Source organism: Heterocephalus glaber, unplaced genomic scaffold, assembly GCF_053883595.1.
Source record: "Heterocephalus glaber isolate CG9 unplaced genomic scaffold, H.glaber_assembly_v1.0 deba00001461, whole genome shotgun sequence".
Lineage (NCBI taxonomy): Eukaryota > Metazoa > Chordata > Mammalia > Rodentia > Bathyergidae > Heterocephalus > Heterocephalus glaber.
Genome location: NW_028258308.1, coordinates 4,576,829 through 4,721,007, shown reverse-complemented (window position 1 = coordinate 4,721,007; position 144,179 = coordinate 4,576,829). Strand labels below are relative to the sequence as shown.

Genomic DNA, 144,179 nt, shown 5'->3' with positions numbered 1-144,179 from the left:
TAAGATTAGATGTGACTTGTGTGGAGTTGTCCAGACAAAAGAAGTTTGATCAGAATTAGAAATCAAAAAATCATCTATGCAGGATAAAAGCAGAAAAATGATAGGGTTCAACAGTTATTTAAGGGAAAGAGGAAATGAAATTAAGCCAGAGTTATTGAAAGTTAGAAGAAGATAACAAGCTCTGGGTCACAAGAACAGAGGAGCTAAGAATGAAAATCAAACTAGAAATAGAGGTCCCATTTGACTCAGCTATTCCCCTACTGGGTATCTTCCCAAAAGAATTAAAATAATCATACCACAGTGATATATGTGCACCCATGTTCATAGCGGCACAGTCTGTAATAGCTAAAGATTGGAAACAGCCCACATGCCCATCAACTGGAAACTGGATAAAGAAGATGTGTTTTTTTTATGAAATGGAGTACTGCTCAGCCATAAAGAATGAGAAACTAGAGAAATTTATAGCTAAGTGGATCCATACTGAGGTCATACTCTTAAGTGAAATAAATAGGACACACATGTAAATACCAAACAGTTTCTCTGGTGTGAGAAACTGAAATTGTAAATAAGGATTAAAATGATTAAAATGAATAATTGATAATTTGAAATAGGAAGAAAAGGTCCAAAGGGGTAGAGGTGGTGGGAGGGGAAGGGGAAAGGAAAGAAGGGAAAGGAAAAATTAAGAGAAAAGAAAAAAAAATGGAAACAAAGTCTGTTTAAATAGGGAAAGGAGCACAGGGAATGAGGAAAAAAATAAGAACCAAGATACATCATGTACAGGTACAAGCACCCAATGATAAATGTAAATGTATTGTATACCTAAAATGTACCAATAAAAGAATTTAAGCAAAAAAAAAATGAAAATCAAATGGGATTTGTAAAATACTAAAAAGGTTGATAGAAAAAAAATTCAATGAAAAAAATCTTCTTTGTTTTTCTATGTATATTCTGATTTCTAGGGATAAGAAGTACAAATTTCTTTCTATGTCTTTGTTTTTCTAATAAAATAAGACATTTGGACACAGAGGAAAATTTTAGAGTCACATTTTAAACATGAATTTTTTTCATGGAACACAGGCTGTATTTATTCTGCATAACATAGCAAGTATGAATTTCTGGAATATCAGTTGACCCTAAAGCAATGTCATACAAGGGGCCTGGTTATATTACTAGATTTAGAAACCTGTGCAGCCCCTGCTCTACAACATCCCCCAAAAGTTACCAGGGCAGCCATAAATGTCAGATATGTTTGCAAGTAAATAGATTTACTGATCAATGGTTAAGGACCCTTGTATCTATTTTTTAAATAGCAGTATTTTGTATACACATAATATATATACACAAACTACTCATAAAATAACACAATCTTTATTCAAGCCTGACAAAAATCCTAATGCTCACACATCTCCCTACCCTACAAGGTATTGTACAGGTAATATTTTAAAAGCTCTGTGAAACCATATCTGCTTCCTTCATCTTAAAACTAACTGCACATCCCTTCTTTAATAAGTCCTTCCAATATTTGGCAATAATTGGATAACAAAAGGGAAAGATGAGACAGAAAAGACAAAATTATAGCTTTGTCTGATGTCACCTTTGCTTAAGAATAAGAGGTTTTCTGGAGAAGTAAAATTCCATGCAATCAGGAGACAGCCAACTTTATTTAATGGAACTAGATTCTTCAGAACAACTCTCATATTTCCTCATTAGTTTTCATCTAAAATGATGAGAACAAACACTTACAAAGTGTGTACTACATGTCAGGCATTATTTTAAACACTTCACATGCCAGTAAATCATTAAATTTTTGCAATAACATCATAAAACAGGTTATTCTTACTACCTTAGTTTCACAGGTTGAGAAATTGAAAATAGTTAAGTAGCCTAACCAAAAGCAAAAGAAAATAAACAAACCAACCATTAACAGAACTAGATTTTAATCCAGGCAGTCTGGATCCAAAGTTCCTATTATTAGCACTATGTTCTCAGGCTGAATGTGTCTAATATCTTACGTTTTAAGAATTCAGTTGGATCCATAATATTCATTGCTCTTTAAAAAAATCTCTTTAAAAAGAACAAATTAGCTAGAGGGAACATCTTTCTTCTATGGTAGTGAAAAGAAAGACATAGTAATTGTAAGTAGGTGAGTAGAGGAAACGCCTTTACCATTAAAGACGTAATAACAATATAATTTTCTCTACTATCCTGTGAATATTTTACCACAGAGAAGCATCACTGAATTTCTGTGTTAAATCAGGATTTATTATAACAGAAAATAACCCACAACTCAGTGGCCTGAAAACTTAAGAAAGGAACCACAATTTAGTTGAAATGTTAAATGTCCTCTACAGACTCTTGTGTTAGACATTATAACAATAATAGCCTTTATTTCCAAGGTTTTATTTGGTCCTTATATATGATTTCAATATAATCATAAGCCCATGGAACTATCTCAAGGTGGTGGAAACTTTCAAAGCTGTGGCCTAATGGATGGAATATAGGTCAACCTTGAAGTACCCCAAGAGTATTTGGGGACCACAACTCCTCTTCTTTCTCTCTTTGCATCCTGACCATGAGGTGAGGGCTTTCCTCTGCCATGGAATCTCACCATGACATACTGCCAAGCCATAGGCCCAAAAGCATCAAGGTCAATCTACCAGCAACTGAATCCTCCTAAACTATGAATCAAAATAAACCTTTTCTCTGTATACATTGATTATCTCAGCTAAGATGTTTTACATTACCACAGCTGCATTGGCCATGAACACAGAAAGAGGAGAAATACACTGCCTAAGAAATACTTGAAATGAAAGAGCTTTAGGTCAAATTGATTAATTTGCAATTTTTTAATTTAAGAAATTACTGGTAAAAGGGAAGTAAATAATAAAACATTACCTGTCATATTTTAGTCAAGTATTTATTTTTATTCCTACATATATTTTTATCCAAACTTACTAAGCATTTAAATAGAGGACCCAGGCAGGTTCACAGAATATATTTATAAATTTAAAACAGTTTTGAGGAGCTATACATAATTCAGAGGTTCATTTGTCACTTGTTCTCACTTCTTATGATTGGTAGTAGCTTATCACTTGCAATCAATTCTCCAACAGTAATAATATTATATGTCCAAATTATGATATTCATGTGGTTCACGGATACCTTCCAAGTGAATCATTCTACATTGTTATCCAATAGGAAGAAAGAAAAACTCCCCTGAATGATGTAAAATGACTCCATGATGGTCTGACTTTGGTTTTCCAGCCAGATTAAAATCGATAGTATCTCAAAGCATATCAATTCCCTGACCAATAAAACTCTGCTGAAAAGCCTCAAAGCCCAGCACTCTGGAGGCTGTACCAGGAGAATGACTGAATTCAAGGACAGCCTGATCTATATAGTGAGTTCAAGGACTGCCTGAATTATTTAGCAACTCTCCATAACAAAAACCAGAGAAAACCAAAATCTACTGGATTCCCACAGCCCTCAAACTGAAGTCAAACAATTTCTTCCCATCTTTATGGAATACCATGGTTCCTCTTTAGATCTTGATTTTATATATATGCTCTTATTTTTCTCATTTCCATCTTTATTTTCAGGCTATTCCACCCATTTCATTCTTTTTAAATTGCTTCTTCACAGCTCAACTCTATGATAATTTCTTACAAAGACACACCCACAAATATCTCCTCTCATCCATTTGTGTGTGCGTGTGTGTGTGTGTGTGTGTGTGTGTGATGGTGAATTTTATGTGTAAACTTTATTAGGCCACAGGACCCATTTTTGGCTGAATAACAGTCTAGCTGTTTCTATAAAGATTTCATTAGAAGAGATTAACATTTAAACCAGCAGACTGAGTAGAGCAGATTGCCTTCCATAATGGGTATATATCCAATTCAATTAGTAGAAAGTCTTAAGAGAAAAGACTTAGGTAGCCTGAAAGAGAAAAACATTCTGCCTCTCAACTCTCTTAACACTCAAAACCCAACATCAACTCTTCCCTGGGTTTCCAACCTGCTGGCCTTCCCTGCATATTTCAGACTTGCTAGCCCTCACTGCAGGAGTTTACTCTTTAAAAATCTATCCTACACCTCACTGTTTTGTGTGAGAGAGACCACGAGCAAAATTTCTTTACTGTATTGAAAGCCATTCACAATCTTTTATCTTTCAATGCCTCAACAAATGATGATTAAAAGCAGTGTGTTTATAATGACATCTGCAAAATTACAGAATAGAAGATTTCAGACCTCATATTCCCACTGAAAAACCAATTTATAAACTGTTTTGGGCAAAAATACCTTTGTGAGAAGTTTGGAATTCCATTGAGAGTACTTATGTAGAGCATAGCAATGAGAAAAGAAACCATTTAAAGAACACTTTAATCCCAGCACTCAAGAGGCTGATACAGGTGGATCACCATGAGTTTGAGTTCAATGTGGACTACATAGTAAGGTCAAGACCAGCCTGAACTACACAGGGAGACCCTGTATTTAAAAAACAAAAACAAACAAACAAAATAATAATAATAATAATAATAATAATAAACTGATTACTTTATCTGCATCTCCTCTTCTTCATGTTGGCAGAGATGAAGAAGTGATGAAAGAGATTTCTTCAGGCCACAAATTCAGCTGTGGAGGAAAGAGACTACAGAATTAATTTTGGACTTCCTCAGCATCTTGGCCCACTCACCAAGAAGACTACTCCTGTCATACCTCACCGAAATGAGAAAGAATGGATGCACCTCAATCACTTGTGGTAGCTAAGAAAAAGAAAAGGGTTATAGGTTTTTCTGAAGAATCACATGGATTTTAACTCCCAGCCTAGCATCTTGGAAGAGGGCCTGTCTGCCCAAGGTGCATGGCACCAGGCCCATTGTCTCCAGACCCCACCTGCCAGACCAGTCAGAATCTCTGGCCTGATGAGTAATTGAAGAATTTTCCCACCAAACCTAGGCTACATAGCCTGCACAAGATGAATGCTTTTGCAAATGTACAAACACCAGGAGAAGGTGGGATAAATCATAAATAATCAAGGAAGCATAATAACATCAACTGAGCAAAATAATGCCCAAATAATATGTCTTAAAGAAATGGAAAGCAACAAACTGCCTGACAAAGAATTTTAAAATGCTCATCTTAAAGCAGCTCAGTTAAATACAAGCAAATACAGGCAATAAAATTAAAACACAAACAGTGATGAATAAAATAAAATGTTCAACAAAGAAATAGAAATCTGTTTTATAAACTAAGTATAAATTATGGAGATGAAGAATAGAATGATCTAAAAAATCTCAAAGATAGCCTCAACAGCAGAAGAAAAGTTAGTGAACTCTAACATAGGTCATTTGGAACAATCCAGAGAGAAAAAAACACATTTCATAAAAGAACTAAAAAGGATGAAAAAAGCCTGAAGGATTTGTGGAATATGTTCAAGGAAATTATTGTGTGCATTATGGGAATCCCATAAAGAGAAGAAAAAGATAATTCGGCAAAAAGCTTTTGTAAGAAATACTGGCTGAAAATTTTCACAATTTGAGGAGGGAAGTGAATATCCAGATATGTAAAATGCAAAGACCTCAGATTAGGAAACACTTTCTAATTAAATTGTGAAAGATCAGACACAAAGAGAATTTTGAAATCAACCAGATAATAGCAACTTTAACTTATTGCCAATCTTCCATAAAATTACCAGTGGATTTTTCAGTAGATACCCTGAAGCCCAGGACAGTGTATTGATATGTTCTATGCGCTACAAGGAAAAGACTGCAAACCCATAATACTACACCTGGAAAAGCTGTCCTTGCTGTACCTTATACACTAGCTGCCTTAATTGCACCTTATGCTATGGAGACAGTTTATTTCCTTAAAACTCATAATTTAACTTTTACTATCCTCAAACTTTCCTTCTGGACCTCTCTTAGCCTTCATTGAATTGAAAAGGATTTAGGTCTTACCCAGGATTAGGCTTTGACTTCCAGAAATGTTGTGGCTGATTTGATCCTCTATCCATATCACTAAAATTTTGTCTATATCAACAATAAGGCTGTTTTGCTCTTTTATCATTTGTGTTTTCACTAGAGTAGCACTTTACATTTCCTGCAAGAACCTCTTTGCATTCAAAATTTAGATAACTGTTCCATATAAGAACCTGGCTTTCAGCCTATCTCACCTTTCTGCATGCCATCCACACTAAGCTTAATCATTTCTAGCTTTTGATTTAAAGAGAGATATATTTGATTTATGTATACTTTGGGTTTCTCATATAACAGAAACTATATGATTTTTAAGCTCACATGTCTGGTTTATCTCACTTAACACTATGGATTCAAGGTGCAACCATTTTCCTACAAATGACTGAAGTTTATCCCTCTTAATGGAAGAGTAGTACTTCATTCTGCATAAACACCACATTTCATTTTCTTTATCCATTCATCTGTTGATATATATATAAGCCACTTACAAGATTTAGCCATTATTCTATGGACTGCCATAAACATAGGGATGCATGTATCACGGTAAATATGATGCCTTTAACTCTTTCAGACCATCTACCCACAATCAATGTAGTTCTTATGAAATGCAAACATGTACTGATAAAATTTTTTAAAATAAAGGTATAACTCTTCCTTTTATTTGAACTCTTAGAGCCCACTGTAGGGTTAATTGGTCTAATTTCAGTGCTATTGGATCTCTGAGAATAAAGAGGCCTGAGAAGATGGACAAAAACGGGAATAGTCAGTCAGTGAGGTAGACGGAACACACACATTTTTAAATCAGGTTCACTGTTTTATAGGGACACAGTTTGTGGCACTCAAAACAATGCCAATGGAAACATCAAGGATCACTGATCACAGACCACCATAATAGACATAATAATAATGAAAAAGTTTTAAATATTACAAGAATCATCAAAACATGAAAGATATTCAAAGTGAGCAAACACTGTTCAAAAATCCTGACTGTAGACACGTTCGACTCAAGGTTGACACAAACCTTCTATGTGTTTAAAAAACAAAAACAATGTCTGCAAAGGACAGTAAAATAGAACACAACAAAGTCTCATTGTACTGCGAGGAGAATTTATAGCACTCAATGCCTTTTGGAAAGGAAATTTCTCAGAAACCACCTGAATTTATACCTAAAGGAAATAGAAAAAAAAATTTAAACTAAGCCCAATGTTAGTTAAGGAAAGGAAATAATAAATATTAGAATAGAAATATATGAAATAAAGAATAGAAAAATAGGAATTATGGAGGAATCTAGAAGGTTGGATCTTGAAAATTGTTTTTTTTAATCAACAAACAAAACTTTGCTAAGAAAAGAAAGAAAAGGGCTCAAATAAAATCAGAAATTAAAGAGAATACCTTACAACTGATGTCCTGGAGAGGTTTTGTTTGTTTGTTTGTTGCTGTTGTTGTTGTTGTTAAGATCATAGGAGACTATTATGAACAATTATTTATCAACAATTGGATATCCTAGAAGAAATAGATAAATTCTAAAAATATAACTTATCGAGAATAAATGAAGAAAAAATAGAAAACCTAAACATATCAATAACAAATAAAGAGATATATCAATTCCACCTATGAAAACTTTCAACTTAATCTTTTGTTCTCTTTCCTATGGTAGTACTGAGATACACAGACTCAGCCTCTTTCTACTATTTGAGATTCCTATTGGGTGTCTGCTTCCAGACGCTTCCAATTCTTGTCCAAGTCCAGTGCACCCTTAACTCACTTGGAATTCTCTCCAAAGGTACACTACCCTTCTCTCTGTCTCTGTCTCTGTCACACACACACACACACACACACACACACACATGGGTGCCCTGCAATGAAACGTAATGTCAGGCTGGAGATGTGGCTCAGTAGTGCCATGCCTGCCTGGCATGCGCAAAGTCCTGACTTCAATCCCCAGTACAGGGGGGGAAAAAATATATGTGTGTGTGTGTGTGTGTGTGTGTGTGTGTACATATTACATATATATGTATATATGTATGTAATGGCTTTCCTTTTCCTAAAATCTCTTGAAGGTGTCATTCATATCTACCTACTAATATAATGGTAAATTCTCTTACAAAAATGTTCTTAATACACTTCCTAGTTAAAACACCTTTTCTATATATATTATTTTTAACTACCAAAGATAACTGAGGAAAAAGAGATTTGAAAGTTTTAAGTTATTTCCTTCACCTAAGGCATGGCCTTTGGTATACTTTTCCAAGAGGTCTCAGTGTTTTGTCTGCATGTTGTAATGCACTGAGAAATTTGTCTACCTGAAAATTATGTACCTTTGAAGTTCTATATCAGCGCTCACTTCCTCTGTGAGAGCCACTTTTGCTCCCTTAATCAGATAAATGTTTCTCCATCTCTCACATACATTTTACATGTTTCCTAGTGTGTCTGTCTGCCCCACTGGAGTGTGAGTTGACCTCAGACTTTACTTTGACCTCCTTTATCTTGGATATTTTAACATCTAGTTCATTCCCTGATCTAATCCCAGCCTCTTCTTAAAGTACATTTCATAGTTATGCAGAAATACATTGATGTTAGTAGTAAAGTACAAATTGCTAGTTTTTCTGTGGGTATTCTTTGTTAGTACCAGGGAAAAAAAAGAGCAACATGATGCTGTGAACTGATATTTTGCTTTCCATCTGGGCATTTTCACATGATATGCACATGCACCTGGGTAGTAATTCTGAAATTATAACCTCTAGCATTCTCACGTTTGTTCCTACATGAATGCTAAATGTTAAACAGTTTGCTTCTAGGGAAACTAACTATTATTAGTCCTACACAAAGTTTAAGGTGTTATCAATATATCACACAACCGCTAGCCATGAGTATACCATGTTAAATAGTTACTATCGCATTACTTAGATCTGCTGCTATTAAATGCTGCTATAAATGCCTGCCTTTTAAGATGGCTGAGCACAAACAAAGCCAAGTACAAAGCAGAAATCTTTTGATAAATGTCAAGTTGCCATTAGAATGCTGTTCATAGACTTCAGGGTACAGTCAGTGTCATCATTCTTACCAAAGAAATGATTGCTTCCTCTCAACACCTTGACAGATCTGCCTGAGTCCATAGATTATCACTGTCCTCCAAACTCTTTATCATGTTTTGAATCTGTTCAAGTGTGAAAAAAAATCAAGTGTGATTCACAAAACAAGAGCATAAAAATGAACTTGGCTGGAGCTGTCTTTGATGGAAAATTTTGAATCATGCTCTACAAGACTCAAAACAGAGATTGAGAATTCAGCTGAAATATCAGTGCAGAAAGACTACATGCAGCAGAGGATTAATTTCAAGAAGACAAGACTATTCAGGTAAAGACAAAAGACACTGTGACGCGAAACACAGCCAAAGAAAACAACAGTGCTTCCACGCTGCAGAAAGTGTAGGTATACACCTCTGGAACTTCCTTTGTTTCTTCAAAGTCAAGATGCTGTCATGGTACAGTGTTAAATCCATTCCAAGAGCACATCTTCTGTCATAGTTCAGGCTCCTTTAGGTGTTCATGAGTAATACTAATGAGAAACATGCCCTTTTCTATTACTACCTCAAAAATATGCAAAAGCTGCTCTGCTTTGCTCTCCAGCCTTGCCTAATATTCCATCAAAAAAATAGAACTCCCACTACTTGACTGACTTTTCATATTGAATCTTGAGTGATCAGAGATGCTTCATGCATCTGCAACACTCAAGGAAATAAAATAGCTCATACTTGGCTATATTTGATGTCTAGATTCACAGCCCTTTCACTTTTAATCATAATTCATTACTTTGCTTTAGATTTTATTTCCTTTGATCTTGATTCAGAGACTAGGATTTCTAGCTCTTTAACCTCAAAAAATTACCAACTATAAAAATTCCCACTATATGAAACCATAAAATTAATGCTAATTTCATTTAAATAAGGTTGTGTGTATGTGATGCACACATGCATGTTGTGTTATGTTTTAGTTTGGATCCAATTTAAATTTTGGTTGGTGTTGTTTTGACAATTTTTTTAGTCTGTTGAGTTTTTCAATGAAATAAGTTTTATATAATTATGCTTAAGAAGAGAAAGAGATGAAAAAGCTCAGATTTACAATCACAGATCTTGTTTATTTCTGAAGATACTTTCTTTCCTTATATTTGGATGGAAGTGAACAAGTGGAGTTTTGGTGAGTACACCTGACAAAAGTCAGCTTGACTTGACTCTCCCTCCAATCTTCATGTAATAAATATGCACACAAAAATAAATAATAAAATAAGAAATGCAGAAAAGAAGTACTAATGAGTTGTAACTGCAAATACACTAGAGCAGCTAGGGGAATATCTGTGCTAACCACTTTACAAGGCCCAGTCTCCTGCATTGCCTATTACATAAAGAACAGGAAAACCTCAGAAGGTTGAGGCAGTAGGATCATGACTTCAAGACCAACCTGGACTACACAGTGAGACCCTATCAAAAAAAAAAAAAAGCAAACAAACAATAACAACAACAAAACCAAGAAAATCAGCAAGCCACATGCAAATGTGGATGAAAAAGCCAAGAGAAACTCTCTCAACCAAGAAAATATGCGCCGATATGACCATAGTGACAGCAGTTAGGATATGTTTATGTTTAAGACAAGTTGTTGGTTTAATTTTTATTAAACAACATATATGGGTTACCCCATTATTGTGGTAAAAATTACAAATAAGGAAAAATCTCTATGCTCAAAGAGTTCACACCCAAAGAGGCACCAGAGAAGCAAACTAAATCTGGTGAGGCTGTAGTATAATAAGCAATTCTGGCAAGGCAAAGGAAGAAAAAGCAAACATGTCTCCTGCTGGTACTACTTCACACTTCCTTTTTAGATAGAAGCAAATACTATACACTAAATATTTGAGCCCCCTAAAATTGAAGCCTTTACCCACTATGTGATGGCATTTGAAGTAAGGCCTTCAGGAGAAAATTTGCTAACAGTTTATGGGAAAGATAACTCTCCAGAAATTCTCAAATTAGTATATCTCAAAAATCACTATATAGTGATTTTTAAAGTATTTCTTAACAGTATCTGCTAAATATGAATTCAGACTATACAAATATTATCTTAAAATAAAAATAAAGCAATTTGGAGGTTATTGAACATGATTTACCATGCCTAGAAAACTCATTGAAAACACTAATATAAACCATTTCATCACCATAATTTAAAACAGTATATTATTGTTTTCACAATTCATCGTTCAAAATATAATTTAAAAATGCTATACTTGTGGATATTTTTTGTGAGTACACTTAAAGGCTTTTTAAAGTAACAGCAAAAAAGGTGCTAGGTTTATATGTAAGGAAAGGAAAAATTAATTAACATGGGAAATTACAGTGACATTTTCATTCCAGGTAAATTATAGGGAAAATTAAAAATAATGGTATCATTATAAGTCTGTAAGGTGAAAGAAAGTATAATGCATCATTATTCATCTACAAAATGACCCAATCTCAAATACATCTCTGAAAGCAGATGGGAAGAAAGTACTCTGCAATTCATTTAAACTCAAAAACCCTATAATTTAAATATAATTATCACCATTTTGCAGGTGAGAAAACCAATTATCAGAGAGAGGAAGGCTTGGGCCAACAGTTTAAAAAAACTGAATCAGTGGAGCAGCTAAGATTTGTGTGCAGACAATTTGGTCCCACGATCTGCAGACTGAACTACGAAGGTAAGGAGTAGGGAAATATAAGGACTAGTCGGTAACAAAGTGAGTTTTTAAGAGTCATTTGGGGAAATCCATAGTATAAGAGAAAAGTTTTGGATAATAATTCCAAGGTTTCATACATGTTTTCCCTTTCACAGTGATCACTACGATCAACACCCCATGCTGGCTCCACCACATGGTATGTATCTGCGACCAGAACCATAAAGTAGCAGCACTAGTGATGAATCACCATGCTTCAAAAGATGTTCAAACAATAAATCCTAATTCCAAAAATATAGAGGGTTTTCAAATAATGCTCTTCAAGAATGTCTGAGTTGTACCTTAAGGTTGTGAATATATAACCTGGATCCAAAAGAGACTGCACAGCAAGGAGATTTCCCAATATGACTTGCTGCTGCTGAGGAATCCCAGTAGTTAATAGCCTATTAAAAAGCTAATGATAGCATTGGAAAAACTCTAGAGCCTATTTTTTGTTGTTGTTACAAACTCATTTGGAAAAGCAAGAATTCATTGTCTACAGTTACACACATTTATATTTTACTCCCAGACTACTTAACTTCATGTATTTCCTTTAACTTTTGCAACTTCCCTATAATTCTGTAACATTCTCCCACTAATATTCATTTAAATTCTGGCCACTAGACATTTGTTCATGGTATCCTCATCTAAATTGCTTTCTACTTACTTACATTGGTCTTTCTAGGTGTTGCCCAGACTTCAAGTATAATTCAAATTCTCCCCCATCTTACAAACTACTCTGAAATTTCTGGAAAGGATTTCTCCCTCCTATGAGTTAAATTAAGTTAGTGGCTGAATTAAATTAGCGGTTGAAAACATATGAATCTAGAGTTCGGATGAGACCTCTAATTATGTATCTCATAAGGTAGCTCTAAAAATTAAATTTGACAGTTAAAACTATTAATATAAAGTATTTAGCATGATTTGTAGTATATAGTAAGTGCTTAAGATTAGTTATGTGATTATTTCTGATTCTTATCACTTGTACATATGCTATCATTGAACTATGATACTTTATTCTATTTCATTATATGTACCCTCTGTCCTCTCAACCAGGATGAAATTTTATTTTTCCAAAACTCCTGAACTGGTAACACTGTTTTGAATACAGAAAAGTATTGCCAATAAATACTTAGGTGGTTGAAACAGGACATTAAAATTGTTGACAAATATCACCTTTCTATACTCTGCAATTTCTGAACTATCCTCAGGTAGTAAAACAGGTGGGACCTTTCTTTTAGAAAGATTTATGGTACAAAATAGTTGTTAAAATATCTGTCAAGGCAATAAACTGCCTTTGCAAAAAATAACTAGGTGGTCTTGACCCTAAGATATCATATGAGCTGTAAATTCTAGGGGAGAAGATGATTTATGGCTGATCATCAATCTGCAGACATGTTTCCACATAAATTTCAGGAGTCCTGTGTTGGCTCACAAATTTCTTCATCAGATGTGATTCTCTAGGCTCTAAAACTCTGAAAGAGCAGACAGCTCAAATTGTATATATATTTGTTTTTTGGAATTAATACAAAGTGTTCAGCATAATTTGTGGTGCTTACCATAGCAGCTTAGAGAAAACAGATTGTATGTGAGGGGATGAAAACAAAAACAGCATTGGCGGCTACAAGGGCCCAGAAGAGACCTGCGAGAATGCGATCTGAAGCAACAGAAGGAAGGCCCAAGATGTCTGCAATGTCCCTTCTCTGTGCCTTCCAAATGCTACTTTCTCAACTCCTCCTCCACGATGAAGCACTCCAGTCTCTGGTATTCTCTGAATAGCATGAATTCTACCACAGTGGGAGTCACCAGCTTCCTGTCAGATCTCAGGATTTCTCATAGTTGATTACTTAATGGCTCATCTTTCTAGTTCATGGATATTAGAGCACAATTCAGCACTCAGAGAATTTTCATTTGATCTCTTCCCCCCTTACATTTCCATTTTAGATTTCTCTTTTCTTTTCATTTCTTTCCCAGAAGGCAATATGAAATAAATAAATAATATCTGAGGAAATTAATCTGTTAATAATCACTTTGAGGTCTGATCATAGGGTTCTTTAGAAAAAGGTAATTATTTTCCAAATGAGAACCAATGCTTCTAAAAGTGAAGGGATGCTGGTAATCTCAGACTGGCTGAAGGCAGGGTAAATTGAAATAAAGGTTTTGGAAAACAAGTCAGAAGTAACTATGGCAATACCCACCCCCAACCCCCAGGAAAAACAGTGGTGTGCCTCTTGGCTCTGTATTTATTTACCTAAAGAAAATGGTCTAAAATAAATAATCAAAAACAGAGAGAGAAGCTCTGTTCCCAGAATATATTCATTTCAACATTATTAATAAAAACCAAAAACTAAGAGCAACTTTAGTGGTTAAATTACCTCTGTGTTTTTTTTTTATCATAGGACATTCTGCTTTTCCCTCCTTAGCAACTAACACACCTCTAACTTAATGCTTATGTAAACTTTTTAAAACAAACAGAATCAAAGAAAAGAGGAAATCAAATTAAAGCAGAACTGAAGTTAGTGCCTCACTTACAAAATGCATTCAACCTAAGTGTAATTGCCATAGTTGAAAATGAGATTGTAAAAACAAAGATACAATAGTAAGTTGTAGAAACCAAATCCACATCCAGTCCATTTCAGAAGCTGTGGATCCTTCTACCACCTCCCAATTATTACCCTTCAGACAGTTCAATATTTACAAGCATAAATGCTCAGTAACAGGCAACATGCCATGCAATAAAAATTCCCATATAAGGGAAAGGAAGTACAAATTTAAAACGTTTTCTTATCAAGAGTGTTCAAGAATTGAGCATCCTGCTAAAAATCCACTCTCTAAAAAGAGTAGGAAAGTTTTAGCTGTGATAATGGTAGAATTGTTATGATTTTTAAAAGGTCCATAATTTTGATCACTACATACTAGTATGGGAATAATATCTAGGAATGACTTTAGAAAAACATGAGCATGAAATGTGTAGAGCTAAGTGATAGGTAGATGGAGATTCATTTCACTAATTCTCCTTCCTTTGTGTCTTTTTGATATCTTACATGATAAAATTTTGAAAACTCATCAGAGATACATAGGAAGAATTGTGTGCAGAGCTGAGCATTACACTCATATGTGAGACAGTTGACATCAGTAATGACTCCAGTCGTCACCATAATCCTATAGATTATGTATTCTATAAGACCAAGCATTATGCAACCAGTAAAAATTCACATTTCAACTTATTAATATTACAAAAATGTTCATAACAAAGCATTAAGTGGGGAAAATTTTGTATAAATTCTGAACCATGTACAAGATGATCTAATTTGGAGAAGGACCTCTCTCTTTCCATACACAAATGAGAGAAAGAAAAATCAAATAATAGCAATAGTCATCCCTGCAGTCACAGATGACTTTGATTTTATCTTATTTTAGTTCATCTGCATTTTTTAATATTTCTACCATGAAAGTGAACTGTTTCTATTCATAAAAAATAAATGTTATTAAGGAATTTAAACAGCAAAGAGAAACCTCACTCTATGCAAGATGCAAAATATTCTCCAGAGAGTGTTCTGGGGGATCAGGATTCAACTGTTAAGTCCTTCACCATGAAGAGATTAAAGCAGAGTCCCATCATCTCTCTGACTGATGGAGCTGGGACCACTCACCTGCTGCCTCGAAGCCCTGAAGGCATCCTGCAGTCAGGAGCCCAGGCAATGAGTGAGAGCTCTCCTTTCACTAGTGTCATCAAACATCCTCAACCTACCTGCCTGGTGAACAGGAGAAAATGTGGGCAGTGTAATAATTATAAGTAAAGGAACTCTAGAAAGGAATAAGTGATGGAACAATCGTGGAAAAAAATGAAGGCATTTGGATATAATATATATAGGCAAAAGGTACTATTATGTCACTGGGGATACAGTTAGAAAACATGCACTAAAATTTTTTTTTCAATTTAAAAAAAAAAAACCTAAGTAGAAGACTTTGTAGTTGCCAACACAAGAGTAGATTTTCCATAAGTTTAAAAATTTCTGGTCCAAAGTCTTAGCCCTTCACCTTCATTCATATTCATAAACATGTCAGATGAAACCCTGCCGGGTAAGTGTGCACATGTGCTTGTCACTGCACCACAGACGGCATCACAGGAGAGGGGTTCAATAAACACGTGTGCTCAGCATTACCTCTCAGGCAGTCTGAATATAATCTGCATTGCTGGATTTTTTTTTTTAAAGTGCATGAAAAAGTCTTTGACCCAAATGATTCTTTGACCCCAGTGATTCTTTGGCCAAATGAACTCAGCCAAATTGTTTCTAAAACCTGAATGTCCAAAGAGTACCTTCTGGAAATGTGTGGATTTTAAAAACCCTCTCTTAATAGGTGCTAAAATCTTTAGCCTTAGCAAAGACCCAAAAGACCTCATTTCTCAAGCTCTGCTCTATATTACAAGGCCTCAGCATAATTCTTACTGTTACATCCAAAAACTATTCAGCATTATTAAATATATTTGTAAAAATCATTGTTGTCTTTGTTGTTTCCTTCACTTATAATTTTGATTTTTTTAAATGGGTAAATTGGTCAAAGAAATCTCTGATGGCCAATCTGGAGCAGCCACACCTCAGGCATCTGAGCCCAGTCCTAAGATCCCAGCACCACCATAATGCCTCACATGTCCACACACTAGATACCAGTTCCACAGCTGTATTGTGCCTGTCCACTATTCAGATGCTACAGGCAACATGCTTGTTGAACTAGTACATCACAAGGCCTGGGGCAGAGGTCGCTCTTCATAAGCCCATGCTCTGAACCACAACTACCTCACCATACTAAACCAAGCCACACCCTGGACTTCTGTCAACCTCCAAATCTTCAAGCCTCTGTCCAGGCCCAGCTGCACAGCTATTTAGCTGCTTTCACACATCAGACACAAATGTCACCCCCACAGCAAGTGTATCCACAAATCAGGCCAAGTACCTAAGAGGATTCTCTGAGCCATGTCTACTGAGGGTGGAAGAAAAGATCAAGAGGACTACTGTGGACATTACCACTGAAAATTCTAGAGGCTTTCATTGCCACTGGAGACAACCACAGCCTTAGCTATACAGTATTCACCAATGCTGACCTCAGCTGACATAACTTCAAGGAAAGGACAGCACTGTACCTTCCTGGAGCCAGAACCAGTGCTCATTGATTATTAATTCCCATGCACCTACCCATAGATTCAAGTCTTTCAACACCAAAATCATGCCATAAAAGTTGGAAGAGGTAGCTAATTCAAAAAAAAAAATGCACAAACCTAAGCACAAAATAACAGGAAATAAGAAAACTAGGAAACATAGCCCCACAAAAGAAACATCACAATTTTCCAAAACCCAAAGAAACAGATCTAAAAATTGCCTGACAACAAATTCTAATACTTGTATTTTTAAAAAGCTCAGTGTACTACAGAAAAACACAGAGATAGTGTAATAATAAAAGAAATATAATACATGAATGAAATCAGAAGTTTAACAGAGATTAAAATCATAAAAGAACTGAACAGAAATTCATGAGCTGAAGAATACAATGAATTAAATGAAAAATGAAATAGAAAACATCAACAGCTGACTTAGTGAAGCAGAAGAAGAAATTGAGAAGTCATGGACAGGTTATTTGAAAATATCTAGTCAAAGAAAGAAAAAGAGAATAGCAAAGAATAAAGAAAGCCTGTGAGATTTAAGGGATTCCATCAAGAAAACTTTTATATTATAGGCTTTTTAGAAGAGAAGAGAGAACAGATAGAAAGCTTATTTTTAAAAATAATAGCTAAAATCCTTTTCAAATCTGAGAAAAGATAAAAACATTCCATAGAGGAGGCTTAAAAGTCCCATCAGATTTTACCTATAGAAGACTACATGAGATATGATAAACAATCATCAAAAATCAAAATATAGATGGTCTCTTGAAAGTAGAGAGAGAAAAGAAAACTCTCACATACAAGGGGACCACAACAATATAATCAATACATTTTTCAGTAGGAACCTTGCAAGTGAGAAGACAATGGGACGATACTTTTAAAGTGCTGAAAGAAAAAATGCACCACCCAAGAATAACTGTCCTTCAGAAATAAAACACAATAAAGGCTTCCCTAGAAAAGCAAATCTGAAGTTCATTACATATAGAAATGCCTTGTAAAGATTGTTAAGGGTAGTTTTTATGCTTGAATGAAAGGTCACTATTAGTCACTTGAAAAATCACTGGTAAAAGTAAATACACTGTCCATTTCAAATCCTCTAGTATGGTAATGGTGCTATACAAATCACAAGTCTAGTATAAAGGGGAAAAAGAAAAGTATTGGAAGGAACTGTAACTTCAATAACTTGTTAACAGATATACAAATAAAAAGATGTAAACTGTGACATCAGAAATGTAAAATTAGTGGGAGTAAAAGTGCAGAGATTTTGTATGTGATTAAACTTTTGTAAATTATAATATACTTGCATAACTGGAGGAAAAAAGGGATGAAGTTGTGTTATTTACATGTACCAACTTCCCACAAGGAATATAAACATTATGAACTACACATATATATTAATAAAACAAAAGTTTTTAAAAAACAAAAAAGATATGTTCTCCAATGCCCATCATCCCATACACACCCTAAAAATCTAGAATAAACACTGAAATGTGAAAAATGTGTTTTACTCAAGCCTCATGATGGTCACAAAACAAAAATGTATAGTGGATACCCAAAGAATAAAGAGAAAAGAATCAAAGCACATCAATATAGAAAATCATCCAGTTACAAAGAAAAACAAGAAAGGAACAACGAATCCATTTTTCAAAAATAGGAAACAACAAAATGATGATACTAATCATTAAGTATAAATAATTACTTTAAATGTAAATGATAAAATTCTCAGAAATGGAATAGCTGAGTGGATTTTAAACACGCACACACAGACACACACACACACACACACCTGAAACATATGCTGCATACAAATGAACTACTTAAGTTTTAATGACACACATAGATTGCAAGTAAAGGGATGAAAAAAGATATTCCATACAAATGAAACTAAAGACCAAGGATAACTGTATTTGTATCAGAAAAAAATGCATGAAATATAGTATAAGTAAGTTCCAAGCAAGGGCGAATATTTTGAGGAGGAATAATGACAATACTGTCTTTTACTGTAATAATTTTTGAATTTGAATATTCACTGTATTCTTTGGTCCCATCTTTTACAAAGAAAATCATTGGGAAAGTGTAGCAAAAGCCACAATGAAATATTATGTCACATCTGTTACAATGACTAAAAGGCAAAAAAAAGCACATGATTGCAAGGTTGCATTGAAAAGCAAGCCTTGTATTTTGTCAGTGGGAATATAAAGTTGTATAACCATAACTGAAAACCACAGGAGTGCCCAAAAAAATTAAAAATAGATCTATCGTATAATCTACCATATAATTCAGAAATTCCACTTCTGCATATATATCCTAAGGAAATAAACTCACTGTACTAAAAAGATATCTGCATTACCATGCTCCTTGCTGAATTAGGCACAAAATGACAGGAAAACAACTTAAGTGTCTGTCAATGGATGAATGGACAAAGAAAATTTGATATATATATATATATGATGTATATACTTTTTATATATAGATATGCAATGAAATATCACTCAGCATTTAAAAAGGGGGAAATTCTGCCACTTATGACAACATAGATAAACGTGGAAGACACTATGCTTATTGAAATAAGACAGACAGAATGACAAAGACTACAGGATTTTATTCATACATATAATCTAAAAAAGTTAAATCCATAGAGTAAAATGGTAATTACCAAGAATCAGGGATGGAATGAGAATTGGAAGATTTTGATCAAAATGTTCAAACAGTATTTCATGAGACCTAATGTACAGCATGTTAACTACAATTAATGTATTATATACTTGAAACAAGTGAAGTGAATACATCTTACATATTTCTACCACAGAAAAGGTAATAGATATGTTCATTAGCTTTAGTGTGATAACTACTTCATAATGTACATTAATGCTGATGCAACATGGCTGAATAGAGGAGGAGCCATGATAAAGAAGGTACTCATAGAAAATCAACTGAAAACACAGGTAATTGGAATAATGGAAGGGACATACATGCTGATTTCAAAATCAATGTAAAGTAAGGGAATTGTACATCAAATAAAACATAGGCATGGGACTTCATAAAGCAGCATATGAGCCCACGGGACTCCCAGTGGTGCTGCTGTCTGCACACCAAGAAAGAATTGGCATACTGGAAAGCTTCCAAGAAACTGATGGACCACAAAAGTGTAGCTAACTCAAGCCACACAGGATAGATTTGGAATATAAGTCCCCTTACCTCTTTTGCCTTCCTCCACACAGAGGATGCTATAGCCCAGCAGCAAATTTCACACACAAGGTGAGTTACCAGGAAAATACCCCCTCCCCAAAGGGATGGGCCACCAGTTTTTTCTCTGTCTTATACCCTAGTGGCTAATTGGAAACTCTAGGGTCAGCAAAGTTAGGAACTCCAGTACAGTAGATGCAGTGAAAGAAGTGAGTGACAACCAGTGGCTTGAGAGAAAGATGCAGACACTCAGGATTTTAAAAACCTTGGGAGGTCACCAAGGGAAACCTAGAAGCCTTGGGCTGTATCCACAGCAACAATAGCACCTCCCTCCCCCAGTGTGACAACTGGTATGACAGGAGAGACACATGTGAGTGGAGGTGGAAAAGAGAAAGCTGTGCGGAGACTGGGATTAGCCAACTGTAAATAAAACTAGGAGCAGCCGAGGCTGTCCCAGCCTGAGAGTGCCACAGCAACTGGGAGAGGAACATAGAGACAATCATAGTAAGATGTGAGAGGACCTTTCTAATAAGAAGAGATCCCACTTGTTGATTGTTTGTGCTAGTTCACGGGCAACTGAGGTTTTGTTCATAAAATCTTTTCCTACACCAATGTCTTCAAGAGTTCTACGTAACCTCTGTTCCATCTGGTTCAGTGTTTCTATTTTAATATTTAGATCTTTAATCCATTTTGATTTTAGTTTAGTGCATGGTGAGAGATATAGGTCTAGTTTTAATCTTTGGCAAGTTGAAACCCAATTTTTCCAGCACCATTTATTAAAGAGGCTATCTTTCCTCCAGTGAGGGTGTTTGGCTCCTTTATCGAAGATGAGATGGCTGAATGTGTCTGGCATTGTTTCTGCATCTTCTAATCTGTTCCACTGGTCCTCAGGTCTGTTTCTTTGCCAGTACCAGGCTGTTTTTATCACAGTAGCTTTGTAGTAGAGTTGCAGGCTGGGGATTGTGATACCCCCTGCCATGTCTCTGTTACCTAGAATTGCTTTTGCTATTCTGGGTCTCTTCTTGTTCCAAATGAATTTTTGGATTGTTTTCTCAAGGTCTATGAAGTATGCTGCTGGGCTCTCAATTGGAATTGCATTGAATCTATACAGCAGTTTTGGAAGTATGGCCATTTTCACTATATTAATCCTTTCTGATTAGAATGAATAATCAATAATGCAAAATAGGAAGAAAATGTCCAAAGGGGTAGGGGTACTATCATGGGACATGCAGAAAGCTGCTAGCTGGCTGAAAACCAGTCCAGCCTCCACATCCAGAGGCCAAGATTAGTGCAGTACTCAGCACTAATCCTACTGCAGACTTGGCAGGGTTTCATAGCACAGTTTTGAGATGCTACTTGCCATGGACACTACCACAGAACCATGGACTCCAGATGAATTTTATTTTTTTTCTTTTCTTTGTTTTGTTTTACTTTTTCTGACTGAATTTTTTTAAGTTGTTTATATTTTTCCCTTTATTTTTACTTTGTTCTACTCATCTTCTTTCTCTCTTTCCTCAACTATCTCTCTGGATTCATGTGTGTGAAAATTATCTCTTTTCTTTCTGGTTCACTTTGATATTCCTTTGATTTACTCTACAATCTTTCTCTCCTTCCTTCTTCTCCAGTATGCCAAGGCTTGGGTGATCATCCTTTGTACTCCAGCCTTCTATTATATTTTCCTTCATTTATCTCTCTATTTTGTCCCCTATCCCTCTTAAATCTGTCCCCAAAGGGTAAATACATTCCACTAAGGGAAAACTCATTGCATACAAGATCCTGGTTTATGTTGAATTTTGTTATATAACTGTAGGTCATGCTCCTATGCTTAAATTTATCAAATTAATAGTTATCAGTTTGTCAGTTTCTAGGCTTGATGCCATTATTATTGCTAATTGTACTACTTTAACCAGGATTTCATACCTGTTGTAATCAGTTGTTCTTCCTTGAATTATAACACTGCAATTGTCTGGGGTCATAACTATCACCGCAGTCCAATACCAAAGGACTGAGTGCTAAGCCAAATAGACAGCAACTTCTCATCCTTCATAAATTGGAAAAGTAGGATCTTGGGAAAGACACAAAGACGAAGAACCACATGTGCCCAGAAGACATCTCTGAGGAATAGACATTTTGTAGGGAAGCCTCGATACCAGTGATAAAGCTATCTACCATAAGAAACTTACAAAACTCAATACAGAAAACAAAATAAAATGAAAAATAGAAAATAACAAGAAACAGAAACAAAATGCAACCACAGACCTCCAGCCCACCCAGGACAAGTCCAGAGGACAACAAAATAGACAAAATTGAAAGCTATCCACCTGAATTTTCTAAAATTATACCAGCAGAAGTTAAAAAACAAATGCATGAGGCTATAGAGAAAATAATCTCTTAGGTAAAAAAAAAATGATGATCAAAATGAAGGTGAAGGACATCCTCCTTGAATCTAGAATAGACACAGATAAAAAAAAATAGCAGACTTTAGGAAAACAATGGAAACTCTGAATGCCCAACAGAGGAAATAAATTGAATCCATGAAACAGATTGAAACAGATATCCAGGAGATTAAAAATTCCATGGAAAGTATACACAACTGATTGAATGAAGGTGAAGACAGAATATCAGGTCAAGAAGACTGGATTGCAGTTAGTGACAATGAAAAGAAAGATATCTTAAAAATAGCAAGGAACCATGAACAATTAATCCAACAGCTGAAAGAAGATGCAAAAAATAATATAAGATTGATCAGAGTCAAGGAGAAAGCTGGAGACAGCACAAATGCCATAAAAAAACTTTTCACAGAAATAATGGCAGAAAATGTTCCAAACATAGGAAAAGAATTTGACATACAAATAAGTGAGGCACATAGAACTCCATTTAGCCATGACCAAATAAATCTATACCAAGGCTTATAATTATCAAGATTCCAGAAATTCAACACAAGAACAGAATATCCAAAGCTGTTAGAGAAAAACAAAACAAATCACCTATAAAGGAAAGCCTATCAGAATCACACCAGACTGTTCAATACAAACCCTTAGGTCAAGGACAGTTTAAAGTGAAGTATTTCAGGTCCTGAAAGAATACAACCTCCAACCCAGATTGATGTATCCTGCAAAACTATCTTTCAAAATCAAAGGAGAAATAAGATACTTCCATTACAAAGAACAGTGGAAGAAATTCATGACCAAGAAACCAGTTCTACAAAATAAATGTTCTGATGGATGTTTTAGAAAGATGTAATGAATACTACAATTCCAAGAACACCAATAGAAAGAAGCCATCAGGCAGGGAAAGCAATTAAACTGTGGGGAAAGACAGGGAACCAACAGCTGGAAAAATAATATAACAAGGATAAGCCAATATGTATCAGTTATAACCATCAATGTAAATAGTCTCAATTCACTCATCAAAAGAAACAGACTGTCGGAATGGATCAAAAACAGGATCCAACAATATGCTGCATACAATAAAACCTTTAACTCAGAAAGAAATTAAAAGACTGAAAGTCAAAGGATAGAAAACAATACTCCATATGACAGGAACTCCATGTGACAGGAAATTAATAGACTGAAACTCAAAGGATATAAAACAACACTCCGTGTGACAGAAAAAAAGCAGGGGTAGCTATTCTATTTGCAGACAACGTAAACTTCAAGCCAATACTGATCAAAAGAGACAATGAAAGATTACTACACACTCGTTAAGGGAAAACTCCAAGAAGAAGAGATAACATTCAAAACGTATATGCACCAAATACCAATGCAACTATATAAAAAAATATTAATGGACCTAAAAAATCAACTAAGCACTAATACAATTGTAGTAGTGGACCTTAATACTACACTGTCACAAGTAGACAGATCAAATAGACAAAAAAATCCACAAAGAAATATTAGAACTGAACCAAATCTGCGAACATATAGATTTAGTGGATGCTTGCAGAGTGATCCACCCCACAATAAAAGAATACACATTCTTCTAAACTGCACATGGGAATTTCTCCAAAATAGACCACATATAAGCCTATAGAACCTGCTTAAGTAAATGCAAAGAAATTGAAATTATCCCATGTATATTATCTGACCACAGTGCAATGAAATTAAAAATCAATAGCAAAAGAAACCACAAAAAATCCATAGACACATGGAAATTAAATAACACCCTCCTGAATAACCAATGGGTCACAGATTAAATTAAAGAAGGGCCAGGGATTTAGCTCAGTGGTGCTGCCACCTGCCTCTCAAGAACAAGGTCCTGAGTTCAATTTCTGGTACAAAAAAAATTAAAGAAGAAATTAAACAGTATTTACAATTAAAAGATAATGCCAAACCTCAGACAAAGGTCTACTATCAAGAATATGTAAAGAATTGAAAAATATCAGACCCCCCAAATTCAAAGACCCAGTTCAAAAATGGGCATCCAAAATGAACAGACATTTCTCAGATAAAGAAGTAAAAGCAACAAATAAACATATGAAAAAATGTTCAACATCACTGGTCATTTGAGAGATGTAGATGAAAACAACACTGAGATTCCACTTCACCCCAGAAAAAAATGGCTGCTATCAAGAAATCAACCAATAACAAATGCTGGCAGGGATGTAGAGAGAAAGGAACCCTTCTCCATTATTGGTGGGAGTGCAAACTGGGGCAACCACTGTGGAAATCAGTATGGAGATACCTCAAAGAACTAGGACTAGAGGTCCCATTTGACCCAGCTATTCCCCTACTGGGTATATTCCCCAAAGAATTAAAAGAATTATACCACAGTGCACCCATGTTTATAGTGGCACAGTTTGTAATAGCTAAAGCTTGGAAACAGCCCAAGTGCCCATCAAGTGGAAACTGGATAAAGAAGATGCGGGGGGTTTTTTTATAAAATGGAGTACTACTCAGCTATTAATAATGAGAAACTAGAGTCATTTATAGCCAAATTGGTCCATATGGAGGCCATACTCTTAAGTGAAATAAATAGGACACACATGTGTAAATACCGAATAGTTTCTCTAGTATGAGAAACTGAAAGTGTAAATAAGGATTAAAATGATTAAAAGGAATAATTGATCATTTGAAATAGGAAAAGGCCCAAAGGTGTAGTGGTGGGAGGGGAAGGGGAAAGGGAAGAGGGGAAAGGAAAAATTAAGAGAAAAGAAAAAAAAATGGAAACAAAATCTATGTAAATAGGAAAGAGTGGAGGGGGTGAAGGGTGCACAGGTATTGGGGGAAAAAATAACAACTAAGATACATCATGTACATGTACAAGTACCCAATGATAAATGTAAATGTATTGCATACCTAAAATGTACCAATAAAAGAATTTTTAAAACAAAGAAAAGAAAAGAAAATGCCAATACAACATATGGAACTTATGAGATCCAATGAAAGCAGTTCTAACTGGGAAATATATAGTGGTGAATTTTCACATCAGGAAAACAGAACAAGCTCAAATAAATAACCTAATGTTGAACCTCAAACATCTGAAAAATTATTGAACCTCAAACATCTGAAAAATGAAGAACAAGTCAAGGCCAAAGCTCATGTAGGGGGAAGAAATTGTAAAGATCAGAGAAGAAAATTAATTCTATTGGCACTAAGAAAATAATACAAAGAATCAAGAGTTGGTTCTTTGAAAGTTTAAATAAAATTAATAAAACCTTGGCCAACCTTATTAAAAAAAGGAAAGAAAAGACTCAAATTTATCCAATTAGGAATGAAAAGGGTGAAATCACAATGGATCCTATGGAACCACAAGATCATTAATACTTACATTGATAATAATAATAAGAAGGAAAAACAGAAAAAATACACTGATTTCTGGATACATATGAATTACCAGAGCTGAATCAAATAGATATAAAAATTATAAATAACCCAATATCAGTCAATGAAATTGAAAATGTATTTAAAATTTTACCAACAAAGAAAAGCCCAGGTCCTGATGGTTTCACTGTTGAGAAATTTAGAGAAGATATAATGCCACCACTCTTCAAAATTTTTAATGAAATTGAAAGGGAAGCACTATTCCCAAACTCATTCCTGGAAGCAAACATTACTCTGATACCAAAACCAAAAAGGGGCCCAACCGAAAAAGAGAACTACAGGCCAATCTTGCTAAAGAACATTAATGTAAAAATCCTTAATAAGATACTGGCAAACTGAATGCACCAAGTTCTCAAAACTATTATACACCATGACCAGGCAATATCCTGTAAGAGTCCATCCAGAGGCCTAGAGCCCATAGCAATGTCTCGTGCAAGTCCCTATCGAGGATCTGCACCAAGAAGGCCCAAAGACCAGTGGTGGAAGCCAGAAAGTCTATGCCAGTGGGGTGAAGGATCTGTGCCACCAGGCTGAGGGATCTACACTGGAGCCAGGAAGTGACTCTCAAGGTGATGACTAGAGCTCCCCCAAAGAAATCAGCAGCCATTCCCAGTGACAGAGAGGGCCCCAGCTTCTCCACTGATGAGAACAGCCAATTGCATATCAGGAAAACAAACTATGGCAAGCTCCTCCAAGAAAATTGGCAGCATGCAATCTTCCCCTCCAGTTCTCCTTTTATCTTATTGGCAAAAATTCTCAGGTGGGTCTTTCATACCCAGAATGACACTGACTCAGTTGAGCTGGGCCATTCAAGTTGACCATTAGTTAATCCACTACAGGTATATTTAATGCATTTGTCATACAATATTTCTAATTATGGTGAATTTTTTGGAACATAAATCCATCACAAGCCTAGGAGCATATAGCTAAAGGCTTCAGGTTGCATAATCTCATTTTAAGGATGGTATTTTCTAATTCTACCATGAACTTTCAAATGCTACCTTTTCTCTACAAGAAGAAAAACAGGGTAAAAAAAATTAGAAATACTTAACCATGGCAAGTCATTTAAGTAAAAATGGGACTTCTAGAAGTCTAAAATAAACATCCATCTTAGTCAATTTGTGTGAGTTACAGGGAAAATAGACACAGATAGTTGAATCATAAAATGAGAAATGCTCAGAAATATACTTGATTTCATAACACCCAACTTCTTTAGAAATCAAATTAATGGACAGTAGTGCTGTGGAAGATTTATATATTAAAGTTCATGCTGCAACTAGGTTCCCTACAATAATAATTCCAAATGACAATCTGAAGTTTTGTGCAGCAGCATTCATCTCAGCAATCGTCAGAAGTCATTTCATTTCCTATGATTCATTTCATTTTTACTATAGTGCATTAGCTGGGTACTTTATTGATCCTTTCTCCATCTAATTTTGGCTTTCACTGACAAAAAATTTGGTTTGAGAGATAAGTAAGTAATCTACTCACTGGTAAGAGTAATGATATTAACAAAATTATGGCTGGGTAAGCTGCTACACTGAAGTGAGATGAAAAGGATTCTGGTTTCAGGAAAAAAAAGTAGGGTTTTTTATACATATCACCTTATGTATATGCAAATAATTTGGAAATTATATAAACTGTCCCAGAAATCAGGATAAATGTCTGATCATGACTGTATTTCTCTTGTTAATTAATAGCTTGTTCACCACCTGCTGTATGAGCAAGAAAAGCAGCAGTGTTTATTTATTCAATAAATTTTGAATGACTAGTATGTGGCAGTCATTGTTTACCAATAAGCACTAATAGGACCAAGAGACCTAGCCAGACACCTAGCCAGAGACCTAGCTGAGGACCCCCAGGTATGCCCACCAGCCTCCAGCTTGGCCACACAGGCGCTTGCGACAACAGGCCCCTCCATGGCCTCTTGGCTGTATAGCTACTTGGATCCACACTACAGAGGCACAGGGGGAAATAAAGGCCATTGTCCTAAGCTGCAGAAGTGAACAACAGAGAGAGGGCCTCTCTCAGGATCCCTGATGAAAACTGAAGCCCACTGGAAAAGTGAAGAGAATCTCTGCAATAAAGGCACACCAGACCACCATACTTGGTAAGTTGGAGGGGTCATCACCTCCCATCAGAACCTGGACTATCTTCAGGGGAAAGGCAACTGGAACTTGCAGCAGAACCTTGCAGAGTTCAACCCTGCAGGAAGACAGGGAGCTCACCTTGGGATGTGCAGCCAGAAATCTGCCTGAATCTCATGAGTCTGGGACTGGCTTACTGAGTCTCATTGACTTATAACTGCACACTGCCACCCACGTTGTCTATTGTGATAGCAGAGCTATACCCTGAAGGAGGCCCTTCGTTTTTATCTTTCATTTGTTATTTTCAACATTACCATTATTTTTTCTTTTTTTAACTCTTACTTTTAATTTTTTTTCTTCTTCTTACTCTTTTAAAATTTTTACTTGTCTTTTTTCTTTCTTTTCTCTTTTCTTTCTCTTTCTCTGCCTTGCTCCCTTGCAGTCCCACATTGTTCTTCATCTCCCTTTGTGTTTCTGTTCTGCCCCTAATTCATATTTCTTCTTTATCTTTCTTTTCTTCTCTTTCCTTCTCTTGAGCGTGTTCCCTCTGGCCTCACTGCTAACCTTCCCCTATCCTTCTACTTACCTATTCCTCCCTCCACAAATCTTTCTAATGCCCTATCGCAAAGGGTAAAGTTGCTATATTGAAGAGTTTATTCACTATAAACATATGTTGGGTTGGTCCTTGATTTTGATTTAATTCACAAAGTTAAAAGTGATAGATTAATAACTACCACAAATTGTCATTTTTTAAGAGATAGTTTATGCTGTTGTGTTGCTGATTGTATCACTTGGGCTAAGGTTTTTTGATTGATCTAATAAGTGGTCCTTCCTGGTATAATGAAAATGAGATAGCCTCAGAGCCATTAGAAACTCAAAACCTAAAGACCAGCTATACCTGGAAGACACCTCTGAGAAGCAATCATTCCATAAGTGTTCTAAATACATCAACAAAGATATTTACAATAAGCAACATCAAAATATCAACTGAGGAATTAAACCAAGGACAGTACCAAAAACAAAATGAGAAGACATTTAAGTAAGGCACAAACTCAGACTTCCACCCCACAAAAGGCAAATTCTTGGGAAAAAAAGGTAGAAACGCCTGATAATCAACCAACTTGGACACCCTGAACTGATAGCACAGGAAGTAACAAAACAGATGAATGAGGCTCTAGAAAAATTGAAAGCAGAAATAATTTCCCACATAACTACAGAGATGGTGAGCAGAGTGAAAGACATGATTAGAGGCTCTAGAACAGAAACAGATAAAAAAAAAATAGATGAGCTCAGAAACATGCTGGAAGCCATGAATGCCCAGCATAAGAAAGAAATGGAAACCATGATCGCCCAACAAAAGAAAGAAATGGAATTCATGAAACAGATTAAAACAGATATGCAGGAGATTAAAAACTCCATTGAAAGCATACAGAGCAGATTAAGGGAATCTGAAGATAGACTATCAGATATAGAAGACAGGATTGTGTTTAAGGACTATGAAAATAAAGATCTCTTCAAAATAGTAAGGGACCATGAGAAATCAATTCAGCAGCTGCTAGATGATGCAAAGAAGAATAACATAAGATTGATAGGAGTCCACAAAAAAAGGAGAAAGTACAATTTACATAAAAAAACCTGTTCACAAAAGTAATAGTAGAAAACTTCCCAGACAGAGGTGGAGAATTGGACATACAGATAAATGAGGCATATAGAACTCCAACTAGCCATAATCAAAAAAATCTACACATACACATGTAACAGTCAAGATCCCAGAAACCCAACAGAAGAACAAAATCCTAGTGGCAGCTAGAGAAAAGAAACAAATCACCTACAAAGGAAAGCCCATCAGAATCACAGCAGAATTCTCAACACAACCCTCAGATCAAGAAGAGCCTGGAGTGAAGCATTTCAAGCCCTAAAAGAAAATAACTTCCAACCTAGATTGTTGTATCCTGCAAAATTATCTTTCAAAATCAATGGGGAAATTAGATACTTCCATGACAAAGAACACTTGAGAAATTTCATGAACACCAAACCAGCACTCCAAACAATTCTAAGCAATATCCTAGAAAAAGACAATTAAGGTCACAACTCCACGAGGCCCAAAAGAGGGAAGCCACCAGGCAAGGTAAGAAACTAAGGGGAAAGGGGGGAAAAAAGAAGTAAAAGAGCCAACAACAGCAAAACATCATGACAAGGATGAGTCAATATCTATCAATTATAACTCTCAATGTTAATGGCCTCAATTCACCAATCAAAAGACATAGACTAACAGAATGGATTAAGAAGCAAAATCCAGCAATATGCTGTACACGAAACACACCTAACTCAAAAAGAAATTCATAGACTGAAAGTAAAAGGATGGAAAACAGTTCTCTACATGATAGGAACCCGGAAAAAAAGCAGAGATAGCAATCTTATTTGCAGACAAAGTAGATTTCAAACCAAAACTAATTAAGAGAGACAAAGATGGTCACTACATCCTTCTGAAGGGAACAATCCAAGAGGAAGAGATGACAATCCTAAATATATATGCACCAAATACAAATGCCCCCAACTATACAAAACAAATATTAATGGACATGAAAAAACAAATAAGCACTAATACAATTATACTGGGGTACTTCAATGCCCCACTGTCACAAATAGACAGATCATCTAGACAAAAAAATTAACAACGAAATTTTAGAACTGAACCAAGCTATTGAACAAATGGACTTAATAGATGTTTACAGAGTGTTCCACCCCACAAAATCAGAATACACATTCTTTTCAGCTGCACATGGGTCATTCTCCAAAATAGACCACATGCTAGCTTATAGGACATGTCTAAGTAAATGTAAAAGAACTGAAGTTACCCCCTGTATATTATCACACCATAGTGCAATAAAATTGGAGGTCAATAAAGTAAGAAACCACAAAACACCCACAAACACATGGAAATTGAATAACATCCTTCTAAAAAACCAATGGGTCACAGAGGAAATTAAAGAAGAAATTAGACAGTTTCTACAAGTAAATGATAATGCCAGCACAATATCCAGGAATCTATGGGACACAATGAAAGCAGTTCTATGAGGGAAATTCATATCAGTGAATGCCCATATTAGGAAAACAGAGAGAACTCAAATAAATAACCTAATTCAGAACCTCTAACTCCTAGAAAAAGAAGGCCATAACAAACACAAAGCTCATACAAGAGAAGAAATTATAAAGATCAGAGCAGAAATCAATGTAATGGAGACTAAGAAAACGATACAAAAAAATTGATGAAGCAAAGAGTTGGTTTTTCAAAAGAATAAATAAAATTGATAAATCTTTAGCTAATCTTATCAAAAAAAGGAAAGAAAAGGCTCAAATCCATGCAATTAAGAATGAAAAAGGTGAAGTCACAACAGACCCAGCAGAAATCCAGAGGATCATCAATACCTACTTCGAAAACCTGTACTCTAATAAAATGGAAAACACAGAAGAAGTAGACAGATTCCTAGATACATATGAATTGCCAAAATTAAATGAAGAAGATATACAAATTCTAAACATCCCAATTACAATGAGTGAAATTGAAAATGTAATAAAATATTTACCAACAAAGAAAAGCCCAGGTCCTGATGGCTTCACTGCTGGATTCTATAAGACATTTAAAGAAGAACTAATGCCATTACTCTTTAAATTCATCAAGGAAATTGAAAGGGAAACAAGGCTTCCAAACTCATTCCTGGAACAAGTGTGACTTTGATTCCAAAAACAGGGAAAGACCCAACCCAAAAAGAGAACTACAGACCAATCTCCCTAATGAACATAGATGTAAAAATCCTCAACAAGATACTGTCAAACAGAATACAGAGGGTCATCAAGAAGATCATACACTTTGACCAAGTCAGATTTATCCCAGGGATGCAAGGATGGTTCAACATTCATAAATCAATAAATGTAATATACCATATTAACAAGTCAAGGACAAAAACCATACGATCATCTCAATAGATACAGAAAAGGTATTTGACAAAATCCAACACCCATTCATGATAAAAAAAAAAAACCCTACAGAAAAATGGAATACAAGGTCTTTATCTCAACCTGATTAAGGCTACCTATGAAAAACCAACAGCCAACATCATACTAAATGCTCAAAAACTGAAAACTTTCATGCTAAAATCAGGAACAAGACAAGGATGACCACTGTCACCACTCCTGTTCAATATAGTCCTGGAAATGTTAGCCACAGCCATTAGAAAAGGGAAAGAAATAAAAGGAATAAAGACAGGAAAGGAAGAAGTTAAACTGTCATTATTTGCTGATGATATGATGCTTTACATAGAAGACCCAAAAAAACTCGGCCAAAAGACTTCTGGACCTAATTGACAGATTCAATAGAGTAGCTGGATATAAGGTCAACACTCAAAAAACAATAGCCTTCTTATACACAAATAACAGACCCATTGATAGAGAAATTCAGGAAACAATTCCTTTTACAATAGCATTCAAAAAATGAAATATCTAGGTATCAACCTAACAAAGGAAGCAAAAGACCTCTAAACTGAAAACTACAGCACTCTGAAAAAGCAGATTGAGGAGGATATAAGAAAATGGAAAGATATCCCTTGTTCCTGGTTAGGAAGACTCAATATAGTGAAAATGGCCATACTTCCAAAACTACTATATAGATTCATATGCAATGCTGATTGAAATTCCAACAATATGCTTCACAGAGCTAGACAAAAAAATCCAAAACTTCATTTGGAACCAGAAGAGACTGAGAATAGCAAAAGCAATTCTAGGCAGCAGAGATATGGCAGAGGGTATCACAATCCCCAACTTGAAATTATACTACAATGCTACTGTGATAAAAACAGCATGGTACTGGCAAAGAAACAGACCTAAGGATCAATGAAATAGATTAGAAGGTGCAGAAACACCTCTAGACACACTCATCCACCTCATCTTTGACAAAGGAGCCAAATACCTTCATTGGAGGAAAGATAGCCTATTTAATAAATGGTTTTGGAAAAACTGGATTTCAACCTGTCAAAGATTAAAACTAGACCCATACCTATCACCATGCACTAAACTAAGATCAAAGTGGATTAAAGATCTAAATATTAAGACAGAAACACTAAACTTGCTGGAAGATAGGTAAAACTCTTAAAGACACTGGCATAGGAAAAGACTTTATGAACAAAACCTCAGTAGCATGGGAACTAGCACAAAGAATCAACAACTGGTATCTCATCTTATTAAAAAGCTTCTGCACTGCAAGAGAAATCACCAGCAGAGCTAAGAGACAATCTACAATGTGGGAAGAAATTTTTAGCAGCTGTACCTCAGATGAAGGTCTACTATCTAGAATATGTAAAGAATTGAAAAAAATCAGACCCCCAAATTCAAAGACCCAATTCAAAAATGGGCATCTGAAATGAACAGACATTTGTCAGACAAAGATGTAAAAGCAGCAGTTATATACATGAAAAAATGTTCAACATCACTGGTCATTCAAGAGATGCAGATGAAAACAACACTAAGATTCCACCTCACCCCAGAAAGAATGGCTCAAAAAATCAACCAATAACAAACGCTGGCAGGGGTGTGGGGAGAAAGGAACCCTTCTCCATTATTGGTAGGAGTGCAGACTGGGGCAACCACTGTGGAAATCGGTACGGAGATACCTCAGAGAACTAGGACTAGGGGTCTCATTTGACCCAGCTATTCCCCTGCTGGGTATCTTCCCAAAAGAATTAAAAGAGTCATACCACAGTGATATATGTGCACTCATGTTTATAGTGGCACAGTTTGTAATAGCTAAAGCTAGCCCAAGTGCCCATCAACTGGAAACTGGATGAAGAAGATGTGGGGTTTTTTTTAATAAAATGGAGTACTACTCAGTCATAAAGAACAAGAAACTAGAGACATTTATAGCTAAATGGATACATACTGAGGCCATACTCTTAAGTGAAATAAATAGGACACACATGTGTAAATACTGAATAGTTTCTCTGGTGTGAGAAACTGAAAGTGTAAATAATGATTAAAATGAATAATTTACAAAGATTTTGTTTCCTTTTTTTATTTTCTCATACTAATTCCATTCCCTTCCTTCCTTTCCCCTACCTCTCCCAGTTCCCCTTCCACTTTGCCCCTTTTCTTCCTATTTCACATTATCTATTATACCTTTTAGTCCTTATTTAAGGACTTTTTTATGAAAAAAGGAAAGTCTCTGTAAATAAGGAGGGATGGAGGGGTTGAAGGGAGGGCAGGGGAAGGGGGAAAAATAAGAACCAAGAGAGTATGTAAAGGTGCATATCTCCAATAATGAATGTGATTATATTGTACACCTAAAATGTACCAATAAAAAGATATACAAAAAATAAAATAAATTTACCATTCAATGTTGCATATATTATGATGGTTATGAAAGACATCTTCAAAAATATTGCCACTGAAATACATAAAATAGACTTTTTGCTAAGGAAGTAATATGGTTAAAGATACTTCTTTGCTTATTTATTTCTGTCATGGAAAATTTTAGCATGCTTGTAGTCTAGAGATACATAGATTGAAGATACAAGAAAAACAGATAACTTCACCAATTACTACTTTGGTTATAGAATTTGTGGCAAATATTTCTTCTGTATTTAAATATCAGCAGCTGTAATAAGTAAAAAGGAATTTTGCTAAAATGCTACTTTCTCCCTCTCTGCCTATAAACAGGCTATTTTCCAAAACAGCTCTTAATTTAACTGGATAATAACTAGACGTTCTCTAAAAAAAAAAAAAAAAAAAGAATAATTGATAGTTTGAAATAAGATGAAAAGGTCCAAAGGTGTAGGGGTGGTGAGAGGGGAAGGGGAAAGGAAAAATTATGAGAAAATAAAAAAATGGAAACCAAATCTATGTAAATAGGGAAGGGTGGAGGGGGTAAAGGGCTCACAGGTAATGGGGAAAAAAATAAGAACTCAGATACATCATGTACAGGTACAAGCACCCAATGATAAATGTAAATGTACTGTATACCTAAAATGTACCAATAAAAGAATTTTTTTAAATAAGCACTAATAAACAAAACATCAGTAAACAAAATCTCCAAAATGTTAAGTTAGCTTACATTTTACTGAATATTTCTTTACAAGCAAGCCCATCCCTAAATTACCCAAGAACATTTTCCCAGTCCAAATGTGAGTCTGCCGAGCCAACTTCCACATTCAAGCAAAGAGAATCATTGTATCTTTCTGGCACATAGAGGTTGATACTCCTAGTCCCATCTCAATAGATGAGGCTGATGCTACTCAGCAGAGCTAATATTCATTCATTTCTCACATAGAGGCTAAGTGAATCTTAAAGAGACCATAAGAGAAGATCTTTCTGATCTGAGCAGAGTCAGAAAAGGATTTCCTATTACTCTGATTCTATTAGTCAACCATTCTCTGCTTGCCCCAAGAATCAAGCCCAGGAGTACTATTTTTTGGCTGTATAGATCTTGACCACTATCCCTTTCCCTTCTAAGAAATTCTTCTCTTCAGAGTTCAAGAAGGTGCTACCTTCCATCTGGGAGAAACAACGCATCAGACTATACGTCTCTCCTTACCAATACAAATTTTCCTCAATCCTTCAGATGGCATCACACCTGTCACTCATTCAACCACCATGTATCCACTCACACCTGTTCTCTGTTGCAGACCTTTGGCAGCTTCAGGTACCTGCAGGAAGATCTTCTGTTGAGGATTCTACCTTTATAATTGCAAAAGAGAACAACAGTTTTTTTCCCAGAATAAAAGAAAAAATTAAAACCATGAACAAGATCTTTAATTTCACATCCTACTATATAAGTGAGTGTATTAGAAGGAAAGTGGGAAGATGGCAGAGTGATGCCCAGTGACAAATCAGACTCTCTGAGATTCAATGTCCAGATGTTGGAATACACCAACATGGGGAAGCCAGGGATTTAGCTCAGTGGTTTCACTGCCTGCTGTGCAAGCACAAGGACCTGAGTTAAATCCCTGGTACAAAAAACAAACAAACCACATGGGGAAGAGAAGAAGGAGAGAAGTAGGTCCCCTGGACCAAGCAAGGATCTGAAGGGAGAATTGGAGACCTTGGGGGAGAACAAAGAGAGGGACCTGAACATAGAAAAGGAGGTAGCAAACAGTGCTTTCTCCTTGAATTTCAGCTCACAGTGTGAGAGAGACACCTCAAACCTACAGTGTCAGGGTGACTATGGGTGGCTCCAGAGGACTAGACAAAGAAATGCACCAGTGGACCAGAGCAGTGAATGCTGTGGGCTATATCAGCTGATGAATGAGCCCAATCCAAACATTCCCAGGTGAAGGCAATTGGCCGGTCACCATTTTGGGACCAGCTGAACTCAGGACTCAGAACAGCCATGGGTTGGCTCCTTCTCAGGACTTCCAGTGTTAGGGTGAGGTGTAGCCTTAGGAGATGTACAGGGTCAGGGAGCCAAGTTCAAGCAAGCAAGAGAGACCCAGAGTGTTCTAAGATGCGCAATTCAGGTCCCAGCCTTTCAGCCAAGATCAGCCTGAAGTTCAGTGGAGATGAAAGTGCAAACTTACTGAGATTATCCAGCACCCTACCAATTCTACTTCAGGCTTGCTGCAGTCAACCAACACGGATTTGGGCTCTATCTGCCCCTTTGACTACCAGTGAAAGCAGAGACATTCACTGAAGTGAACTTTTTTTTTTCTTTTTTCACTTTTTCTTCCTGTTTGTTCTTGTTTTTATATGAGTGTAAACATTGTTTTTAGGGATTTTTTGTTTTGTTTTGTTCTGTTCTTATTTCTATTTCTTCCTTCTTTCTTTCCCTCCTGTCTTCTTCACCAGTTTCCCAAACCTTGCTTAATCTTCCTTTGACATTCAGCCTTCCTTCTAATTTCTTTCTCTTCTTCTATTTCTCTGTGTTTTCCTCTTATCTCTTTTAAAGGGAAATTTATAGTGGTGAATTCCCACATCAGAAAAACACAGTGAACACAAATAATCTAATGATAAACCTCAATCTACTAGAAAAAAAAAGAACAAGTTAAACCCAAAGCACATACAAGGGAGAAAATTGTAAAAATCAGACCAGAAACTAATGCAGTTGAGACTAAGAAACAAAAAGAATCAATGAATCAAAGAGATGGTTCTTTGAAAGATTAAATAAAATAGATAAACCTTAGCTAACCTTATCAATAAAAGGAAAGAAAAGCCTCAAATCCATACAATAAGGAATTAAAATAGTAAAATCACAACAGATCCTGCACTAATCCATAACATTATCAATACCTACTTTGAGAAGTTGCATTATAACAAGATAGAAATCACAGAAAAAATGGACTCATTTCTAGACACATATGATTACCAAAACTGAATTCTAAATAACCCAATATCAGTCAATGAAATTGAAAATGTAACTAAAAACCTATCAACAAAGTAAAGCCCAGGTCCTGACAGAATCATTGCTGAATTCTACAAGAAATTTCAAGATCTAATGCCACTATTCCTCAGACTCTTTAATTAAATTGAAAAGGAAGCACTACTCCCAAACTCATTCCTGAAAGCAAACGTTACTTGATACCAAAACCAGAGAGGAGCCAAAAAAGAGAAATAAAGACCAATCTAAAGAACATAGATGCAAAAATCTTCAATAAGTTACTGGCAAACTGAATGCACCAAGACATCAAAAAGATTATACATCATGACCAGGTAGGAGTCATCCCAGGGATGCAAGGATGGTTCAACATACACAAATCAATAAATTAATATATCATATCAACAGAACCAAGGATAAAAATCACATAATCCTCTAAATAGATGCAGAAAAAGCATTTGACGAAGTCCAACACCCATTCGTGATAAAAATCCTGCAGAAAATTGGAATAGATGGTCTTTACCTCAATCTAAAAGCCATCTATGATAAACCAGGAGCCAACATCATAGTAAATAGTCAAAAATTGGAAGCTTTCATTCTAAAATCAGGAACAAAACAAAGATATCCATTATCACCACTCCTATTCATTATAGTTCAAGAAACATTACCCAGAACACTTAAACAAGAAAAATAAATAAAAGGAATAAGGATAGGAAAAGAAGTTAAATCATCATTATTTGTGGACAACATGACACTCTACATAGGAGATCCCCAAAACTCCACCCAAAGACTTTTAGATTTATCTTTTGCATTAAGAAAGGATTCAGAGGGCCGGGGATTTAGCTCAGTGGTTTCGCCGCCTGCTGCGCAAGCGCAAGGACCCGAGTTCGATCCCCGGTACCAAAGAAAAAAAAGAAAGAAAGAAAGGATTCAGAAAGACAAGAACCAAACCAGTTAATTACAATAAACTAGGCCAGGCATACCAAGAAAAAGAGAAACCCCCACAGTTTTAAAGGAAAGACTTAAAGAAGCAATGATTAAATATACTCTGATGGACCATGAGAGCATTGTAGGCAAGATAGCTATGAAAAATAAACTTTTGACCCAGTCGCACCCCCAGATCTCAAAAGAAAGCTCAATAGCTAACCCAAACAAGGAAGGACTTGGTGTAGACTGCCTGTTAAGAGAAGCCACCAAAAATTTTTATCAGAGGGATCAAGAAGTTCAGCAGGTGAAAACAGATCCAACATAAGTAATTAATAGCAGCCTTATTGGCCACCCCAAAAAAAAAGAGGGTTCCACAGACTTAACTTGTGGTTTCCAGTCTCTGGAAAAGCTGTTTGTGCCGTATACAGTGGGTCAAAGAGATGAAGGATAATCCAATGGAAATTCCCATTTGACAAAACTTCAAAATTCCATTGTCATCCAGAGGGAGGTTTCCATATAGCTAGCAAGACAAAAAGAACATAATCCCAGGGCTTTATTCTGTGAATCTTCTAATCAATATGATTATGGATCCAGGGCAGGTTGCATCATTACCATGAACATGCTTTTCAGATACATAAGAATATTGCAAGTTATTAAATCAAGTTTAAAAAATCTCTCAGATACAGAAATTTTCAAATATTCCTATGGATAGTCTTAAAACTCATCAGTGGATACTAGAAAACATTGGTGAATGGAATCGTTGCTTTGCCTCATGCCGATAGTTTCAAAGAGTTATCTTATTGAAGACACAGATACAATGCTGAATTTACTTTTATACACAAAGAAGAAAAGAAAGTCAACAAGAAGGATAGCTTGGCTTTGTTTGCTTACAATAAAAATATGATCCTGTCCTAGTGAAAGACAAGGCTGACACATGCAGACAATTATTCCACGCTGTGGACAAGCTACTCCTGACTGGAACCACAGAAGTTTAAGATATTCTTACTCATGGAATTTTTTTAGCCAGCTATTTCCAGAATAAATGAAGCTGATTTTAAGGCTATCATTGTCAAAAACATAGTTCATAAGGAGAACAAAGTGAAAAAAATTCTCCAACACTCTGGTCATTCTATTTTAAATGACCTTGATGAGAAAAATCTAGAAAACACAAAGATGAATTTATGTTGTATCTATTTGGTCCTGTCCCACTGTAATTCCAAATGATATATTTTGAATTATTATTTTCTGATATGTCTATTTGTTTTATTTTATTAAGCTTCAAATGTTAACATTATATATGTATACAAATATATAGATTTATGATTATATATAGGACTTTATATTTATCTCTATCATACTTCTTGTAGAGTTTGGCTCATCTCTCTAACATATGATGACGTCCTTCATCTGATTCTCTATCTAGGTTTTTTGAAACTATCTTAACTCTGTATCAGTCACAAATGTAATGAATGTGTCTATATCTTTATCCAAATTTTGAGTGAGTGTATCAAAGACAATATGGGTCAAAATAAAGTCATAATACTTACCTGTAGAAATAGGACACCAGTTTAACAAATTCTGGGTTCAAATATTCAGCCAGAAATTTACTAAGCTAGTAGGTTTATGCTTCAGTCCCTAGTTCTCCCTCCATGTGATCGCATATTTATATTACCTAAAGACTTTACTGAGGATGCATGACTTTTTTAACAGAAAAGAATTCCCATACTCTGGAAGGCTGAGGCAGGAGGATCAGAAGTTTAAGCCCAGCCTGGGCAACTTAGCAATTTAGCAAGAATCTGTCTCAAAATAAAAATAATAAAAGAGGACTGGATATGTAGTGTGAAGGCCTAAGTTCCATCCCCTGTGATGAAAAACAAAAAAAAAAGAGATGAGAAGAAGGAAAATTTGATTTGTGTCTATATATGAAAGAACTCAAATGCATATGAAATTTATTAACATTGAGTTTTACTTTGACACTAAAGGAACTCATGAGATTATGTCTTCATCAACTGTCTCAAATGGGCACATACTTCACCCAATGTATTCCCCTCTTACCTGACACTTCACCATCAAACCACAGTATTTGTTCTGCCCCATAAATAGGAATCAAACTAAAGGGATCCACTCATCCATCTCCAATTATTCCACAGTGGCAGCCCATGGCTTTGTAACACTGTGGGGTCTCCCTCTTCCCCTCTTAGGTCAGGGTGCTCCTCCCACTGTTCATCTGTGTGGTCATTCGAGTTTAATATTTCTTCTGGCACTGCAGAGAAGAATGTGTGTGCAGGTTGTTCAGAATGTGTGTCATGTTCGAGGCATGGAGTGGACACTGATTCCCCACTTAAATGACAAGGGAAATGGCCAATAAGTCTCTAGCTGGATACAGAGTGAGGTGGCTGCTAACATGCAGTCGACACCTTGGGTGATGATTTTACCTCTTGAGGACTGAATAAAGCACCATAGTAATTTTATCTAATAATGATGATGACTGCTTAACTAGTACAGCTGGCTCAGCTTGGTCATCTCTGAGTTTGGACACACAAATTATATTTATTCCAGCCACTGGAACACTGTCAGAACTCAGGGAGGCGGGATCCAGGCCCTGCCCTCCAAGCCCATCTTTCTGCCTGCTTCCTCCTCTTCAATAGCTCCCTTGTGCTCTGGCCAAACTCTCATTATCCCTCCCACCAAATAGCCCTCATTCTATTTTTTCCTTACAAGGAAGCCATTGTGCTGCTCCCCAACACATTAGCAACACAGAACTATTTTAGAAACATTGGCCAGTCTACACACTCCTGTGAAAAACAGAGACCCTTCATTATGCCTTAGGAATTTCACTTAACCCCAAGGATTCCTCTAAATGCGTCACTAGCAAGTGCTTGAGTGTTCACATGGAAACATGAAGCGATGCCTCATGCATACAAAACAAGGACTCAAGGACTCATCATACTGCATAGAAGATATTTTGGGCCTAGTGAGAGTCAAGAGAACTATGGGTAGAAGGCTAGGCATGGTACACTGCAGTACATTTCACAGTAAGGAAGAGCAAAACACGTTGGGACCTGGAAAGCAGTGAAATAGAGGAGTTCTGCTCTTGGGAACAGAACCAAAGAGCTGCTGTTCAAGCAGAAAGCATGCATTAGCAGGGGCCTGCCACAAAAAGCAAAGAAGGTAAGAGGGCAGGGGATATTCAGAGCCATCAACCACGTGTGCAAGAGGTAAAAATTGTGTCCCCGAGACCTAAGGCTAAAAACAAGTAGAGGAGTGACACCTAGTGTTCCAGTGTGTCAGTGCCGCCGAGGTCGGCGCTTGCTTTCCTTGTGGACCTCAGGTCTTGAGTTTTTCTGGGCTCAAGGGCGGGTTAAATCGGCCCTGCTTCCACGGAAACATGAATCTCTGTGTTAGAAGACGAAGCCTCCGGGGATGGATTTCACCCATTTGATTCCACAGCCCACCTATTCTTTTTTAGATTCGGGGAGAATAGGTTCAAAAGAGAAAATAAGAGGAAGGGGTAGGGGTCCCAGGGTGGATAACAGAGGGGATGGATCTGCGCAAAATGTGCTCATTGAGCCCTCCCAAGACTTGAAACTACGACGCGGGAGGGGTACGGGGTGAAAATTATCAGAACATGTTATGTTATGTGCAAAATGAAACCCACTAATCTGTATAAATTAAATAGAAAAGCTAAAATTAAATTGAGAAAAAGCAAAGTATATTAAAAAAGAAAACAACTAGATGGAGAAATAGCAAAACAAGAAAACATGAAGGACAAGAGGCCAGAACTTCTCCTCTCATTGCCCCTAAGCCTTTTCCCTTTACCAGACCACTTCCAATAGCAACCCAATGCTGGTACACTGGTCACCTTGGAAAGGCAAAGAACAATGAAAGGCTGATAAAGCATGCAGTTGAAATGTGTATTCCAACTTCCTCTGTCTGCCCGCTGTCATCAGAAAGCATTATAAACATGGTGCAGGGGGGGCGTGTCACTGCTAAATATGTTTCTGGGAAAGTTACCACCCTACTTCCACTGTCAGCTCCCTCCACTGGGCTACTTTACACCCCTCTACTGCTATTATAAATGAAGCTTCAAAGACAAAGGCTCTCGAACAAAAAGCCCTGCAGCACATTGTTTTCTTGACCACCAAGAAGAGGATCCACCAATTACTCAATGCCTTACCCTAACAGTGGACTCCAGAGTCAAGGTGCAGCAAGTATGACCTCAAACTCCATAGCAACCCTGGACACTGTGAGGGACTGAAACTCAGACGATGTGAATAATTTACCTAGACAACTGACAACTGAGCCCTCTCTCTCTCTCTCTCTCTCTTTCTCTGTCTTTCTTGTAGTCTATTAGTACATGTGCATAGTACATAAGGTTTACATTCCTTGTGGGAACTTAGTCCACATACATAACACATTTTAATTCCTTTTTCCCCCACTTTTCCTTCCCTCTTTCATCTCCACCCATCTCCTGATTTCCTTTCTTTTTTTCTACACATTTACAGTACATAATGTTTACACTCCTTGTGTGTGCCAGAGCCCACAATATTGATTATGCCCAAAACATGATGCAAGCAGTGCAGGCTGCAAAGAGTTAAATCCCTCCACTGGCTTACTTTAAGAAGGGAGTCTGGTGCTCACTTCGGCAGCACATATACTAAGAAGGGAGTCTGACTAAAGCTACATGACTCCCAAAAGTATTTCATAAGCTCCATGGTAGCATGCAGGACAACATGACTTCCCTGCTAACAACCATGGCCAAGACCATAGCAATGGCCTATGAAGCTGTGTGGCTAATAGGAGATAACATATGTACCTGAGGTCAGAGTGAATCACACCCAAATTCCATTCCCACAATGAGTGCCTTTATAGCTTGAAGGACAATGTTCAAATTGCAACCATATATTTTGTGTATCTTGCTTCTAATTTAAAAATGCTTTGACGCTTCTCTTTAAAGCCTTGCCTGCATTATTTTCCATGGTAATTTCACATCTATACACATACTGCACCTTTTACCCTGATTGACAAATAATAAAATTAGGTGGAAGAGGGGCCAGTGCCTTTTGCCAAAGGAGCATTGGGTGTCCTAATTCACACTTTCTCTTTAACTCTGTCTTAAGTTTTTCTTCAACCTTGTGTCCAATACTAGGCAGGTGGAGACTACAGACTTACTTCAGGAGTATCTCACAATTGATGCCCAACATGGGGCTTGGGCCTTGGAAGATCTGAGTAAAAGATTGAACTGGGGCACCATCTTTTGTCACTGATTTTAGAGAGGGAGGATTAGGAATGTAAGCCCAATATTTTTTAGCTGTAGCAGGTTTTATGTATATAGAAAGGATGATTATACTTAACATGATCAATATATTTTTTGATTAAGTGGTAGACCCTGGCACCCTACTAGATGACAGGCCTTACTTATAGTCTTTTTTAGATTGCTCTATCTTATCACTTGAGCTGCACAACTGCTTTGGGACAGTATTTTTAGGCTTAGCCTGCAGACTTGATTGATGGCTCTGAATCTCCCCTGCCCTCTTACCTTCTTCTCTGATTTTTGCAGCAGGCCCCTACTAATGCATGCTTACTACTTGAACAGCAGCTCTTTGGTTCTGTTCCCAAGAGCAGAACTCCTCTATTTCACTGCTTTCCAGGTCCCAACATGTTTTGCTCTTCTTTACTGTGAAATGTACTGCAGTGTACCATACCTAGCCTGCTACCCATAGTTCTCTTGCCATAGACTGTTTCTTCTCTGCCATTCCCCTCTGTCATGCCACCCTGCCTTGCAGCCAGTCGACTATGGACTGAAACCTCTACAAATTGTGAGCCAAAATAAACCTTTGCTCCTCTAACTCTGGGTGTCAGGTATTTTGTCTCATCAATGAGAAAAGTAACTAAGATAAATAGTTCTGAAAATGAGAGGACAGGAGTAAGAAAGAGTGGCTGCCCTCAAAGACTCTACCAGCAATGGAAGGGGACAGTCTAATTACTATGTTTTAGAAACATAAATCTCCACAGAGGAATGGTTGGAAGTAGTGAATCAAGACCAGAAAGTACATTCATTGTAAGCCTCACAGAAGTAAGAAACATTGAGGCCAATTATTACACTCATGTCCTTTGTGACATTAAGTCACTTTTCTGGGTCACTTCTCTGCACATCCTGTTTTTCCACCCCCTAAGCATCATTTGCCCACATCCTCATATTCATTGTCTAACAGTTCATGTGCAACAAACTGCCTCAGTTATACTGGATTATCTTTTAAGGTAGTCACTTCCAGCTCTGATCTCAATTTTCCTGCCCAGAACTTTTTAACATGTACTGCTTTTCTGAGGAACTGCTGTAATTCAGCATAGGGTTCCCCAAAAGAGTGCACAGGATCCAACAAAGCTCAGCCTGGAAGCCCCATCCATCTCGAGACACATCCTAAACAGAGCCATTTTGCAAGGTAGGCGTTGTCAATCACATCACTTCCCTGTACTACAGACATCTTGGGTTAGATCCAGCCTATCTTGGAAATGTTCTGTACACTTTTATAAATAAAACAAAAAGAGACAGACATGCACCAGACATTCTCTCTCTCTCTCTCTCTCTCTCTCTCTCTCTCTCTCTCTCTCTCTCTCTCTCTCTCTCTATCTATCTATCTCTCCCTCTGACAGTCTGGAACAACTGGAAATGAAAAGAACACCCAAATGTCCTGCCAGCCAAACCCACCAAGTTCAACCTGGAAACCAATGGAGATAATGATGAAGTTATTCCTGAAGCACCCCTACCTCCAACAGAGGCCACACAAAACCCAAAAACCTGTCAGGATATTTTTCTTTTTATTCAATAAACCTTGCTATTTGAATGCAAATCATCACATGGATTAATGTCATCTTCCCAACCCCAGTAATAATTTCTACTGTTATTGCCATGAAAACTCAGAAAAACTGAACAAAATACAAATAAATCATCCTTATTTCCAAATTTTAAAATAAAATCATAATATGCTTTTCTATCTTTCCCAATATTATTAAAAATCTTTTTTTTCCCCATGCTGGCAATTGAACCCAGGGCCTCACACACCCTAGGCAGGTTCCCTACCTCTGAGCTACATCCCAAGCCCCACACCACCCCATTTTAAAAACTTATTCCAGACTTTAGCATTTTTTTCAACATTAGCTAAGTAACCTGTTTCTCAGAGAAGAATCTGAAACTTCAGTTGAACATTGTGGACCAACACACCAAGACCCAATATATTATAAAATAGCATCATAAATTGTTCATTCACATGTTAGACAAAACTCTCTTAAGAAACATGTAACATTTTCTTCTGCTAAAAAGTAAATTGCATACTTCATAAATGTCTTTTGCATAGATGACTTTAGTTTCATCAATATGGATGTGAACCTCTTCTTGCTTTGTTCAGATGGCTATAATCATTGGTTTTCGTACTTTCCTTGTCACTGACCACATCTACAAAGGAAGCCCTCTTGTAGGCTAAAGACCTTTCCATTCCATAATACCCCTGATTTCTTCACATAAATCTTTACTACCCTGCATTATGCTTCAGCAACACCCCTCTGGGAGTAAGTCCCTCACTTTTTGGGGAAGAAATAGAGCAGTGGGCTGTCAAGCTCAGGGCTGCACAGCTAGATTAGGATTATTACTAAAAATTCATGTCTAAATATTCTATGAAAAAATATTATCTCATTGTAGAATTACCCACAAATAATTATCCATTGGTATATAATATCTATATCGAGAAACATGTACCAAAAACTGAATTTATTCCAGAATAAATTCTATGCAAAAGCTTGTGTGCATTCTCCCTCTTCACTTCAATACAAAAGAACAGGTCACTAAATGTATTTTTTTTAATTTTATTTATTAATTTTTTTGGGGGGGGGGACTGGGGATTGAACTCAGGTCCTTGTGCTTGCGCAGCAGGTGGCAAAACCACTGAGCTAAATCCCAGGCCCTTATTTTTAAAATATAAAAAGACAAAACTGAACAAAGAAATAATTTAGAATTTTTTTTGAGACCAGAAATACAATAGAAATCCAAGGAGTAGATAAGCTATGAAAGCAGGCCTACAGAGCTCAAAGCCTTGGAACAAGAAGTGATTTCTGATATTTCAACTCCTGCAAAAAATTAAGACCAAAAATCAAGAAACACATGGAAGAAAGCAAGCTCTAAGGTCTCTGTAGGGCAAAGGGGTGTAAATAAGACTCCATTTTGCATGAAGAGGAGATAAAATTAGCCAGGACCACTTCCCAGAACCAAAGCTGACCAGAAGTCACTTGTTAGTGGGAGAGAAATAAGAGAAGCATCTCACAGGGCAGTGGCCAAGGCAAGCAGTGGTTGTGGAAAGCATTTGGCAGGGACCAGAGCCACAAACTCTTATAGAAAAACTAATTCCATACCCTGTAGAATTGAGGAGGAGGTAGCAACTACCAGACAGGAAGGGATAAAGACAGGACAGAAAACACCAAGCTGTATACCCAAAATGTTTTAAAGACAGAGGGAGAGACAATACCATGTAACATGGATCAAAAGGAACTCAGTAGAGGAAAATTCACTTTTATGAAGATGAACATGAGAGAATTACCTTTTAAAAAACAAGTTATTTAAGATGTTACAGAAGGGCTAGGGATATAGCTCAGTGGTACAGTACTGGCCTAGTATGCATGAGGCCCTGGATTTGATTACTAGTACTGCAAAAAAAAAAAAAAAAGTTTAAAATAATGCAGAAACTAGTATCCACTTTTGAAAATCCAAGTAAAGCAGGTGAATATGTATAGAATTATGAATATGGGAAAGAACCAATCAACCAATCAGAATCATAGAAATTTAAAAATTTATTGAGATTGGAATTTTATACTTAGAAAAATGAAATAAATAACTACAAATGATGGAATAAAAAACTAATAACTTAAAACAGGACTAAGGAATCCACCATTGCACAAATTAGTAAGATATGCAAAAGAATATGAAAGGGGTATTACTCAGGACCTTGCGCTTGCCAGGCAGGTGCAGTGTCACTGAGCTAAATCCCTGGCCCTGGATGAAGAATCTTAAAATACATATAAATGAATTATCCTATACATAATGGACAAGTATGCAAGTCAACAACAATCAGAGAGGACTATTCCACAACCTGTCATTCTTTTATAACATCAACTGCCTGTCTGTTTGCAGTATGTATCATGTTCTTTTGTTAGGCATCCTTTGCTGCTGCAGTGTATCCAAGAGTCAAATCCACTACTCAGGACTTTGCAAGCAATAAGGCCATTACCAGAGATGGTTATCTGACCTTACTGAGTGACTAATGAATCTCTAAATAAAATTACTCAGCCTCAGGTAATTTGTTACAGTGTTGAAAAACAGACTAGCACAAGAAATAAACATTAGCCAGTTTCTGTTTTTAACTAGTTTGTACCATCATAGTACCACTTTAACCATTTGCCTTCACTTTTATAAACCCTTAGTAATAATCAACTTTCCAGAAGGAGCAAATGTCATTGCTGTTGAAAGTCACATGAGTATATGAGTGTCTGTCCAGTGCTGTAACACTTCATTCACTCTTCTCTTGACAAAACTCACACTACCAGTATTTCTCTGCTCTCATAGAATTTTTAAGGGCAAACCCTACTTTCACCTCCATTTTTTTTATACCAAGGCTTTTTGATTCCTCTGTTCTAAATTGCACTTTTGTGGAATGGCTCCTCCCTTGGGCACGGTGTTCCATACTTGTTGCTAGACTTTGGATCTTAAATGTTCCCCCCAAAGGCCCATGTATTGAAGTCTTGATCCCTAGCTTGGTGCTGTTGGAAGGTGGTGAAGGCTTTAGGAGAGAAGGTACAGAGGGCTGTGTTCAGGCCACTGAGGTGAGGTCCCTAAGCTAGAAAACAAGACTGCCACCCCTTCTTATCTCTTCTGCTGCCTGGCCTTGAGGTGAGAAGCTCTGCTCCATTAACCATGCTCTCCTACCATGATGTTCTGCCTCATTCAAAGCAACAAGGCCAATCAGTCATGGCCTGAAACCTCTAAAACTGTGAGCCAAAATGAACCTTTACTCTTTATAAGATGATTGTCTCAACATCTGATGGTAACAGAAAGCTTATTAACAAACTTAAGTCAAGGTGAATGGCCAAATTTACAGTATTTCAATCAGATTCAATCTTGAGCCTTTGCATTAGATTTATGGAAGAACAAAACCAGTTGAAATTGAATTCATCCAGTGGTAACTACTGGACAAGACCATTAAATAGATTTGTCCTGAAGCTATCTATTTCTTGTCCTTTATCAGATTTACTTGTAATAAATTCCTTGCTTTTCTTGGAGGAGTGACTTTTAGCGAGTATTAAATGTACACTCCTTGCAAGAAAAGGATCCTCAACAAATTTTTATCTGTTGATGAATCCTTTTTTAAAAATTTACATACCACAGTGGTATATGTGCACCCTTGTTTATAGCAGCACAGTTTGTAATAACTAAAGCTTGGAAACAGCCCAAGAGCCCATCAACTGGAAACTACATAAAGAAGATGTGGGGTTTTTTATGAAATGGAGTACTACTCAGCCATAAATAATGAGAAACTACAGACATTTATAGCTAAATGGATGCATATTTTGGCAGGCCAGCATTGTCCTCCACATATAAGAATGTTCTCTCAACCCGCCCCTCCCCCTCTGCGCAGGCACGCGGCAGAGTCACCCTGGAAACCATCCCTGACGTGTGTTTACAGCTCAGGGCACAGAGCTCAGCGGAAGGCGAGGCCCTGCGGTCCCGCCCCCTGTCAGCTCCCAGAAGGCAGCCTCTCCGGAACGGGGTCTGGCCCAGTCCGGCCGAACCCACAGGGAGCGAGCTGCCCTTCCCAATGGACACGGTGCTGGCCACTGCACCCGTGGTCACCGTGTCCCCGGGTGACCCGGAGCTGCTGGGGCCCCTGTCGGTGCTGTACGCAGCCCTCGTGGCCCGGCTTCTGGAGCTAGTTGGTACTTTGCCTGAGGATGTTCAGCCTGGACCTGATTTTTATGGGCTACCGTGGAAGCCTGTGCTTCTTCTGACTGCCTTCTTGGGAATTGTTTCATTTCTCATTTTCTTTTGGAGAACTGTTCTTGCTGTAAAGGAGAGAATCTATCAAGTCACTGAACAGCAGATTTCTGAAAAGGTGAAGAATACCATGAAGGAAAATACAGAGCTTCTACAGAAATTGTCAAATTATGAACAGAAGGTCAAGGAATCAAAGAAGCTGGTTCAGAATACCAAGAAAGAAAATATGATTCTCTCTGAGGAAGCAATTAAATATAAGGATAAAATCAAAGTACTTGAAAGAAATAGTAAAATTCTGGGTGACAAGGCTAAAAAGCTTCGTGTTATGTTAGAATCTGAGCGAGAACAGAATGTGAAAAATAAGGATTTGATGCCGGAAAATAGGAAATCTATAGAGAAGTTAAAGGATGTTATTTCAGTGAATCCCTCAGAATTATCAGAGGTCCAGATTGCCCTGAATGAAGACAAGCTCAGTGAAGAGAAGGTGAAGTCTGAGTGCCAGCAGGTCCAAGAGGAAAATGCCAGGCTGAAGAAGAAGAAAGCGCAGCTGAAGCAGGAAATCGAAGACTGGAAGTGCCATGCTGAGCTCAGAGAGCAGATCAAGTCCTTGGAGAAGTCTCAGAGGGAACTGGAAGCCGCTCTGGCTCATAAAGATGACAGTATCTGGGCCCTGACCAATTGCATCCCACAGTTGAATCGATTAGAGTGCAGACCTGAGTCTGAGGATCCAGGTCCAGGAGGAGCTGAGGCAGATGAATCAGCCAATGGAGAAGGAGGAGGTGAGCAGAATGAGATGAAAACTCAGATTAAGCAGATGCTGGATGTCTTCCAAACCCAGGCCGCAGTCTCACTGCTCCAGGAGGATCTCAAATTTTTACAAGCCAAGCTGAGAGCCTCAATACTCATCCAACATGACCTGGAAGGGCAGATAAAGAAGCTGGAGGAGGACTGCGGGGCGCTGCAGTCCTCCAAGACCGGGCTGGAGGAGGAGTGCAGGACGCTGCTGCAGAAGGTGGAGATCCTGAATGAGCTGTACCAGCAGGACATGGCCCTGCAGAAGAAGCTGAGTCAGGAAGAGTATGAGCTGCAGGAGCGCGACCAGCGGCTGTGGGCTGCAGAGAAGGTGGTGCTGGCCTCAGAGGAAGTTGTGAGACCTAAGTGACTCCATTCTAAAATTTGGTGACATAAATTTCAGTTCTAAGAAAAACCACAAGATGTATTTTGACCACCTGCATGTGACAGTGTTCAGCCGTCCCCTAGCAACAGCTAATCAGTAGTTAGCAACCGTTTGCAGCTTGGATGCGCAAGGCACAAATAATCAGGTTTAATTGCCAATCTAGAACCTTGCTGTAACAACTATAAAAACCCCTGCTGATTTGGAGTCGAGGCTCTCAATCTTGCCCCGCTGCGGCGGTGACGGTTGGGAGTCTCTGCTCGAGCTTGAATAAACGACCCTCAGGTGTTTACATTGGAATCGGCTCCTTGGTGGTCTTTGGGGACCTCAAAATCTGGGCACAACAGAAGTCAAGGTGTGCAAACGGAGAATTTGACAACTGGAGGAAGAATTACAGAAAACAGAGCGCTCCTTTCAAAACCAGCTTGATACTCACGAGGGGAAGTCCCATCAGAACCGGCTCAAAGCGCGCAGTGCAGAAAGGCGGATCGCTGAGGAGAGAAGGGAAGCTGCTAACCTGAGGCACAAATTGCTGGAAATGACCCAGAAGATGGAGATTTTGGAGGAGGAGCCTGTGGTTGTCAAGCGGAGGCCTGGAGGACCTGGGGCCCAGAACCCTCCCCAGAGAGGTCCCCTGAGCCAGAAGGGCTCCTTCTGCTGGTCCCCAGTGAGCGTGAGCGGGAGTGCTCCCTGCCCCTGCTGAGAAGTGAATTTGATGCTGGACCCGGGCCTGGTCCCATGATGAGCAGCGGCTCCCAAGGCTCCTCCTCGGAGAAGGGCCTGAATGAGCATGAGCTCAAGGTTAACGTGGCCTTGAAGGGGCCCCCTGGTTTCCCAGAGCCACCATTCAAGGGGGTCCTCTGCCACCACCTGTCGGATGTGGACCACCGCCGCCCCCCTGCGGGCCTTTCGGACCTCGGCCAATGCCTCCGCCACCTCCACCGTTCATTCCCTGTTTGTACCCACCACTGGGCCTGAGGGAGTTCGCCCCAGGTATCCTACCCAGAAGAGGAGACCTGCCTGGCCTCCCCCAGGGGGAGTACTTGCCAGGACCAGCACCGTTCAGGCCTCTGGTCCCGCTCGGCCCTAGAGAGTATTTTCTTCCTGGTCCGAGATTGCCACCACCACCTTCTGGCCCCCGGGGTTACCCACCACCACCTGCCGAAGGAGACTCGCTGCCCGCAGGCCCCAGAGGAGAGCATGGGCCTTCCTCTCCACGCAGCAGCCGAGACTCCTCCAGGGCTCTGAGGCAGACCCGGTGACTGACTCCAGTCAGAAGGAAGCGGACTGCACTGTTCACATGACAAAGGTTTTCATCAGCTTTGAAATCCAAAAGTTTCTTTTAAAAGGTTTTTAGTACTAAGCTGCCTTGGGCAGTGTGCATTTTTGAGCCAAAGAATTCAAAAGTCATCTTCCCCTCTAAAAATTCCCTCTTAAGCTCGAGTGTCCTTTCAACTTTGAAATGTGCAATAACAATACCTGTGTTTTAGTTAATGTAGCATATATAATTGCAAAATGAGTCAGAATGTCATAAAAAATGGCCATTTCCTGTGGAAATGCTTTAAGAACATGTATTTCCATTGTCCTACTTTTAGTGTACCAACTGAATACAGAGCAGTAGTGTTTATAAGCTGGCCCGCACCTCTACCATCCCCCTACCCTACCCCTGTTACTGGTAGAAAAGACTGCTCCTTAAAGGTGTTTACTCAATGATCATAAACTTTACCTCCCCTCTCGCAGATCTCCTTTGTAGTAATAGTTAATAAAAACTTGTTAATGTTAAAAAAAAAAAAGAATGTTCTCTTTCTGCCATTGCTACACAGTTAGTTGTCAATATCCTGTGACTAAATCCAGGAAAGTCAAAGTGAGACTGATTACTTGACAACCCAGGAAGCTGCTACAGTCTCCTTATTTGGGCCATTTTTCCAGTCTCTGCAAGATAAAGATCCATGATAGGCGCTGGACACTTCTTAACACTTCATCCAAAGTCTGAGATAGAACTGTCTTCTTGCTAGCACAGTAGAAAGGAGAGATGGTGAAGTTGGTTCTGGCTAGACTTCAGCAGCAGAGAAAGCTTCCCATGTTTATCGCTATCATCTGCAACACTGATTCAAATAACAAATACTCTGATAGCTGGAGGGTTGGTGGTACAAGTTAACATATAGTCTATGGACACTCCATTCCGGCTTTATTTTCTCTTTGTGTGACATTGATTGATATTGCAAGAGGCATGACAGTCTGTAGATGTTATAAATCACACATATATACACAAACAACCAGTTTTGGGGACAGGCCATTCTGGTTTTGTTTAGTTTAGTTTAGTTTTGTTTCAAATCTAATCTGATGCTCAAATATTTCCCTGTCATCTCCTTAGGCCAACCCCCTGAGCCATTCCCCCTGTTTCAGAGTCAGGAGTCATGTGCCAACTTCGCCATTAAAACCAGCCCCAGGGCCTCGGGAATGTGCCTGGGTATATGGATATGTTCAGAGCAGTTGATGCAGGCTACACTATACCCTCATCTGTACTTGTTGTTAAGTGGTTTTATTCCCACATATACTTATATGTTATTCTATCCAAGAAATTATTATCAAAAATCAAAACAGTGTCCTGCATCCCAGGTAACAAAGATGCTACTGTTTTACACACCAAAGCAGATCAATAGTGAGCCCTGGCCAAGCTTTCTTTGGTGCGAAGGTAAAACCCTGGGGCACAGTGAGGTATTATTGCCTTGTATGGTAAGGAGGTGACCCCTGGAGGGATTATGTGACCCTACAACAAAACTGTACCTCTGGAGTCTTCTCTATAGTCTACACTGGCCACTGAGTTCTGGGGGACCTGTGTGTTATCTGGTATATGTCATTTCTACTCTTTACTGTTGTTAAACTCAGTCAAAATGATAATCACTTTGCACTAAGAAAGCCATTGTCTACTTTGCAAGTCCAGATCAGAATTTGTGCCTGATCTAACACTGAAGTAGTACACTAAGCATGAAACTACTCAGTCTCTGCTACTCAATAGACTTAGATGCTTTGACTCTATGATTCACTAACTGTGTGTCCTTGGTCAAATTATTTCCCTCCACTAAGCCTCAGTGTCTTCATCAATAAGAGTGCCTACCTCATAAAATAAAACATAAAGCACTAAGCGTAGCACCTGTCACTCCATAAATATCAGCTGTTATTGTTATTCCATTATAATTCCCAGCAAGAACTATAAACCCAAATCAGCCCTGAAAGACTGATTTTCACATTAAAAATGCAGTGGATAACAAGAAGTCTGCTAAGGAACTTTTTTATTCTTTAAATCCATTCCAGAATAAGTTAGGATCATAAGATCAGTTTTATAGAGATTCTACTACAAAAGTCTCTAGCAAGGCAGCAAAGTTCATCTTATGCACTAGAATTGAATATTTGTGCTGATTACATTGGACAAAGTAATAATGGTTGTAATAAAAGGAAGATGTAGAACACAGAGGAATAGGAAATTTTGTTTTACCCTTTAGGTGGAAAGAATAAAAAATTGAAATTGTACTATTTGTAAAAGTATGAACAACTTGGGTAAATGGGACTTAAATATTAGACTTTCCTTAGCTTTAGGTGGATAATTCATGGTGTCAGAGTTGCCTGTATATCTATAGTCATGCAGCAGATTGTATTGTCCAGAGGGTGACTCAGCAATCATTTCCACCCTCTATGGTCTTCTGCCATGTGACTTTGCATTTCTCATCAAGAGAGGATTGTTTTTCCACCCTACTGAATGTAAGTGTGCCCTGTGGTTTCTCTCAATAACTGAATGCAGGAAAAGCAATCTGTGCCAATTTCAGAGGCAATCATTATCAGGCCTGGCAGCTGCCATGCATAAAACAAAGCCTAAACCAAATGGAAAAGCCAAGTGTTGACCCTCCATTCCACAGCCCCAGTGTGGCTCCCAGCCTCCAGCTGGCATCCGCTGACAGCTGCTGACTGCTATCATGAATGTCTAGCCCAGCCAGGCTTTCAAATGACTCTGTCCCCCACATTCATCACACTATCAACCATGGACTCTCAGGGGAGAGATGGCCACTGACATCAGTCAACTCATAGAAACATAACAGCTAACAGTACACTGTCTAAAGCCACTCTGTCTTGAATTTATTTGGTAAATAGCAACAGGTAGCCAGAGGAAACTCCTATGTTCAATTTAAGCACTAGTGTGGTTTTTTCTACCTGTCTTCCATTCTGATAGGCAATAGATGCTTTGGGAAATGCTTTCCTATATACATGGTTCAAAGCATAACTATTTATTTAAACATCCAACATCTTTTAGTCAAAATTGTTATCTACATTAACTCATCAGCAACTTAATTTTTTAAATTTTAATTTAATTAAAATTTTCCACAACTCATTGATTGAATAAACAAAGTGATCAACACCAGCAGACTACACCAGTAATTCATAATTGTATCAATGCAAATAGAAACACAAATTAAGTCAGAATACTTTCCTTATGTTGTAGTTACTGCTACACCTAATTCTTAAGAATGTTAAAGATATTTCCTCTCACAATGTCTAACCATGACTAAGTAAACATGACCTTATTTTATTAAGCTATACACTCTTATGATGTGGGACTGCATAACCTTTGTTCCTTTTCTCCAGCCCCATTGTGATTAAATGTCAGTTAATGGATAAAGATGCTTGTTAGTTTTGGGACACTAGATAAAAATCTGTAACAGACCTAAAGTCCCAAAGTAAACTACTCAACTCCTTGTTTGCCCGGAACTGATGTTCTGGGCACCACAATTTTTAGAACAAGCTGCAAATGTCTGCTGACCATCAATACATGACAGTCGACCACTAACCTTTGTCCCCTTTTCTTTAATTCTATATGTTAAGTTCCCCCTCAACCCCCTATAAAAACAGCCTCGGACTCTGAGCCAGCTGCCTCTCTAAGCTATTTTGTTTTGGGAGTGCTGTCTGGCCTGACTAATAAAGGTCTGTTTTCCAACTTGTCTGGTGTGTCCCTTCCCGGGTGTTCTTCGCTGTAGTCAGCTCCTCGGAGCGTTTGGTAAGGCTCTTGATCTTACATTCTGAAGGCACCACTGGGATTCCTGGGTGTGCTTCACTAGTCAGCTCCTCGGAGCGTTTGGTAAGGCCCTCGGTCTTACATTTTGGAGGCCCCAGCGATATCCCTGGGTAAGGAACCCCGGTTCAGCCGAGACTCTGTGGCGGGATCCAGCAGGAGACTCAGGCACAGACCTCAGAAAACCTCCTGAGGTAAGTTTTTGGCTGGTTGCAACCGTTTGTTGTCAGGAGTGAGGTGGCTGATGGGCCGGTAAGCCTCCCCTGACCCCAAGGTTCCTGACGAGGAACAAGGGAAGGTTTAGTTTTGCTTTTGTTGTGGCACCTGTTTGTCTTGTCATTCGTGCATTAGTGTCCTGTCCATTGTGTGTTTAATTTTGTATTTCTTTCCAAACCATCAGGACAGAAATGGGAAGATCCTGCTCCAGAAATACCCCATTGAATTGTTTTCTCACTAATTTTAAATTGGCTTTTTCCCCTGAACAGGAGAACGAATATGGGGTTAAATTTTCTCACGGAAAACTTCGCTCCCTGTGTCAATTGGAATGGCCGGCCTTTGGAGTTGGATGGCCAGCTGAGGGCTCTTTTGACCCAGGTCTCTGCAGGGCAGTATGGAGAAGGGTCACCGGGCACCCTAGCCATCCTGATCAGTTTCCATATATAAATATCTGGGTCCGGGCTTGTCAAGAGCCTCCAGCATGGTTGCAGCATTGTTCCCTGTGAACAAACTCTCGCATTCTGGTTATGGCCCCAAAGGAACCCCAAGAGGCCAAAACCCAGGCTCCCAAGCCGGTGCTCTCACAAGATCCTGACCCCTTAGATCTTGTTATAAGACCTCCACCCTATGTGGAGCCATCCTCCTCCTCTGATAAAGCCGGCCCCAGAGCTCAAAACTCTCTCTCCCCTCCTCTTCCTGAAGAAGGAAAATCTCCAGATTCTATAACTTCCCCCTCCCACACACAAACAGGGGCAGCTTATGGTCCCCACAGAGCTCCCACTGAAGGGACTAGTTCAGTTCCTCTTCTGCCTCTTAGGGAAGTAGAACAGGGTAATTATGTCTATATCCCTTTCTCTACCAGTGATCTGTATAATTGGAAACATCAAAATCCCCCTTTTTCAGAAAAACCCCAGGCTTTGATCTCCCTCCTAGAATCTGTTTTTCATACACATGACCCAACCTGGGATGATTGTCAACAACTTCTCCAAGCTCTTTTTACCTCCAAGGAAAGAGAAAGGATCCAAGGGCAAGCCATAAAGTCAGTGTTAGGGGGAACAGAGGGCCCCCTCGATGAACAACAGTGGGCCTGTATTGAGGCACAACTTCCGTCCACCCGTCCCCCATGGCAAGCTAATTCCTCGGGTGGGAGAGAAGCTCTCCAAAACTACCGTCAGCATCTCCTAGCCAGCTTGAGGGGAGCCGCTCGAAAGCCTACCAACTTGAGCAAGGTAAGCGAGGTCCTTCAAGGACCTGAGGAATCCCCTTCTGCCTTTCTGGAGCGTCTGTTGGAAGCGTACCGTACATATACTCCAATTGACCCAGATGCCCCTGCAAATTGACAGGCAATTAATTTGGCTTTTGTTGCTCAGTCGGCCCCAGATATTAGAAAGAAACTTCAGTGGATGGAAGGATTTGAGGGAGAGAATAGGGAAAAGTTGATGAGTGTGGCAATGAAGGTGTTTAACAATAGGGATTATTTTGAGGATAGAATGGCTAAAAAGATAGGAAGGGCGAACATTGCAGCCTTGACAGATGGAGGTTTTATCCAAAAGGAATACAGAGAAAATAAAAAAGAGGATAAAAGTAAAGTATGGCCCTTGTTAGAAAAGGATCAATGTGCATATTGCAAAGAAAAGGGCCATTACAAGAAGGATTGTGAAAAGTTGAAAAGAAAGAGAGAGAAGGAGACTAAGAAAAAAGGAGATGGAGTTCTCTTGGTAGATGAAGAAGATTGACGGGGCCGAGGCTCATGGCCGCTTGACCCTAATGAGCCTATGGTGACTTTGGAAATAGGGGGAACAGATGTCCAACTCCTTGTGGATACTGGCGTGGCCCATTCTGTCCTAAAGACCCCCCTTGGAACCCTTTCTTCCCTAAAGTCCTTCATTACCAGGGCCACAGGACAGTTGGCCTCTTACCCTTGGACCACTGAACGAACTATAAATCTGGGAAAGGGCACTGTTACTCATTCCTTCTTAGTTATCCTGGAGTGCCCATACCCATTGTTGGGAAGAGATCTACTATGAAAATTAGGGGCTGTTATTTCCTTTGAGGCTGAAGGAGGGACTCTCGAACTCAAGCCACCCTCTGCCATTATGGTAACAGTTCCCCTTGAAGATGAATTTAAGCTGCTAAAGGAGGGCACAGAACCTCCTGAACAAAAATGGGACTACCTTCAGAAAAGGTTTCCCCTAGTATGGGCTGAAACCAATTCACCCAGATTGGCCAAACACCATACCCCAGTGGTGGTTCAGCTGTTAGCCTCTGCCACCCCTACCCATGTGCAACAGTACCCCCTTCGGCTGGAGGTCAAGGTAGGGATATCCAAACACATCCACCTACTCCAGGAAGCTGGCATCCTGGTCCCTTGCCAGTCAGCCTGGAATACACCTCTGCTTCCTGTGAGGAAGCCTGGCACCTTGGACTTCAGACCGGTACAGGATTTGCAGGAAGTAAACAGCCAGGTGGAGACCGTTCACCCAACAGTGCCAAACCCCTATACTCTGTTGAATCTCATCCCTCCTGGTCATGTGTGGTACTCAGTATTAGACCTTAAAGATGCATTTTTCAGCCTGCCTCTAGCACCTGTGAGCCAGCCTTCTTTGCCTTCGAATGGACTGACCCAGACACCAGAACAACTGGACAGCTGACATGGACCTGGCTGCCGCAGGGATTCAAAAACTCCCCCACTCTGTTCAGGGAAGCTCTCAGCAAAGATCTGCAAGAGGTAAGGAAAGTGTTTCCCCAGGCGACTATTCTTCAGTATGTTGATGACCTCCTGGTGGCAACTTCAACTGATAAAGAATGCAATGCATTGCAGTCACTGAGGGCCTCCTGAAAGTCCTCCAGGAACTGGGATATCAGGTGTCCTGGAAGAAAGCTCAACTCTGCTGGACCAAGGTAACCTACTTGGGCTATATTCTTGAAAAGGGAAAGAGGAAGCTGGCAGAATCGAGAGTATCAGTAATTCTCCAGATTCTGAAGCCAGGCTCAAAGAAACAGGTGCGAGAGTTCCTAGGGGCGGTTGGCTATTGCAGGATTTGGATTCCTGGCTTTGCTGAGATTGCCAAACCCCTACATGAGGCCACTGCAGGAAGAAATACACCCCTCGAATGGACTGAGGCTTGCCAGCAGTCATTTCAATTGCTTAAGACTGCACTGGCATCGGCACCAGCCCTGGCATTGCCAGACTTAAGCAAACCCTTTACCTTGTATGTAACAGAGAAAAATGGGGTGGCTAAGGGAGTGATTACTCAGCTTTTGGGGCCGTGGAAGCGGCCTGTGGCATACCTCTCCAAGGAGCTCGACCCAGTGGCCCGAGGGTGGCCTAATTGTTTGAGGACAATAGCAGCAGCAGCTGCTTTAACCCGAGAGGCTGACAAATTGACCTTTGGATAGAATTTAACTTTGATCACTCCCCATGCCATTGAGCCCTTGTTGAATAGCTCACCTAGCAAATGGCTGTCTAATGCCAGGCTGTTACAATATCAAGGACTCTTATTAGAACAGCCACACATTAAGTTTGCCACCTCCTCTGGCCTAAATCCGGCTACTCTACTCCCAGAATCTGACGAACAAATGCCCATCCATGATTGCCTCGAGACTCTTGAAAACTCGAGGGGAGGACATCCGGACTTGACAGACCAGGCCCTCCCCCATGCAGAGATAACGTTCTATACTGATGGGTGCAGTTTTGTTCGTGATGGTGTGCGGTATGCTGGAGCGGCGGTGGTCAACCAGGACCAACAGGTGGAATGGGATCAGGGGCTACCTCAAGGGACATCAGCACAGAGGGCTGAGCTGATTGCTTTAACTAAGGCCCTGGAATTGGGAAAAGGAAAAAGGATAAATATATTCACTGATAGCTGTTATGCTTTTGCCACTACCCATGTACATGGGGAGATTTATCAGAACAGAGGGCTGCTAACCTCCAAAGGGAAGGAAATTAAAAATAAGACTGAGATATTGGCACTATTACAAGCCATCTGGTTACCCCGAGAGGTTGCCATCATCCATTGCCGTGAGCACCAAAAGGGGTCAAGCCCAGAGGTGATTGGTAATAATGCTGCTGATCAGGCAGCAAGACAAACTGCCCAAAAATCAGTGGGGAAGCAAATGGTTCTGCTTCCCACACTGGTGCTCCCAGAAAAACCTGAATATACAGACAAGGAGATAATGGAAATGAACAGGAGATGCTGGACTCGAGGAAGACATGGGTGGTGGACGACTAAGGAGGGAAAGGTGGTGCTCCCAGCTGCTGTAGCAGACACGTTGCTGTGAGAACTACATGAGTCCACCCACCTCGGTGAAAAAAGGGTGATGGCTGCCTTACGACCCCATTTCATCAGCCAGGGATTAGCCCAAAAGGCCCAGGACATGGTGAGACGACACCCCACCTGCCTCAAGGTAAATGCTAATTGGGTAACCAGGCCCCCTGGGGTCCGACACAGAGGACTAACTCCAGGAGAACATTGGGAGTTGGACTTTACTGAAATGAAGCTGGGCATGTATGGGTACAAATACCTGCTAGTTTTTGTGGATACATTTTCAGGATGGGTAGAAGCATACCCCACTAAGAAGGAGACAGCAGAAGTAACAGTTAAAAGGCTCCTGACAGAAATAGTTCCCCATTTTGGTTTGCCCTTAGCTCTGGGGTCCAACAATGGTCCAGCCTTTATGGCTAAGACATCTAAGTTAATTAGTAATATCCTTGAAATAAAGTAGAATCTACACTGTGCCTATAGGCCTCAAAGTTCAGGACAGGTAGAAAGAACAAATCGAACTTTAAAGGAGATTCTGACTAAATTATGCTTGGACACTGAACTAGGTTGGGTAGAGATTCTCCCTTTTGCCCTCCTCCGAATGAGGTGCACTCCAAAGCCTCCCCTCAATCTGTCCCCCTTCCAGATTGTTTATGAGCAATCTCCCCCAATCATTCCATTAATAGATGTAGAATTAAAGGAAAAATTTTCCCACCTTCAACTCCTTAAATCCTTAAAGGCAGTTCATCAGTTTCAGTCAGAGCTACATGAGACATTATGAAAGAAAATGACTAGTCCAAATGAAAACCCTTTACAACCTTTACCCTATAAGCTGGGAGATTTGGTTTTTATTCGCAGGTTTGATTCCAAGACCCTGGAACCTTGTTGGAAGGGACCGGTTCCTGTTGTCCTGTCAACTCCCTTGGCGGTGAAGGTGGCTGGACATTCTGCCTGGATACATCGCAACCATTTAAAAGCAGGACCCCCCACAGACGTCAAGAAGGACAAATGGAAGGTTATCAGCCAACCAGGTGACCAAAAGCTAAGACTGGAATGGGTTGGAGATGTTTCACCTTAATGATAATATTCTCTGGGACACTGGCATTATTGTCCCCAAGAGGACTAGATCACACAAAAAAATGTATGGATTCAATTGGCAAACTCGCTTAACTTGTCTGAATTCTGCTTAAATGTTGATGTAAATTTCCATTATGTGCTGGGAAGCTGTCTCATTCCAGTATGCACCTCGTTAGAGTTAATACGACCCTATACCCTATTTAAGGACATCCCAGGAAAAAATCTTACTTACATGGATAGTTATAATTGGGGCCATGACACCTGCTGTAAACCTAAAAATGCTGTCAAATTATATACACCCAAGGTAATTATGTCAAACAAAACTGAATGTGCTATGTATGAAAATTGTACAACCAAATGTCTGAGGATAAAACAGTCAAAAGGGATGTCCTGCCACATAAAACAAAAAAATTTTGTATAACAATTGCCATATCTCCCTGCCCATAGGATGGTTTTATACCTGTGAAGGAATAACCTTTAATTATATTCCAGCAAATTTAACCAAGACCCGTTGCTGTTTGAGTCGTCTAGCTGTAGTGTTGCCAGACAGAACTGATTTGATTGTGCCTAACAGAACTAAACGTTGGTCACCTTACACTGGACCAGGATGTGATGAAGACATAGGTCTGTTCACAGATGCTGAAGTAATAACCATGATAGCATCTTTTGTTGCCCTGCCTTCTACAGGAGTCCATGCTGAAAAGGCAGTACGAAAATTAGCTTGCAAGGTGGTCAAAGGGTTAAATGCTACCTCATCAGCCTTGGCATTAATTTTTTTTGTATTAAATTCTTTTATTGGTACATTGTAGGCATACAACACAATACATTTCTCATTGGGAATTGTACCTTTATATAATGCATCTTGGTTCTTATTTTTTCCCCATTCCTAGCCCTCCCTTCACACCCTCCACCCTTCCCTATTTACAAAGACTTTATTTCCATTTTTTCCATTTCTCATCATTTTTTCCTTTCCCTTCTTTCCTTTCCCCTGTGCCTCCTACTACCCCTACCCCTTTGGACCTTTTCTTCCTATTTTACATTATCGATTATTCTTTCTAATCATTGGTACATTTTAGGTATACAATATAATGACATTCATCATTGGAAATTTGCACCTTTACAAAGTCTCTCTTGGTTCTTGTTTTTCACCCTTGCCCAGCCCTCCCTTCAACCCCTCCAGCCCTCCCTATTTACAAAACTTTTGTTCCTATTTTTCCATTTTCTCCTATTAATCCCATTCCCTTCTATTCTTTCCCTTAGCCCTCCCACTTCCTTCCCCTTTGCCCCTTTTCTTCCTATTTCACATTACCTATTATACATTTAGTCCTTATTTACACTTTCAGTTTCTCACACCAGAGAAACTATTTGGTATTTACACATCTGTGTCCTATTTATTTCATTTAACAGTATTGCCTCAATGTGCATCCACTTAGATATAAATGTCTCTACTTTCTCATTTTTTATGACTGAGTAGTACTCCATTTTATTTAAAAAACCACATTTTCTTTATCCAGTCTCCAGTTGATGGGTATTTGGGCTGTTTCCAAGTTTTAGCTATTACAAACTGTGCTGCCATGAACATGGGTGCACATATATCACTGTGGTATGATTCTTTTAATTCTTTGGGGAAGATCCCCAGCAGTGGAATAGCAGGGTCAAATGGGATTTCCAGTCCTAGTTCTTTGAGGTATCTCCATACTGATTTCCACAGTGCTTGCACCAGTCTACACTCCCACCAGCAGTGGAGCAGGGTTCCTCTTTCCCCACAGCCCCGCCAGCATTTCTTATTGGTTGATTTCACGATAGCAGCCATTCTTTCTGGAGTGAAGTGGAATCTCAGCGTTGTTTTCATTTGCATCCCTCGAATGACCAGTGATGTTGAGCATTTTTTCATGTATTTATTTGCTATTTCTACTTCTTTATCTGAGAAATGTCTGTTCATTTCAGAGGCCCATTTATGGATTGGGTCTTTAAATTTGGGAGGTCTGATCTTTTTCAGTTCTTTATAGATTCGAGATAGTAGACCTTTGTCTGAGGAGGAGCAGGTGAAGATTTTTTCCCACATTGTGGATTGTCTCTTCACACTGCTGGTGGTTTCTCTTGCTGTGCAGAAGCTTTTTAATAAGAAGAGATCCCATTTGTTGATTGTTTGTGCTAGTTCACGGGCAACTGAGGTTTTGTTCATAAAATCTTTTCCTACACCGATGTCTTCAAGGGTTCTACCTAACCTCTGTTCCAACTGGTTCAGAGTTTCTATTTTAATATTTAGATCTTTAATCCATTTTGATTTTAGTTTAGTGCATGGTGAGAGATACAGGTCTAGTTTTAATCTTTGGCAAGTTGAAGCCCAATTTTTCCAGCACCATTTATTAAAGAGGCTATCTTTCCTCCAGTGAGGATGTTTGGCTCCTTTGTCAAAGATGAGATGGCTGAGTGTGTCTGGCATTGTTTCTGCATCTTCTAATCTGTTCCACTGGTCCTCAGGTCTGTTTCTTTGCCAGTACCATGCTGTTTTTAATCACAGTAGCTTTGTAGTGTAGTTGCAGGCTGGGGATTGTGATACCCCCTGCCATGTCTCTGTTACCTAGAATTGCTTTTGCTATTCTGGGTCTCTTCTTGCTCCAAATGAATTTTTGGATTGTTTTCTCAAGATCTATGAAGTATGCTGTTGGGATCTCAATTGGAATTGCATTAAATCTATATAGGAGTTTTGGAAGTATGGCCATTTTCACTATATTAATCCTTCCTACCAAGGAGCAGGGGATGTCTGTCCATTTTCAGATATCATCTTCAATCTCTCTTTTCAGAGTGCCATAGTTTTCAGAGAAGAGGTCTTTGATTTCTTTCGTTAGGATGATTCCTAGGTATTTCAGTTTTTTGGATGCTATTGGGAAAGGAATTATTTGCCCTATTTCTCTCTCAGTGAGTCTGTCATTCGTGTAGAGGAAAGCTATTGATTTTTGTGTGTTGACCTTGTAACCAGCTACTTGACTGAATTTGGTTATTAAGTCTAGAAGACTTTTGGTGGAGTTCTTGGGGTCTTCTATATAGAGTATCATGTCATCTGCAAATAATGACAATTTGACTTCTTCATTTCCTATCTTTATTCCTTTTATTTCTTTCTCTTGTCTAATTGTTGTGGCTAATGTTTCCAGAACTATATTGAACAAGAGTGGTGATAGTGGACATCCTTGTCTTGTTCCTGATTTTAGTGTGAAGGATTTCAGTTTTTGACCATTTAGTATGATATTGGCTGTTGGTTTTTCATAGATGGCATCTATCAGTTTGAGGTAGAGACCATCTATTCCAATTTTTTGGAGGGTTTTTATCATAAATGCATGTTGGATTTTGTCAAATGCTTTTTCTGCATCTATGGAGATAATCATATGGTTTTTGTCCTTGGCTCTATTGATATAGTGTATTACATTGATTGATTTGCATATATTGAAACATCCCTGCATGCCTGGGATGAATCCCACTTGATCAGGGTGTATGATCTTCTTGATGATCTTCTGCATTCTGTTTGCCAGTATTTTATTAAGGATTTTTGCATCTATGTTCATTAGTGAGATTGGCCTATAGTTCTCTTTTTCGGTTGGGTCTTTCTCTGCTTTGGGGATCAAGGTGATGCTTGCTTCCAGGAATGAATTTGGGAGTATTGTTTCCCTTTCAATTTCACTGAAGAGTTTAAACAGTAGTGGCAGCAGTTCCTCTCTAAATGTCTTGTAGAATTCAGCAGTGAAGCCATCAGGGCCCGGGCTTTTCTTAGGTGATAAGTTTTTAATTACATTTTCAATTTCATTGGTTGATATTGGGTTGTTTAGAATTTTTAGGTCTTCTTCATTCAACTTTGGTAATTCATATGTATCTAGGAATCTGTCCATTTCTTCTGTGTTTTCCATCTTATTGGCGTATAGGTTCTGGAAGAAGGTATTGATGATCCTCTGGATTTCTGCTGGGTCTGTTGTAATTTCACCCTTTTCATTCCTAATTGCATGGATTTGGGACTTTTCTTTCCTTTTTCTGATAAGGTTGGCTAAAGGTTTATCAATTTTGTTGATTCTTTCAAAGAACCAACTCTTGGCTTCATTGATTTTTTTGTATCATTCTCTTAGTCTCCATTGCATTGATTTCTCCTCTGATCTTTATAATGTCTTCCCTTGTATGAGCTTTGGGGTTGTCCTGCTCTTCTTTTTCTAGAAGCTTGAGGTTCAGCATCAGGTTGTTTAATTGGGCTTGTTCTGTTTTCCTAATATGCATATTCACTGCTATGAATTTCCCTTGTAAGACTGCTTTCATTGTGTCCCATAGATTCTGATGTGTTGTATTGTCATTGTCATTTCATTGAAGGAACTGTCTGATTTCTTCTTTAATTTCCTCTGTGACCCATTGGTTATTCAGAAGTGTGTTGTTCAATTTCCACATGTTTATGAAATTTTTGCTGTTTCTTTTGCTATGGATCTGCAATTTCATCGCACTATGGTCTGATAATATTCAGGGGACAACTTCAATTCCTTTGCACTTACTTAAACATGTTCTATGTGTGAGTATGTGGTCTATTTTGGAGAATGAACCATGTTCAGCTGAGAAGAATGTGTATTCTGATTTTGTGGGGTGGAAAACTCTGTAAACATCTGTTAAGTTCATTTGTTCAAGAGTTCGATTGAGTTCTAGTATTTCATTACTTATTTTTAGTCTAGTCGATCTATCTATTTGTGACAGTGGGGTGTTGAGGTCCCCCACCACAATTGTATTAGTGCATATATGGCTTTTCATGTCCATTAGTATTTGTTTTATATAGTTGGGTGCACTAGTGTTTGGTGCATAGATATTTATGATTGTCATCTCTTCCTCTTGGATTCTTCCCTTGACAAGGATGTAGTGTCCTTCTTCATCTCTCTTAATTAGTGTTGGTTTGAAATCTACTTGATCTGCAAAGAGGATAGCTACTCCTGCTTTTTTTCGGGTTCCTGTCACATGGAGTATTGTTTTCCATCCTTTAACTTTCAGTCTATGAGTTTCCTTTTGAATTAAGTGTGTTTCTTGTATGCAGCATATTGTTGGATTTTGCTTCTTGACCCATTCTGCCAGTCTATTTCTTTTGATTGGTGAATTGAGACCATTAACGTTGATGGTTATAACTGAAATGTATTGACTTGTCATTGTCATGACTTTTTCTTTTCGTTGGGTTCTCCCCTTTACATTTAATCTCTTGTCATGCCAGATGGGTTCATTCTGCTTTGCTTCCTGGGGTTGTGGTCCTCAATGTCTGTTCCTAGGCTATTGTGTCAAATTCTTTGGAGTGCTGGTTTGGTATTCACGAAGATCTTAAGGTGCTCTTTTTCATGAAAGTATCTTATTTCTCCATCCATTTTGAAAGATAATTTTGCAGGGTACATCAATCTGGGTTGGAGGCTGTTTTCTTTTAGGGCTTGGAATATGTCACCCCAAGCTCTCCTTGTCTTGATGGTTTGTGTTGAGAAGTCTGCTGTGATTCTGATGGGCTTTCCTTTGTATGTGATTTGTTTCTTTTCTCTGACTGCTTGGAGAACTTTGTTCTTCTGTTGTGTTTCTGGAATCTTAACAATTATATGCCTATGTGTAGATTTTTTTTTTATCAAGGCTATTTGGAGTCCTATATGCCTCACTTATCTGTATGTCATGCTCTTTTCCCCTGCTTGGGAAGTTTTCTGCCATTATTTCTGTGAAGAGATTTTTTATGTCATCTCCACTCTCTCTTGTTTCTTCATTGAGTCCAATCAGTCTTATGTTATTCTTCTTTGCATCATCTAGCAGCTGCTGGATTGATTTCTCATGTTCCCTTAGAATTTTGAAGCAATTTTTCTTTTCCTGGTCACTAATTGCAATCTTATCTTCTATATCTGAAATTCTGTCCTCACACTGGCTCATTCTGCTGTGTAGAATTTCAATGGAGGTTTTCATGTCCTGGAAATCTATTTGCATCTGTTTCATGGATTCCATTTGTTTCTTTTGTTGGGATTCCATCATGTTCCTGAGCTCCTCTCTAGATTTATTAATCATGTCTTGCACTAAGGGCACAATTTCTCCTGTTATCTGAGAAATTATTTCTGATTTCATTTTTTCCAGGTCCCCTTTTGTTGCCAGTTCAGTGGGTCCAGGTATTTGAGTATCAGAGTGTTCCATCTGATTTCCCTTTGGGGTTGCTATAGGTGATCTGGAAGTCTGATTTTGAGACTTATTTATGTGTTTTCTCATTTCACCTTGGGGGGGCTGTTAACACCTGCATGGATTACCTCCTCTGAGCTGGATGAGGTGGGACAGGGGCAGGGAGCAGTGCTAGGGATGGTGACCCAAGAGTCCTTTCCTGTGGGCTGGGAGCAGCCGGAGGGATGGTGGCCAGGAAACCCCTTCCTCTGGACCAGGAGCAGTGGGATGGTGGCTCAGAAGCCCCTCCCTCTGGGCCAGGAGCAGCAGGACAGAAGGTGGCCCAAAAGCCCTTTCCTCTGGGCTGGGAGCAGCAGGAGTGATGGTGACCCAGAAGCCCCTTCCTCTGGACCAGGAGCAGTGGGATGATGGCTCAGAAGCTCCTACCTCTGGGCCGGGAACAGTGGGACTCAGTACCTTGGTCTGGTGGACTGGTGTCCTCTGCACCTTGGTAATGTGGAATCAGGTGGCTGCCTGTCTGCAGTGGGGTGATTCGGTGTCTTCCACGTGATTTAGGACCTCGGTAGGGAGTGCACAGACCTGCCTGTCTGCAGCAGGCTGATTCGGCATCTTCCGTGTGAATCAGGACCTCGGTAGGGCGTGCACAGACCTGCCTGTCTGCAGCAGGCTGATTCGGCATCTTCCGTGTGACTCAGGACCTCGGTAGGGTGTGCACAGACCTGCCTGTCTGCAGCGGCCTGATTCGGCGTGTGTTCCACATGACTGGGGACCTCGGCAGGGCATGCACAGACCTGCCTGTCTGCAGTGGGCTGATCGGCATTAATTAACCAAGAGTTACAGGAACAGAGACAGACAATCTAAGATAATAGAGCAGCAATAGACTATTTGTTGCTCCTCCACCACCAAGGTTGTGAAAGAGTAAAAAATATGTGTTGTTTCAATCTTACCAATAATGGTCCAAAGATTGAAGGAAAGGTAAAACAATTAGAAGATCTGGCTAAAAAAATATATAATGAGGATGGCGGGGACTTGTTCAAATGGTTAACTTCATGGTCGCCCAACCTACAATGGTTAAAACAACTTTTTCTTGTCATCATAGTTGTGTGTACATGCTTATTATTGTCATGTTGTTGTATACAATGGATACCTACATTTGTGCGTAAGATTACTTAAGTTCCAAAAATCATTGGGGAATGTGGGACTGCATAACCTTTGTTCCTTTTCTCCAGCCCCATTGTGATTAAATGTGAGTTAATGGATAAAGATGCTTGTTAGTTTTGGGACACTAGATAAAAATCTGTAACAGACCTAAAGTCCCAGAGTAAACTACTCAACTCCTTGTTTGCCCGGAACTGATGTTCTGGGCACCACAATTTTTAGAACAAGCTGCAAATGTCTGCTGACCATCAATACATGACAGTCGACCACTAACCTTTGTCCCCTTTTCTTTAATTCTATATGTTAACTTCCCCCTCAACCCCCTATAAAAACAGCCTCAGACTCTGAGCCAGCTGCCTCTCTAAGCTATTTTGCTTTGGGAGTGCTGTCTGGCCAGACTAATAAAGGTCTGTTTTCCAACTTGTCTGGTGTGTCCCTTCCCAGGTGTTCTTCGCTGTAGTCAGCTCCTCGGAGCATTTGGTAAGGCTCTTGGTCTTACATTCTGAAGGCACCACTGGGATTCCTGGGTGTGCTTCACTAGTCAGCTCCTCAGAGCATTTGGTAAGGCTCTTGGTCTTACATTCTGAAGGCACCACTGGGATTCCTGGGTGTGCTTCACTAGTCAGCTCCTCGGAGCGTTTGGTAAGGCCCTCGGTCTTACATACTTATAAAAGTGTTCCCTTTTCCCTCCGTGTGATGACACAGCTAGAACCATCTATGAACCAGCCCCTTGCCAGACACCTAATCTGCTGGCTGGAGTCCAAATGGAATCATTACAATAAACTTATTTTTTAAAGTAATTTAAATTCCAAGTCATAAAGATATGAGTGAATGAAACCAAGCTGTCATGGATTAAGTTCTTTCTCATGATTGCCTAAATTATAAAATTCCTCATTTTATAATTTAAATATTTTAATTTTAATATCTTCTTAATATATACCACAGAGTAGCCAAGTCCCAAATAAACTAGAATTTAAATAACTATGTCTAAAGATATATGAACTACATTTTCTTAAACATTTCATATGTTTAAATGCATAAATCTTACATGTATCATTTTCTGTTTCTTTTGGTCTTCCCTTTTATTTTATCAGCATGGAATAAAGAGACATAAAAATTGAAAGGAAAGAAAAGAGAAAGAGAAAAATCAGAGGAAGAAGAAAGAGGGTGTTTAGTGACATTTTTTGCATTATGTCTTAATTTTGAATAATGCCCCAAAACTAAAACACTGATGAATATGGAAGCTCCTCCTTGCTATTGATGAAATATTTATGTCTGCTCAAAGATCCTATGTTGAAGCCCTAACCCTCAGTGTGAGACATTTGAGCTGGACATTTGGAAGATATTTAGGTCCACCTAATGTCATGGCATATGGTGTCCTGGTGATGGGATTAGTGCCCCTTAAGTAGAAACACCAGAGAGCTTGCTCTGTACTGATCCTCATGCAACACCAAGGAAAGACCATGTCATCACATAGGGAGGAGGCAGCCCCTACAAGGAGAAGGAGCCCTGCCCAGAAACCAGCCTTGCTGGCTTGGGGAATTCTGACCTCCAGCCTCTAGAAGTGTGAGACACAAATTTTGGTTCTTTAAGCCACCAAATCTATGGTCTGTGAGTTTATACCAGCTGAGGAGAGAAAAATGCACAAATAATATGGAAAACTAAGTCAGTCCAGAGAAACTATCATCTCAACATCACATCCAGCCTATCTGAAGAAAAAACTAAAAACCCCAGGTGTTCACTTAGAGTGTGGCTTTCCCCTCCCTCTCCATGAGGTTGCTTCACTGACACATTGTGGGTATGGGCTGTGAAAGATCCATTCTTTGAGATTGGAGGAACGGCTGAAAGAGGACCTCATGCTCTGACTGGACACGATTATACAGTGAGCTGGCTGAGCTGCTTCCTGCTCCTCTACAAGCAGAAGGGAAATGGCAGAGCAGAGTAAGAAGACAATATGAACTCTTGTCTTAGTAGGAATATGTACTAGTTTACATTCCCAACCATGGTGTAAGAGGGTTCCTTTTTCCCCACTGCCTCACCAGCAGTTGTTATTATTTGATGTCTTGATGATAGCAATTCTTTCCAGAGGAAGCTGGAACCTCAGAGTTGTTTTAATTCACATTTTTCTAATGGCCAGAGATATTGAATAGTTTATCATGTATTTATTGTCCATTTGTACTTCTTCTGAGAAGTATCTATTTATTTCATTTGCCTATTTTTTGATTAGGTCTTTATATCAGATATAGAAGCTTAAATATGTCACAGTTTCACTTACATGAGAAACCCAAAATATAAATACCATACAGAACAAATTACAAGATCAATAATAGGAAGTCTTTTGCAAAAATGGAATGAGACCAAGACATGGAGGGAGGGAGGAGAAGGGAATTAGAAAAAAGTTAATATATGTTATGTACAACTCCCTATGGGGGATGTAATCATGTACTACAAACATGCACCAGTAGAAATAAAACTTTAATTTAAAACAAGAATGCGCAAGCTCCCACTGTGTGATACACTCAAGAAGCTTGCAAGGCCTGGGCCACTCTGCTTCATTCTCCTACACTACCCAGAAGAGATCCCCATCAACAAAAGGCTGGGACATGCACTATGAAACTGTAGACACTCAATGCTATCTGCCATTGCTCAACTTAAAGAAAAACCTACAGATCATTCAAGGAGAGAAATACATCATTTTGACTTGGAGTGCCTTTCTTAACTTTCGTTCTAGTCCTTGGAATTTGGGCAGATTTCAAAAGTAGAGCTCTCTGATGTTACTTTGGGAATTCAGAAGGTAGGGCTCCAAAGAAAAGGGTGAAAGGTGGCAGCAGTTCCTGCTACCACCCTAAGCTTTCTGGAGGTATTGAGGTGGACAGGAGGAAGCAGGCCATACATGACAGCAGAACCACATGCTCCCCACAGTACTTGAAAGAACATGAATTTTCTCCCACTTCCAAGTACCACTCCTTACCTATTCCCTACACTAGGCCTACTGTTATAAAATTTAGGTTTTGTTGTTCAGGTATGGTTAAGCCAACAGATCAGGACTGCCATTGAAAAGATAGATTGTTATTATAGATCCAAGAGAAGGGCCATGTCCCGCCATGGGGGTGGGAGTGGGGGAAGGGAGTGGGAGGTAAGGGGCTATGGAGCACTGAAGTCAGAAGACAGAGTTAAAGGGAGAAAGCTGTTAAGAACCTTCTTTGTTTTCCCCTTGCAGCAACTATTAAAATCTTTTACTGGTGTGAGAAACTGAAAGTGTAAATAAGGATTGAAATGAATAATTGATAATTTGAAATAGGAAGAAAAGGCCCAAAGGGGTAGGGGAAGTGGAAGGGGAAGGGGAAAGGAAAAAAGAGAAAGGAAAAATTATGAGAAAAGGAAAAAATGGAAACAAAGTCTATGTAAATAGGGAAGGGTAGAGGGGGTGAAGGGAGGACAGGGAATGGGGAAAAAATAAGAACCAAGATACATCATGTACAGGTACAAGCACCCAGTGATAAATGTAAATGTATACCTAAAATATACCAATAAAAGAATTTAAGGAAAAAAATCTTTTAAAATATGCCACAAAACATAACACATACATAGAAAAGTGCATGAAACAAAGGTATAACTTAACAAGTATTATAAAGCAAATGCCCAGGTAGCCACCATGCAGGTCAGAAAGCAATGCATTGCCAGCTCCCAGAGCACTATGCGCTCTCTGGACACACATTCTTTCCTATTCCTCGAGCTAATCACTTACCTCTCTCTTTTCTTCAGGGTGGGGGTGTGGTGCATGTATGAAGTAGTAGTCACATGTCTCTTCCGGAGTTGGTACATGTACACATCTTAATTCTTTTTTTCATACCTTCTCTGTGTCCCCATCTCTGGTCCCCTTCCCCTTTCCAAAAGATATAGAACTCCCTATTTCCTACTATCTGTCTTTTATCTTGCTCTTTATTTATATTTCACATTTCTTATATAAGAGAACCCATGCCATATTAAACTTGGGTGTCTGATTTATTTTGCTTAACATTATGGTCTCAAGGTGCATGCATTTTCTGACAAATAAATCAAGTTTAAGGGCCTTTATTTTATCAGCTATTACAGGTGCAATTGGGTGAGTTTAGCATTGGGAAATTTGAATAATACAACGTGGAGCACAGGATCCGCCCCAGTGGTCTGGCACCTGGGCCCGGGATGATCAGGGAGGTAGAGAGTAGGCAGAGCCTGAGAGCCCAACACAGGGGTGGGTGGGGTGTAGGCTCTGGAGTGGGAGATTTGCCAGGAAAGGCGAGCATCTGGGTGAATTGTACACAATCTGTAGGAACTGCCTAGCCCTGGGAGGAGGGTCAGCAAGGCTCCAGGATGTCAAAGCATCAGAAGACAAAATAAAAAGACATGGTTAATACACCTAGGACAAAAGTAATGTCTTCCTCCTCACTGACCACCATTACTCATTTAGGACAGTACCAGTTAATGTTCCCACTTGCAAGGTTAGGCTTTGTGGCCCAACACCATTCTACCCCTTGGTGGAATGAGGCTCGGTTGCAATCAGAATGATTTGGATGCAGTGGCCACCTGCGACCCTCTATAAATCTCTTCCTAGTGAAAGCCAGACTCCCAATATCTCTGCCATCTCCTCCATTAGGATCCTGGTAGTCCCAGAGGAATGGAAGGTAATATGGTGTTCTGCCCTATGCCAATTTAATAGGAATCAGGGGGATATTTTGTTGCAGATCTGTTCCAGGTCTGTCAAGCAATTAAGATTCTGGGCACACATTCAGATCTTTATCACAGTGCCTCAGCATGTTTATGAACTATGCTAGAATAATAGATTAAAGAAATCCCCTTCTTACTGAGGTTTTCAGGTTGTGTTGCTTGATCACTGGCTCGGCTTATCAGATGGGGATACCCCCACTCTGTCTCAACAATGAGTAGAACTGATACACATTTTCTTTCTCAAAACCTCCAAGCCAGAAAACTCTGCACCAAATGTTCCAGCCTCAGCACCCAATTTTTATCTTATTTCATACTCAAGAAGGTGGTCTGCACTGACCTGGCTCTGTGCTCTTTCTAAAGCTTCATTACAGGTGCTTATGCATTTTGGCATCATCACTCAAGGATTATTTACTTTGAGCAAAAGACCAGGTTTGTATTTACCAATATTTTTAGGATACAGAAACAAAGATGGATAGTTGGATGCACTCATTATTAAGGATTTGCATGTGAGTACAATGAAGGATCTGTGAAGTAAGAGAAACTAGGACATTAGAAAGAGCTTTGAAATTGAACCTAAGAAGACTAAAGAGGGACTTGATTAAATGAAGCAGATGATTCCTAGAGGTACCCTGGAAGTTGAAGAGTGCATGTGGTGAGAATGATAACTGAATAACTGAGGGAGCTGGAAAGATGGAGATTGTGGACAGAGGTTAAAAGGTCTGAATTACTGATATGAGAGACAGAGTGCTTCTAGGTGATGAGAAAGTTCAGGGTACATCTGTAGCACAGATAAAGTGATGGAGATAAAGACAAGAATGTGACAAGAGCAGGAGCTGCACAAGATAGGAGCTGCACAATTCACCCACTTGCACAGTAAAGTTGTCCAGAATGATATTGGGACTTGGCATGGAAGCAATACTCTGAGCTGGGTGTCAGTGTCCTCACTGGTTGGTGTAAGAGAGTGGTGGGAAAGGTGGACATAGGGCATGGTAGAGCATGCAGTGACTCCAGAACCAAATAGCATGAATCTTGGAGCAGGAGATTTTGCAAGAAGATGTAGGAGTAATGGTGTGGAGATGCTTTGGGAGAAAGGAAGATTTAAACCTCATTTTCCTACTGTGAGGTACCTGAGTGGGTACAGGGGAAGAAGATGAGAAGTTTTTATGTGAGAAAGCTACAGGGAAACTAATATCTTCATGGATGGATAGGTTTCAGTAAAGCCATATTGTGGTAAAGATATGGGGAAGTTATTAAAGGCCTAAGAAATCTAATTATGCCTTGAGGTGTCTCCAGAGATTAAGGAGAGAGGAAAAGTCATGTTTAATCAAAACAATTGGAGTGATAGGAATGTTAGCGAGTATAAATAACCAGAAGGTTTTAATTTTGGACAAGAACCAAGGAAAACAAAGATGTGTATCTTGGTAGTTATTACTTAGATATCCCCTGAAGAAGTTTTTCTCGAAGCGCATTCTGTATACCTCTTGTATTGGAATTATTGAGGAATTTAAGGAAAATTCAGATGGCTGGCCTCTGCTGCTTACCTACATCTTTGAGTCTGAAAGTGGGGGTAGGGTGAGAAATGCTATAGGAGTTGGTGGTGCAGAAGGAGAATGCTGTGTTTCCCAAGCTCCCTTGCCATGGTCTGAATATTTGTGTCTCCCTAGAATCTATATGTTTAAATTTAATCTTCAGCTCTATTGGATTAGCCAGGGAGCTGTTTGAAAGGTGGTTGGATCATGAAGGTAAAGCCATTATGAATGGAATCAGTGTTCTTATTTGTAATGGTGTTGAAGAGGAAATCAGGTCATGAGACTCCACCTGCATGAAGGGATTAATGGTTAATATACTTCCCACAAGAATGGCATGGGGATGGGTTGTTAAAAGCCACTTCACACCTCCCTTCACTCTTCCACATGCACTAGGTCACCAGTCTCCACACTCTGCCCTGGTGATACCGTCCACCATGTTTTGCACCATGAGACACTCACCAGAAGCCAAGTCCAAATGCTCTTGGATTTCCAGGACATGAACCAAAGTAAACCTCTTTTCCTTGTAAATTACTCAGTCTCAGATATTCTGTCATGGTAAGAGAAAACCGACTAACACAGTATTTCCTCAGAAAGATGTAAGCACATGGTGTAAATTCACTTTCTCTTTTGCAAGGAAATGTCTCATGCCCAAAACCATTCCCATGGGGCCATGCAAAAGGTACAAAACTGCTCCTGACTGTCATCATCAATGAATGGCATCTTAACTTCCATCTAAAGCCAACGACTGCACTTGGCTCTAAATCCCAAAACATCTCCTTCCATATCTCCTTCCATTGATATTGCTCAATCTCTCTCCACACTTTCAATTAACCTCATTTTTAAAAAACTATCTTATTTCTTCATATCTACTCATCTTCAACCCACTCCAATCCTGCTTCTACACCAAACATGCCACAAAATTATCTAGGTCAAGTTCAGCAATGACTTCACTAGTCTGAAGGAGGGCTTCTCTATTGTACTCTCATCAAATACTGTATAAGCATGACACCCTGGACTGCTTTTCCCTCTCAGTTCTTCCTCTCTTTGGTGTCTGTGATATGAATTCACCTTGATTTTCATCCACCTCACTTGCATCTCAGTTTTCTTTGCAAGTTTTGTCTGTTCTACATAACCCTTTCATTTTGGAGCACACTAAACTCTGTCCTTTTTTCCCCTGGCAGAGCTCAGCAATTTTTATTACCTTTATTATCTTCTTATTTAAACATCAATTGATTCAGGCATTACAAAAGTATTTAATGAGCATCCTCTATGAGTCAGTACTATACAAGCTCCCAGAATTCGCTAGCAGGATCACTTGATTACATCATTTCAAGGAGCATTGAATTCACCTAGCATGCTACATAAAGCTGTGTCACCTTTCCACAGTTCAGTGATTAGCAAGACACATGTGGCACATAACTACATAAACTACACTGTTTTTGCAGAATAAATATAAATAAAACAATTTCAAAATAACTCGATTAAAATTGCAAATAACACTCAAAAGAAGAAGTTGGAGAGTTCGGTGAAGTTCACTCTGAGGAAGTGATGTTAAAATTGGGTTATGAATTAGATGGAAGTCAAGAAAGAGAAAGAATGGAATTTCCAGGAAAGAAAACCTCATGTGCAAAGTAATCGTGTAGGAATTAGATGGTACACTGGAAAACCTGTTAGAAAACCGGTGTAGTTGGAATGAGAGAGCAGTAGAGAAAGTAGTGATAGATGAATCTGGAGAGGTACCCAGGGGCTTGATTATGTAGAACTGCAAAGGTCACTAAGCATTTCACTGTTTATCCTATAATTCTAATCTGGATTCCTAAAGGATGTTCCTGAAAGAATTTAAGTGGGAGAAATACAATCAAATCTGGATTTTAAAAGTTTATGCTGGCTGTAATATTACAATAGTTAAAAGGAAGCTGATTTAAAGGCTAAGAGGGAAAGATATGATAATGACTTGTAGCTTGTGGACAACAGAGAGACGTGGACATTTTTCAAGATACACAATGAATATCCCTTATCCAAAATGCTTGGGGACTAGCAGTATTCAGGACTTAGGAGTTTTTTATATTTGGAGTTACTTCCATATACATAATGAGCTATTTAGAGAGTGGATCTAAATCTAAACAAAAAGTTTGTTTCATATGCATCATGACCTGAATTCTATGCAACATTTTTAGTTCACTTAGGTTCTGATTTTGATCCATAACATGAGATCAGGTGTAAAATATTTTCATTTCATATATCATGTTGAAGCTCAAAATATTTTGGATTTTGGATTTTGAATTTTTCAAACAGGGATGTTCATTCTAGATAGTGTTAGGAAGAATCTTGTCAGAATGTTCTGCTTTATTTCATTGTTTACAAAATTATGCCATGTCCTGCAATGGTAGAAACACCAGGACTATTTTTTTAAAATAGCACAATTCTTGGTGGTCATGTTGAATTTGAAATGCCTGAAATGCTTCCTAAGGTGAGGGTTGAGTGGCAATTGGATATATGACCCTGGAGTTCTGAGGGTGGAGATCAAGGGTTATGCCCTTAACAGCATTCAGTCCTTCTCAAAATATTCCTTTCCTTTTCTGTTTATCTCACTGCAAACTTCTGGTTGTTTTTTTTAATTTCACAGACTATTTTACTTTAGGACCTTTTAATTACTTAGTGTAGTGAATTGAATGTGACCCTCCAAAATCTGTGTATGCACAGAACCTCTGACTGTGACATTTGTAAATAGGCTCTTTGCCAATGTAACCAAGTTAAGATAAAGTTGTATAGGATTAGAGGTTCTAAATACAATGATTAGTGTCCATATAAGGACAGGGAGACACAAAGATGCACAGAGGAAGCTGGCCATATAAAACCAGAGACAGAAATAAGACCACTACAGCTACAAGAATGCCCAGGATTGTAAGCAACCACAAGAAGCTAGGAAGAGCAAGAAGTGATTCTCCCCTCAAGTGGGGGAAGCAGCAAGGCTCAGATGACATCTTGACTTCAGACTTCCAGCCTCCAGAGTTGTGAGAATACATTTGTGTTGTTTTGAGCCACCCAGTGTGTACAAATTTGTTAGGGCAGAACTGGGAAACTAATACACTGACTCAGCCTGGTGTTCTCCCTGTTCACATCCACCCCAGATCTTCATTCTGTTTGTGGAGCATCTTTCCATTCCATTTGTTTCCTCCACTACCACTATTGCCATCATCTCTACCCTCGTTACATATTACGGGAAAAAATCTGACAGCACATGTTTATTTTTACCTTCTCTAACTCCAAAAATTGGAACTCTTTCCACTCCAAGTGTGTTGATTAATCATTACCACCTCATCTCATCATCCAAGCCAAGGATCCAGGGTAAACATTTACACATCTGTGCTCTGGCCATGTCAACAGGAGCCTTGCAACTTAGCTCTTCTGGAGTGGGTATCACCATCTAGAGGTACTTAGACTGAAAATAACCAGAGAAATGAAGCCACTATTCCTCATCCTGAGGACCACAGTGCTCTGTTACAATTCCTTTTCATTCAGTCAGGTGGTACACATGATCACTAATGTTTGCTGGTAACTTGGAAGAGGAGTTCAGCTCTGCAAATACATAGGTTGTATTTCCTTTCTCCATCTTCATGTCACATTCTATGACTAGTGAAAACCAACAAGGAAACCTAAGGCAAATGGTGTTCTACATTTTTACCCAATTCATTCAATACATTTGTGCTAATCATTCTCAATATTCTTTATCCTGGTATGCTGATTATATAGACCTTACATAGAACTAATAGGAGCACTTGTAATCCTCTATATTCATAATAACATCGCCCAAATCTAATCCCATTCCCATGACTCTTTACTCAGCAAATTGTACCACCTCCCACCAGCTCCGCCAACCAGAAGCCATTTTTGTCATTTCCTTCATGCTTCTCCTTTTCCAATCCATCAAGCATAATTTCCACTTTAAACTCTTTTTTCTTCTTCTTTTAAGGGGGAAGATATTTTATTTCATTTTGGGGGGGCCCTAAAGCTCTCTTTTCTATTTTTTTTAGTTAATTTTATTGGTAAACTTAATATATAAATAATGATCACATTCATCAAGGGAATTTGTACCTGTACCTAGTATACCCTGATTCTTCTTTCTTTTCCCTCCCCTCTCTTCTTCCTCCTCCTCTTTTCTTCTTCTTCTTCCCCTCCTCCTCCTCCTTCTCCTCCTCCCCCTCATCCTCCCCCTCCTCCTTATTCTTCTTCTCCTTCTTCATTTTTCATTTTGTCACAGGTCTCCTTAAATTGCGTAAGCTGGGCTACATCTTGCTTTCCTCTTGCCTCAGCCTCCTAGAATACTGGGGTTATAGGCGTGTGCCACTCTGCCCACTTTTTAATATTTAACATGTCCACTCATCTCCATTTTCACCCTCATATCCAATTCTCAGCCAGAATAAAGTCAACTCTCATCTTTATTACTGTGGCAATCTCTAAACTAATCTCCTTTCCTCCATGAATCAATCCTGCACATTGGAGGACAAAAGCAAAGCTTAGTATGATGTCCCTTCTGAGACTCTTTTATCTCCCACACGACCCCTATCTCTACTCCTATCCTTCAAATTGAACTATTTAATTGTTTCTCTTACTCTTGGGATGAGAAGCAACATCAGATGAATTTCAAAGCAACTATTATTACTATGTTATGCCAACCATGTATTATAATTATCCAGGAAAACACACTCACAATGAATGAAAAGAGGTAAATCTCAAGAGAAAAACAGAAACTTTATAAAGGATCAAATGGAAAGCATAAAACTGAAAACTATAATATATGAAATTAGAAAGCCAGCCTTGATAGTAGTAACTGTTCAGTGTCACTGATAACTGTCTTCACTTATACAACTATTCAGTTCCTCCTTCCTTGAGTGTTTGGATGCCTGACTCCAGCATTTATGCCAAGGAATATTGCTATAACTTAATACCATCCTAAACTCATTCACTACCCTGACCACTATTTCCACCCAGATTGATTCATGATTCCCTTCAGAGGTGGCTTTAAAAATGTGTCCCCAAATTACATAGATTTTGCCCCTTCAAAGAGTAGAGCCTGATTCCTTTCAGTGTGGAGAGGACTTAGCAACTTGTATCTAATGAAGAGAATATGGCAGAAGTTGTAATGTGCTAGAACAGATCGTAAAAGATAGAGTTTCTCCTCTTTAGCTTAGGTCACTCACTATGAAGAAGATAAGTCCATTCATGGAGGCATTCAAGGAAACCTATGAAGAGTATCACACAGAAAGAACTGAGACCTCGTTCCAAAAGCCAGCAAGACATGCTCTGCCAACAGTCATGCACTGTAAGTAAAATTCTGTCTTTCCATAAAAGATAAGTTGGAGATGTAATTTCTATGACCATAGAATGTGACCTTATTTAAAGATTGGTTTGTGCACTGGTAATCATGTAAAAATAGTCAATTAATGTGTCTCAATCCAATATAATCAGTGTCCCTATAAGGAAGGGAAATGGGACGTGAATATATACATAAGGAGAACAGTATGTGAAGATGAAATTGGAAATCAGAGATGCAACAAAAAGTCAACAAACACCAGACTGCAAGCAAACCACTGAATTCTAGGACAGTAGTATGGAACAGATACTTCCTCACAGATCTCAGAAAGAACCAAAACTGCTGGTACCTTTATCTTACGCTTCCAGTTCCCGGAACTGTGAAAAAAATAAATATCTGTTGTGCTAAGGCACTCTGTTTTGGGTACTTTGTTACAGCAGCTGTTACAAACTAATACATTATGAGAATGAGCCACATTGGAACCAGTTCTTCCGGTCCTGGTCAGGCTTTCAGAGCACTGCAGCTGTGAGCAGTATCTTAACTATAATTTCTTGAGATGTCCTGGCCAACAGCCACCTGCTGAACAGTTCCTATATTCCTGCCCCAGGGAAACTATGAGATAAATATTTGATATTTTAGCTTCTTTTACAAACTGAACTATACTCCATCTTAAAAAATAAATACAGATGCTTAGAAGAGACAACAGAGAAAAATATATGTTTGGGAGAAAACATAAAAGGATATAGTCCAGGATCACACTGCAGTAAGCCACTGGTACACTCAAAGAAGGAAGTGTAAGGGAAGCTTTTATTTACAAAAGGAAGAAATTTCCATAAATGCTTGGACACATGAATTCACATAAATGCTTGCTTTGTCTCCCTAGGCAAGAGCTGGTGTCGGCTCATGAGTGGAAGTGCATTGCTGGACAAGTGTGTTCTGACCTGAGCACCTTACCTGAACTGATGCAATCTTAAGCATGTTAAATATAAACTTTGGTACAGAAATCTACGTATAGATGCAGTGTGTAAAACAAGGAGCTCCTTGTGGGGTTTTTCTTTCTTTCTTTCTTTCTTTCTTTTTTTTGATACCGGGGATCGAACTTGGGACCTTGCTTGCGCTTGCCAGGCTGGCGCCGGAACCACTGAGCTAAATCCCCGGCCCATCTTGTAGGGTTTTACACAGTATTTATGTCACACAATATGAGTTCTCCTTCATAAAGTCCAGACTCTAATTTTATCTGAGCTTGACAAAAATGGTTTCATCTTGGAATCAGCAAGTTTCTTAAGCCCTAACGCTGCATATGACAGTACTTGGAGGTAAGGACCTTAAAGAAGTAATCAAGGTTAACTGAGGTCATAAATGTGGGGGCTTAATCTGATATAACTGTTGTCCTGAAAAGAAGAGAAAGAGACACCAGGTATCTAGGGAAAACACCTGGTGAACACACAAAAGATAGCCATCTGCAAGCTTCAGGAGCAAGCAAGCCTGCCAACACCTTCATCTTGGACTGGCTGACTTCAGAGCTGTGGGGAAGTAAGCTTCCAGTATAAGCCAGTCTGCATTATTTTATCATTGTAGCCCTAGCAGAATAATTCAACTGCTAAATTGGGGGTAATCTGTCACACAGTGATAATGCAATGTATTTTCTCACTCCATTCTACAGTAAAAACACACATATTTCCTTCTCCATTCAGCACACAGAATTCTCTCAAAACTTTAGCTGCAAAGTACGCAAATTAAGAAATTGAGCAAAATTTCTCTGAACAAACTCTATGTTCAAAATCTTAATTATCTCAAATAATGGAAAAGGTTCGGTGAAAAGTTTGTCAAATGAGGAGCAAGTCTTCCCATGAGTCACCTCTGAGTTTGACAAGAACGCAACGGAAGATGATGATTATACTATGAGTGACCCTGTTCAATTTTAGGCTGTGACTGTGAACAAAATTCTAAGAGAAAGATGAGAGGAAAAGAAGCTTGCCTCTAAGATGACTGAGCACTTCTGTCCATTGAAAATAACTACCACCTCCCTCTGCTTGCCGTAGCAGCTGCATCTACCTCTCTGCCACTGTAGTGAATGAAATTCCTGGCCCCTTTGCTCTTCAAGAGCAGTGACGTGTCTCAGTTATCATTTTCAATTCATTACACTTTCTAGAACAGTGCAAGCGTTTAATAAATGTTTGGGGAAAAGATCTCCCTCTCTACTTCTATCTAGGGCAGTCCCAAACCAGGCAGTCTTTAAAAAGGGGCAGCACTGAGCTGTGAGTCTTGCTCTGCTCTCATCTTGCTCCCTCAAGAGAACTCTGCTCTGCTCCTGACAAATCCAAAGTCAGCCTCTTGGGCAAGCAATTTTACCTTCAACTTGGCAGCTTCAAATTGATGGGTAAGCTCTCTCCCATTTAATCCTCCATAATCCCTTTCCCACTACCATGGCTGTGTCATGTCTTCCACTTGCTAATCACAACCCTCAGTGTCCCTGAATCCCAGTATCTGCCTCACTAGCCCCTTCTCTGTCTCCTCACTGACCTGAATCATCACCCAGCTTATTATCAATAGCACCGCCAAACCATCTCACTACCCAACTCCAGAGCAGGCTGGGTAGAAAATTCATCAAAATGTTTGAAGCTGGAGAACCAGCACCTTATGGTTTAAGGACCTTAAATCTCTTTAGTTTGGGTTTTGTGAAGACCCAGAGGGTTGGCCATGACAGACTGAAGGCAGCAGGGCCTTCTCCAGTGCTGAGAGGCCCGAGTGCAACGTGGTGACTTCCCATTAGTCTTGGAGCTACTTAATCCCCAAAGCCTCCCCCACGGACTCCTGCAGGGCCCTCTGGCACCCAGGGGCCTCACATGCTGCTGCTGATCTCAGCTCTGGTGACCAAGTGTATAAAGGTGCACTTCAAAGTTAATCTTATTTTATTTCCCACTGAAGCCCACTTCCATCCTAATTGAACAACTGCACTTGAATAAGACTCACTCGCTAAATGGGTAATGTACCTCAAATATTAAAGTGTGCTAGGAAGCTAATTCACGGGATTTTTGAACCTTCATACTCTGTGACCCTAAGAAAAAATTTTTGTTTTTAGTACAGCAATAACCAGGTGACTCATGAGCGCACATTTTCATTCATCTCCTTGATTCCACCGTATGCAACACCGTTCCAAGCTAATGCTTACATAGAAAACTCAAGGGGAGAGGAGACCCTAACACTGAGCTGCTCTGAGTGATTTCTCACAAAGTTAACACTTCATGCTCCCTTTACTAAGCTCTGATCTTGAAGGAGGTGTTTCGGGGACTCTTGTGGGGCGCCATGGTGGCTTTCCGGGAGAGTGCCCTTCGTTTTATTAATGACAGTGAGAATTTAGCACAGCAATGATCTGAGCGGGTAAAACGCTCAGTCTGGGTGGTCAGAGGGGGCCAAGTCCCCGGAGGTGCACGCCAGGCTGGGCCCCGCTAAAGGAGCCAGCTGCAGTGGACCAAAGCCACCACCAGATGGAACTCACGGACTAGGATCGCGGAGAAGAATGTCGGGTCCCCTCCAGCAGCCCCCGGGTGCCATCCAAGGCCAGGATTGGCCATCAGGGAGCAGAGTTGCAGACACTCCACCCACTCTGTAAAGCGGGGAGGTCTGCGGCCTTTGATGGACTCGGGCACTGACGGGAGCGGGGTGCAGGTTTCTCCCGCCTTCGCCCGCGGAGGGAGTGCACGTGGGTCCTGTGACCCTAGGACAGGAAAGGGGCGGGCGCGAGAGCAGAGCCGCCAGGCAGAACGACTGGCCCCGTTAGGGGTGGTGGACTTTGCCTCTGCCGATTCCAGGAAGCACAGGACTGAAGACTGCCAGCAGCCTGCACCCTGGGCACCGTGCGGGACTTCTAACGCTGGCGTTGCGCGTGAGGACTTAGGAGGCTGTCGCGTTTGGGAGTTTTGTGCTTTGTTTTTTTTCTAGTCCTGAGCTACTGAAGAAAGAGTTTGGTGCTTGACTGTCGGAGACATGAATTACGCACGGTTCGTTAATGCGACCAGCGCAGCCAGATACTTATCTCCCATCCGAACCTTGGGTGAGAAACGGGGCCAACGCCTGTCCTGCCTGGTGGAACCTTTGGGTCACTGCTGGGTCGCATGCATTCATTCAGCTGTGAGGGCTCACTGTGAGCCAGGCTGGGGCAGAGACCAGGCAGGCGGAGCCTTTGTTCTCAGGGAAGGCGGGCTGGAAGGCCAGGCAGCCACGGAGCGTTTCCAATAGCATGGAGAAGGAGGACCAGAGAGGCTCAGCCTGCCTCCCTGGAGATTGGTCCTGGGAGGGAGGCTGTGGAGCGAGGCCCTTGCTGGCAAGGCAGCGGGGCAGGCACAGTGCGGAGAAGTGTGCGGGGTGGGGTGCGGGCTGCTACATGGGAGAGGAAGGCTGAGCCAGGACGCTCACAGGCAGGTGCGGGCGAACTGCAGGAGAATCTTGTTACCCTGGCCCTGTGTTTATTCCTGGCCCCTCTGCCTTCTCCCTGGTCATCCTCATTCTTCAGTCCTTCCACCAGTGAGGAGGCGCAGAAAAAGTTGCTCTATACTTACTTTAGACTCAGGCTCTATCTTAGACCATTTGGGCTGCTATGTCAAAATACCATAAACTGGCAATTTAGAAACAACAGAATTTATTTGTCACAATTCAGGACGTTGGAAAGTCCACCATCAAGGTGCTGGCCTCTTCCATGTTGGGTGAGAGCCATTCCTTATACATTTACACAGCACCTTGTTGCTGTGTCTTCACTTGGTGGAAGAGGGTAACGTGTGTCCTCATTTGGTGGAAAGGTGCAAGGGCACTCTTTGTAGCTTCTTTTTAAAAATCACTTATTTCATTCACGCAGTTGCAGCACTTGTGATCTTAAAGACACCTTAAAGACCTCTTAAAGACCCTTGACTCCTGTTGCTGTCACATGAGGTATTAGGTTTCAACATATGAAGAGGGGACACTAACATTCACACCATGGCACGTTCTGCTACTAGAAATTATCAAACTTTGTACTTGACTGTAGTACACATTGAACTGCCTCTGTTTCTAAGTCTTCAATAAAAGTGTTTGTTCTTTTGCATGTTAATCATAGCTGATGTCCTGGTCAGGTCACCAAAATCACTCATCTCCTTGGCTCCTGGATATCCAAATCCGAACACCTTTCCCTTTAAAGGTGCTATTATCACTTTAGAAGATGGAAATACCATCCAGTTTGGAGAGGAAACCATGAAGATAGCACTTCAATATTCTACAAGTTCTGGGTGAGTTTTGAATAGATAACATATTCTCAGTGGTTCATTTTCATGTCCCATTTGACTTGTGTCTTTTTTAACAAAGTGTTTGATGGTTGGGGAGGTTGAAAAAAAGTTCTCCAACACTAATTAAGAGTGAAAGGAATACTAAATGCTTCTCAGGGAATGCTTTTCAAATTTAAATAACTAGGAAAGCCAGAGAATCTTCTGGAAGTATCATTTAAGCTGAGTGTGAAAACTGAACAGGTACTGGGTGAAGAAACTTTGAAAGAAAGGAGGAAAAAAGAGGAATTTTAAGTCTCTGGGTAATTTTATAATATTGTAATTATGTTCCCTTTTAAGCAAGCAACTATGCAAATACATTTCACAGGTTTAATGTCTAATTTCTTAAAGGCAAGCTGAAACATGCCTTAAAACTTTATTAGCTGATCTTCAAATGATAAGGGACAATTTATGAAATCTACAAATTACATGTTTTTAATACTTTTGTCATGTGATTCAAGAGCACGTTACACTATAACATATATGAATTATATGTAATAGATAAATAGGCCTTTCTTTCCCTGATACAAAAAACCTATTGAGCCTGAACTTCTGGCAGCCTATAGAAATCTCCCTAAGGATAGTAAGGAAAAAGAAAGAACTTCAGGCTTTGAAACAAAAAGGATATAGATTCAAATCTCAGTTCATTGATTAAATGAATGATGTGTGAATTTCTGGATGATTGAATTTATGTGAATTTACTAACCTCTGAATCTGTTGCCTTATTTTTTTTTTTTTTTTTTGGTACCGAGTCCTTGTGCTTTCAGGGCAGGCAGTGGAACCACTGAGCTGAATCCCCAGCTCTGTTGCCTTATCTTATAAATGCTAAATTGATATTGGCAAAAAGTATTTGAGAGTTTGAAATTGAACATATAATGGTTAGATGTAAAGCTACCATTTATTTCCTGTCTTCTGTTACAATGATTATTATTACTATAAATTTAAACATATATCTTGTTGCTTTAGATTTCCAGAGCTTGTATCTTGGCTAAAACAGTTGCAAATAAAATTGCATAATCCTCCCAACACCCATTATCCACCTAACCAAGGACAAATGGATCTCTGTGTCACATCAGGCGCCCAAGATGGTCTTTGTAAGGTAAGGCTGAAAGGAAAAGGTGGCCAAGGCGCGGAATCAAATATGTTCCTAAATACAATCATCTCCCACTTAACCACAGGAGGATCAGGTTTTGAAAATTACTAATAGTATTTCTTATTCTCATATAATATTATAAACAGGAAACTCAAAGACAAAGCATAGGATGGAAGGTGTATAAAAGAAGAGATATATAAAAGCGGAGCTTTAACTACACACAGACATTAGGTGTAAATACTTTGGGTTAATATATTGGTATATTGATAGTTCCTTCTCATTTCCCTCATTGTGAAAATGAAAACTTTAAAATATTATCTGCTCTTAGTGGCATTCAGCAGTCTGCTTTTTCTTTAACATACACCTTTGCTCAATGCCCTGGAGCTTTGAGTTGTTAAACTCAGATTTCTAGTATGAGAGCATTCAAATTCTACAAAAAGCTTTGTAACACTGCTTAATTTCATCTGCTTCAAAGATACAGGTCAACATTAGTTGACTTTATGTTGATATGAAACTTCAATATAATTTTTAGATTCTTTAAAGGGCATGTTGTGATACTCCTGAGACAAAAACTTTATTCCTTTGCATGCCCCTTGATAGAATCTCTCTGCTTACCACTTGCTCTCTGCTTACCTCTCCTTGGCTGTACTTCTCTTATAGGGAATGGGAATGGGGACATTACCATAGACCTCTGCAGTTGGTCTTCAGTCTCCTGTGAGACACTACAACACAAGCTGAGTAAAAGTAAAGACAAAAACCAAGACTTAGAGAGAACTGGGTCTTGGGGCTGATCAGTGCTGCTCTGATCACCAAAGAGAAGGAGGGGTGCTAAGAGCACCCAGTATTTTATTGTCTACAAGCATGGGAAGGTAAGAAAGGTATGCTTTGAAGACATCAATTGGCACAATGTGGAGCATCTGGAACCATCTGGCTGGAAGCATCTGGTGATGGCTGATATGCAGGCAGGTATAGCTGATATGCAAACAGGGATATAAAGGAGGAAGACACTGCTTGTCTTGCTTAGAGAGATCAAAGGCTGCTGAGACTGGATTGCAATTAACCAGAGTCTGCTAATACTGGGCAGAGATGTCTGCTACATCTCTTCTGTTGTTGTTTATGTAGCACCAGTTGGTTATAGTTCCTCCATGGCATATGTCTGTGCCTGGGTTTCAGTAGCAGGTGGTATATCAGGTCTGGTAATCTCTGCAGGTCTGAGTTTGACCTCTGTTGGAACACAAGCATACTCTTTCCCCTGTATTATTAATTGCATTGAGCCATTTTACCTTTTAGTTAGGAATCCTTTGATAACATTTGTGTCTAGGACATGTCTCTAGATTTATCTTAGTGTCAATGTAGTTTTAATAGAGTATATTTACTTTCCATAAGTGGATTTAAAAAGTTTTTAAATGAAGGCAACAAGAGAACGTAACAAAATCTAATTGCACTTGTAGAGGTAGCTGTACTCCCCCTTTTTGTTTATGTAAGTGTGTTTTTAGGGAAAAGCAAGTATGCCCCACAATAGCTTGCCCCTATGAGTTATAAGGACCTATAATGGGTTTAACTGGTTTAGCTGTCTATAATAAATTTCTTTTAAAGGGCTATCCCCAACTGCAGTTAGGGGACAAGGGCCACAGGTTTCATCTAACTGCTTCAAGCTGAGAAGGATCAGTGTAGGGAAGACTGCAGTTAGAGATCCTTTTTAGGGAGCTAATTTAAGGGGCCTTAAATAAAGATCATGTTGCAATTTAGCAATTATAAGCTCTTTATAAAGTTAATCTGTTAAGTTTTGGTGAAAACAGGTCTAGCACATTTGTTGTTGATATTATCTGTATGATCACTTGGAGTTTGGCAGCCAAACTCCAATATTATTATTATTATGTAATATTATATATTAATATAATATATTAATATATTATATTATTATACCATAAACTCCAATATTATTATAAGCACTAATAAAATTTTTAAAGAAATTACAGCATGTATAGTCAAAGTAAAACACTAAAATACAAAGGCAGTTTAGGGAAAGAGCCATGTTCAGGAACTGTTTTTAAGGGATTAAAATAGTGAATGTAACTTGTCGACTCATAGACCCTTCTCTAATGGAGATTATCTATAAGTCTGATATTTTCTTTTAATTTTAGCTATATAAAGACTAAAGTTTTAATAATTTTAAAAAACAATTTTAGCTAAAAAATTTTAAAGACTCTTGTTGAGCTTGTATAAATTTTACCATGGTTTTATCTAATGACCCATAACAGTGATTAGCCACCAGTGTATCTGGAAACTGCCAGAAGGGGTCAGCAATTGGAGCCTCTTTTTTAAATCTAGCTTTATTACTATGGTCTTGATTGAATATATCTTTCGTTATACTTTCAAAACCAAGTTACAGTGAGACCTATATTAAATAAAATTAACCTCTTGCTATCTGTCAAGGTCAATTAAGTCTCCTCAGACATTATCTTGGAACCATGTATAAAGCCTCTGAGCGCCTGTCAGTGTCAGCCGTCAGGATGTGTCATGGCCTTGCTTGACCATGTTGCTTTCTGAGAGAGTATGGGAGATTTTCCCTCCAAGTGATACTCCTTTGGCATACTGTATCATTGAATCTTACCATTTTGATGTCCAGCAATCTCCCTGCTCAGGAAGTTGGGTGACTTACCAAAGATGTGGGATCTTGTAGAAAAGACTCCCTCATGATCTAGATCTTTTGTTGACCTTGGAGGGCCAGGGACAAAATATTGGCTGTCTTCTTATTCCAGTTACCTTTAAGTTCTGGTCTCTAAACTTTAGTTGTTGAACACCCAGAAGAGAAGATCAATAGCATTAGCATTGTAATGAGAGTAGTGAACTTAGCAATTACACTTTTACCTGAATTATCAAGCATTTTGGAATATAACATATAGTTAAAGGACCCTTATGTTTACCAATCATGGTTGTTCTGGTAGTTGAATTCCTATAGAATGGTAACAGAAAAAAGCTTTAAATCAAGAACCACACATAATACTTTAACATGATAATCATGATGAGATTATCTTTGTAACACACTTAAATGTGTATCTTAGTATAAAATAGCCATTGTTAAACCCAGTCACTCCCCCTCCAAAAACACACACACAAAAAAAACCTCTTACCAAAGCTGTTATCTTTTGATAGGATGGCATCTAAGGAGAATGTATAGGCCTATAAATGTACTGTTATCATAAATAGCAGAAGCATAAGAGAAAAGCAAATACCTGAATCAAAAGGTGGTTATTACCATAAACAATATGTTGGAAAACCTATACAGTTAGAAAGCAAGAATACATTTTGTACACAGGAAAAGCAGCAATAGTAAGTATCACAATTATATGAAACCTTGTGTTCTTCAATGTAGCTTGATACCAAAAGCATCTTTTTATTAAAACCTTGTTTTTTTCCCCACAGAAAATTTAATCTTATGAAGACAACCAATGTAAACATATCACAATAACATGTTTAGAACTCAAACTTTTGATGATAATCAATGTAAACATTTTACAGTAACACATTTAGAACTTAACCTTTTGATGTTAACTGATGTAAACATTTTATAATAACATATTTAGATAATGTTTATTGGAGTGTGCCTCCCATAATTCTATGAAAATTATTGGGGCTCCCATCAGTGAACAAAAACCAGAATAATTGTTTTTTGGGCAGGTGCTCCTTTATCCACCAAAGGGAGTCCCATATAGCAGTCTCTCCAAACCTAAGGGTCTCCAATTAATTATTTTGACACATTTTTAATAACTTGTAAAAACCTGATTGTAACAATTAATACATTATTTGCAGCCAATAAAAAAATTTTGAGTTCTTGTATGTAGACATCAATATGCATTACATTTGTAAAATTAATCTTGACATCATTTTGATTAGCTAGCAACCTGGGGGGAAAGGCATGCCTTTAACTTCAATAACATTTATCCATCAGCCAATTTAAATTATAAGCAAATATCTTTCTTTTAAAAAATTATATATTTTTGTGGGAGGGGTAAGGGAAAGAAAAGAAGGGAAAGTAAAAATATGAGAAAAGGAAAAAATGGAAACGAAGTCTTTGCAAATAGGGAAGGGTGGGCAGGGGAAGGGGAAAAAAATAAGAACCAAGATACTCATGTAATGGTACAAGATCCCAATGATGTCTGTAAATGTATTTTATACCTAAAATGTACCAATAAACTTAATGGGGAAAATAATTGTGTATTTTTTAAAGGGCCAAAAAGGGAAAAAAATTGTTGAACTCAAACAAAACAGCTGTACAAGTGGATAGACAGACAAACATATAAGACAATTTATAAAACTAGAATGCACTGAAATATATTTGTCTAAATTGAATTATAATATCTCTTTTATAATGTTTAGGTTTATAATTGTAAGTAAAACTAGCTACAACCTTTTGGAGGTCAAGTAACAAAAATCTCTTATAATTAGAATCAGAAGGAATAAAAGTGCTTTCTATCTGTAAATGTAAAAGCAACTTTTAAGGTGGCCTTTTTATTTTTCTCACTTACTATAAATCTGCTATAACATGCTGAAACCCAACAAGCAAACATACGTATTTTCTTTGATAAATCACTTTTGCACACATTTTCAACATATATAAGTTTTCTAGTCTTGTCATAATATATCTTTTTATCCTTCTAACAAGAAAAAATCATACAAAATCCTTTTATATCATAAGTGTATCTCTTGTACTTATAGCCCTCTTAATATTTTTGTCCATCTAACTGCCCATCTTCTAAAACAAGTTGGTAATAGAACAGTACTAATATACTAAACATTTTGAAACCAAAAAATTTATTAATTAGCTAGAACTTATAATTTGATTTTTTAATAAAACCTCTATATGTCTAGAAGAGCACAATTGCAGGTTTTTCAGCTTTGACTATATAGCTCCAGTTTATAGGCAGAGTCAAGCTGATATAATAAAAGTGGTTATAGCCTCTTGAATTTGAAAGCCTGGCTGTAACACTTTAAATTTGAATGGATGTTAATGTATCTAATATAAACAAACAATAGAAAAAAGGGTAAATTACTCTCATAGTTACGGTTTAAGAACTTGTAATATATGAGAAATGTTTTAAATACACCTATTAAACATCAATTTAACATCAATTAAACATCAATTTAAATTGGAAAAGAAAGGTACACTTGTCAATTAGCTAAAATTTTTAAATCAAAAATGTTTTTTAAAAAAGTTTTCCCTACTTGGCAGGACATCACAATGATTTTAATATGCACCACGCAGTCTTCAGCAGTCCCTGGGCAGTAACAGAGCAATTGGTCTTTGTGCTCTGACCTTAAGTGTTGTATTTTGTTTGAATTGTTTTAAAACTTTATGTTTTGTTTTCCAATATTTATGTAGAAAACAATAGGGCCTGATGTAATTTCTTGCTAGTGCAGCCTGCCAAACAAGTTGTTGATATGTGAATAGGCAGGGATTAGCCTCCCACAGCTCTAGAGGCCTGGGCTAGAAAAGAGTTTTACTTTCCTTTGAGGAGTCCAATTTAACTACAGCCTTTTCTGGTACTGAATAGTTTGATTTAACATCATCGTAAGCAATTTGGCAAGGGTGTACTCTCTGATTATAAAGATTGTAATTTGTATTTTGTTGTATTTTGCCCTAAGTATACCTCACAGGCTAATCCAACCATGGATTCAAATGTTATCCACATTGAGCACCAAATATAGGGAACAGGAAAGGGGACATTACCATAGACCTCTGCAGTTGGTCTACAGTCTCCTGTGAGACACTACAACACAAGCTGAATAAAAATAAAGACAAGAAACAAGACTTAGAGAGAACTGCATCTTGGGGCTGATCAGTGCTGTTCTAGGCACCAAAGACAAGGGGTACCAAGGGCACCCAGTATTTTATTGACTATAAGGGTGGGAAGGTAAGAAAGGTATGCATTGAAGACATCAAGAGGCATATGGTGATGGCTTATATACAGGCAAGAATATCTGATTTGCAGGTAGGAATAGCTGATATGCACACAGGGATTAAAGGGGGGAAGGTATTGCTTGTCTTGCTTGGAGATCCAAGGGTGCTGAGACTGGGTTGCAATTAACCAGTCTGCTAATACTGGACAGAGATATCTGCTACATTCTATAGATCTATATAAAGATGTTACTCAATTTACAATGGGCCTATTTCCTGATAAGCCCATCCTAAATTGAAAATACGGCAAGTCTGAAATGCATTTAATATACCTAACCTACTGAAAATAATGACTTAATGACACAGCACACTGCAGAGTATCTGTTGTTTACTCTCATGATCACATGGCCTGCTGGGAGCTGGTGCCCCCTAGCAGTCTGTGAGAGTATCATACTGCATATTGCTAGCCTTGCAAAAGGTCAGCATTCAGAAATCAAAGTACAGTTTCTACTAAATGCATATAACTTTCACAGCAGTGTAAAGTGGGAAAACTGTTAAGTTGAACCACAAGTCGGAGACCATCTGTGTATGTCTGTTTCTAACTTCTGTGGCTTTGTTTCTTTGCTCCCTCTCTCTTCACCACCTCCCCAACCCTCCTTCCATTATTGCTTCTGCTCCCTGCTGGGCTCCTTTAAGTTCCACACAGGTAACCACCACTGGGTAGACCCCATAATAAAAGACTACACCTCTGGTCAGTTTCATCTATATCCTTTTTTTCTTCTGTTTTTCATGAATAATTAATTCTAAATAAAGATTCTGTGTATTCAAACTTTACAACAAATTAAAGTGACTCTTATTTCTCTTCATTCATGTTACATCAGAGTAGCTTTCTTTTTCTTCATTTTTATTTTATGAAAAATGCAATCAGATTTACTTTAATGAGCTTTAATTATTATACAATAAAGAATTATACTAAAATACTTGTAAAAAATCTTTATAAATGCAAACAATTTTTCTTCCTCCTGTGGAATTTAATTAGGAAAAGTAAAAGGATTAGCTACTATCTGAGTGTTTGCTTGAAGAGAAACATTTGTGATACCATGGACTGATATTTTAAAGGACTCATTCGATAAAATTATTTTCTTTTTTTTTAATTCTTTCATTGGTACATTTTAGGTATACAACACAATTACATTTCTCATTGGGAACTTGTACCTTTACATGATGCATCTTGGTTCTTATTTTTTCCCCATTCCTAGCCCTCCCTTCACCCCCTCCACCCTTCCCTATTTACAAAGACTTTATTTCCATTTTTTCCATTTCTCAGCATTTTTCCTTTCCCTTCTTTCCTTTCCCCTGCCCCTCCCACTACCCCTACCCCTTTGGAACTTTTCATCCCATTTTGCATTATCAATTATTCATTCTAATCATTGGTACATTTTAGGTATACAATATAATGACATTCATCATTGGAAATTTGCACCTTTACATAATCTCTCTTGGTTCTTATAAAATTATTTTCTTAGGACACTATACTGTGAAGTTTTTTCTTCAGGGAAAAAAATCCCTGAATCAAGCAGGTTCTTCTGTCTCTGTCTCTACACCAGTCATATCAATCATATCACCATCTTTGGCCGAATACATCAATAACACATGACTATAGACCTGCTTATTACAAGACCCTTAGTAGGAATCTGGATTCACATTTCTTCCACTTTGTTCTCCGAGACAGATGTTATTTTAGGTTCCTATGTTTGACTGTATCTTTTTGATGAGAAACATCTCTCCCTTTTAATTTAGAGTATTTGACATTTGTATATCCCTTAGTTGACATGGAAATGTACATACATACATGTCTGAGTCACTTTCTTATCACTAAGACTCAATGGTGAACTGATGGCCACAGTTTAAAGCAGGAGCAGTTGATTTCGACTCACCATTTAAGTCTATGATCACTCTTAAGCAGAAATGGCATGGTGGAAGGATCTGGCAGAAGAAAACTGTTCATGTCAAGGTAGTCAGAGAGAAAGAAAGAGCCAGACAGGGAGATACGCCCTTCCAGGCACACTCCTAGTGACCCTCCTCCATCCAGACCACACCTTCTTAACAGCACACTTGACAACTGAACACATTGGTGGATAAATCTACTGATGAGTACAGTGGTCCCAGGATCCAATCACCTTCCAAAAGCCCTACCTCTGAGCATATGACAGCTTAGGGGACATTCTTGATGTAAACTATAATACCACCCATCACCCAAATGCCTAAATGGTATACTCACTGTCTACTACAGGCTGGTCTCTCTCCACTCTCCTCTTCACACTCCTCAACTCCCAGAATTCTTTCAGTTTCTGAAAATGTCCCTATTGTCACCCCTGCCACCAAGTAATCACTCAGAAAGCTTTATCTGAATTCCCTGAATGCCCAACTTTTGCAATGCGCTGTATTTGACATTGTGCTCGCCACTGTTGTTACTCATATATCTCTTTGGATAGTAATTGAATTCTTGTCTAGAAGCTTTTCCAGAGGACGTGTAACTCTTATGAGAACAAGGACCAGGTCCATTTGTCCATTTTTCAGCTCCAGTACTTCACACAGGCATAACTGGTAGCAGACATTTAACAAATTCTCAAAGAAGAAAGAAGATGAATGAATTAATTTTAGAAAACAAATCAGTTATGTTCTTTTTTACTTTTCCCTAGAATAGAGGTTGGTACTTAGGAGTCTCATTCAGATTCCCATCTAGATTTGCAAATAAAGTTTTATTGGAGCTCAGCCACTCCCATTTGCTTTTATATTGTCTGTGACTACTTTCCACTCTAGAAGCAGAGAAATCTGCCAACTGAAACTGTAGAATCATGTGAGCTCAAACTAAATAATGGTGTTCTGAAAATGAAACAATACTATGCAAGCTAACCTATGCTTCTTTTGTTAGGCATTTGAAATGATAATTAATCCCGGAGATAATATCCTCCTAAATGAACCAGTGTATTCAGGAACACTTCAAGCTGTAAGTTCACATTTTTGCAAAATAACAACTCTCTTACAGCAAATATAGGAAAGCCCTGCACCTTTAGAGTTACCTGTCCACTGAAAAATAAAATAGCACCTTTCATCTGTAAACAAGAGAATCTCAAAAATGATATATGCATATGTGTTAAATGTACCCTTTGCTTCATACATTTCTCTTTTAAAATCTAAATGCAGCCATGTGATGGAAAAATTAAATCCATATTTTCATGTCCTTGGATTGGTAGAAATATAGGATGGGATCTACACAGAAGTAATTACAACTCAGAATAAGAACTTTCTGACCATCAGCCCCACCTGACTGCCTAGGAGGTGAAACATTGCCCATGGCTACAGATCCCCCGAGTTACTTGCAGGTCTAATTCAAGCTATTGGGATAATTCAGTTAAAAGTCTCTATGATGAATGACTGTCTTATCTCACCAGCTAACACTTTACCCCACAAGATGGCTGCTGCTCAATTCTGTGGCATCTGCACTGCAAGCCCCAAGTCAACAGAAGCAGTCTCTGCCCAGATCATACCAATCTTAGAGCAAAGGAAAAAGAGACTTAGCAAACCACAAGTTGGATTTTTAAACTTCTTGAAAGGACAAATATCCCTTCTGCTCTCAATTTATTGGCCAGAGCAAGACATATGGCCAAAACAGACATAATTGGAGCAAGAGAATATAAGCCATAGCCAGGCATGACTGTGCATACCTGAAATCCCAGCACTCTGGGAAGCTGAAGCAGAAGGATTGCCAATTCAAGTCCTGTCCTAATACACTGTATAAACTTTTAAAAATTAAAAAAGGAAAATGGAGGACTGGGGATTTATCTCAGTGGTTCTGCCACCTGCCTTGCAAGCACAAGGTCCCGAGTTTGATCCCTGGTACCAAAAAAAAAAAAAAAATGGAAAAATGGGGTTAGGGATGTATCTCAGTGGAAAGCCTTTGCTTCAATTCCAAGGGGAACAATAGACAATGTGAACCCTCTGGAGCTTGGAGCTCAGGGCACGTTTATATGTTTGAGGATGTATATAGTAATATTCCTACTTAGTATTTCTTTAAATTGCACTTATGTTTTGTATTCATGTCTGACTCCTAATTCTTTTTTTTTTTTTTTCGGTGGTCCTCAGCTGCTCCCACTGGGCTGCAACATTATTAATGTTCCCAGTGATGAGTTTGGGATTATCCCAGATGCCCTCAAAGAAATACTTTCCAAATGGAAGCCAGAAGATTCCAAGGACCCCACCAAAAACACCCCCAAATTTCTCTATACTGTTCCAAACGGCAACAACCCCACTGGAAACTCTTTGACAGGTGACCGCAAAAAGGAGATCTACAAGGTATTTCAAAGAATGTGTTCCATGGCTGTGTTCCTGCTTCTGCTTCTTTCATTTTCAATGAGTAATGTCAAGTTCCTTTCTTTTCACCCTCTTGCTTTCAAGGAAGATGACTTTAATAAAAAGAACTCATCTCTGCTAAGAGCCCTAAAACATTTCTACATAGAAAATTACTAATGCTTTTGTTTCTGAGATTTTTTTTCTTTTCCCTTAAGTAGTATATCAGTACAAACAAAATAGCATTCTTGGTGTAAAGTTAAACTTTCTGAGATTATTAATTTTTGACCACAAATTTAATTTTCATTATATTTGTTTTTCACTTGTCTCTTCTGCTTCTTATTCCATTTCATTTCATATTTCAAAGAATTCTTGAAAAATAAGAGGCATGTTCTTCATCTCTAAAATCTCTTTTAGGTACCTATAAAGCCTGGCTTTTTACTATAAGCATTTTCTCAAAATATCAAATGTGTATTGAGTTATGCAGAAATCTTTGAAAAGAGAACTATGCCTTTTGTAAAGTCATTTTTTATACCTGAACTGTGCTCCCTAACCTTTTCTTACAAATACCTTTTTAATATAAACAACAAACTCATGTTAAACAATTTACAATTTAATCATGCCCAGTGGAATCATGAGCAAGATTTCAGCTGTCAGCCAGTACCTTTCACTTAGAATAAAGTCCAAAATATTTTTAACTATTTTTTATACTCTCCTGGGTGCTCTCCTCAGCTTTCTACTCTATTTACAGACTCCTCTGAAACAGTCTCATCCAGTTCCCTGGAAATATCCCATTCTGCACACAAAGAACCTGCATTCCCCAGCCCTACCTCTCCCCTGAACTCCAGACTTCTGTGTCCAGCTTTCTGCTTGATGTTTCCGCCTGGGTGTCTAAAGCATTTCAGACTCAACCTGGCCCAAATACAACTCCTGGTTCGCCAGCACCACCCAAAATCTTGAATCCACAACCCCTCCGCACACTCCCTCTCTATAAATGCCTTCTGTAAACTCCATGAACAGTCAGCCTGCATGTCTCTCTTTACCTGCTCTCTTTTTCCTACTCCACCACCAGGTTTTTCCAAATCCAACCATTTTTCTCCATACTGTCTTCTCAGTCACCACCTGCCCTTACTAGACAGGTGTCCTGGTCACTCACCTCGCTGGGCTCCACTCTTGGTCTCTAAGCAATCACTCTTTGTCTGGAAGCCAGCAGTGGCCCTGCTCCATAGTAAATGTAAAAATCCAGGCTCATGGTTCTCCTCTTCACAGTTCTCTGTGACTTGCCCTTGCTGTGAAGGTCCGGATTCCATTGTCCGCCTTTGAAGACTGCGTAATACAATCATTCTCTCCTGAGGACTCCCCTCTCATCATCCCAGCTGTCCCCCACTCTGCAACCCCACAGGCCTTTCTGTTCCTCCAACATGCTAAGGCTCTCGCTCACCCCCAGAATCTTACTCGCTCTCATCTTTCAGTCTAGAATCTTTTCCCCTGATATTTGCACAACTGATTCTTCTCATTCTGTGCTGTAGAACTTCCTTGTCAGGAAAGAGCTTCTCAGTGATTCAAGAAGAATAAACACCCTGCTACTCTTCTCAAACGTGATCTTACATTATGTAGTGCTCTGGCTAGAAGTTAACCCCTGGTCCATGTAATGTTTTTTGGTTCAGTATCCACTGGTGCATGCATAGCCTGCTTTTCCCACTAGAATATAAGTTCCATGAGAACAGAAGTCCTTAGTGCCTCCTTCTTCTTTATCCTCACTGTCTTGGATAACAGAAATCAATAAATTCTTGAATAATGAATGAGTACAGAGAATTATGATTCCAAGTGATTTCAATTTTGGACATCTCTTATGAAATACATTATTTTAACATTTTAGCTTGCAAGCAAATATGATTTCCTCATAATAGAAGATGATCCTTACTATTTTCTCCAGTTCAACAAGGTAAGTGATGATGCGAATGTATTCACTATTAGAAGATAAGTTGTTGTGAGTTATTATACTGTATTTGGGACAAGCCAGACTGATGAGGCAGAGCTATCCATTTTTATCTTTGAATTAAATGAACTATTATTAACTTAGTACCATGTTAATTTTTCAGTTGTCCTCTTTTACCATTAAATGAGTACTTTTCATTTTGGGTGTGACTCCTCTTTCTAGAAATTACTTAACTTCAGAATAGTAGCTAGTCCCCAGAACCCTGAGTACAGGCAGAGTAAGTCAGGCTGATGGTCTTGACTCCAAATGCTAGCTCACAGCTCCCTTAACATCATCCCAGGGATGTTGAAGGTTTTATCTTGGAAGTCAGCTTTAGTCTTGAGATAATGGCTGATGAGGCTGACGTCTAAGAAGGACTGAGATGCTGTGCTCAAGCTGAAGTAGAGCTGGGCTCAGTTAACACTGTTCACATGTGGACATAGAAGAAGGTGTTACAGGCATCATGCGAAGATTCACCGTCCCCGTCCTTTACAAGTAGATCTTCCCTAAGAATAATGGGCTTTTAGGTCCATCCTCACTCTACAAGCATGCTGCCTTTCATGATTACTGGATCCTAATGGACAGTAGAGGTGGAACAGACTACCAATGACTACTCCATCAAAAGCTAACAGTTTATTTGCTCCCAGGGATGCAGAGAACATATAATCAGATTCAGTCATCCAATCATGTCACCAAAATAAACAAAAATTCTTGATTTCTCTGTATTGTTTGACTGATCATTCTGTACATCTTGATCAACCATCTCTAAGCAGCTGAATGCTTGTGGACCTCTTCATTTTGATCCTGTCCAAATTAGGTTTGCTTTAGTCCTTCCTCTAAGTCAGTTAACCCTGAATTACAACCCCTGAGACAAAGAGTCTTTTCTAACTACGCAGTAATGGTACCTTAGGCAAATAAAGAAGGCCTTGTGTTTGACAAGGAAGCCATGAAGACAGGTAGATGCTAGTAAAGAGCATGCATCTCAGTTTTACTACATGGAAAGGGGTGAGACAAAGATAAGAGATATTTGGGCTACTGTATTTCAAATCCACGCCTCCCCTGCTCTATTCAGTGTTACCCTACAGCTGCTAACACTGTTCACAAACCAAAATACTTTTCTTCCCATTTTAAGCCCTGGGCACCAACATTTCTCTCCATGGATGTTGATGGGCGTGTCATCAGAGCTGATTCCTTTTCAAAAATCCTCTCCTCAGGGTAAGGTCCATGTCTCTAACCTGAGTCTAGTCTCAGTATCTTTTAATTCAAACAATTCTCATTTAAGAGCTTGAAGCTGAGCATGGTGGTACATGCCTGGGAATCTGAGATTCTGGGAGGCTATGGCAGAAGAATTACTAGTTTGAGCCCAGCCTGGGCAACTTAGCCACTTAGTGAGTCCCTGTTTTAAAATAAGGGCTGGGATTTAGCTCAGTGGTTTCACCGCCTGCTGCACAAGCACAAGGACCCGAGTTCAATCCCTGGTACCAAAATAAAATAAACTAAAAGATTTTAAAAGAGCTGCAGATGTACCTCAGGGCTAAAGCATGCATTTAATCTCCAGTACTAAAAAAAGTTTGAATTTCACCTTAAAACAGGATACCAATCATTAATATTAATAAGCCTCTTCTCTCTTTATTAATCTTTAATAATCAAAGATAGTTGGCCACTAAGGTTTTAGTAGGACTGGTCAGGATTTTATTACCTTTAAGGAAGAACATATTTGGAAATAGTTGCCCTTGCATCATTTCATTAATGTACACTTACATTTGTATCTGAAATAAGTAGTTGGTTTTATTAGAATGTTTTAATTGTCTGGATTTACTCTTCCCACGTCAAAATGTATCTCGAAATGAACTCAGAGTAGTGATATGTTAATATGGATTGGTTCTGAGCCTTTTCTCTTCTTGTGTAGGTTGAGAGTAGGGTTTATAACGGGCCCAAAGCCACTAATAGAGAAAATTGTTTTACACACACAAGTTTCATCCCTGCACCCCTGCAGTTTCTCACAGGTAAGTGCAATTTACAAAATGATATTGTTAAAAAATCAGACCAGTAAAGAAAGTAGATGTTGACAAGTAAGATTAAGTTAAGGCAGCAAGAAGGGAAACTCATCAATGCTAAATCTCCAATTCCAATACAGACTGAAATAGAAGACCAGATCCCATAGATGTTTACTCTAAAACACAAGTGAATTGTGTTAACCTGGTGTTCTTTGGCAGCGCAACCCAAACTGCTTGGAAATCAAGGTATTACACTCATCTTCTGCCCCTATGAGAACACCAAAATATTATTTTGTGGAACTGAACAAAACGGAACCAAACTTGGTGAAGCAATACTAACTTTGACTTCATTGCCTTGGACCCTACAAAGAGACCAAGAAATCTGAAAATGTTTAGTGACTCACTGTGTACCTTCCTTGCACAGCCAAACCTACACACAGTAGTTGGAATGCATTATAACCATGTTTCCCCAAAGATAAGACCTACCTGGAAAACGGGTTCCAGCATGATTTTAGAAGAGACATCCCCTGAAAATGGGCCCTGGATTTACTCCAAAAGAAGCTGTCTCATTTTCAGGGAATGTTTCTTCTGAAGCCATGCTGGAACTGGGTTACCAGGTAGGTCTTATTTTGGAGGAAACAGGGAATTAAAATAAAATTAACCTCAAAGAATGTATAATGCTTTAAGAAATTATTGGATTTGGAAATTATTAAAATCTTGGGAATCAGATCTTATGTCATCTGCACTCTCTCCTGTTTCTTCACTGACTCCAATCAATCTTATGTTATTCTACTTTGCATCGTCTAGCAGCTGCTGGATTGATTTCTCGTGGTCCCTTAAAATTTTAAAGCAGTTTTTCTTTTCCTGGTCACTAATTACAATCTTATCTTCTATATCTGAAATTCTGTCCTCACATTGGTCCATTGTGCTGCATAGACTTTCAGTGGAGTTTTTAATCTCCTGGAAATCTGTTTGCATCTGTTTTATGGATTCCATTTGTTTCCTATGTTGGGATTCCATCATGTTCCTCAGATCTTCTATTTTATCTATGTCCTCTCTAGATTTATCAATCATGTTTTGCACTATGGGCACAATCTCTGCTGTTATCTGAGAAATTATTTCTGATTTCATTTTTTTCAGATCTTCTTTTGTTGCCAGTTCAGGGAGTCCAGGTGGTTGAGTATCAGATTGTTCCATCTTGTTTCCCTTTGGGGTTGCTGTAGGTGATCTGGAAGTCTGTTTTTGAGGCTTGTTTACGTGTCTTCTCATTTCCAAAGGGGTGGGGGTGCTGCTGGTGCCTGCGTGACTCACCTCCTCTGCCCTGGGCGTGGTGGAGAGAATCAGATGTTAAGGACAGAAATGCTATATAAGAACTAAAATTGAATAGAAAAGTAATCTCATAAGGTATTTGATATTGTACATTCCATAAAGTGTAGATATCCTCATGTTTTACCAAATTAGGTGCTTTTCCTATGTTTTTTAATATCTATCATCAATAACAATTCATTATCCATTTATATTACTTAAAGCTTCTATTTTAAATAGAAATTCTCCAAATATAATATAGAACTTTAGATATTACCATTTATATTTTAGGCTGAGGATATACCTCAATGGTATAGCAACTACTTACCAAGGACAAGGCAATGGGTTTAATTCTTAGCACTACCCAGAGAGATGGGAGGGAGAGAGAGAGAGAGAGAGAGAGAGAGAGAGAGAGAGAGAGAGAGAATACTACATATTCTTTTATGTTTAGAGAGGCAGAATAGTCTTATAACAAATATCTTGGATGTGGAACTGAACAGTCTGACTTCAAATCTGAGATCTGCAACCAGCTGTTGAGCATCAGAAAAATTAACACTTGTGCCTTGATTTCCTTATCACTAAAATAAAATAACCTGCCTAATAATTGAGTTATTAGGAAGATTAAATTAGCAATATATTAATGAGTTTCTGTAGTGCCTAATACGTGAAGAGTATCATAGAAATAGTTGTTCTTCTTACTACTATTGTTGTCATGGTTATTAACATTTGTTGTAAATCATTGAGTGCTATAAGCTAGATTCGGCATAGTTTATCTTTTTATAGTGGTAGTCTGTGATGATTTGCTTCTACATTTGGCAAACACAGACACTTAGGGAATGAACTGTGACAGTGTTCCTATTCTCTCTTTTAGCTCATGATATCACAGCTTCTACAGCAATGGGGAGAAGAAGGGTTCCTAGCTCACGTAGACAGGTATAGAATCATTTCTTAAAATGTTTATGAGCAAAATAGGAGCCTCACAAACAAAGCACACAGCACCAGAATGTTGATTTATTATTCTTCCTTCCTAAATATACTAAGCCAGATAATGGGAACAGTCTATTAAAGGTCAAATCCTGAGCAGAGTGGAAAGTCTTCCCAGGAGCACCCAAGTGATGCCCTGAAAGCAGTGTCAATGAAACCCCAAGGTAACCTGAAATTCCCTCCAGGTTTGGATGCGTACACAAAAGCATTCTCTTTAATAATTAATTTACTGTGAGGGACACATGACACAGGAGTTGACTCATGTACTGATAAGTAAGAACATAATCTACCTAAATAGTCAACACAATGGTGCAAGTTATGAACTGCTGTGGTTATGTAAGTGTGGTGCCTCCTTGGCCATGTAGAGATAAGGAGGAAGGGGTCCCCTCATTCCCAGACCAGGGATCCACCATTCTAATAGTACTGTCTTTGATGCTCAGGATTCTTCTGCCTTGCAAATTCAATCATTATTTGAGACAACTAAACAAAGAGCAATCCTCCTGTTTCTAAATTCTATGTTTTACATAGAAGTGTACTTTTTTACTCTATTGATATTTATTTTTTGATTCATCCACAATAAAGGAACAAACATACTACTAAAAATAACACAAATACTCTCCTGCCTTTTCTCAAGCATTCAACATTTTAAACAAGAGAGAAAACAAATTCTTATAATTTGGAGTTCAAAGCTAGTTTTGTTTCTGCAGTCCATGTACAGAACATGTCTTTGTCATTGTTCTCCTCTTCCAGGGTTATTGATTTCTACAGGAACCAGAGGGATGCCTTATTGGCAGCTGCAGAGAAGTGGTTAAGTGGTGAGTAAAATGTATATCTGCCCTTATGATAAACAATAACACCTGTAAGAGTGGGCGATAAATACTATATATCATTGACATTCCTAGTGGGAAAGAAACTGCAATCCTGGAGTGTTCTTGGCAGGGAGATGTTTCTCCAAAAAAGATCTCACAAGTAACATCCTAAAAAACCCAACACAGTTCTTCCTATCTCTACTATCTATTGCAAAAATGTGTGGTTCTTAAAAGAATAATTAACTAGACTAAAAGCCAAACAGCAGTAGCTTACTTACAGCTAAATAACAGCCATGTTCAAATTTTTTATTTATTTCAAAATTTTGTCCCAAACAAATAATAAAATATGTTTCTCAGTAAGCTGTATGAAGACAAGTACTGCATTGTGAAGCAGATCTCGCATTACAAATTCTTTCTCTTCTAGCCCTTAACCATGTTTATCTAATATTAGGTATTGCTAATTTGATTTCAGAATGTGTCAGAATTACTTTCATTATGGAGGACAGTCAGAAGAATTATGTGGCTTTAACTATATCATTTAAAATGCCTGTTATATGAACAATAATAAACCAAAAATTTCAGTTCCCTATCTGTTACAACTAATTCTCTACAAAGTCTTGGTAAAAATTGAATTATTACGTGTTTGGTAAGAATACTGTTCCATCATTTTGCATATAATGATGAAGTAAAAGTTGTAACTGCAGAAGAAGTTCTTTAAAAATAGTAATTAAAATCAAAATAAATCCCCTTTTTTTATTTCTCTATCCTAATATACAGTGGAACATAAAGCTTAAAAATGCATATGGAATTCTTGAATTTTAAGTACTTCTTTTCATAATTGACTGCATTCTGATAAAAACTAATACACTGAACTTCTAAACTATCGCATAAATGATTAGATTAATTGAAACACCAGGTCACTCTAGGAGGAATTGAAGAATTGTCTTTTAAAACCAAAGCAGCCACATTTGGCTTAGCTATGGTTCTAATTATTTGAAGGAAAGTGGCAATGTATTTCTAGTTCTCCTTTAAGACTGGCTGTAGTTGTAACTGTTCACACAGGAGCTACTCAGTCTCCCTCCCTCTCTCTTACCCACACAGACTCCTCAAAATAATCCCGGAGTATCAATTTTCAAGGCTCATAAAATTATATTTTAAAAAATCTTATCACCGAAGGAACTTTTTTAGAAGTACTAGTTTATAATCACCACATTATGTCACTGAACAATGTAGTTAATATATATTCTCTTTTGTGTGTAGGTTTGGCAGAATGGCATGTACCTGTTGCTGGTATGTTTTTATGGATTAAAATTAAGGGCATTTCTAATTCACGGCAACTGATTGAAGAAGAAGCCATTAAGAAAGAGGTGAGTGGGCTCTGGGATTTAGCTCAGTGGTTCCGGCGCCTGGCTACCAAGTGCAAGGTCCAAAGTTCAATCCCCAGATATCTAAAGCAAAGTTACACTTTGTATTTAAAGTAATTTTTTTACTTGACTAAAAATGATAAAAGTTATTTTGTATTACCCAGCAGTAAATTCACACTGTTCTAATATTAGGCATGCTACCTCATTATTAAAATAGTAATAAATGTGAGGATTACATAATTATTCAGTTGGTCTAAATGAATGGAAGCACAGTTCATTTTTATTCCTTCATTTTATGTATTTTTTACCTCCTTTCATTCTTTTAATGTACTATTTTCTTCCCATTTCATGGCCTTTACATCTCTTCCCTAAAATATTGTTCCCTGCTTTTTGCTAGGCCAACAACTACTTATCTTAATGATTCTAGCTTATAAATTACAAATTTATTAACTTGAAATGCTATCTCATTGAATTTTCCAGTTAGATTAGATAGTTGTTTTATAGCCATTTATGTTCCTTTAGTAAGCTGTCCTTTGCACATTTTAGTGTTTTTCTTTTCCATTTCTGTTCACTGTTTAAAAGTAAAGAAGGAATAACATTGGCCAGTCTATCCATTTAGTCTTGTTTGCTGGATGACACGCAATATTTATATATTTTTTTTGTTCTTTTGTGATTTCTTAAACTGCTTTTAAGTTTAGAACATCCCTCTTACTCTGAGGTTAGGTCAACCTGTGTTTTAGTTATTCTCCAGTGGCAACATCACTTATTTTTCCACAACTTTTCTTAGGTTTTACTGGTTCCCGGGAGTGCTTTCTACAAGGACAGCTCAGCTAATAGCCCTTACTTCAGAGCCTGCTTCTCCATGGTTTCTGCAGAAGAGATGGATGTGGTGAGTATGGTATTCTCTTCAGAGTAACACCAGCCCTTCCTTCTGGGCTTTGGTGCGTGTGTTAACCTTTTAAATTAAAACATTACTTAATGTCTTCTCAGGTTACCAAAATCTAGATCTTTATGGATCATTGTGAACTCTCATTAAATATCCCTTTACTTTACTACTAGACCTCTAAATGAGCTAGTTAAAGTTTCTTGTCTTTGTGAATAACTTTTCAGAACCTACTGAACAGTGTTGAAGATTATAGTCATTTTATAGGAAAACCTCTTTCCTTCCTTTACGGGATTAACATGAATGAAAATTACAAAATCACAATAGATTGCAGTTTCTTTCTCTGAAGAAAAAAAGCATTGGCAAAGTCAATGTATTGGTCAGCTTTTCATCCCTAGAACCAAATACCTGACATATACAACTTAAAGGAGGAAAGCTCTATTTTTGCTCAGTTGCAAAAGATTGAGCATGTAGTCAGTTGACTCCAAGGCACAAACATCATGGTAGAAGAGGTACTTGCTTCATCGTGGGTGGGAATCATATCAGGGGAACAGCACCAGAGAGGAAGGGGCTAGGGAGCAGACATAGTCCCCAAGGTCAGCCTCCATGAGCCACTTAGACACACCCAGAAGTGTCCTTCATTAATCCTCTGGGCAGCTGCCAAGCCAATCAAGTTGGCAAGTAAGGTTAACCATTGCACTCCAAATCAATAATATTCTAAATTACAGTCCAGCTTTAACCAAAATAATAAGCAGCAAAGGAACAAGATCCTAAGGACTATGCATCTGGAAATCCAAAAAGCAGAATTATAAATTGAAAGGTACTCTTAACCCTTAGTAGAATTTATCCTTATTTGGGGAGATAGTCCCATTTGGTATGTTCTTTCTTTGTTTGCTTTCTTGTATCATTAATTATGCTTTTCATAAGTTCTCCCTGCTTTCATATATGAATAGAGTTGGACAGTCAAAACTATAGAGAATGCGTTTGCAGGTGGACTATTACATGAAAAGATAAAATAATTTGTGTTGTGGACAAAATACAAAATGATGACCATGAAAATGATGATCATTGTGGGAGACTGCAATATTGATTATGTCTCAAAGCGGGCTGTAAACACTGTAGGCTATAAAGAGTTAACCCCATAACTGGCTTCTTTATAGAAGTGAGTCTGGCTGAAGCCTACGTGCCAAGGTCAGAGTAACTCCCACCCAAATTCTGTTCCCACAACTAAAACCTTCTTACTAGAAGGACAATGTTCTAATTACAACCATACATTTTGTCTATTCTGTTCCTAATTCGAGAATGCTTTGTCTTGTCCTTTACTAGTTTTGTTTACACTAATTTCCATAGAAACGACATAGTCTTGCCCTTCCACATAGCTTGCCTTTACCCCAATTGATTGCCAATAAAAATCAGTGCCTGGGACTGGCCAGCGTCTTTGTCTGTTGTACCGGCATTGGTTATCCTGGTTCCCCTCTTTCTCTCTTAGTTCTGTATGTTTTTTTTTTTTGGCCCCAGGCCTACATCATATACTGGGCAGGAAACTGGAACCTATTCCACCTTGGGCACCCATTGTTAGAGACCCCTGAAGAAAGTCTGTAGTCCCCACCTGCTCAATATGTGATGAGAGGTTGAAGGAAAAAATATACTGAAACAGAACTAAGAGAAAAGAGAGAGGACTGGGGCGGCCAATGGTGGATCCCCAGCAAAAGACCCTGGTCAGTCACATCCACTGAATTTTATTGTTCATCATTTAGGGTACAGATACACGTACAGATGTGGGATATGTGCAATTATTATGGAAATTAATGCAGACAAGGATTTAAAGAGAAGAAGCAAACCATTTTCAAATTAGAAGCAAGATAGACAAAATATATGGTGGTAATTAGAGCACTGGCCTTCTAGCTATGAAGGCACTAATTGTGGGAATGGAATTTGGGTGTGATTTACTCCAACCTCAGCTACACATGTTGTGTCATGTTAGCTCCACAGTTTCATAGGCCATTACTCTGGTCTCAGCTGAGGCCATTATCAGGGAGGTCACGTTGACCTCCACACTACCACAGTGCTCATGAGATGCTTCAGTGTGTCCCGTAGCTTCAGTCAGACTTGCTTCTTAAAGTAAGACAATTGAGGGATTTACAGCCTCCACTGCTTACAGCATGCTTTGGGCATAATCAATATTGCAACTTCCTGCAGATGATGAGGGTTATAAGAACCAAAAGCATCCTAAAAATCTCACGTGGCTATATTGACATGTTTTAGTAAACATCCATGACCTTTGCCCCATTAATATCAACTTGACTTCTCATTGCCTTATCCTCAAATGAACACTGGCTTTTTAAAGTTTTGATCAACTTTTCCAAAATAACCTTCTAATTTCATTAATAATTCTTATCTCTTTTCTATTTTAGGCCTTCCAGAGATTAGCTCAAATTATAAAAGAATCTTTGTGAAGAAGTCCAACTAATCATACTCCTCATGGGATTTTCAGATTAATTAGTTCTGTGTTTTGTGTGAAGGAAACAATTATTGATGCTATTCTTTCAGAGTGATGTCAAACATATTATGTATGTGTATCTGTAGTAGTTTAACTCAACAACTTGTGAAATTCCTTTAAATCCATCAGATTGCAAAAATGTATTTGTAAGCCACTTAGGCTTTTCACTTTTTAATCCGCAAAAAAATTATTTTTCTTAGAGAACTTTGTAGCTGCCTTATAGTGTTGAATAAATTTTCGCTGAAACTAACACTTCATGCTAAATTATTTTGCAATTTTAAGAAAATAATTAAATTCAAAATGGTATATGATCCATACTTTTTCTGTTTCTAGGGAAACTTAATGAGAGCCTATTGCAAAAAATCATTATTATAATTTGGTCATTATAAATGAGTTTTTAGCCAGGTAGGGTGGTGCCGGCACTTGGAAAGCTGAGGCTGGAGGATCACTAAGAGTTCAAGGACAGCCTGGGCTACATAGTGAGTTCAAGGCCAGCCTGAACTACATAGTGAGACCCTCTCTCAAAATGAATAAATAAATAAGTAAATAAAAATAAATAAAAGAGTTTTTAGTGAAAATACCAGAGATACTATGTTAAGATACAGAAATCTGTTTCAAATAAATTTCTAAAATTAAACAAACCTGAAGGCATCAGACTTGTTAACTCTAAGTTGGAAGGAGAGATCATGGACTTAGGAAAGTTTACTACATTGTATTTTTATAATACTACATAATGTACAAAAGCACATTCTTATCAGTTAGGTAATTAAAATCTACTACAACCCTTTGAGATATTCAGAATCCCTTTTTAATGATTTTGTCCTCATTTTTGGAGTCTTTGTTTTTCCATCTGATTATTAAAGTAATGTACACTTATTTTTAATTTGCAAACAACCCAGAAAGCATAAGGCATAAAGTAAATGCCACTTTCTACCTCAACTCTATTCATAACTGCTGTCAGCAGCTATCATTCTTCCTTTAAGATATTTTCTATGCATACATTTGTCGTAGCTAACAGAACACAAGCTCATTGTGACAGAGTACCATACATACCCTTTATTTATTTTCTATCCCTGTCTAGTGAATTACCACAGTTTTTCAAGACCCAGTTGTAAGCTTACAAGTTTCTTTGAGGTATTAGGAAGATTATATCACTGCTATCTGTTCCATCCCTTGTGTATATGTACATCTCCATTATACAAATTAGTTGTTTTCTAATATAGAGGCATTGCCCCACAAACCCAACAATTAGTGACAATTTGTCCAATAAAATGGGTTTCTTTGTTGCTAGAAATTTCTCCAGGAATGTCCCATAAAAGAAACACATTTCCTAATAACTTCTTAGCACCAACATAGCATAAACTTTCCTGCATTGGGAAAGCTTCTTTACAACCAGAAAAAAAAATCAGATAGTTAAAAGAACAAATGGATACCCCACTAAGAAAAGCAACTGAGTGAAGCCCATTGATCAAAATGTTAAAAAAAAAATTAATTTCTTAAAACCAGCTGAAAATGTCAGGTGAAACATACTACCTGACATTTTTATTGTTTTCATAGGATAGTAATGGTATGGTACGTGTACCACAGTGGACATGCAGAGCCCTCTCTGTGGGTATGCAAGCCAAGTTGCCCCAGGAACTGAGCATGGATAGCGGTTGTTTTTACCAAACTAAAACCTCAATATTCAAGTTTAATTGCAGTATTAGCACTTCTCGATAAATAAGTGGGTTTGGGGTTGCAGTTAGCCACTCAGTCCTTAAAAGGTTTGCCATCACTGTCCTAGAATTATGAGCTTGGCAAACTAAATGTTCAATAGAAATCATGTGTGTTAGTCACTTTTCTCTCATTGCTGAGACAAAATACCCGACTGTAGGGAACAGGGAAAGGGGACATTACTGAGCCTTGGGCCTGATCAGTGCTGCTCTGGGCAGCAAAGATGAAAATCCCCAAGCTTGCCACACCTTTATTCAGTACATCAGGAGAAACAAATGTAACAGATGACTGGGGGGCTGTGGAAATCCTAGATCAAGGAGGAACTATGCAGATGAAGATTTGTTCCTCCCAGGATCTCTTTAGCTGCTGTAATCTTGTCCTGGAGCATCACAGCATCATCGGACCACTAAGGTCTTAGCTGTGGCCGGAGGCCAAAATGGAGTTATGTCTGGACATGCCATAGCTGGCCTGTAGGCAGGAGAAGTAGGCCTAATCAAATGATTTTGCCCCAAAATTATGTAGAATTGCTCCTGATACCCAACACCCAAAGTTAAAAGGGAAGGGGTTTATTTGGCTTATAGTTCGTTTCAATCCATAATTGGCTGACTCCAAGGCAGGGATGACAAACAGGCATGGCAGAGCAGAAATAACAGCACACACATGGTAGCAAAGGTAGCAAGAGAGTTTAACAGCATCTTGCTGCCCCTTTTATCTTATTCAGACTACCTGGATTAGGGTGGTGCCAAACTAATCACTCACATGTAGTGGTTTAGTAATCTTATGCCCTTAACCCCAGCATCACACATTCCCCACTACCTCTGAAAAAGAAAGTCCCATCTCTTCTGCATGAGGCTTTGGGGAAGATCTAAACATAAACCATAACACCATGTTATTTTAGAGCAGTCTCCCCAGCAATTTAGATAATCTTGTTTTTGCACTGACAAGTTGTGGAATACAGAACTTTTACCAATGGAAGCTTCAGGGACTCAAGGAAGGCCAGGCAGTTATTTGAGCCTTCTATGAGTCCACACTTAGCACTGAACTTACTTCCTTTCAGATGCCAATTTTGCTTTTCCGTTGCACTGATTATTAAATAGGTCATCTAGGAGAACTAACTTGCATCCATGCTGTGGTGCTCACTCAAACTGCCTATTCTAACCATTTTAGCACTAGCTGATTTAGCATAAAAATTTACTAGGGAATTTTCTTTATATTCAGGATCAGTTTTACAGGTAGGGGTTTCAGTCTTAATAATGACTGTTTGTGCTAGCCAACTGGAAAGGAACTAATCTTCACAGAGTCTTTTTATGGGGGGTCCCACTAGCAGTGAGAAACACTTTGATTCCAATATAAAATTATAGATTACTCTGAAAGCATATCTGTATAAATTTTTACTGATTAGAAAATGACAGGCTTGAGTGACAGCCAGCTCTCAAAGTTGAGCTGACTTGATTAAGGGAAGAGCTTCTTTTCTACTGACACACCTCGGTTATAGTAGCAGACCCTGCCTGGTATTTTCCTTCTGAGTTTTTGGCATAAGACCCTCAATAATCAATGAAAAGTAATCCATGACTGTTCAATGGAGCCTCTCATGAATCAACAGATGCAGCCATTATTTCTGATCTTAAACTCACATGATTGTGGCTTTCTTCGTGTGGGAAATAGAGTAGCAGGGTAAAGTAAGTTTACAACACCTTAGGTAGACATTAAAAAAAGAAAGGGGAATTTCACTAGTTTATATTAAGCTACTTGCTGAGAAATGTTAAGTTTGATGGGAATTTAACAAACTTTTCACAGTGTGTGTGACTTGCCAATAAAATAACTTTCTTAAAACCAACTCAAATGAAACCTCCATCCACCTAGCTGCTGCTGCTACTACTTCTGAACATTTAGGCTATGCCTCAGCTCCTGTGTCTAATTGCAGGCTATAACGTGCAATGGGCCTATGTTTTCACCAGATTCATGGGTAAGAACCCTGAATCCCTGATTGTTACACTCATGAGCAAACAAGATAAAAGATTTAGCATAGTTTGAAATTCCTAGTGCTGAGGGCTGTTCTAGGGCCAGTTTCTTTTAGCTAAAGCTTGCTAATGACTGTCTTTCCAAGGTCATGGCTCTGGAACAGCACTTCTAGCTAGCTTGTGTAATAGTGAGGCCATTAGGAAAAAATGAGGGACCTAGGATCTACAGTGTCCTACAAATCCAAGAAAACATCTTAATTGCCTTTTGGTTGTAGGCCAAGGAAAACTGAATAGTTTTTATTGTCTCAAGTGCCAAGGAAATCTCTTGCACATTCAGATCATGTCCTAAATAGTGAAACTCTTCCCTTGAAAACTGAAGATTTCCCATGGAAACCTTATGACCTTTATGTGCAACTTGCTGAAAAAGGCAGGTTGAGTCCATTTTAGAGCAGTGTTTATTGGAGGAGTATAATTTTAGGTCATCTGTGTACTGAATGAGAGTAGAATTTCAAAGAAACTGCAGAGCTGTGCAGTCCTGATGCAATGGCTGTGAAAAACAAGGAGCTTCAGTGAGCCCTTGCGGCACTGCTGCCCAGGTGGACTGTGGACATTTTCAAGTACAAACAAACAAGCGCTCTCTTTCTCAACAGAAATTAAAGAAAACTGAGCAAAGGTCTATTACCGTGCACCCTTTCAGCTTTTGGTCTGCGTGTGTGTATATGTGTGACTGTGTGTGTGTGCTTTATATTTAGCTTTTTATTTTATGCCAACACAGCTGATACAAATAAGTCTTCAGAAAAGCAGTATGTTGCATTATATAAAGGTACAATTCCCAGTGAGAAATGTAATTGTGTTGTATACCTACAATGCACCAATAAAAGAATTTAATACAAAAAAAGAGAAAGAAAAACAGTATGAACATTGAATGCAAACAATATTATATTACTTATGGTTTATGTTTCCATGATTACACTCCAGATCAGGATACAGATGTTGATATTCAAGGGAAATTAGTTTGTAAAATAGACTTTGGAAATATTGTGGCAAAACCACACAAGATACCTCAGTAGACAGAGTAATTTGCTTCCTTGAGCCATTATTAGGACTTTCTCATGATGGCTTCTGCTTCCTCTGATGGATGTTTTTAGCTCTCTCTCTTTCTCTGTCTCTCTCTCTGTCTCTCTCTCTCTCTCTCTAAACACACACACACACACACATACACATATTTATTCAATTGCTGAGCATCAGAAATAGCTTTGCAAGTTTCAGTTCTTGGATTTTTAAAAATTCTTTGTTAAATAGTTTTTCAGGCATGGGAATAATTTGTAGCTTGAGGAGGAAGAAATAAATAATTGTTCTAGAAGTGTCGTGATAGATGTCTCTAATCCCAGCACTCTGGGAGCCTCAGGCAGGAGGATTGCAAGTTCAAGCCCAGCCTGGACAATTTAACAACTTTAGTGAGACCCTGTCTCAAAAAATATAAAAGGCTGGGGATGTAGCTCAGTGCAAAGGCCCTGGGTTCAATCCCCAACACCACCAAAAAATGAATGAATAAATAAATAGAAAAAAAACAAATAATTGTTCTGACAGGATATTAATAACTCTTTTAAATATGTGTGTAGGAATTGTTTCGTAGAAGTATTTACTAAAAATCGCTTTTTCTTTGATGATATCTAATTGTTAAAAAAAACTCCAAACATGATACAGTTCTGTAAAAGAGCCATTGGCTCCCCTCTCAGTTTTCTCTGATGTTATTCTGCTTTTGCACTATATGTACATGTGCAAACACATGCATATACACATATGTACCCATAATTAAATGTCCTTATTTAATTTTATCTTGTTCTTGGACCGAGGTGGAGAATTTGGAGGGCAGAGAGATGGACAAGAAGAAAAGGGTGGTCAAGGAAGGGGGGAATACGAGATGGGCTGTTTTTCCTGAGCTCTAGGCTGCAGTCTGCTAGTCCTGAACACTTTTGGATAGGATGAACAGAAAACATACCTGTTTGGGCTGCTATTTGAATGTTAATCCTTTTTGTAATCTACTGGAAAAGAGAACTCAAAAATAGTCAACCGATACAAGCCCTACCCTATGTGTGAACCCTTTAAGATCAGTCATTAACAGATATCATTCTTTCTCATCATTTCTCCTGATAAGGCTTTCTCCTTGATTGGTCATTGCACAAGTGTGAATGCATCATGCAGCGATTATCTAATCATCTTCTCATGTTACCCTCAAAAAGCCTGTAGTTCAATTTGTGCATGCCAATTTGAATTTGTAGAACAAGGTATTAGTGTCAGGAACTACAGGAAACTTCAATAATAACAATTTAATCAACTGCTTGTAAATCTTTAACAAATTTCCAAATTTGTCTGTTTGGTTCTTTAATTGGTAGGATTGGAAAGTCATAAGGTACATGGAATTCTGGCTCCCTGTTTAATTAAATTCTCTAAAATTGAGGAGAGTCCTTGAATTACTTCAGGCTTCAGTAGCAATTGGGGTAATTTAGGGAAAGTTTCAGAATGACCTATTTGGAATTTTTAGACTCCACACTTTTAATCTTTCCTATATCAGCAGAGGAAGAGGACCATAAACAATCACATATTTTAGAAAGATCAAGAATATCACAGGCATGAGTTTTGCATTTACCAATTTCCACATAGAGAGAATACAGCAGTTCTGGCTCCAAGGACTTAGGAAACTCTTAAGATTAATTCTTCCTCTGAAGCAGATTGCTTATGTCCTTTTAGCTTAGAAAATAAGTCTCACCCTAACAAGTTTACTGGAGCGGTACCACACAGTAAAAGTGTGTTTTTCTGAAAATGGCTCCAATATCACTTGGGTGGGTTCAAATAATGGGAACCTCTTAACTCAATTAAAAACGCCCTCTAGAGACAAGACCTTTTTACTCTGAGGGGTTTGTTGGCATTATCAAAGTGGGGTTTATGGAGGTAAAGTGGCCCACTGTGTGGGATTCCCTATTCATCCTAACTCTTGTTTCTTCATGTTTACTTAAAGGTATTGTAGGGAATAATTCACCACAAATTATTAATTCACTCTAGAACAAGACTGATATCAATTACTATCTCAGAGGCTGTTGTTATAGGGGACATAGTCCAGTCTAAAAGGAGAAGGCTTATTCACAGACTACCACACGAGTAGTACACAAGTAGTCAATCTCTCTCCCAGTGTCCTGGTGCCAGGAAGACAAATGCCTTCAGGGAAGAATTTCTTACTCTAGAACTTCTTGGTTATGGTTTAAAATAAGGATGAGACATTCCCTTTGGTCTTGGCCTCTATAACTTTTGTACATGAACAGACAGACATACGCTTCTTAGGCCCTTGGGTTTTCTCTTGCTCTAGAGTCCTTAAAATGCTCAACCAAAGTCTCCAATTCAACACTGTAGCCTTGCATCTCCCCTTCTGTTTTTTAATCAAGCTACTAAGGTCAGGGTGAGTCCAGTTACAAATGCAGCAGTTAACACTATTTCAGTCCTTTCCCTTGTTGTATTTGAGCCCAAACTATTTTGCAAACACTTTTTTGTTTGTTTGTGTGTTGAGATGTATTGCTGTGTTGCATAGGTAAGTCTTGAACTCATGGGGTCCAGCAGTTTCCTGCCTCAGTCTTGCAAGTAGCTTTGGCTACAGATGTGTGCCACCATACCCAGCTGCAAATACTGCTTCTGAACAAACTCTGTAATCTGAATTTGGAACTTATTTTTTGCCTGCAAAATTATGTAATTGACCCATTGATTTTTGTGTGTGTGGAAAACCCTGGAGGATTGAATTTGAAAGATTTCCAGTAATTCTTCTATCTCCTTTCAGCCCTTCTCATGAGGAAATTTGGAGGGAGTCTTTTACCAGACTTCAATATCCATAAATAAATTGGTAAAGTCGGGGAGTCCTATATTATAAGCTCCTATGAGGACTCTTAAATTCCTCGGTAAATTTTTGAAGATTTTTCTCTTGGTTTAGAGATGTCTTTTACTCTGGCTCTGAAGTGAAAGCAGTTATACCAGGTCTGGCTGACTTGCACATCTCACATTGTAAGAATTTGCCCAACTTCACCTGTTTCATTACTTTTGGGTGAAAAGATAATTGACCAAAAAGGTTAGAGGGCTCAGAGTATTCAGGTAAGGACAGAGAGAAGAATTCAGGGTTAATTCAGTCAAGGTAGAGTCCTTTTTTGCAATATCCTGTTTGTTCTGTAAGCTCTTCATTTGCCTTCTGTAAGGAAAATGTTATAGGGGGAAATGTTAATTCATTCAATATTTTACATGCTTCTGCATACCAGTGAAAATGTATCCCACTGATTAGTGGGGTTTTTACCCCTCTTTTCCAGTATGCCCTACAAGTAAACACTTTTATCTAAATTAAAACCCCTCCATTGTGGCCATTTTAATTCTAAGTTATCTCTAGCAAAGTTAACCCATTTTTTTCTGAAAATTTACAAGTTCTGGGTCCTTAGATCTCTTACATAAAACTAACTGGAGGCTCAGAGTATAAAGTCCTAGACTCCATGGTTGGGTGTGGTGGCACATGCCTGTAGTCTTAACATTCAGGAGGCTGAGGCAGGAGAATAACCATGAGTTGGAGGCCAACCTGGGCTACATAGTGAGTTCAAGGCCAGCCTGAAGTACATAGTGAGACCTTGTCTCAAAAAATCAAAGGAAAAAATATCCTAGGCTTCTTGTATTGAGGTAAGCCTTTATTAAAAAGATGCCTACCAGGGGCCTCTGACTGGATCCAATCAAGTTAGTTATTGGACCTGGACCTACCCCAGCCAAAAAAATAAAATAAAACAAAACAAAAAACAAGTCTAATAACACAAACTATTCAAGCTTCAATCCAAGCTATCTCATCCCTAAATTCTACTTGCTACAAAGATCAGTGGGCTCAGTGGGCCCCAGCAGGGAGCTTTGCTCATCACTCAGGGATCCTAAAGACCATGGATCCTATGTCTGAGGCCCATCTATTAAAAAGAAAAACTCACACAAGATAAATTAATAGAGTTTAATCAAGCAAAAGGGAAAAAGATTGCTGAAGCAGATAGCACTTTAGATCAAAAGCAACTCAGAGAGCTTGGCTCTAGATTGTGACAAGGAACATTCATAGCCAGAAAACAGAAAGAAATAGCCTAATTCGTTACATTTTGGCCTTCTCATACTTTTGCAAGCTTGCAGCCTATGACTGACTGAGAAGTTGGCTGCTGTGATTGGCCAAAACTTGAGTACTTGTTACAAGATTATACTCTTAGCTAAACTGTAGGAGTTTGTTGTTGTTTGGAGAGACAAGTTCTCACTATATTGTCCTCAAACTCATTACTCTCTTGCCTTAGCCTCTTTGTAGGTTGTTTACATATTGATTTAGATTACAGTGTGCTACAGAGGCAGCTGAGGTTAATTAATTGAACAAAACTCTTCACCACAATGCATTAGGTATTACGAATTGGCTCACTTGGCATGAATTCTCATTTCTTTCTTGTGTCTTTGAACACTGGAAAAACAAATTACTGCATTTTCAGATGCCACTGTAGTGGTAATTCCAGAAATGGTTAGATTGTCTCAATTAAATGCCTGGATTCAGAGTTAAAAGAGGATCAAGCCAAGATGCAAGACATTCCTTTTGCTGACAGGGATCAGAGATAGGGCAGTATGATTGTATAAAGAGTTTCTTGGTTTGGTGGCTTTCTGATTCTGGTAAAAGTAGTGCAATATTGGGATAAAAATGGGTCTTAGAAGCTCTACCTATTTTTTCAGTCATTTCAACAATTTTAGAAGCCACAAAATACATGATAATACTTTTTTCTTAAACCAGCTAGGGTAGATTACATTATCTGCAACTGAATGTTAACCAATACATTCAGGTGTGTCAGGGGTTCCCCAGACCACCCTTAGGCTTGATGATTCACTAAAAGGACTCTGAAGACCCAGAAGTTGTACTCACAGTTACAGTCTAGGACAGCAAAGGACAGAGTAAAATATCAAAGGGCAAAGATGCATAAAACTAAGTTTGGAAGAATCCAGGCACAAACTTCCAAGAATTTCCTCCTAGTGGAGTTACACAGGATGTATTTCATTCCCCCAGCAATGATGTGAAACATCACAATGTATATCAGCCAGGGAAGCTCCCTGAGCCTGTTTGTCCAGGGCTTTTCTTAGAGACCAGTCACACATTCATGCAGTGCCTGCATACCTACCTTGATTACTGACACTCCAACATGCAGAGTTATTCATCACAAATCGCACTATCAGTGTAAAACTACCTAAAAAACCTAATAGAGTACAGCTCAGATCTCTGGCATGCAAAACACTTTTATCCATCAGAGTAATCCCAGAGCTCACTTCCTAGGAGCCAGACAAGGACGAATGACGGAAAAGCCCTGTCTTGGGAGTGTGGACAGTTTGAGTAATCCAGATATACTCAATTAACACCTTCCCACCCTCTAAGGATCCCACTTGCAGACATTTATAGTAAAGAGTTATCCAAACAATGAAAAAACTAAAAGTAATAATTATAATTTAAAATAGCAAAAAGCTTGGGGGAGGGGTGGAAGTTTTGTGACTAAAGGCATCATGATAGGAAAAAGACTGTCAATTATGGTTCATCAATTTAACACAATTTTAGGCAACCCTCAAAACACCATTATGAAGCAATATGGTTTTATGAAGCGTGCTATGGTGTGAATGTGTCCCCCAAAGTACCTATGTTGCAAACGTAATTCCCAGGGCTACAACTTTGAGAGGTAGAACCTACGAGAGATGATTAGGTCATACGGACTCTGCCCTTGTGAATGGATTAATGGCATTGTTTTACAAGTGGGTTAATCATCACCAGAGTGGGTTCCTTCAAGTTCTTCCCTGTCATAGCTCCTCTCTCTGCCTCTTGCTCTCTTGGAGGACACAACACAGAGGCTCTCACCAGATGCCAGGGCCATGTCCTCCGATTTCTCGGCATCCAAATCCTGAACCAAATAAACTTCTGTTGTTTACAAATTACCTAGTATGTGGTATTTTGTTATAATAACCAAAACAATATAGTTAAATGATAATATGGAATGAAAAATCAGGGCAAAAAAGTACAGATGTAGTCTAATTACAACTATATAAAAAAGGACAAAAATGGAACAATTTGATGATTTTTTTCTTTATTTTCAAAATATTCTGTAACATGATCCTTTACTTTCATAATGTAAAAATACATTTATTTTTAATACCTTAAGCAAAGTGGTAACAGAGTGCCTTTTCAACAGAGATTTCTGGAGATAGTAAAATAATAATAATAATCTAGGAACAGCAAAGCAGCTGTTGCCACGTAATACAAAGTCATACCCATACAAACATACCCAATGTGGATCTAGACAGAAGTTACACAAGTTTAATTTCCTGTTGTTAGTCTAAGAAACTTCCATGTAGAAGTCATAGTTTCTCCATTCCTGGTCTGTAAAGAACAGAAATGCTGGAACAGGTGGTCTTTGTGGTATTCAACATGGAAACAGTTATCTTTTAGCATAGTTTTCTTTTCATTTCTTTTAATAGTCAATTTAAAATTTTTGGTCCTCTCAGGTAAGGAAGTCTAATGCTTTCTGTATAATGCTTGTACTGCATTAGATATCTTCAAATTCCTTTTCAGATACTAATTAATTAAATCTCCAGTGGGTGAAAAATATTAACTTTGTCAAAACTAGGTTTAATCAAAAACATTTTAGGGAATCAAAAGTCCTAACAGAAGTCAAATATTGACTAAACATTTCATTTTAACTACCGATTATATTCCCTAAAGTTAGAACCATAATTTCTTTTCCTGGAACCCCATGGTCACTAGGACAAGGGCAAGTATTGATTAACATGCCTTCAAGGTTACCTTCAGTTCAACCTTAAGGGTTTAAACTTTCATGTACTTTTTTTTCATTTGTTCAACAAATATTATTGAATGCTTACTCCTCTAGGCACTCAACATGCAGCAGGGAATGAACTGGAGAAATTCCTGACCATATGCAGCTTAACATTTGGGGAAAGGTCATGATGGTAGACAGAAAATAAAGAAGTCAATTAAAGGAATTTACACTTACAAGTGCTACAAATAAAATAATACAAAATAAAGAGGCAGAGAATGATAGAATGGGAATATTAGCCTTGATAGAGGACTCAGAGAACCCTTCCTGCCAAGACTAAGTGACATTTGTGCAGAGCTAAGAATGGGTGAAGGTGTAGGCCAGGAGATATCTGTGAAAAGCACTCTCAGCAGAGTGAACTTGCAGTACAGAAACCGGGAGGAGGACTGCACTTGAGCTGTTGGAGGAACTACAAAGATCCAGAGTTTCTCAAGGATAAACAAAGGCCTATGAGCCTGTTAGGGTTGTTATAACAAAGTGGCACAGAAGCTCCCACACCTCCATCCCAGGCTCCTAGGCCAGAGAAGCTCAGCCTGTCCCAGAAGGAAGCTCCCATGCTGCCACACCAAGCTCCTAGGGCACAGAAGGTGAGCCGTGTGGGTGCCAGAAGCACACCCCCCCCACCCCGTGGAAATGAGAAGACACATAAACAAGCCTCAAAAACAGACTTCCAGATCACCTACAGCAACCCCAAAGGGAAACGAGATGGAACACTCTGATAATCAACCACCTGGACTCTCTGAACTGGCAGCAAAAGAGGATCTGGGAAAAATGAAATCAGAAATAATTACTCAGATAACAGCAAAGATTTTGCTCATGGTGCAAGACATGATTAATAAATCTAGAGAGAACACAGATAAAAAAAATAGAGGATCTGAGGAACATGATGGAATCCCAACATAGGAAACAAATGGGATCCATAAAACAGATACAAACAGATTTCCAAGAGATTAAAAACTCCATCGAAAGTCTGCACAGCAGAATGAACCAATGTGAGGATAGAATTTCACATATAGAAGATAAGATTGCAATTAGTGAGGAGGAAAAGAAAAATTGCTTTAAAATTGTAAGGGAACATGAGAAATCAATCCAGCAGCTGCTAGACAATGCAAAGAAGAATAACATAAGACTGATTGGAGTCAATGAAGAAAGAGGAAAGAGTGCAGATGACATAAAAAAAAACTCTTCACAGAAGTGATGGCAGAAAACTTCCCAAGGAGGGAAAAAGAACTTGACATACAGATTAGTGAGGCATATAGGACTCCAGCTAACCTTAATCAAAAAAAAATCTACACATAGGCATATAATAGTTAGGGTTCCAGAAATCCAACAGAAGAATAAAATTCTACAGGCAGTGAGAGAAAAGAAACAAATCACATACAAAGGAAAGCCCATCAGAATCACAGCAGACTTCTCAATGCAAACCCTCAAGGCAAGAAGAGCTTGGAGTGATGTATTTCAAGCGCTAAAGGAAAACAGCCTCCAACCCAGATTGATGTACCCTGCAAAACTATCTTTCAAAATTGATGGAGAAATAAGATGCTTTCATGATAAAGAGCACCTCAGGAACTTAATGAATACCAAACCAGCACTCCAAAAAATTTTAGACAATACCCTAGGAAAAGATAATGAGGATCACAACCCCAGGAAACCCAGCAGAATGAATCCACTGGGCGTGACAAATTAAATGCAAAGGGGGAGAATCCAACAAAAAGAAAAAGTCATGACAAGGCTTTTAAAACTTTTGACTTCATCTCCCTAATAAGTGTATAATTCAATCTTATTATTGTACTGATTAGTATTTTTCTGATTCTAGAATTGCACACCATTCCTTGTGCTATACTGGCTATTTATCATCTTATGTCTACATTTTAATTGGGTTGTCTATTAATGAGCTCTAAGAATTCTTTATATATTCTGGTCATAGGTTATATGCATTGTAAATATGGTCTGTTTAAGGACTACTTTTCATTTTAATGATGTCATTTAAAGTTCTAAATTTTGATGGAATCTCATCAATTTTTCTTTTATACATCATGGTTTTTGTATCCTAGGTAGTTCTTGCCTACCCTGAATTCATAAATATTTTCCCTTATAATTTCTTCTTAAAGTTTTATACTTTTAGACTTTCTTATTTAGGTTCATAGATCCCTTCAAATTATTTTCACGTATGGAAAAAAGGGTTGAGGTTAATTTTTTATATATGGATACCAGGTGTTCTAGTGCCGTTTGCTGAAGACACTATCTCTTCCTCGGCTCTTGAATTGAGTTTATATTCTATAAAATGCTAATGTTAAATAATCTTTCAAAACTCAGTGGACCATATATGTGTGGTTCTATTTCTAGATTCTCTGTTTTATTCAAATGATCTATATGTCTTTCCTTACACGAACACTGCTTTGATTACTGTAGCTTTAGAAAAAGTCTTAAAATTGGGTGCTAAACATCTTCCAACATTGTTTTTGTTTTTGTTTTCGGCTTTTCTGGGTCCTTTGTACTCCTACATAACTTTTAAATTTCAATATCCAGTTCTTCATTTATAGCAAGTATACACAGACCTGAATTTTTATATATACCTTGTGTTTTCTAATCCTGCTAAATTCAAGTACAAGTTCTAGGGGCTCCTAGAGATTTCTTAGTATTTTCTCTGTAGATGATCATTTCATCTACATATAAAGATTTTGCTTCTGCCATACCAATCCTATCCTAGTTGTGTCATTTTATTGCCAGACTATTTTGGTTTAGACCTATGTTTCAAAGTCTAATGGACAGATGAAGAATAGGCATATATGCCCTTGTTCCCCACTTTAGGGAGAAAGCATTGTATCGTCTCCATTCATAGAAGGAGATTTTGTTGGAAGTATGGAGTACATGTCTTTGATCTGTTGAGAAGGTTCTGTTCTACTTCTAGTCTCCTGATAGCTTTTACCATGAACAGCTGTAGAATTTAGTCCAATACTCTTTCTCCAACTAGTGACAGGATCATATGGCTTTCTCCTTTCCTCTGTTAAAATGATTACTTTTGGGGGTGGATCTTCCAATGCTGAACCAACACTGCCATCCCTATAACAAAACCACTTTCTACATACTGCCAGATCTGACTTCTAAGAGTTTGTTTTGTTAAAGAAATTTCTATCTATGTTCATACTTTTTTCTTCTATTATCTTTATGCAGTTTTAGGATTAGCACAATGTTGATTTCCTAAAATGAGGGGAGAAGTGTTCCTTCTTTTTTCTGCTTTAATTGTTTGATATAATTTATCAGTTAAAAAGTTTATGAGCCTGCTGTTGTCATATAGGCAGGTTTTCAAGCTAGGAATATACTTTCTTTAATAGGTGCTATTCAAATTTTATATTTCCTCCAGAGTTAGTTTCATTAATTTGTCTTACAAGGTACTTCTTAGAAGTTGTCAAATTTATTTCAAAAAAGATTTTTGTAATATGCTTTCTATATCCTTTTAAATTCTGTAAAATCTGTGGTAATGTCTCCTAGATCTTGATATTGTAATTTTAAAAATGTATAACTGATATTGTGTAACAGGAAGAAAAGGTCTAAAAGAGCAGGGGAATTGGGAGAGGTAGGGGAAGGGAAAAAAGGGAAAGGAAAAAATATGAGAAGAGGAAAAAAATGGAAACAAGGTCTTTGCAAATAGGGAAGGGTGGAGGGGGTGAAGGGAGGGCAAGGGAAGGGGAAATAAAATAAGAACCAAAAGACTCATGAAATGGTACAAGATCCCAATGATGAATGTAACTGTATTGTATACCTAAAATGTACCAATAAAGTTAGTGGGGGGAAAAAATAAAATAAAATATATATTACTTATTGTGAAAAAAAAAAAAGAAAACCACTCTCCTATATTCCCATGATTTACATGTTTTAAGCATACATACTTTGGTTTTTTGTTTTTTGGTGGGTTTTTTTGGTACTGGGGATCGAATTCAGGAGCTTGTGCTTACAAGGCAAGCCGCGGCTCCACTGAGCTAAATCCCCAGCCCTAAGCATACATACTTTGTAAACGTAATATAGCACTCTTCATTCTATCTTGACAAATAAAACATTTATATAAATAAAGTGGCACAAACTGAGTGACTCTAACAACAGAAATATATTTTCTCACAGGTCTGAATCTGGAAGCCTGAGATCAAGGTGTCAGCAGGGCCATGCTCACTCTGAAAGTGCAGAGAAAGATCTTTCTTGGGCATCTCTCCTGGTTTCTGGTAGTTCCTTGGCTGTGGCAGCATGACTCTAATCTTTGTACGGCACCCTCCCCTCCCTAAGAGCACATCTATGACCAAATTTTTTTTTATTAACACCAGTCATTGGATTGGGAACCCACCTGATGCCACTGTGACCTCATCTTAGCTAACTGGATCTGCAACATCCTTTCTTCCAACCTCAGTTCTAAGCCATAGGGACAAGCTATGGAAAAGAAGGAACCAAGGAGGTCAAGGAAGAATCAATGAAACAGAAGGTCCCAAGAGAGTGTGGAACTCTGGAATCCAGGGAAGAAAAGGGCAGCAAGTACAAGAAAATGACTCACTGTGCCAAGAGCTTCCAACCATTTGTGTCAGCTGAGGATTGAGAATTGATCACTGGACTCTTTTTGGTCTTGAATTCCTAGTACCTCTCACAGTAACTGAATATAGTTTGCACTTAATTAATGTTTACTAAACTAATTGCCTCACTTGCTCTTTTTTATTGAAATAGTCATCATTATCCTCTTTCTAGCAAATACAGAGTCAGCTTTAAAGAACAGAGATTAAGTAACATATAAGAAAAGGTGAGGAAACTTTCAATGTTCAGAGAACCCAGTGGTAGGGAACATCTTCCCATACTCTAGATGATTTCTGTCATGTTAAATGGTGATGTACAAAATTCCCTAGTCCAAAGAATTGCAAATTCTGTCAACCAATGAAGAAAGCCTTCAAAGTACTACAGGGAAGAAAACAAGGAAAAAAATGGATTTGTCAATATACATGAAAGGAAAAGTCATACTGACGTATCTTTGTGAATCTTCTAACAGATATGCATCACAGGATCTTACAAGACTCACAAATAACAGTTATGAAGCCTTTCACACATTAATTAACACTCAACCCAAATGGAAGCAGAATCATTAGCCTCATTTTACAAATGAGCAAAAAGGTTTAGAGGTTGCCACACAGGTAATCAGGTATAAAGCAGCCCTTCAAACTCAGGTTGGAGGAGTCTCCCATACTCACTGCACAAGTCTGTGTCACTTCGAGAATGAGTTGAGGATATGTTGGGTGATGGATGACACCATAGCTGGACTCAGGGTCAGCCAAAAGATTGGAGGTAGCTTCAGGTTGGGGTTCCAGACAGCCATAAAGTGGTGTTACCCTTATGTTTGAGAGATAATGGTCAGAAAAGGAAAAAGCAGAAGTAGAACTACGTAGTAGCTTCAGCAACATGTTGGGACCTCTCACCTACATGTACTGTTTGGCTCACAAGTGTTCAGTAACAAGGAGCCTGAATCAAACTATCATAAACACAGAAATACGTAGCCGTAGATTTATTAACAGTCACCAAGAAGGAAGAGTAAACATGAAAGGTTTATGGGAATGACAAGTGTTAGAACTTCCAAACTTCAATAATGTGTAACAACATAGGAAATCTTGGTCCAGTGGCCCTGACCCTTTGGCACAGAGGAGCAGAGCCGCATGGGCGCCAACACCCCCACTCCACCCCGCCCCGGCCACTGGGCCAAGCCAACACTTGGATCCACACCACAAAGGGGCAGTGGGTCAGAAAGGACATTGATCTTCTGTAGCTCAGAAGTGAATAAGAGAAAGAGGGCCTCTCTGGGGCTCCTAGATGAAAAGTGAAGCCCACTGGAAGAGTGAAGAAAATCTGCACATCAGACCAACATAGTTGGTAAGTTGGAGGGATCACCACCTCCCATCGGAACCTGGACTATCTTCAGAGGAAGAGCAGCTGGAACCTGCACTAGAACCTTGCAGAGTTCAACCTTGCAGGAGGTCAGAGATCTCAACTTGGGCCTTGCAGGCAGAAATCAACCTGAATCTCAGGGGACAGTTGCTGGCTTGCTAAGACTAATTGACTTAGATCTACACACTCCTGCCCACACTGTCTATAGTGACAGGACAGACATACCCTGAAGGAGGCCCTTTATTTTTATTTTTTATTTTCAAAGTAATTTTTCTCTTATTTTTAATATTTTTCTAATTTTTATCTATTCTTTTCTCTTTTCAAATTTTTTCCCTTTTTTCTCTTCTCTTTTTTTTCTTTTCTGTTTCTCTCTTGCTCTCTTCCTCCCACCTTGTTCTTCATTTCTCTCCCTTTTTATTCCTGTTCGTGTCCGAATTCAAATTTCTTTTTTTCTTACTTTTTCTTTTCTTTTTCCTTCTCTCGATTGTCATTAGTTTTAAAGGAAAGTGAATACAGTTTCTAGTCTCCCTATTGCTGTTAGGTTTTGTTTTTGTGTTTGTTCTTTCATTCTCCTCTTCTCTTCAACAGCTTCCTAGAGTTTGCATGATCTTCCTTTGCCCTCTGGCCTCACTTCTAACCTTTCCCTATCATACCTATTGATCCCTCCCTCCCCAACTCCTTCTGAGTCCCCATCCCAAAGGGTAAAGTTGCTATATTGAAGTTTACTCACTATAGCCATATTTTGGGCTGGTCCTCAATTTTGATTTAATTCACATGTTTAAAAGTGATAGATTAATAACTGCCACAAATTGTCATCTTCTAAACTGTGGTTGATACTATTGTTGTTGCTGATTGTATCACTTGAGCTAAAGCATTGTGATTGATCTAATCAGTTGTCCTTCCGAGTATACTGAAAACGTGATGGCCTAAAAGTCATTAGAGGCTCAAAACCTAAAGGCAAGATATATCTGGAAGACACTTCTGAGAAACAATCATTCCATAAAGGTTCTAAATACAAGCAACAAAGATACTTACAATAAGCAATATCAACCCAGGAATTGAGCAAAAACAGTACCAACAACAAAAATAAAAATGAGAAGACCTAAGCAAGGCACAAAATCAGGCTACCTGCTCACCAAAGGTAAATTCTAGGGGAAACGAGGTGAAAAAGTCTGATAATCACCTGGACCCCCTACACTGATGGCACAGGAAGTAGACAGGAAGTAACAAAACAGATGAAGCTCTAGAAAAATTCAAAATAGAAATAATTTCCCAGATAACCACAGAGATGGTGATCAGAATGAAAGACATGATTAGAGACTCTGTAACAGAAACAGATTAAAAAATAGATGAGCTCAGGACCATAATGGAAATCATGAATGCCCAGCATAGGAAAGAAATAGAAACCATGAACACCCAACATAGGAAAGAAATGGAATCCATGAAACAGATTCAAACAGATATCCAGGACATTAAAAACTCTATTGAAAGCATTTGCAGCAGAATCCTCTCAGAATCCCCGAATCTGAAGTCAGAATATCAGATATAGAAGACAGGATTGTAGTCAGTGACCATGAAAAGAGAGATCTCTTAAAAATACTAAGGGACCATGAGAAATCAATCCAGCAGCTCCTAGATGATGCAAAGAATAACATAAGACTAATAGGAGTCCACTAAAAAGTAGGATAAAGTTCAAATGACATTAAAAAAAATTGTTCATAGAAGTAATAGTAGAAAACTTCCCAGACAGAGGTAGAGAACTTGACATACAGATAAGTGAGGCATATAGAACTCCAACTGCCATGGTCAAAAAAAATCTACACCTAGACCTGTAATAGTCAAGATCCCAGGAACCCAACAGAGGAACAAAATCCTACAAGCAGTTAGAGAAAAGAAACAAATCACCTACAAAGGGAAGCCCATCAGAATAACAGCAGACTTCTCAACACAAATCCTCAAGTTAAGGTGAGCCTGGAGTGAGGTATTTCAAGCACTAAAAGAAAACAACCTCCAACCTGGACTGATGTATCCTGCAAAACTATCTTTCAAAATTGACGGGGAAATAAGATACTTCCATGACAAAGAACACCTGATAAATTTCATGAATACCAAACCAGAACTCCAAACAATTCTAAACAAAATCCTGGAAAAAGAAAATGAAGGTCACAACTCCATAAGGCCCAAAAGAGCAAATCCACCAGGCAAGGCAAAAAAGTAAAGGGAGAAGGGGGAAAATAAAAAATAAAACAGCCAACAACAAGAAAATAACATGACAAGGATAAGCCAATACATATTAGTTATAGCCATCAATGTTAATGGCCTCAACTCACCAGTCAAAAGAAATGGACTGGCAGAATGGATTAGGAAGCAAAATCCAACAATATGCTGTATACAAGAAACACACCTAACTCAAAAAGAAATTCATAGACTGAAAGTAAAAGGATGGAAAACACTTCTCCATGCGACAGGAGGCCCCCAAAAAGCAGAGGTAGCTATCTTATTTGCAGACAAAGTAGATTTCAAACCAAAACTAATTAAGAGAGACAAAAAAGGCCACTACATCCTTGTAAAGGTAATAATCCAAGAGGAAGAGATGACAATCATAAATATATATGCACCAAATATGAATGCCCCCAACTATACAAAACAAATATTAATGGACATGAAAAACCAAATAAGCACTAATACAGTTGTAGTGGGGGACCTCAATACCCCACTGGCACAAATAGACAGATGATCTAGACAGAAAATCAAAAATGAAATAATAGAACTGAACCAAGTTTTTGAAGAAATGGACTTAATAGATGTCTACAGAGTGTTCCACCCCACAAAAACAGAATACACATTCTTTTCAGGTGCACATGGGTCATTCTCCAAAACAGACTACATAATAGCTCATAAAACATGTTTAAGTAAATGCAAAGGAATTGAAGTTATCCTCTGTATATTATCAGATAATACTGCAATTAAACTGGAGATCAATAGCATAAGAAACCACAAGAACTGCATAAACACATGAAAATTGATAATACCTTCCTGAACAACAAATGGGTCACAGATGAAATTAAAGAAGAAATTAAACAGTTTCTGCAAATAAATGATAATGCCAATACAACATACAGGAATCTATGGGACACAATGAAAGCAGTCCTACAAGGGAAATGCATAGCAGTAAATGCCCATATTAGGAAAACAGAGCGAGCTCAAATAAACAACCTAATGCTGAACCTTAAGCTCCTAGAAAAAGAAGAGCAAGACAAACCCAAAGCTTATACAAGGGAGGAAATTATAAAGATCCGAGCAGATATCAATGCAATGGAGACTGAGAGAATGATACAAAAAATCAATGAATCGAAGAGTTAAGTTTTTTGAAAGAATAAATAAAATCGATAAACAGCCAACCTTATCAATAAAAGGAAAGAAATGGCTCAAATTCATGGAATTAGGAATGAAAAAGGTGAAGTCACAACAGGTCCAGCAGAAATCCTGAGGATCATCAATACCTACTTCTAGAACCTGTACTCTAATAAAATGGAAAACCCAGAAGAAATGGACAGATTCCTATATACATATGAATTACCAAAGTTGAACAAAGAAGATATAAAAAAATCTAAACACCCCAATTACAATTAGTGAAATTGAAAATGTAATTAAAACTTTACCAACAAAGAAAAGCCCAGGTCCTGATGGCTTCACTGCCATCAGGTGAATGATGCTGAATTCTACAAGACATTTAGAGAGGATCTATTGCCATTACTCTTTAAACTCTTCAATGAAATTGAAAGGGCAGCAATACTTCCAAATTCATTCCTGGAAGCAAGTGTTACTTTGCTTCCAAAGCTAGGGAAAGCACCAACCAAAAAAAGGAAACTACAGGACAATCTCCCTAATGAACACAGATGCAAAAATCCTCAACAAGATACTGGCAAACAGAATAGAGAGGGTCATCAAGAAGATCATACACCCTGACCAAGTCAGATTTATCCCAGGGATGCAAGGATGGTTCAACATATGTAAATCAATAAATGTAATACACTATATTAACAGAGTCAAGGGGCCAGGGATTTAACTCAGCGGTTCTGCTGCCTGCCTTGCAAGCAGAATGTCCCAAGTTTGATCCCCAGTACCAAAAAACAAACAAACACAAGGACAAAAATCATATGATCATTTCAATAGATGCAGAAAAAGCATTCAACAAGATCCAACAGCCATTCATGATAAAATCCCTACAGAAAATTAGAATAGAAGGTCTTTATCTCAAAGTAATAAAGGCCATCTATGAAAAACTAACAGCTAACATCATACTAAATGGTCTAAAACTGAAAACCTTCATGCTAAAATCAGGAACCAGACAAGTATGTCCAATATCACCACTCCTGTTCATTATAGTTCTGAAAACATTCAGCGCAGCTATTAGACAAGAAAAAGAAATAAAAGGAATAAAGATAGGAAAGGAAGAAGTTAAACTGCTATTATTTGATGAAGACATGATACTCTACATAGAAGATCCAAAAAATTCTGCCAAAAGACTTCTAGACTTAATTGACAGATTCAGTAGAGTAGCTGGATACAACGTCAACCCTCAAAAATCAATAGCCTTCTTGTAGGGAAAGGAAAAATTATGAGAAAGAAAAAAAAATGGAGTCAAACTCTGTGTAAATAAGGAAGGGTGGAGGGGGTAAAGGGTGCACAGGTAATGGGAGAAAAAATAAAAACTAAGATACATCATATTCTGGTACAAACACCCAATGATAAACGTAAATGTATTTTATACCTAAAATGTACCAATAAATATATATATATATTATATAAAATTAGCCCGGCCCGTGGCTGCTGGGGTCGGTGCTGCCGCCTCCTGGGGCCGCGAGCCGAACACCGCCCGCCCGTCGCCCCGCCGGCAGCCCCAGGGCCGGGCAGGCTCGGCCGGCGCCCCCCCGCGCTCCCTGCCTACCGCCCGCTCGCTCTCGCGGGCCCGGCCCGGCGCCGCCGCCCACCGCCGCCGCCCACCGCCGCGCTCCTCCTCCTGCTCCACTGCCCCGCCGCCCGCAGCCTCTTCCGCCCGCCGCCCCGCGTCCCCCACTGCACCGCCCACTGCGCCGCCCTCTGCGCCCCGCGGCGCGCCCGGTCCCGCCCGCCAGGCCCGGCCCGGCCGCGGGCAGTAGGGCCCGGGTCTACGCCGCCGCCGAGGTGAACAGCCTCAGGATCCGCGAGTCACACGTCCCGAGCTGGGGTAATCAAGATGATTACCAACTGGTTCGAAAACTTGGTCGGGGAAAGGATAGTGAAGTATTTGAGGCCATTAACATCACTAACAACGAGAGAGTGGTTGTAAAAATTCTCAAGCCAGTGAAGAAAAAGAAGGTAAAATGAGAGGTTAAGATTCTGGAGAATCTTCGTGGTGGAACAAATATCATTAAGCTGATTGACACTGTAAAGGACCCCGTGTCAAAGACACTAGCTTTGGTATTTGAATATATCAATAATACAGATTTTAAGCAACTCTACCAGATCCTGACAGACTTTGATATCCGGTTTTATATGTATGAACTACTTAAAGCTCTGGATTACTGCCACAGCAAGGGAATCATGCACAGGGATGTGAAACCTCACAATGGCATGAAAGATCACCAACAAAAAAAGCCGCGTCTGATAGATTGGGGCTTAGCAGAGTTCTATCATCCTGCTCAGGAGTACAATGTTCGTGTAGCCTCAAGGTACTTCAAGGGACCAGAGCGCCTTATGGACTATCAGATGTACGATTACAGCTTGGACATGTGGAGTTTGGGCTGTATGTTAGCAAGCATGATCTTTCGAAAGGAACCCTTTTTCCATGGGCAGGACAATTAGGACCAGCTTGTTCGCATTGCCAAGGTTCTGGGGACAGACAAGCTGTATGGCTATCTGAAGAAATATCACATAGACCTAGATCCACACTTCAACGATATCTTGGGACAGCATTCAAGGAAACACTGAGAAAACTTCATCCATAGTGAAAACAGACACCTTGTCAGCCCTGAGGCCCTAGATCTTCTGGACAAATTTCTGCGATATGACCATCAACAGAAACTGACTGCCAAAGAGGCCATGGAACACCCATACTTCTACCCTGTGGTGAAGGAACAGTTCCAGCCTTGCGCAGAGAATGCTGTACTTTCCAGTGGTCTCACAGCGGCACGATGAAGACTGGAAAGCGACGGGTAATGCGGCATTGATGCTTGCCAATAAAACCAACCACCAAACACAAATCTTGAAGGAAACTACAGTGTGATAAAAAGAAATTCTAATTATCCCTTCTAAGGCAAAGAAGAGTAAAGACCTACAAGTCTGTCAAAAGAAACTCCCCAGTACTAGCCTCCAGGGAGCTGCAGTTGTGCAGTGTGATGATGCATATAGTTCAGGATCTAAGGGGACTCTCCCTTTGGAATGCATGGGAGATGAGAAACTTGGAGTTGTTGTACATTTTTCTTCATTTAACAGAACACCACTGTTAATTAACCCATTCGGTCAACAAGCTCTGAATATCTGACTTCCTATCTATTCCATTGTGGTCTGGTTTCCTTTTATGAGAATTCAGGCTCAAGTTTTAGCAAAACGTCAGCAGTCTACACTGACACACCAGCCTCATTTATGAAAAGGATATTAAAACAGTGACAGTATTTTTTTAAGCTCTTTTACAAATTCATGTTTTATTTATTTTTTTATGACATGAGCTCTCCAAGAAATGTACCTCACACCTGCAGTTTCCCTCTAAATGTTTTCATTTGGAAGCAAACTGCAGTCACTTACACAAAGTCCTCTTTGCTGTCAGGAGACATCACTTGAAACCGTGAGATGCCATGAACAGGTCCATTGGTCTCATCAGAAAGTCCCTGCTAACATGCATAACTTGGAGCTCACCATAACCTCTGTTGATTTGCCTAACCATAGAATCTTGTTGCTGATTTTTTTGTCCTTTAGCCTTTTTTGGGGGGCAGGGCAGCCTTCTAAGGAAGACCTCAGCATTTCCCACCACATCCCTGTGTGTGCATCTGTTTAAATGCACTTCTCTGAAACCATGACCTTTTTATTCACCATAACTAAAGCTGGAAAGTTAATTTTCAGGCAGGTCAAAGAGGGAGAAAACATCCTATAAGGACTTATTCAGGAAAGATTTGCTGGGGGGAAAAGTATTCCCTCTTTTTACCCCCACAACAATTTCCAGTTGTAATCAGGATAATAGCATTTTGAGCTTGGATATGTGACATGAATATGTGTGACAGGATACTGATACTGTATGGGTAAGACAATCCCATAACTCAAGAAACTGAGAGGAGAGAAATATGCAGGGGACTTGAGGAGAGAAGTGGACCTCCTGGGCCAAGTGTTAAAGCTTTGGATCTGCTGTGCTAACCTTGACATTAACAAAGAAAGCTAGGTTTTATTTTTTAAAAAAGAATAGGGCTGATTTCATTTTAGGAAATCGTCAACAACATGATTTGCCATTAGTCCCCTTCCTGCCATCTACAGAGCCATTGCCACAGCTCTGGGGACCTAACATACCTAGGCTGGAGATAGAGGTGTCTACCACCATATCATACATAGGATTTCTTTATTAACTATTTAATAATGCCATATATTTTTTAAGGTTAGATTGTTTGAAGCATCTGTTTACATTCCATATTCCAATAAAATCATATTGGTATTGGTAAAAAAAATCAATAGCCTTCTTGTACAAAAATAACGGACTCACTGTGAGAGAAATTAAGGAAACAATTTCTTTCACAATAGCATTAAAAAAAAATGAAATATCTAGGAATCAATGTAACAAAGGAGACAAAAGACCTCTAACTGAAAAATACAGCACTCTGAAAAAAGAGATCGAAGAGGATAAATGGAAAAACATCCCTTGTTCCTAGGTAGGAAGAACCAATATAATGAAAATGGCCATACTTCCAAAACTGCTATATAGATTCAATGCAATGCCAATTGAAATACCAACAGTATATTTCAGAGAACTGGAGAAAACAATCCAAAAATTCATTTGGAACAAGAAGAGATCTAGAATAGTAAAAGCAATTCTAGGCAACAGAGACATGGCAGAACCATGGGGGAGCACCCCCAACTTGAAACTATACTACAAAACTACTGTGAGAAAAACAGCATGGTACTGGCAAAGAAATAGACCCAAGGATCAGTGGAATAGATTAGAAGATACAGAAACAACTCCAGACATACTCAGTTACCTCATCTTTGACAAAGGAGCCAAGTGCCCTAACTGGAGGAAAGATAGCCTCTTTAATAAATAGTGTTGGAAAAACTGGATTTCAACCTGCTAAAGATTAAAACTAGACCCCTATCTTTCACCATGCACTAAACTAAGATCGTAGTGGATTTAAGATCTAAATATTGAAACAGAAACACTAAACTTGCTGGAAGGTAAGTTAGGTAGAACTCTAGAAGACATTGGCATAGGAAAAGATTTTTTAAACAAATCCTCAGTAGCATGGGAACTTCCACAAAGAATCAACAACTGGGATCTCATCTTATTGAAAAGCTTCTGCACTGTAAGAGAAACCACCAATAGAGCTAAGAGACAATCTACAATGTGGGAACAAAATTTTACCAGCTGTTTCTCAGACAAAGGTCTACTATCTAGAATATATAAAGAACTCAAAAAAATCGGACCCCCCCCAATATAAAAACCCGATTCAAAAATGGACATCTGAAATGAACAGACATTTCTCAGACAAACAAGTAAAAGCAGCAAATAAACACATGAAAAAATGTTCAACATCACTAGTCATTTGAGAGATGCACATGCAAGCAACACTGAGATTCCACCTCACCCCAGAAAGAATGGCTGCCATCAAGAAATCAACCAATAACAAATGCTGGCAGGAATAAGATGGACAGCACAGAAGAAATGGACAGATTCCTAGATACATATGAATTACCAAAGTTGAACGAAGAAGACCTAAAAATTCTGAACAACCCAATATCAACCAATGAAATTGAAAATGTAATTAAAAACTTATCAACTAAGAAAAGCCCAGGCCCTGATGGCTTCACTGCTGAATTCTACAAGACATTTAGAGAGGAACTGCTGCCACGACTGTTTAAACTCTTCAATGAAATTGAAAGGGAAACAATACTCCCAAATTCATTCCTGGAAGCAAGCATCACCTTGATCCCCAAAGCAGAGAAAGACCCAACCGAAAAAGAGAACTATAGGCCAATCTCACTAATGAACATAGATGCAAAAATCCTTAATAAGATAATGGCAAACAGAATGCAGAAGATCATCAAGAAGATCATACACCCTGATCAAGTGGGATTCATCTCAGGGATGCAGGGATGGTTCAATATACGAAAATCAATCAATGTAATACACTATATCAATAGAGCCAAGGACAAAAACCATATGATTATCTCCATAGATGCAGAAAAAGCATTTGACAAAATCCAACATGCATTTATGATAAAAACCCTCCAAAAAATTGGAAGAGATGGTCTCTACCTCAAACTGATAGATGCCATCTATGAAAAACCAACAGCCAATATCATACTAAATGGTCAAAAACTGAAATCCTTCACACTGAAATCAGGAACAAGACAAGGATGTTCACTATCACCACTCTTGTTCAATATAGTTCTGGAAACATTAGCCACGGCAACTAGACAAGAGAAAGAAATAAAAGGAATAAAGATAGGTAATGAAGAAGTCAAATTGTCATTCTTTGCAGATGACATGATACTCTATATAGAAGACCCCAAGAACTCCACCAAAGGTCTTCTAGACTTAATAACCAAATTCAGTCAAGTAGCTGGTTACAAGGTTGACACACAAAAATCAATAGCTTTCCTCTACACGAATGACAGAGTCAATGAGAGAGAAATAGGGCAAATAATTCCTCTCACAATAGCATCCAAAAAACTGAAATACCTAGGAATCATCCTAACGAAGGAAATCAAAGACCTCTTCTCTGAAAACTATGGCACTTTGAAAAGAGAGATTGAAGATGATATCAGAAAATGGACAGACATCCTTTGCTCCTTGGTAGGAAGGATTAATATAGTGAAAATGGCCATACTTCCAAGACTGCTATATAGATTTAATGCAATTCCAATTGAGATCCCAGCAGCATACTTCATAGACCTTGAGAAAACAATCCAAAAATTCATTTGGAACAAGAAGAGACCCAGAATAGCAAAAGCAATTTTAGGTAGCAGAGACATGGCAGGGGGTATCACAATCCCCAACCTGCAACTATACTACAAAGCTACTGTGATAAAAACAGCATGGTACTGGCAAAGAAACAGGCTTGAGGACGAGTGGAACAGATTAGAAGATGCAGAAACAATGCCAAACACACTCAGCCATCTTATCTTCAATAAAGGAGCCAAACACCCTCACTGGAGGAAAGGTAGCCTCTTTAATAAATGGTGCTGGAAAAATTGGGCTTCAACTTGCCAAAGATTAAAACTAGACCTGTATCTCTCACCATGCACTAAACTAAAATCAAAATGGATTAAAGATCTAAATATTAAAATAGTAACTCTGAACCAGTTGGAACAGAGGTTAGGTAGAACCCTTGAAGACATCGGTGTAGGAAAAGATTTTATGAACAAAACCTCAGTTGCCCATGAACTAGCACAAACAATCAACAAGTGGGATCTCTTCTTATTAAAAGGCTTCTGCACAGCAAGAGAAACCACCAGCAGTGTGAAGAGACAACCCACAATGTGGGAAAAAATCTTTCCTGCTCTTCCTCAGACAAAGGTCTACTATCTCGAATCTATAAAGGACTTAAAAAGATCAGACCTCCCAAATTTAAAAACCCAATCCAAAAATGGGCATTTCTCAGGCAAAGAAGTAGAAATAGCAAATAAATACATGAAAAAATGTTCAACATCACTGGTCATTTGAGAGATACAAATGAAAACAACGTTGAGATTCCACTTCACTCCAGAAAGAATGGCTGCTATCATGAAAGCAACCAAAAACAAATGCTGGCAGGGCGGTGGGGAAAGAGGAACCCTGCTCCACTGCTGGTGGGAGTGTAGACTGGTGCAAGCACTGTGGAAATCAGTATGGAGATACCTCAAAGAACTAGGACTGGAAGTCCCATTTGACCCTGCTATTCCACTGCTGGGGATCTTCCCCAAAGAATTAAAAGAATCATACCACAGTGATATATGTGCGCCCATGTTCATAGCAGCACAGTTTGTGATAGCTAAAACTTGGAAACAGCCCAAATGCCCATCAACTGGAGACTAGATAAAGAAAATGTGTTTTTTTTTATAAAATGGAGTACTACTCCGCCATAAAAAATGAGAAATTAGAGACATTTATAGCTAAGTGGATGCACATTGAGGCGATACTCTTAAGTGAAATAAATAGGACACACATGTATAAATACTGAATAGTTTCTCTGGTGTGAGAAACTGAAAGTGTAAATAAGGACTCAATGTATAATAGGTAATGTGAAATAGGAAGAAAAGGGGCAAAGGGGAAGGAAGTGGGAGGGCTAAGGGAAAGAATAGAAGGGAATGGGATTAATATGAGAAAATGGAAAAATAGGAATAAAATCTTTGTAAATAGGGAGGAATGGAGGGGTTGAAGGGAGGGCTGGGCAAGGGTGAAAAATAAGAACCAAGAGAGACTATGTAAAGGTGCAAATTTCCAATGATGAATGTCATCATATTGTATACCTAAAATGTACCAATGATTGGAATGAATAATCGATAATGTAAAATAGGAAGAAAAGGTCCAAAGGGGTAGAGGTAGTGAGAGGGGCAGGGGAAAGGAAAGAAGGGAAAGGAAAAATGCTGAGAAATGGAAAAAATGGAAATAAAGTATTTGTAAATAGGGAAGGGTGGAGGGCGTGAAGGGAGGGCTAGAAATGGGGAAAAAATGGGAACCAAGATGCATTATGTAAAGGTACAATTCCCAATGAGAAATGTATTGTGTTGTATACCTACAATGTACCAATAAAAGAATTTAATTAAAAAAAATGCTGGCAGGGCTGTGGGGAGAAAGGAATCCTTCTCCATTTTTGGTGGGGGCACAGACTGTGAAAGCTACTGTGAAAATCAATATGGAGATACCTCACACAACTAGGATTAGAGGTCCCATTTGACCCAGCTATCTCTCTGCTGGGTATCTTCCCAAAAGAATTAAAAGAATCATACCACAGTGATATATGCGCACCCATGTTTATAGCGGCACAATTTGTAACAGCTAAAACTTGGAAACAGCCCAAATGCCCATCAACTGGAGACTGGACAAAGAAGATGTAGTTTTTCTATAAAAGGGAGTACTACTCACCCCTAGGAATGAGAAAGTAGAGACATTTATAGCTAAATGGGTACATATTGAGGTCATACTCTTAAGTGAAATAAATAGGACACACGTGTGTAAATACTGAAGTTTCTCTGGTGTGAAAAAATGAAAAGTGTAAATAAGGGTGTAATTGATAATGTGAAATAGGAAGAAAAGGTCTAAAGGAGTTGGGGAAGTGGGAAGGGTAGGCGAAAGGAAGGAAGGGAAAAGAAAAAATATGAGAAAAGGAAAAAATGGAAACAAACCCTCTGTAAATAGGGAAGGGTTAGGGGTTGAAGGGAGGGCAGGGAAATGGGGCATAAATAAAAACTAAGATACATCATGTAAAGGTACAAGATCCCAAAGATGAATGTAACTGTATTTTATACCTAAAATGTACCAATAAACTTAATGAAAAAAAAATAGGAAATCTTAAAACTGTAGTATGTAGAATTGCTCGAATTGTCATACAACGGATGCTGTAGTGAATGAAAAACATGGAAGAGTATTTGAAATATACGGTGAAGTAACAAATTTTTACCATTAGATGGCAGGCTTGCCTTACAATGAATTCTTTAAATGCATGCAGAAAGTAAAATTTTGATTGATACCATTACAGAAATCCAAATACAGTATAACTAACTCATATTTAGAATGAATTATAAATACAGTATTATTTATTCATAGTATGACCTAATTTTTTTATGTCTAATTTTAACTAAACCTTTTGTTAGATTAATTGCAAAAATACAAAACAGTTCATATACATACAGTAAGTATAAAGAGAATAATCATCAAGACATACTCCTGCACACTAGATCAAAAAGTATAATGACTAGGCTATTCTAACTCATAATAGGGAAGGGAATATATTTAAATATTTGATTTTTTAAATTAAGATATTTAGTACAATTTTCATTCCTAGGTTAGACCCATATATTATATTACATACTCTTGAAGTCTCAATTATTTTTAAGTATTTGTTTTCATTCATTCTAGAAAAATATTAAAATTTATTTCAACTTTTTAGATAAGTTAATAATGGCTGCAACTTTATTTAAAGCATATTTCACATACTATTCAAAGTTAAAGTGGCAAGCTCCAGTTGGCAATCATGTTGAATTTATATTTACTCTCGAATATTTATGTCTATTAGAAGAAAATAACACATTTTTCTTGCTGACCTCACTTACAATAAGGAAATCTCTGGCCTCACTACCTAATGTAATAAACTAGCATGCCTCTGCCCCAGCACTATGTTCATACTAAAAAGCAGAAGAAACTATTCTTGCTCCTAAGGAATATAGTATCTTGTTACAAAAGTCAGATCCAATAGAGTGTTATATCCTCGGAAACTTTCTAAAATTCCTAAGTACATGGTGGCATATACATTCCCAACAATATGTTTCCACTATCAAAGCAGAACATGGAGGCTGGCCTGACTTTTGGGCAAGTGTCAGCTGGGTACTAATTACTTCAGTTACTGCCACCTCCCTTCACAGCCTGACTCATGCATTCACACATACACTCTTCAGGAGTAAGGTGATTGAAACTTATATCTCAGAAAAGTTTCCTGTACCTAATTATCTGAGGTCCTTTGACTACTTGAACTCCAATTTTTTTAGTCTATAGGTGTCAGGAGTCTAATAAATGCATGGCATGACAGGTACGTAAAGTGGTTCATTTGTTTCAGATGTCAGTTAGAAAAAAATTAGTAGAATGGACCACAGTGCAAATTCAGATTATAAACGCAGAGTTAGACAGTCTCTGGTGGGGAGAGTAGTTAAAATATCCTGGTGTTGATGGCAGTGAGTTGGAGTTGGCATGATACAGGAGATTCAGAGAGAGGAGAGGAGACAGAAGGGCCATTTGAGTTGGAGGACAACCCTGAATAAAACATAAAGAAAACCTACCATGGGAATGAAATATAGGGGACCTTGTCTCAACTTTAAAAATAGTATCTTCTTTACAGTGGTCTTACATGCAAAATAAGATTTATACCCAATGATTTTTCAGGATCCAACTGGTGCTGACCCACCACAGTTTATCTTCAAGGCAATCACACTATTACAAGGTGAACAGTGCCCCCTCCCATTCAGACGTTGAACTTTCACAATCCAATCTTATTTAGAAATAAGTTTGCCACAGACGTAATGGGTTAGGATGAGCTCATACTGCAATCTATGGTACTTTCTTACAACAGCCCTACCAGACTCATAACACACATCAACCAAAATGCACTAGCTTTTGCTCAATAGTTTTTGTTTTATTTTGTTTTGTACCAGGGATCGAACTCAGGACCTTGTACTTGTGAGGCAGGCGGCAGCACTACTGAGCTAAATATCCCCAGCCCTTTTGCTCAATATTTTGTATGCCTTAACACATTCAGTGAAATCCAATATAAATATTCAAATGTAGTCAAATTAGAATTGCACATTGAAGAGAAAATTGTTTTCTGAAGAAGGTATACAAATTCAAAGACTCTGTAATCCTCTTTTGCCAGTTTAAAATTAAGTGTGGCTAGTGGAAGAGGCCAGTGGGGAAAAAAAAAGCAGAAGGGGTCAGATGAAGCTCCTTTCTGGGCCCCATACCACATGGAATGCTGGCGGCACTGATGCTCCATAAATCATCAGCTTGCTTAGAACAGCATCCCCACTTTGGGCATTCACAATGGCTTTCCTTGAATTACTTTTCTTGTTTTTAATCAAACAATGCATCAGTGGGCACATACACCACTCTGGTGAAATTGTGCCTTTAGCTCTGCCTGCCAACCAAAAAGATGATCCAAATTCTCCTGATCCTGATCCTCAAACTTTTAGGATTCTCCTTCAGTGTAGTACAGTATTGATTTTGGAAGAAAAAATTATCTTCATCTCCTTGTTTATTTAGCTCACTAATTCATTTAACTCTATTTTCCACAAGGACTTGAGATGATGTAGATAAAAACAACTGGCCAACATTTACATTATAAGCAATGTGGTTTGAAATGAACAGAGTAGTTACACCTTCAATCAAGTCTGCTTTTATGGTAGTGTAAGCTCTACTCAGATATCAAAAGGAAATTCATATCTGGTCCGTGCTATTAGAACATGTGCCTTCAAAAACTGAAATAGCTTTGGTCTGCCATAACACCGCACTTTACACAGAGTCCGTAAAGGAAAATTGACTAGTGTGATAGTTAACTGGAATTAAATGAGAAGAGTACAAAAATTCATGAGTCCACAGTCTCCATACTTTGGGTCATTCCATGTTTGCTCAACAATATGGCAAGTATTAGTGCCTCTGTAACTTGTAGAAAAAATATTTGGACCTGATGCCCTACATAGAATTTTCAGGAATAAATCTTTCAGGCCATTATAGCCACTGATATTTGGAGCCTAAACTTTAGGTCAGCATTCCTGGTATCTAAACCATTAAGTTGTTTCAAGATAAATTTTGTACAAGCTTGGACCATCAAGGCTCCTCACACAGGTTTAAAACAGCCCTTGGTGGCCAGGGATTTAGCTCAGTGGTTCCAGTGCCTGCCTTGCAAGCGCAAGGTCCCAAGTTCAATTCCCGGTACCAAAAAAAAAAAAACAAAAACCAGGCCTTGGATGGTAGTTAAGTAGCAATTATTAAAAGGAAGGCCAAAAAGTATATGATACACTCACACCGATGGAACAAAAACACTATACCTTTGTGCAGAAATACTGTTAAGGATGAATTTCAGATATAAACGTAACCAGACTGTCCATAAAATTTTGCATGCTTTTTTGCTTACATTGATTGTACTAATACACTGTGCCTTAGGCAATGTCCCTTTTGACAATCTTCAGATGGTTGGAGAGCATTCCTAAGACTGAGAAGAAAGTAAAATTAAATTTTAAACAGAAAAAATATCTTGGTTTTAGGATCACACGAGAGCATATTGTGATCCAAGAGGAATAATCAACTGAACAGACTTCATGCAGCCTTTCTTTAGTGGATCAACACCTCTCTGAGTAAGCATGGAGCCACAGCAACCGTGAAACAATTTAATCACTTTGGAAAATTACTTTCTATTAATTAAATCAGAACTTTTTAATTTTTATTTTGAGACAGGGTCTCTCTCCACATTGTCCACCCTGGCCTTGAATGCACAATCCTCAGCCTCCCTTGTGCTGGGATTACAGATGTGTACCACCATGCTTGGCAAAAGTACATTTTAAAGGGCCTTGGGTGCCCTGATTTCAGCAACTGATCCTTCCCCACTTAAAACAGAAAACACGACTCCTCGTCATGTGGAATCTTCATGGTGAGATATATATTAAATTGTGAAGGTTTACTATTAAGATAGAATGGAGTGAATCCTATGCCTTGGGTGTCCCTCCCTGGCCTCCGCTCACCTGGGAATTTGATAGACACCTGCAAGATAGATGGATTTGACTGCCACTCACACATCTTCACAGAAACTTTCCTTTCATTCCTCCCTTTGGGAATTTTCATATGCATAAAAATTACTATACAGACTATATACTCAAACAGGTAAATGATATTTTGTAGTCAAGGGATTTTCTAGATTAATTTTTACCCTCCTAACTATGAAACCTATTCCTGCATGAGACGGCACCTTCCCAAATACCAACTTGCTAACCAAATAATTATTCTATTTTTTTCTAGATGATAAACTATTCAAAATGAAGTCACTGCCTTTCTTTCATATTCCTCTTTTCCTAATATAGACCAGTTTGTTGGGAAACTGTATAAATCACTAGCAAACTCATATTTTTATCAACAGATATTGTCAAGCACCTCTGTGTACAGAGGCAGAAGCTGTACCTGGATGCAGAAGCTGTACCTGGATGCAGAAGCTGTAACCTGTATCTTCAAGGTCCATTGGGGAAGGCAGGCAATTATGTTAAGTGTAATATGCATAACAAACAAATTTTAATGTTGTGTTAATCAAAATAAATACCAAATAAATCGCTCAAATTGCTGTTTAGTAAAATTCTTACATTGATTAAGAATGTTAAATTCATTATATTTTTTATGGTCACTGGTATTTTTCCTTGCTGTAATCCTGTCTCTGAAAATTCATTCATCATGCTTAACATTTTTATCAATTTTATACCATAAATAAATCATGGGGTAAGAGTCATTTTCCAATTTGTTTTATGGGTTTAAAAAAAGATATCCTGGTTTTTTCATAAATGAACTGTCATTATAAATTATGCAGTGTTTCTAAATTGTTAGGCAAATCTGACATATTTACCTTATAATAAATTAAAAGATATGCATTAGGCTTGATTTTCCCACTTATTCATAAGATAAGTTTCACTAGTTCAAATATTAATCTTATCCATTCTGAAACCTATGAATTATATGGCTAATTTCATGTAATAATATTGAGAGCAAATCATTCTGAAGTTCATATACTATTTTTCAATTTAATACTTCATAGGCATGATCATCTATCGTCATTCTAATGCTTAGTCTGACATTTAATGCAACAAATGAGAAGAGATTCTCTCCCCAAACTATCCATATTTGTACATATTAAAGATACTGATCCCATTAACAAGTTGCACTCAGATGACAAGAGCTTGAAGTGAAGACATATAAGGGGTGGTGAAAATATACACTTTAAATTTTAAAAATGTATTGGACTAAAAGATACATTCCCATTAATCACCCCCAAATACTCCCCCTTGCTTTGAACACACATATTCCATCATTCTTGCCACTTTATAGCAATTCTGGAAGTCTTGTTTTTTTAGTGTCTTTTTGAGGTGTGATAAAAAATATATATACATATATATGGTGAATGCTGCTGCTGAGTGCCATCCAATGGAAGGCAGGCTGGTAAAACATTACAGTGTGTCTTCATCCATCTTATTCTTTGAATGTCACACTGCCCAACTTCTGGCTCCTCCCCAAAGTCAAAATGACCATGAAAGGCAGCCTCAATAGCGCAACTTAATACTTTCATGAACTTCCAGAATTGCTTCAGAAAGTGGAAAAAATGATGAGATAAGTATGTTCAAAGCAAGAGGGTG

At 38.5% G+C, this 144,179-nt stretch overlaps 2 protein-coding genes, 2 long non-coding RNA genes and 1 pseudogene across 4 annotated transcripts; 4 read left to right on the top strand and 1 right to left on the bottom strand.

The window, feature by feature from the left end:
• Positions 1–49,065: 49,065 nt before the first annotated feature.
• Positions 49,066–52,204, top strand: LOC101702775 (transport and Golgi organization protein 1 homolog). Its single transcript, XM_021264936.2, is given in 4 exon segments — positions 49,066–50,433; positions 50,816–51,139; positions 51,142–51,295; positions 51,298–52,204. Coding segments are annotated over 4 exon segments (2,226 nt in total). The 5' UTR covers positions 49,066–49,110; the 3' UTR covers positions 51,723–52,204.
• Positions 52,205–54,954: 2,750 nt separating this feature from the next.
• Positions 54,955–70,872, top strand: LOC147826715 (uncharacterized). The gene is made up of 2 exons (XR_015453421.1): positions 54,955–61,031; positions 69,477–70,872. It is a non-coding gene; the product is annotated as an uncharacterized LOC147826715 (long non-coding RNA).
• A 12,925-nt stretch (positions 70,873–83,797) lies between these two features.
• Aadat (aminoadipate aminotransferase) lies at positions 83,798–108,635 on the top strand. The gene is made up of 13 exons (XM_004852931.4): positions 83,798–83,986; positions 85,022–85,190; positions 86,190–86,322; positions 95,151–95,225; positions 96,362–96,571; positions 98,445–98,510; positions 99,676–99,758; positions 100,453–100,549; positions 102,717–102,778; positions 103,580–103,644; positions 104,899–105,005; positions 105,790–105,891; positions 108,300–108,635. Exons 1-13 carry the CDS (start codon positions 83,920–83,922, stop codon positions 108,339–108,341), a joined length of 1,278 nt encoding a protein of 425 aa, XP_004852988.1. The 5' UTR covers positions 83,798–83,919; the 3' UTR covers positions 108,342–108,635.
• On the bottom strand, positions 86,320–130,626 carry LOC147826714 (uncharacterized). The gene is made up of 3 exons (XR_015453422.1): positions 125,177–130,626; positions 97,722–101,861; positions 86,320–94,843 (listed from the first exon to the last, which is right to left on the bottom strand). It is a non-coding gene; the product is annotated as an uncharacterized LOC147826714 (long non-coding RNA).
• Positions 130,627–130,955: 329 nt separating this feature from the next.
• Positions 130,956–133,420, top strand: LOC101702429 (casein kinase II subunit alpha' pseudogene; annotated as a pseudogene).
• Positions 133,421–144,179: the final 10,759 nt, after the last annotated feature.

Bases quoted from the DNA above. Each gene is read 5' to 3' on its own strand.
- Aadat (XM_004852931.4), top strand. From the start codon at position 83,920: ATGAATTACGCACGGTTCGTTAATGCGACCAGCGCAGCCAGATACTTA. The intron at 95,226-96,361 runs GTAAGTTCACAT...GGTGGTCCTCAG, and splicing joins ATTCAGGAACACTTCAAGCT to CTGCTCCCACTGGGCTGCAA. The intron at 96,572-98,444 runs GTATTTCAAAGA...TTAACATTTTAG, and splicing joins GCAAAAAGGAGATCTACAAG to CTTGCAAGCAAATATGATTT.